Source organism: Tachysurus vachellii, chromosome 21 (genome assembly GCF_030014155.1).
Source record: "Tachysurus vachellii isolate PV-2020 chromosome 21, HZAU_Pvac_v1, whole genome shotgun sequence".
NCBI lineage: Eukaryota > Metazoa > Chordata > Actinopteri > Siluriformes > Bagridae > Tachysurus > Tachysurus vachellii.
The window spans coordinates 19,416,087-19,549,557 of record NC_083480.1 but is presented as its reverse complement, the minus strand read 5'-3'; the positions used below and the strand labels follow the sequence as shown (position 1 = coordinate 19,549,557).

General features: G+C 41.5%; 8 protein-coding genes and 2 long non-coding RNA genes across 12 annotated transcripts; 6 read left to right on the top strand and 4 right to left on the bottom strand.

Annotated features, from left to right (window-relative positions):
* The first annotated feature begins 23,258 nt into the window (after window positions 1–23,258).
* On the top strand, window positions 23,259–26,454 carry LOC132863964 (uncharacterized). The gene is made up of 6 exons (XM_060897073.1): window positions 23,259–23,290; window positions 23,924–24,349; window positions 24,892–25,644; window positions 25,749–25,803; window positions 25,940–26,114; window positions 26,193–26,454. The coding sequence occupies exons 2-6, from the start codon at window positions 24,305–24,307 to the stop codon at window positions 26,452–26,454; spliced, it is 1,290 nt and encodes a 429-aa protein (XP_060753056.1). The 5' UTR covers window positions 23,259–23,290; window positions 23,924–24,304.
* A 54-nt stretch (window positions 26,455–26,508) lies between these two features.
* Window positions 26,509–49,942, top strand: LOC132863861 (uncharacterized). Of its 2 annotated transcripts, XM_060896903.1 has the most exons (11): window positions 26,509–26,578; window positions 27,034–27,203; window positions 27,283–27,537; window positions 27,641–27,728; window positions 27,812–28,005; window positions 28,101–28,184; window positions 28,364–28,528; window positions 28,601–28,696; window positions 28,818–28,964; window positions 46,758–46,847; window positions 49,803–49,942. In XM_060896903.1, exons 1-11 carry the CDS (start codon window positions 26,548–26,550, stop codon window positions 49,812–49,814), a joined length of 1,332 nt encoding a protein of 443 aa, XP_060752886.1. In that variant the 5' UTR covers window positions 26,509–26,547; the 3' UTR covers window positions 49,815–49,942. The 2 variants fall into 2 exon arrangements, with proteins under 2 accessions (XP_060752886.1, XP_060752887.1); XM_060896904.1 differs by lacking the exons at window positions 46,758–46,847; window positions 49,803–49,942 and adding an exon at window positions 29,060–29,179.
* On the top strand, window positions 43,742–46,700 carry LOC132864164 (uncharacterized). 2 transcript variants are annotated; one of them, XR_009650186.1, is made up of 9 exons: window positions 43,742–44,472; window positions 44,593–44,686; window positions 44,791–45,022; window positions 45,132–45,186; window positions 45,331–45,506; window positions 45,587–45,854; window positions 46,048–46,172; window positions 46,269–46,367; window positions 46,492–46,700. It is a non-coding gene; the product is annotated as an uncharacterized LOC132864164 (long non-coding RNA). The 2 variants fall into 2 exon arrangements; XR_009650185.1 differs by lacking the exon at window positions 43,742–44,472 and having other exon boundaries at window positions 44,491–44,686; window positions 46,492–46,699.
* p3h4 (prolyl 3-hydroxylase family member 4 (inactive)) lies at window positions 48,542–55,482 on the bottom strand. The gene is made up of 7 exons (XM_060896905.1): window positions 54,897–55,482; window positions 51,445–51,594; window positions 51,108–51,279; window positions 50,882–51,010; window positions 50,467–50,612; window positions 50,027–50,110; window positions 48,542–49,926 (listed from the first exon to the last, which is right to left on the bottom strand). Exons 1-7 carry the CDS (start codon window positions 55,338–55,340, stop codon window positions 49,786–49,788), a joined length of 1,266 nt encoding a protein of 421 aa, XP_060752888.1. The 5' UTR covers window positions 55,341–55,482; the 3' UTR covers window positions 48,542–49,785.
* A 1,839-nt stretch (window positions 55,483–57,321) lies between these two features.
* Window positions 57,322–72,320, top strand: fkbp10a (FKBP prolyl isomerase 10a). Its single transcript, XM_060896902.1, has 10 exons — window positions 57,322–57,863; window positions 63,482–63,630; window positions 63,837–64,026; window positions 64,104–64,249; window positions 68,588–68,777; window positions 69,758–69,903; window positions 70,012–70,201; window positions 70,393–70,535; window positions 70,779–70,942; window positions 71,825–72,320. Exons 1-10 carry the CDS (start codon window positions 57,670–57,672, stop codon window positions 72,002–72,004), a joined length of 1,692 nt encoding a protein of 563 aa, XP_060752885.1. The 5' UTR covers window positions 57,322–57,669; the 3' UTR covers window positions 72,005–72,320.
* A 1,211-nt stretch (window positions 72,321–73,531) lies between these two features.
* Window positions 73,532–76,802, top strand: LOC132864139 (uncharacterized). Its single transcript, XR_009650180.1, has 6 exons — window positions 73,532–73,727; window positions 73,947–74,626; window positions 74,714–75,036; window positions 75,119–75,205; window positions 75,297–75,338; window positions 75,409–76,802. It is a non-coding gene; the product is annotated as an uncharacterized LOC132864139 (long non-coding RNA).
* Window positions 76,803–76,805: 3 nt separating this feature from the next.
* Window positions 76,806–78,074, top strand: LOC132863963 (putative nuclease HARBI1; the record flags this gene model as incomplete). The annotated part of the gene is made up of 3 exons (XM_060897072.1): window positions 76,806–76,991; window positions 77,095–77,206; window positions 77,308–78,074. Coding segments are annotated over 3 exons (591 nt in total), but the record flags the coding sequence as incomplete, so codon positions are not given.
* Window positions 78,075–84,857: 6,783 nt separating this feature from the next.
* Window positions 84,858–85,805, bottom strand: LOC132863962 (olfactory receptor 10J4-like). The gene has a single exon (XM_060897070.1). It carries the CDS (start codon window positions 85,803–85,805, stop codon window positions 84,858–84,860), a length of 948 nt encoding a protein of 315 aa, XP_060753053.1.
* Window positions 85,806–114,843: 29,038 nt separating this feature from the next.
* LOC132864287 (putative gustatory receptor clone PTE03) lies at window positions 114,844–115,785 on the bottom strand. The gene has a single exon (XM_060897651.1). It carries the CDS (start codon window positions 115,783–115,785, stop codon window positions 114,844–114,846), a length of 942 nt encoding a protein of 313 aa, XP_060753634.1.
* A 12,688-nt stretch (window positions 115,786–128,473) lies between these two features.
* Window positions 128,474–129,415, bottom strand: LOC132864279 (putative gustatory receptor clone PTE03). The gene has a single exon (XM_060897640.1). The coding sequence runs from the start codon at window positions 129,413–129,415 to the stop codon at window positions 128,474–128,476; it is 942 nt and encodes a 313-aa protein (XP_060753623.1).
* Between the last annotated feature and the right edge of the window lie 4,056 nt (window positions 129,416–133,471).

Sequence of the window (133,471 nt, the reverse complement as noted above, 5' to 3'; positions counted from 1 at the left end):
CCCTAACCCTAACCCTAACCCTAACCCTAACCCTAACCCTAACCCTAACCCTAATCCTAACCCTAACCATAACCCTAACCCTAACCCTAACCCTAACCCTAACCCTAACCTTAACCTTAACCTTAACCCGAACCGTCGCCTAGCCCTAAAACCTAGCCCTAAACCTAACCTTAGCCCTAATCATAACCTAATCTTAGAACCTAGCCCTAAACTTAACCCTAACCGCCGCCTAATCCTAAAACCTAGCCCTAAACCTAACCTTAGCCCTAACCGCCGCCTAACCCTAAAACCTAGCCCTAAACCTAACCTTAACCCTAACCATAACCTAATCTTAAAACCTAGCCCTAAACCTAACCTCTAACCCTAACCGCCGCCTAATCCTAGAACCTAGCCCTAAACCTAATCTTAACCCTAACCATAACCGATAAACTCCAATTCGGACCGCTAGGCTAACCAGACTCCAAACCCAACCAGTTTTAGCTCTAAAAATCCCTGATATTACAATTTGGCTCTAAAAAACCTAAAAACAAAATCCAAAACTTATTTGCAAAAGATAACTTTCAAAATTGACCCAAAAAACATCTTGAATTGGATCTAATAACTCTGCATCTAAAACAGACCTAATACGCAGAACTTGATTACCTAATTCGACCTAGCTAGTTAATTGAATTTACTAAATTGATTGATTAAAATTTTAATTAATTAATTAATATAATTGTTGGATTAATGTAGCTTATTAATTGATTGATTTATTAGTTGGTTGATGGTTCAAATTAATCTGTTACTTAATTTAATTTTAATTGATTAAAAATTAAATAAGCCTGATTGGGATAATTTTAATTTGGACTAATACGCTAATCCGGACTCTGTTTCCTTCACAACGCAATTTGGCTCTAAATACCCCTAATCGAAGCTCTAAAATATTTATCATTCCCTAAAAATTAAAAAATTAACCCAAACCCACTTGAAATTGAAATTAGGACCCTAAATCAAAATATAATCACCCAAAATCTAATTGGAATCGTTCCAAATTGGAATACTACACTAATCCGGACTCTAAATCGTATTTTATATGTATTTTATTCATAATTATATTTACTTATGTATTTTTATTAATTATGTCCAAAAAATACATAATTAATGCTGCAGAGGACTCCATTTCAACACAGGCTCCGCCTAAATGCACAGAGAGGATTCTGGGAACAGAATCAAAGGCTAATATCTCGGCAACCGTTCGAGCTATCGACATGCCGTTTTTTTTGCCGTGTGCATCATGTTCTACTGTTTCAGAAGACATCAAAATAAAAAAACACACCAGAAATTTTATATTTCTACCCTCTTTGGGAAAACGGTTCACAGATATGTAGTTTCGGCTTGATCCATGGAGATTCGAGCTGGGGGGCGGCTACGTTAGTAGAAGCCTGATTGTTTCCCGAAACTATTCCGTCGGAATAACGTAGGGAAGGAATCCGCTGACGTACGCTTAACCCATGGGGACCCAACCCAGTAGAAGCTTGATGGCTTCCTGAAAGATTTCATTTTGGAATTCGTAAGGAGGTCATCCGCTGGATTGCTACCCAACCAGGGCCATCTGGAGGTGACGCTTTTTGCGTTGCGCTCTAGACCTCTGGTTTTAGCTAGGACAGGGAACGAACTGAGCATCTCGGATACCTAGCGGTGTTAACGAAGAGGTGCTTGGCTAGTGCCCCTGCCACGCTTCCCGGACCCGTAAGCTGCGGCCGTCGGACCCGTTCGCAGACCCTGGGTGAGTATTCGGCCTCCGGAGTGAGTTTTCGGCCTCCACGGGTCTTCTAGGACGGCGTTGGACTCCTTTCACGGACACGTTCGCTGACCCTGCCCGGTTGTCTCGGGAAACCTTGCGGTGTTAACGAGAGACGTTCTGGGGGGGGTGAGGTAAGTTGCCGGCCTCCCTGGGTCCACTAGGACAGCACGCAGGGCGGTGGTCTGGGGCCAACAGACCTTAAATGGGGCCAAGTCTTCTACCGGTGGCTAGCACCAACCACACGACAGTCCATCATGCACCTCACTGCACTCACACCAGATTACCTTCCTAAGGTTTTAAGTTTCTTAGAAAATAGTCTGGCGAACAGTTGGATAGAAACACTACTCAAGTAATCTTGGCGCTGTAATTTTGCCACTATTACTGTCTACAATCATAACAATAAATAGGAGAAACTAAAATAAGATAGGGAAAGATAGTGTATTGCTGGTAGCTAAAGCTTAACCATTTTCACACCTAAACTCACTCTAAACACAATTTTCACGCCTAAACTCACTCTGCTCTCCTTCACATCCGCTCTCATCTTTTAGGACTAAATGATAGATGGTATAAATAAATAAATAAATAAATGAATAAATACATAGATAAAATAGGTTAATAGGCAAAATAGTTCATTGACTCCACCAATACGGAGGAGTTACTTAGCTTTAGCATTAGTCAACTTCTGATTGGACATGGGACACAAGCCAAGGCTTGATCAACCTATGGCTGGCCGCCTCAGAGGAGGGTGTACAGTGATCAAAGGCCGAAACGCCCGGTGAATCTGAGGTGCACTGCTGATGATGTGTCCTAAAATTCATAAAATGTTTGTTTTTAATTCCTTAAATAGGCCAATAATTCTAAAATGTTTTTTTTAAATAAATACATGAATAAAAAATAAATAAATAAATGTAAACATACCTGAACTAAAAACCTTAAAACTTGCTGACAGTGGAGATTGACCCACTCATTCCGGTGGCTCACCTCCCTTGTTATCTCAAAAACCCAGTGGGGTCTCAACCAAAACAAAGTTCTGACAGAGCGATAGCTGTGCAATAACATGCGTCGGCCCGTGCCTTTCCCTTGTCTCCCTATTCAAACCGCGCAGGTTAAGACCCTGTGATGGGGGGAGTCATTGTATACTTTCAAAAACCTAACCCAGCCAGTGCCTTCGGACCAAGCACGCTATCTGACTCTAAGTAAAAACTTTGAATCATTCCTTCACACCTGCCCTTCCTCCAGCTCGTCAGATCGGGTTTGCAGGATGGGTTGGTGAGCAGAACTAAGCCCAGTCAGGCTAGGGGGGACGACCTGCTCAGTCCAGCGGCTCGCCCCCACTCTGCTTTCCTTCACATCCACACCCATGGTATCGGAGCATAGAATAGATAGACAAAAATAGAAAAAATAAAAACAAAATTTAGATAGACAAATAGATGGACAGGACAGGCCCTTCCTCAACAGTACATCACCACTCTGCCCTCGCACACACACACACACGGATATGCACACACCCACAATTAATTAACCCTGGCCATGCTTCCCGAAATTGCGCCCGTCGTAGCCGTTTGCAGACCCTGAGTAAGTATTTGGCCTCCAAGGTGAGTTTTTGGCCTCCATGGGTCTGCTAGGACAGCGTTGGATCCGTTCACCCAACCCCAATTCTGACCCTAGCCCTCTAATATGCGCACACCTACAACTGATTTACCCTAGGCACATAGACTCACAACACTGACTAAAATAGTACACCTCCCCTGTGGGTTTCCACACTCTGGAGGATATGACCAGTTAAAACCCTTTGGGTACTGGCCAAAGCCCTCCACTGAGCCATTGACATCGGCCGTCATCTGCAAAAATAATTAATCTTTGCTCTAAAACGTTACCGTCGCCTAATTCTAAAATCCCAGCCCTAACCATAACCTTAACCCGAACCGTCGCCTAGCCCTAAAACCTAGCCCTAAACCTAACCTTAGCCCTAATCATAACCTAATCTTAGAACCTAGCCCTAAACTTAACCCTAACCGCCGCCTAATCCTAAAACCTAGCCCTAAACCTAACCTTAGCCCTAACCGCCGCCTAACCCTAAAACCTAGCCCTAAACCTAACCTTAACCCTAACCATAACCTAATCTTAAAACCTAGCCCTAAACCTAACCTCTAACCCTAACCGCCGCCTAATCCTAGAACCTAGCCCTAAACCTAATCTTAACCCTAACCATAACCGATAAACTCCAATTCGGACCGCTAGGCTAACCAGACTCCAAACCCAACCAGTTTTAGCTCTAAAAATCCCTGATATTACAATTTGGCTCTAAAAAACCTAAAAACAAAATCCAAAACTTATTTGCAAAAGATAACTTTCAAAATTGACCCAAAAAACATCTTGAATTGGATCTAATAACTCTGCATCTAAAACAGACCTAATACGCAGAACTTGATTACCTAATTCGACCTAGCTAGTTAATTGAATTTACTAAATTGATTGATTAAAATTTTAATTAATTAATTAATATAATTGTTGGATTAATGTAGCTTATTAATTGATTGATTTATTAGTTGGTTGATGGTTCAAATTAATCTGTTACTTAATTTAATTTTAATTGATTAAAAATTAAATAAGCCTGATTGGGATAATTTTAATTTGGACTAATACGCTAATCCGGACTCTGTTTCCTTCACAACGCAATTTGGCTCTAAATACCCCTAATCGAAGCTCTAAAATATTTATCATTCCCTAAAAATTAAAAAATTAACCCAAACCCACTTGAAATTGAAATTAGGACCCTAAATCAAAATATAATCACCCAAAATCTAATTGGAATCGTTCCAAATTGGAATACTACACTAATCCGGACTCTAAATCGTATTTTATATGTATTTTATTCATAATTATATTTACTTATGTATTTTTATTAATTATGTCCAAAAAATACATAATTAATGCTGCAGAGGACTCCATTTCAACACAGGCTCCGCCTAAATGCACAGAGAGGATTCTGGGAACAGAATCAAAGGCTAATATCTCGGCAACCGTTCGAGCTATCGACATGCCGTTTTTTTTGCCGTGTGCATCATGTTCTACTGTTTCAGAAGACATCAAAATAAAAAAACACACCAGAAATTTTATATTTCTACCCTCTTTGGGAAAACGGTTCACAGATATGTAGTTTCGGCTTGATCCATGGAGATTCGAGCTGGGGGGCGGCTACGTTAGTAGAAGCCTGATTGTTTCCCGAAACTATTCCGTCGGAATAACGTAGGGAAGGAATCCGCTGACGTACGCTTAACCCATGGGGACCCAACCCAGTAGAAGCTTGATGGCTTCCTGAAAGATTTCATTTTGGAATTCGTAAGGAGGTCATCCGCTGGATTGCTACCCAACCAGGGCCATCTGGAGGTGACGCTTTTTGCGTTGCGCTCTAGACCTCTGGTTTTAGCTAGGACAGGGAACGAACTGAGCATCTCGGATACCTAGCGGTGTTAACGAAGAGGTGCTTGGCTAGTGCCCCTGCCACGCTTCCCGGACCCGTAAGCTGCGGCCGTCGGACCCGTTCGCAGACCCTGGGTGAGTATTCGGCCTCCGGAGTGAGTTTTCGGCCTCCACGGGTCTTCTAGGACGGCGTTGGACTCCTTTCACGGACACGTTCGCTGACCCTGCCCGGTTGTCTCGGGAAACCTTGCGGTGTTAACGAGAGACGTTCTGGGGGGGGTGAGGTAAGTTGCCGGCCTCCCTGGGTCCACTAGGACAGCACGCAGGGCGGTGGTCTGGGGCCAACAGACCTTAAATGGGGCCAAGTCTTCTACCGGTGGCTAGCACCAACCACACGACAGTCCATCATGCACCTCACTGCACTCACACCAGATTACCTTCCTAAGGTTTTAAGTTTCTTAGAAAATAGTCTGGCGAACAGTTGGATAGAAACACTACTCAAGTAATCTTGGCGCTGTAATTTTGCCACTATTACTGTCTACAATCATAACAATAAATAGGAGAAACTAAAATAAGATAGGGAAAGATAGTGTATTGCTGGTAGCTAAAGCTTAACCATTTTCACACCTAAACTCACTCTAAACACAATTTTCACGCCTAAACTCACTCTGCTCTCCTTCACATCCGCTCTCATCTTTTAGGACTAAATGATAGATGGTATAAATAAATAAATAAATAAATGAATAAATACATAGATAAAATAGGTTAATAGGCAAAATAGTTCATTGACTCCACCAATACGGAGGAGTTACTTAGCTTTAGCATTAGTCAACTTCTGATTGGACATGGGACACAAGCCAAGGCTTGATCAACCTATGGCTGGCCGCCTCAGAGGAGGGTGTACAGTGATCAAAGGCCGAAACGCCCGGTGAATCTGAGGTGCACTGCTGATGATGTGTCCTAAAATTCATAAAATGTTTGTTTTTAATTCCTTAAATAGGCCAATAATTCTAAAATGTTTTTTTTAAATAAATACATGAATAAAAAATAAATAAATAAATGTAAACATACCTGAACTAAAAACCTTAAAACTTGCTGACAGTGGAGATTGACCCACTCATTCCGGTGGCTCACCTCCCTTGTTATCTCAAAAACCCAGTGGGGTCTCAACCAAAACAAAGTTCTGACAGAGCGATAGCTGTGCAATAACATGCGTCGGCCCGTGCCTTTCCCTTGTCTCCCTATTCAAACCGCGCAGGTTAAGACCCTGTGATGGGGGGAGTCATTGTATACTTTCAAAAACCTAACCCTAACCCTAACCCTAACCCTAACACAACGTTGTTTCTGGGTCACTCCCAGAAGCACGGCCTTTTTTTTCCCCTAACCCTAACCCCAAACCCTAACCCCAAACCCTAACCCTAACACCTAACCCTAACCTTGACCCCAACCTAACACCTAACCCTAACCTCCGTCCCCTTCCCCTACCCCATTCTCCTACCCCAAGCCGTTACCCTAACCTTAACCTACCCCTATACCTTTTCCTATCCCTAAACCCAACCTTTACCTTTCTTGTGTCTTTTTCTCTTCCCCCCTCCCCTCTCCTCTACTATACTACCCCCTCTTTTCTCCCTTTCCCCTGGCCTATTAATTTTATAAAAATCATTATTTTGTAACACTTACCTTTTTAGGATCCTCCTTCAATACTTACCGCCATCCATATAGATTAGACAGTTTATTCCATCCACAGGGAGTTCCTGGAGACCTGCAATGCAGAAAATAAATAAATAAATAAATAATTAAATCAATACATTAATTCAACCTACCTGGATTTATGCTTTTCACAATCTTCATACATTCTTTTTTTCCTTTTTTTCTCCTTTTTTGTTTAGTGTCCCCATCCAGGTTTCTTTAGGCCCGTGCACCTAAAAGGGATTCATTCCCTTCATTAAACATCCTTCTTCTTAAACCTAACCCTAACCCAACCCTAACCCTAATCATAAACCCTAACCCTATCCTAACCCTAACCCTAACCCACCTAGGGAGAGCCCGTTGCATTTTAAACTCAAACAAGAGGTTTTTTGAAACCAAAATTCATAAACCTAACCCTAAACCCTAACCCTTTTGAACCCATTTGGCTCTAAACACCCCTAATCGAAACTCTAAAATATTTATCATTCCCTAAAAATTAAAAAATTAACCCAAACCCACTTGAAATTGAAATTAGGACCCTAAATCAAAATAAAATCACCCAAAACCTAATTAGAATCGTTCCAATTTGGAATACTACACTAATCCGGACTCCAAATCATATTTTTATATATGTTACTCATAATTATATTTACTTATGTATTTCTATTAATTATATCCAAAAAAATACATAATTAATGCTGCAGATGATGCCATTTCAACATAGGCTCCGCCCAAATGCACAGAGAGGATTCTGGGAACAGAATCAAAGGCTAATATCTCGGCAACCGTTCGAGCTATCGACATGCCGTTTTTTTTTTGCCGTGTGCATCAGGTTCTACTGTTTCGGAAGACATCAAAATAAAAAACGCACCAGAAATTTTATATTTCTACTCTCTTTGGGAAAACGGTTCACAGACATGTAGTTTCAGCTTGATCCATGGAGATTCGAGCTGGGGGGTGGCTGCGTTAGTAGAAGCCTGATTGTTTCCCGAAACTATTCCGGCGGAATAACGTAGGGAAGGAATCCACTGACGTACGCTTAACCCACAGGGACCCAACCCAGTAGAAGCTTGATGGCTTCCTGAAAGATTTCATTTTGGAATTCGTAAGGAAGTTGCAGAGCAATAGCTGTGCAATAACATGCGTCGGCCCATGCCTTTCCCTTGTCTCCCTATTCAAACCACGCAGGTTAAGACCCTGTGATGGGGGGAGTCATTGTATACTTTCAAAAATCTAACCCTAACCCTAACCTAACTCTCAGCCCTAAACATAACCATGTTTCTAGCCCTTGTGTTTGGAGCCCTAAACCTAAAACCTAACCATTAGCCCTAAACCTAATTCCCAGCCCTAAACATAACCAGAGATTTAAAGCTCGTTCGTAACCCTAATTTTTCGAACCGTAAACCTAACTTTTAGCCTTAAACCCTAACCTTAGGCGTCGTCTGAGGTCGGAACCCTAATTTAGACCGACCTCCAACTCTAGAAGAGTGATTTAAGCTCGTAACTCTAAATAGGCGGTGTTTTTTCATTCGTCGTGACTGTGGTGGCCGAAAACGAGGCCCAAGTGGCAGGCCCGTGCACAACGTTGTTTCTGGGTCACTCCCAGAAACACGGTCTTTTCCCCTACCCTAACCCTAACCCCAACCCTAACACAACCTAACCCTAACCCCAACCCCAACGCATAGGAAAATAATGTGCAATACCGTATCTCGACTGGTGGTGGCGCTATCGAGCTGAAACCATGTGCAATCGACTCACCGCCCCCAAATTAGTATATATACCAAATTTCAGAGCTCTAGAGCAAAAAATGAGCAAAAATGTGCATTTGCACATGTGCATTTTCGTTTTGACCACACAACCTAACCCTAACCGCTATCGAGCTGAAACCATGTGCAATCGACTTCCCGCACCCTAATTACTATATATACCAAATTTCAGCCTCCTAGGACCTATACAAACGAAGTGCACCCCCCCAGTAGCGGGGTGCACTTTCGCATTTATCCCTAACCCTAACCCTAACCCAAATTAGTATATATACCAAATTTCAGAGCTCTAGAGCAAAAACATGAGCAAAAATGTGCATTTGCACATGTGCATTTTCGTTTTGACCACACAACCTAACCCTAACCCTTCAGTACATTAGCCTTTAACCTAACCATAACCTGTTTTTTTTCTTCAGAACTCCTACATCAGCCTTTAACCTGACCATAACCGGTTCCTTTCTTTTAGAACCTCTACACCAGCCTTTAACCTGACCATAACCGGTTGTTCTTTCTTAGGATCTTTATACTGGTCCTTAACTTAAGCATAACCGGTTGTTCTCTTTCAGAACTTCTACATTAGCCTTTAGCCTAACCATAACTGGTTATGTATCTTAAAGACTGCTATAGAGATTCTAAACTCAATCATAACCGATTCTTCTTCTTATTCTTGAGAACCTCTAGTCCAGCCTTCAACCTAACCATAACCTGTTATTTTTCTTTAGAATTTTTACATTAGCTGTTTATTTTACCATTATGGTTTTTTTCTCTTCAGAACCTTCACCCTCTCCTTTTTTTGTTTTTTTTGTCTACTGTCTCTATCCGGGGTTCTTTAGGCCAGTGCACCAAAAAGGACTTGTTCCCTTTATTAAACATCTTTTATCTTAAACCTAACCCTAACCCTAACCCTATGTGCATTTTCGTTTTGACCACACAACCCTAACCCTAACCCTAACCCTAGGTGGCAGGCCCGTGCACAACGTTGTTTCTGGGTCACTCCCGGAACCACGGTCTTTTCCCCTAACTTAACCTTAACCGGTTCCTTTCCTTAGCTTAATTGACACCCGAATCTTTAACACCTGATTACACTCATGTACTTGGGCTCAAGCACCAGTCAGCTCTCCACTCCAATTAAAGGACTCCTTGCTCCAAACATTTTTAGTGATTGGGAGTGAGACAGAACCTCATGGTCCTCTGAAGAAGCAACTGTGTCGCAAAACGTCAGGACATTGTTTTAAACGTGTTTGGATGGCTTTTTTCCCTTTTTTTTTGCTACAGTGTGCACACTGATTTTTTAAGGATTACTTTTCTTAAAAAAGTGGACTAATTGATTTTTTTCTGGACTGAGCCTATCATCTGGAGAGGAGACCTTCTGGAGGCTGACTTGGTGAATCTTTTGGACAATTCTTCAGTGCTTGGACACCAGACGGATCTTTTCTTAGTCCGGTGGGGTAAGACTCAGATTTATCCCTACACTAATCAATTTTTGGCTCTTTTTTCATGGCCACACTGAGTAATAGATTTGCTGTCCTAGAGAACTTGCAAGCAGATAGGGTGGAGAATGTAGTACAGACATCACACACTATATTGAACAAACAATATTTTAAACTTATACAGATTGTACATCATACACAAATTATAAGTAATGCCATACAGACTGATACTTTTCCTAGGGGTATGTTTAAGCAAGTGGACAGGTTGACTAAATTTATTAAACTAGCGTGTCCTAATGACAGAGTTTTACAGTGTGTTGCAGATAACACCAACCGGTGTATGCAGGGGAACATGCGGCTCCTTCTTGACCATTATACGATGACCCAGTCTAGTTTGTTGACCAACATTAATGATTGGCTTGATTTGGCTTGGGAACAAGCATGTACAGATGTGGCCTTTAAGAACGAACGTCTTTTGCCGCGGCATTCTGCAATTCTTGCCGCAGTTTGCCACACTTCTGTTCGGGGGGACTATCTTAGCAATCACCTTAATGTGTTTCGCTTCACAGAATATCCACCAGGTGGCGCATAAGAACCCTGTTTCTCTTAAGCACTCAAAGGTTTTTTAAGATTGTATAATATGTTTATATTATTAATTTACATTTAAAAAAATTTATTTTTTATTTTACTTCACATTACATCAGAATTGTGAGAAAACATCCACAATAAAATATAATTATAAAGACGTGTGAAACATTCTTATTATTATTATTATATGTTGCCTACATTTACTCAAATAATAGCAATGTAAAATATAAAGGAAATCACAGTTCAAGTTAGGTGTAACATAACATAAGTGACATTAAGAGATTTTATTAAGTTACTTTAATCATTTATTTTAGAGATATTTATAGAAATATCTCTAAAATCATTTATTTGCATTGCTTTCTGTACTGCATTCATTTTGTACATTTACAGGTGCACAAATACTGGCTCATTTTAATTTCATTAAGACACTGCTGTGTTCTGTATTGATCGATGTTCTGTAAATTTGTACTTAACAAGCCTAAACTGTTATTCAATTTGTTATTATTATTATTATTATTATTATTATTCAAAAAATATATATTTAGTTCTAATATAGTTTGTGTTCATTTTTTCTCATAAGGGAAAATTATTATTATTATTATTATTATTATTATTATTATTATTATTATTATTTATTATTTACTGACATTAAAAATGGTCAAAATGGTTTCAAAACAATCTCCTGGCTTTGAAATATACCAGCCTGTAATTGTGCATTAACTTTTGTGTTAAGACAAAAAAAGGTGAAAAAAAAGGCTATCATATATACTTCATTTTTTATAAGCAGTCAAAACAGACAAGGTCAAGTTGACTCAGCGCTCCTAATTTGTATAGGAATTCAGACGAGGTCTGCAGGAGGGTTAAGTTATGCAATATCGACCCATTCAGAGCCGATCGGCCCTATACGCAAGTTTCGTAGTGCCCCGCAAATTACGCAAGGCCCCGCCTGCCCTGCCTCGTTTTACAGCATGTGTTAATGTTTACTGTGTAGCATGGGCGAGGCTAAAAAGGAGCTCAGCGCCCCTAAAATTTTTATTAATATTTTAGTCCAGCGGGTCCTGAGTGACTCGTCCATGGTCATAAACGGAAAGAAGTAGCGCCGGTTACAATGTTCTTCCGCAAGACGCATGCAGTTCTGTTTATTAACTGCTAGAGCGTGAAACAAAAACAGCAGCGTGACAAATAAACTGCGTACCTGTGTAGTGTGTACGTGTGTCTCTGTTGGTAAAGTTTATCGTTAATTTGATACTCATTTTAACAATCGGGAGTCATGTAAACATGACGTCACGTGCGTCTTTTGGAAACATGGAAGCCCTGGCGTTTGGACCTGAAAATAAACGAAATATCACTGTATATCACCAGAATGTGTGAAAACACTCACTCACTTTGCTGTATTTATTCATTCCTCACACACAGAGGATTTAACCTGAACCAGGCTTAACTCCTGAACTCCTAGCATTACACTCACTCTCTCTCTCTCTCTCTCTCTCTCTCTCTCTCTCTGTGTGTGTGGCCTGCCAGTGCGCAACGGACATGAAAAAAGAAAAAAGACAGAATCAGGTGAGAGACTAGGGACAGTCCATAATGATCTTGTGAAAGGAATTTGTCATTTAATAAAAAGTTAAAAGCCTAATAATAATAATAATAATAATAATAATAATAATAATAATAAAAAAGACATTTAAAATGACACGCCTCGGTGTGCCTTTTGATCATAACCTTAGCTTCAGCACCCCTGAAAAGGAGCTCAGCACCCCTATAGTCTCTCAAGGTTACAACAGTTAATGCAATATGGAAACCAATGGATTTACATTGGAATGAGCATAATGCCAGGTCTATATGAATGCACATTCCTCAGTAAATAATAACCATCAGGGATCAAGTATTGCTCTAATGCATACTATAAAACACTGATACTGTATGGCAAGCATTTTAGCTTTTATACATTCACATGATATGGATTTTTTTATATCAATTCAGTTTTCAATACTTAAAATGTAAATATTAAGAGTGTGATTTCTAGTAGTAACCATATTTTTTATATCAGGAATTACATTTTACACTAGTAAAAACGTAATTGCTGATATCTGCTATTGCATATTCACTAGTTGAATATTGCAAGAGCCAAGTCATATTATAAATAGTATTTTATATTTGAAAATGGATAAAGAGGAATCTGAGGGAGGCAGTTTAAGTGGGGCCTAATGCAGCTTATAAAATGAATAATAGTAGTTATCTAAACCTTACAGGTGCTATGCTGAAATTTGTTAGTAGAGGAGATGCTGTCAAGTGTGAATGTGTGACAAATGGTTTACATGGCTCACGGGTCAGGTAGGAGGGCCCCTTAGCAGAATTTTGCTTAGGGCCCCAGGGAGGTCAGGATCGGCTCTGGACCCATTTTTTATAAGTTATAAACATTCATCTGAAATACCCTTTAAGTTATGCAGTAAATAGCATTTAAACAAAGTAACTGCAAGAAAAAGCTTGTGCTTTGTATTAACCATTTTTTTTATTACGTAAAACTTTCCACTTATTGCTGTAAATTTAAGTTGGTTATATCAACATATGTCAAATTAAGTTATGCAATATCGGTTATAAGGTTATAAATAAAGTTAATATAAATAAAGTTATAAGGTATTTCAGATGAATGTTTATAAGTTATGCAGTAAATAGCATTTAACACTAGATTTACTGACTTTTTTTATTTTCTGGTGCAGGTCCCAAGGTGTGATTCCCCCCTGTTGAGATTTTCACAGTTCTTCAGCTCGATTCTCCTCCTGCTTTTGTTGTGCAAACACACCCATCACCCATGAGGCCTGGCACATTTGCATTTGTTCACTCAGAGTAGCTCAGATCCAAGGCAGGCCAAACCTCTGTGTGTGACATGGAAACCTTCAGAAATGTCTGCCGTCTATACAAAATAGTCTGTTTTATTTATAAAAAATTGTGTGAAAAAAGAATGAAAAGTTGCTAATACAATGACAACTTATGCAGACCTGGGGTCTATTTGACTCATCTGGAAAGTTTAATGCACACACACAAGTTTAACACACACACACAAATTGGGCATTGCATTTCATTAGGCCTCCAGAAAAAAAAAGCTACACATTTGTAAATATTTCACACTTTTGATATGCCTTTGCCTAGCAGAAGGCAAAATATGAAATGATGCTACTGAAATGATGCTACACACACACACACTGACAAATTTGCTGCGATCTCTGACATCTGAACACGCTTCAACAAATTTGAAATGTGAAAGTTCTATTTAAAATAAAACAGACTTACAGACTTTATGGAAACAGACTGTATCCATATATTGTGAATGTGTTTCTTTTGTATAAATACGGCAGACATTTCTGAAGGTTTCCATGTCACACACAAAGACTCTGTGGGTCCAGCTTGCGCAGTGAAGCACAAGCGATTTGCTACTGCACTGGGCATTCCAATGTCCTCCTCTTCCCACACAGTGCTGTCTTTTGCCGTCTGGCTGAGACAGGGCTTCCCAGTACCACGGTGCATCTTCCGTGGAGGCATGTTGGGTTCTTGTTCCGTCTCAAAATTCACTTTTGGTGTTATAATTCAGTGATGGCCAATGAAAATGAAATGACATCATTTTATTCTGTATGTGTACGAACATGTCAAAAGCCATGGACCATAACTTCACTCAGCTTATGACATTTGTGTACAAACATACATTGGAGACTGAAGTGTTAGCAAGTTTTCATTTTATTCATGTCATTGTATTAGCAACTTTTCATTCTTTTTTCACACAATTTTTTATAAATAAAACCGACTATTTTGTATAGACGGCAGGCATTTCTGAAGGTTTCTATGTCACAGACAGAGGTTTGGCCTGCCTTGGATCTGAGCTACTCTGAGTGAAAAAATGCAAATGTGCCAGGCCTCATGGGTGATGGGGAATAACTGTGAAAATCTCAACAGGGGGAATCACACCTTGGGACCTGCACCAGAAAATAAAAAAGTCAGTAAATCTAGTGTTAAAAGGCAATGCTGACAAAAGCTAGGCAGAGATGTCAGCCTGATATGATCAGAATATAAGCCTTAACTTAGTCATTGTAGTAACTTGATGGAAAATCCTCGAATGGGTCGATTCGCTCTTCAAAATGCAAACGTTCCTCGTTGGAATCGCAATATTCTTCGGATGAAAAGGTAAATTCTTCATCACTGTATAAAACCATCTGAAGAGCTTCCTCACTGGTGTAGCGCATCATCTTTCAAACGCAGCTGAATGTGTAATAATCTCAGCAGAATCGCATTGTTTTATGCCACTGTCCGGGGGGTCGTGTGACTCATCGTGTGAACTATTTACCTGTGAATAGCGGGAGGGCGTGTCCAGTCGCAGCTCATTATCAGATAACGACCTGGAGTCTCATTTATAAAACTGTGCGTAGGATCCCTACTAAACGTTTACGTACGCCCAAAAGCCAAAAATGGCGTACGGCAAAAAAAATTCCGATTTATAAAACCGTGCGTACGCACTCATCTAAGCAATGTTCCCTTTATAAATCACAGATCACCCACAACCAGCCTCAAATCCCGCCCTGTACACGCCCATTTTTAACCATAAATAGTCAATGCAAATCACTGTGAGGGCACGAGAGTGGACCTTGTTATAATGAGTTTCCTCTGCGCTCTGCAGGTTTAAAAATGGGGTGAGGAGCCAGCGCCTCAGGGGGTAGCCACTGTCAACTGCAGGTTATAATTATATTAAAAGCAACATTGTTACAATTATATTAAAAACAAAATTGTTACAGTTTCTACTTTTTAATATTGTTAAAATCACCAAGAAGCCAGCCATCACGTACTGCGCCTGCATTTAGTCTGTTCCCTACACTGTTATGTGTCAAGATAAAGGAATCATGTGTTGAACCAGGCCAGCATGCCACAATGTTTGTGAGGGTCATGTTGGAGTCACATATGATTTGCACATTAATAGAATGCACATGCTTTCTATTAACATAAGCAAATTCATTTTCAGATGGTGCCCTTATAGCAACATGAGCGCAGTCATTTGCGCCGATTACATTTGGGAAACCAGACATTGCTGCAAATTGCATTTTAATTTCGGCCTGTTCTCGCACAGTGTAGGGGAACCTGACGTATCGACTACCCATATTAAGTATAACATTCAAAACGACAGATATTATGGCACTCAGGGACGGCTGTGATATACCAGACCTATAGGGTGAGATGATAGATTCCAATAGAATTATTTCATATACAAAAAGGTCTTAGACACAAAGTTGAGGATTACTTAGTTTTTTTTTATATAAATAATTTACCTGTCTGCCAGTTCCCGCTGGAAACAGCCGGTTGCCAAGAACCCCAGAGTGGTGAGTACTTGTATTTGGACTGGGATGGCATGGCTCTCTAATACTGGACCCAATTCAGCACATAGATCTAAGAGCACAGCTCTAGGGAATGTAAATCGGCTTATTAGCCAGTCATAAAAATGGGCCAGGAAATCATCATGGTCCCTGAAAACTCGTTCTCTCCTTATTCTGTCATTGGCATAATCCTCCAACAGTGCCAGCAGTGCCATCATGAAGCATTACATACCCGGGTCACCAGAGGATTTATATGTTTCTAGCAATTAGACTGATCGTTAACACCTTGACAAAATCACAGAATTAATTTGTGGGCGAAAATGTAAGACGAAAATGTTATAGTGAACACATACTTCTTCATGACGGTTTTGTAATGAACACCGTAATAGTTAGGACCGATGATGAGTAGCGATTGTGCTTCATGACTGTATTTGCAGACTTTGACATTTTATGACAGCTATATGTACATTAAGGAAAATATTTCGTTTTTACACTGTGCTCTGCAGTTCTCTAATAAAAGGGTATTTCATGCTATTCTGTATCACATGTAGTCGCGCCATCTCCTCCTGCGCTCCCGTTGTGGACAATGTGACTGTAAGGCAGCGCTGATTATTCATTCATTCATTCATCTTCTACCACTTATCCGAACTACTCAGGTCACGGGGAGCCTGTGCCTATCCCCAGGCATCATTGGGCATCAAGGCAGGATACAACCTGGACGGAGTAGCGCTGATTATTATTATTATTTTATTTTTAATACATTTTGAATTACGTTTGGATTTTACTAGATATATATAGCCTAAAACAATCGGCACAAATAACACAAATAACTCTGTTGGATTTAATCTGCATGATAATGTAGATATAACGTATGAAATGGAGTGAAAATTAAATGTCATTAATTCTTATAATCGTTCTTCTCACATGTATTTTCTACAATCTAACTTCAGTTCACGACCTCACCATCTGTGTCGCCAATTCCCTTTGTCTCCAGAATGTGCGTACACACGTCTCAAAGTTTGCTTAAAGGTGCGCACATTTTCCCGTCAAGTTTGATTTTTATAGATCACCTTTGCGCCAAAACTGGCGTACGCACGTTTCCAGCCCCGTTTTGTGCATACGCATGCTTTATAAATGAGACCCCTGAGCTGGAAATTCTGTGCCTCTACTTGGTTTCACATGATTTATATTCATTGGAAACATATGTTTTTTATTTCACCATCTTATTCTAAAACTACATACTTTAAGCTGTCTAAAGATATATTTTTTATTTCCGTGTCAGATATTGGCCGAGTTTCAGCGCTTTTTAATGACGTGTTTCTAAACGAAGATCACGCAGACAAAGGCGACAGATGGCGCACCCTGATTATTTTATTCATTTAAAAAAAATAGAACGTTTTGTTTATATAGTGAGCATACACAAATGAAAGTAGACCCTTTACAGATTTAAATGATGTATTACTTTGACATGTTTGATCAAATATGACAGAGCAGTTTAAGCTCTTTTTGCTGGCATCTGAAAAAAAAGCACGTTTGGGCGCCGGCGGCAAAACAGACTCCAGAGGGTTAAAGTCAACATTGAACTCCAGGGAGTTCCTTTAGGTTTTGGCCATCTCTGCATGGTGACTTTAAATTAAGGGTCTTGTATGTACATGTTGGGTTTATACTAAGATGTTGGGTCTCTATAGCCAGCAAAACATCCCAGCATAGCCGAGTTGGCTTTTGACCATAAAGGGCCTTCTGTACATTTGTATTAGTTGTGGCTCATGTTGTCCTGTGCATTGTTTGCAACTTTGAGAGCAACATCGAACATCAGGGAGTTTGGCCTGGGCCATCTCTGTGTAGAGCCTTTTTCAATTAAGGGACTTGTATGTACATGTTGTGTGTATATTGAGATGCTGTGTGGGAACTTAGAGCCCGTCTCCAAGTCGGCACATATCAGGGTGAATTATACTGATATACTTTATAATGCTTTTATGCTATATAATTGTTACTAAAACTTAATTTACTAATAACACTAACATTAATACGAATTAAAACAATGGGAAAACTCCTCAGACCTGGATGAGAATGAGCAAACTTCTTTTATTGTGGTCACTCAGCTAACAATTCTCTAAGAGAAATTGCCAGTTTGAAAGTAACAAAAGAAATCCCAAAAACCCAAAAGAAAAAGCATCTTCATGAAGAGCATCGGCATGCAAAAAACAAAAACCCTCCGGACGGACCTGCAGAGTTACAGGATTTTTTACGCATACACATTTGGCCCCAAAAATTCTCCTCTATATATACGTTTCCACACGCCTCCTTATCGGTCCCCCCCTCACAGACCGGTTTTCATATCACCTTTTCATTATGTCATCTTATTTACCGGAATCATCTCATATGTTTTTGTAACGTCCTGTTCCTTGCAGTCCCCTTGTTTTTTTCCTTCACCTTTTGCCCATATGCCCATTTATGGATTTTCCTCCCCTTAGTTCCCCGGGACCCAGGCCCGGGAGCCCAGGCCTGTGACCCTGGGTCTTCTTCTTCGCCATAACAATTATGCCTAAACAACAATTTTTGTTATTAAAAAGTGTGCTCAAAAAAGAGCTTCACTCCCTGGTCAAAGTTACATTTGCCTCTCAGTTTTTTTCCGTGCCAGACGTCCTGAAGATTTAATCCTTCATTCAACTACAATGGGTAAGTTTCTCCTTTGCTATTTTCTACTATACATGATTTTTAATAATTATAAGTCACTCTATGAGTCTGATTTATGTCAAAAGTTATTATGTTAAAAGAAAGCTCTTATCTAAATTATTTCTCATACAAGAAAGCTCTTATCTATTTGTCATCTTATATTGTCACTATTGCTAAACTCCTGCTAAACTCTTACTGCTATACTGTTGTCATTATTATTAAGCTATTGCTACTATAATGTTACTTGTGTACAAAAACAATGGAGTTCTTTGCTGACTCCTCTAATCTGTTAACTGCTTGAATTTTGATATGATCTCATACTATGATCTCATGCTATGATCTCAGCCTGTCCTTGCTCAGGCTGGGCTTGTTTACACTTATCTCAAGCTTCCGTTCCTCTATCTCCTCTAACTCCTCTTATCTCCCTTCAGACCCTTCACATCAGCCAGCTCATCCTGGTTGCCCCATCATGTCCTCACCTCACCATCCTCGTCCGTCTCTCTCCCCAAGGCCAATGGCCGCTGATGTCATGGAAAGCTATCGCCGCTTCCAGCTACTTCATATCACCCATGAGCTCGTTACGTGTCTGGAACAGCTCTGTTCTCCTGACCTCCCCGAGCATCCTCATCTGCTGTTCCATATTGTGAGAGGGCCTCTTACTAGCACGTCCTCGACTCAAACCCCTCTGCCTAACCTCGTGGATCAGAGAACCCAAACTGGTGGCTGTCCTCATGTTGAGCTTTGCAACCCTGAGCTCGGGACTCCCGCTTCTCCTCCTCCTCCAGTGCCTCATGCCTATATCTGTCCTCTCAGTCCTGCCTTGGCATCTCCTCCCTCTGATTCCGGCCCTGGAACCCCAGATTACATTCCTTCTTCTCCCTCTGATTATGGCCCTGGATCCCCAGACTATTCCCCTACTTCGCCCTCCGATTACTGAGAATGTTTATAATAACCAATAAACCTATAACCATTCCCTCTGACTCCAATGTGGTTCTTATTTATATATATATATATATATATCTCATATATATATATATATTATCTTCAATTAATCATTACACCACGTCTTAATAATACTAATAATTATATATATATGTAATAATAATAATTATAATAATATTATAATGTAATGTGTATTCTCCTAAGGTTCAAGGATTTTTCACAACAGCTGGATGATTAAACTCTAAATGTATCTTTTTGAAATATGAACCATTTACTCTTACTCTTTGAATTGTATTATTTCCTTTTATTTGAACATTTAGAAAAATTTCAGACAAGCACAAAGATTAACAACTTATTAACAATTTCTTCTTCATCCTCTAGGATGTAATACTTGAACGTCCGCTAACCTACATTGTATGTCATTATATGCAAAATTATAAACATTCCAGAATATTAACAACATTTTTCTTCATCCTCAAGGATTTTTCTTCATCATCAAGGATGTTTTCTTCATCCTCAAGAAGACCTTCTAGGAGTACCTCGACATACGCAAGACGACTTCGAACTGCAACATAAAAATTTAAACAATAGTATTCAATTGTCACACAGTCAATTTTTTCAACACTGACATGCTCAGATGCAAGATATCTAACAAGATCCCTAATAGTTATTTGATAATCTATAATTGATTCATGTAGGTAAAACTATATCAGGTAAGTTTAAAGTTTAGATTAATACCACTTAACTTTTTAAACACCAAGAACCTCTGGTTTTGTTTTTATGGTTTTTGAGATGCTTCTTCAGGGTTAACCTACAATTAATAAATGTAGATAAAATTATATGTTTATGACCACTAACAATGACAATCTCCCAAACAATATATTTTAATTCCAGCAGTAAATATGAAGAAATTAGTTTTACTGTAACACTACTTTCTCCAACAACTATTTTTGGCATAAAAAAAAAATCCAAAGCTTTCAGAATAATAAGAAAACCAAGTAGAGTCTGAATATGGCAATAGAGTGCAATAGAGATGGAAAGGTGCTAATAGGAGAGTGTGCAGAGAAGAAGGAAGAAACATTGGGAATATTTTGATATTTCTCAGGAACATCTGGAGGATGAGCATGAATGTAGGCATGTGTAAATGAAAGCGTGTGAGGGGCATGGAAAAAAGAGAATGTTCAGACAGAGTAGTGAAGCTGTTATAGCTGTTGACCAGTGTTGACCAGCTCCACATTAAATGCTAGCCATTAAAAATGGGATGTCATTACAGTTCATATGCACATTAAGGCAGATCTCCCAAACTTTTGGCGATGTAGTGTCCGTTGTTACCATTGAGCTACGTTTGATAGGCCCGGTATCGCTAGTGTATTACCAAGGCCGGATAACAGGACCCGTAACTTGCCTTTCTTGGGGTGTGACCCCAAATGTGCACTAGGTCATTGAGACCAACTTCTCAATATATAAGAATTCAAAGACCCAACTACTAGCTTTAAGAGCTTTAATTCTGAAACCCTGCTATTTGAGCTAGCGAAAGGTTTTACCTTTACTTTAGAGGCCCAATTCAGGGACCATTTGAAATATGGCCCCAAATGTGCAGTAAGTCACTGAACCCAACTTCTCAATATATAATAATTCAAAGACCCAACTTCTAGCTTTAAGAGCTTTAATCCTGAAATCCTGCTATTTGAACTAGCGAAATGTTTTACCATAACTACGGTAACAAAACAAACATGGCTCAATTCAGCGGCCATTCTAAATATGGCCCCAAATGTGCAGCAGGTCACTGAACCCAACTTCTCAATATATAAAGGTTCAAAGACCCAACTTCGAGCTTTAATACGCTTCATCCTAAAACCCTGCTATTTGAGCTAGCGAAATGTATTACCATAACTACGATAACAAAACAAACATGGCTCAATTCAGCGGCCATTCTAAATATGGCCCCAAATGTGCCGTAGGTCACTGCACCCAACTTCTCAATATATAATAATTCAAAGACCCAACTTCTAGCTTTAATACACTTCATCCTAAAACCCTGCTATTTGACCAAGCGAAATGTTTTACCATAACTACGGTAACAAAACAAACATGGCTTAATTCAGAGGCCATTCTAAATATGGCCCCAAATGTGCCGTAGGTCACTGATCCCAACTTCTCAATATACAAGGGTTCAACATTTGGCAAAAATATACTTATAAAAAATATACTTAAATACTTTTTAATATGTACGAATTTCAACACCCAACTTCTAACGTAATTGTCTGTAATTCTTTGTATGACTATTATGCACAAAATTAAAAATAGTTCATTCCCACTTACCTTTGATTCACCACAGGTCTTTCTGTGAACTACTGATCTGATAAAGAAAATGTGTGATTTTTAAAGAGACAATTGAAGAAACACGTGGACGTAAATTGGATTTTTATCCGACAATCCAGACCAAACTGGGTCAGGTTTTTCATTATCAGATAACATATAACTGTTATTCATGTGCACGTCACATAAACAGTCATTTGCCACTCACCTGTTCCGTAGATTCCTTGTCCTGTGAAGAACCCAAATCCTAAAGATAAATCAAAAGTGTGACTGAAATTCGTGTGCCCAATATTCAATTAATTTTTATTTCAATTTTTAAAAAAATTTTTAATTACATTTGTTTGTTATATATTGTATTTAAACATTTTTTAACAATGTTTATTGTCTAAACAATGCAGCTTTATGAAAATACAGTATATAAATGGCAACATTTACAATTTAAATGTATTGATTTATCCTTAAAAAACAGTTAATTTCCTCCTACCTTTGACTCACCCTTGGCCTTCAGGGGAGCATACATTGGAGTCTTTCCACTCATTTTTCTTTCTAAACATGAATAAAGAGATTTTTTTAATTTTAGGGACATGTAAGCAGATATTGGATTTCTTATGCTCACAATACATGGCAAAATGGCTCAGACTTTCTGCCTCGGTACAATTGGTGTTTGTGAATTATAAATTGTGAAATAAATCACTGGTGTTGGTTTGAAAGACCAGCTGATAGAGGAGTTTCTTGTTGTTTTACTGAATGTTCATAAGGTGGGAAAGAGAAATTGAAATGCCTTTAGCAATATCACCCAGCTTAATATACTATTTTACAGCTTAAAACACCCTTTCAAAACTCTATTCACACTTAGAAGCAGAAATAAATGTGATATAAGCCTTAACTTACATTTACAGCATTTGGCAGACGCCCTTATCCAGAGGGACGTACATAAGTGCTTAAATCTGTAACATTGAATACATTAATGCTGGATCACTAAGTTACATACTTATGATACCATGAGTTTAAAACATTTGTTCAAAGTTACAATTAATTTTAACTCTTACCTCAAGATGCACACAGAATCCCCAGATTTCCAACATTAATACATTAAATGTAACATAACATCAGATTGACTGAAAAAGTTTTACAATTGTGTTTTCCCTTAATTACTAGATGTAGTTAAATCTTGAAAGCAAAAAAACAAACAAAAAACCATGCTGGTTGCAGGAGACACGTGACAAGCAACAGCCAATCAGAATAGCCTTGTTAACGAAGGTTAGGCACTGAACTAGCAGGAATTAGGTCAGTGCTATTATGGAAGGAGAAGGTGTTAGTGCTCAGGTAAGAACCCAGAATAATTACATGTACTGATAGCTTGTGTAAATAGTGTGTGCATGTGTCACTAACAACTGCAAATATTCACTTTTATGCAGCTTGCATGTAGAACTTTTGGGGAGTGATAGTTTAGCGATATAATTAGTTTCCAGCACCTGTAGGAGGATACTGTGGTGCAAATAAAGCAACTGTGGTCAAATCAGAGATAAAGCAGACCATAACTGCAGGTTCCTGCATACATATGCGTGTATTATCAAATATGCGCATTCATGCCGTTTTCGCGCATTCACCACGCGGCATTAGCGCAATTTTTGCGTCATTAACACAGTGACGCCCATTAACTGCTCATTAATGAGTTATTATTTAATCCACGCGCATGCGTGTCATTAACACTACGTTTAATGCATTTAAATAATCCCCGCGCTCGTTGCAGACAGTCTCACTTCTTAACAGCTGTTGTCATCATGAATCTATTGTTTCCAGTGTATAAAACATGCTTTACACAATGAGCTCTTAGAATAAGTATCAAATTTATTAAAGACCAAATTAAAACATGTTCATGTGATGTAGAAAAATGTTTCTATGATTGTTATTTTTTGTGAATACATTTAGTAAAAATATTTTTGCTTCCATTGACAGACAATGGATGTGATTAGTGACGAGCCGGAGAGATGTGAAGAACAGCAGCAGGCTGCTGTCTCCATGTCTCGAAGGCAAGTCAATACCACAGATGGACATAAGTGTCCCATTTGTGGTCAAATGTATACTGCTATTACCCAGCACCTGAAGTTCACCGAAGGGGTTACGAATAGGATCGAACTGGATCTTTTGAGAAAACTTGCTCACCGACAGTAAGCATCCTTATCTAGGCTTATACCTGTCTTTGATGCACATACTCTATTAATTTACTTTTATTTGCTTAAATTTCTACTTGATGAGAAATTGACATTTTTACTGTTTTACTTCTACAGCTTTACTGCCAATTTGGACTGCCCGGTCCGTTTGTGTAACGCTAAACACATGACCAGACTAGACAAGCACCTGCAAAATGTCCACAAACTTGAGGTATGTTTTTGAAGTTAGTCCCTGTGTGTGTTTGTGTATTGGTGACGTAACTCTAGATATAACATCACCATTACAGATTCCTATGTCCAGCTCTGGATTTTTTTTTTGTTTTTTTTACTTAAAGGGGGGCTTGTATGTAGACGTTTGGATGTTAGTTATGCATTGGTCCGAGGACTTGGTTAACTTCCAGTTTCTATCAAAGAATACTTTGGGGCATAGCTTTGGTGAATACCCAGATTTTTACAGTAAAGGGATATAAATGGTGAACATGGCATGTTATGTATGTGTTCATTATATGCCTTGGTTTCTTTCTGATTTCTTTTGAAGCCTGGTGGTGCTTGGTGTCATTTTCATGGTCTATGATGCCACTGTATTCATATCTTTGGTCTTGTGTTATCAACATAAAGTCAGAAATGCTGTTTATTTAAGTGTCTTTAAAATGTGTAGTATGATTAAATTAAATAAAACATTGCTAATATTGGGCTATATTTTGACAGACTCGAATGCTTAACTAAACAAAAACAATACATTTATTTTTTTAGAAACCTGTTGTTGCACTTTACATGCAGAAGGCTAAGGATAGACTTATTACAAGAGAACTGGCACTCCTGAGGGCTTCAAAACCCACACCACCAATGGTCTCACATCTTGATGAGGTGGATGATGTAGCGATTGAAGAGGGCATCAGGAGGGAGATGGAGGCAAGTTCACAAGCTGCTTCCACTGAAGCCTTCTTTGCCCCTTGTTTGACTATTGTGAGTAGTTCTCCAGATGCCAGTCAAACTCCCAGTGAGCACACAAACCCAAATATGCATTCTATTTCAGACTCTGGTAGTGAAGCTCACAGTGAGCATGCCACCCTAAATATGCCTTCTACCTCTCACTCTGTAATGGAGACTCCCTTTGCACAGTCCACTTTAAATACGCATCCTCCTTTTCATTCTGCTAGTGAAGCTCACAGTGAGCATGCCACCCTAAATATGCCTTCTACCTCTCACTCTATAATGGAGACTCCCTTTGCACAGTCCACTCCAAATACGCATCCTCTTTCTCACTCTGCCAGCAAGGCTCCCAATGAGCATTTCATCTCAGATATGCCTTCTCCCTCTGGAAGCAAACCTAACCAATTGGCTAGGATCCAAAGAAAACGTGCTCTGCTGAGGACACCTTCACCTGGCTGCAGGAACTGCCATCTTTTGTTTGCTGAACTTAAAGTGGTCAAGCAGCTGCTTCAGTGTGAAGTTGAAAGAAATCATGAGCTCAAGCATCTACATGCTTCAGCAAATCGGGCAAACGTGAGTATGGTATTTCTCTGATACGTACATGTGTGAAGTACAGGAAGTTTTAATTTACTTTTGATAAACTACCTTTGATCTGTTTTACGTATTTTTTATTTCAGCTAGTTAAATATAAACGAAGAAAACGCTTTTCACCCAGCAAAGCCCCTCAGTATGGTAAATATGTTCAACACTTCTACCAAAATAATTGCTACTAACTTGAAGGATAGGTGATATTGTATAATATTTCACATTGTAAAACTTTGAGACGAATGATTTTAGGTTTGTAAAATGTATCTTTGTGTCTTCTCAGTAAGACTAGTTGAAGAGTTTAGGGGCCATATACAAGGTGTGAATCCAAGCAGGAAAACACAAGAAAATGCCAAGCAGCGAGCCACTCATGTGCTCCATTTTCTGGAATTTATGGCAGACTCGAGAATTCCAAATGTCGATCTACTTTTCCTGGAAAACCATAGTAGAGTCCGCAAGTAAGAACTAAATTTTAAAGATTATCAGTCTCAGGTAGAGTAGGAGACATGGCCTAATTTGTATTTTTGACTTTACAGTTTTGTGGCACACCTCCAAGAGAAAGGCTTTAAACCAACAACTCAGAGACTGTACTTGATGGATGTTGTGGCTTTCCTTAAATACATTTTAAACATGTCACCACAATCTGTGAGACTTGGAACCAAGATGATAAACGCTCTCTTGGTCGAATTGAGGGCTCGTCTAAGAGATATTAGGCCAAATGTACTCAGGCACCAGCTTAGCGTGCGCCGATCAAAGTCCGGTAAGTTTGAGATACAAACCTCTACCTCCATTGCTTAACATGTCTTTAATGGAGAAACCCCTGTATAATAAATTGTATTCATAATTTCAGAGAGACTTGTTGATGCCAAAAGACACCATGCCTTCATTGAAATGGCTCCTGAGAATATTGCTGCAATGCTGGGTATGGATCCCTGCTTATTGTAATTATTTGATCTATAAATTGAACAAGAATCTTAGAAAAGTGATTTATATGAGCCCAAATTTGTTAAGGTAAAGTTTTGCAGTTTTTATAATATATAGGGGCTTGCATGTACTAACTGGGTTTGTAGTTATGTTGTTCTAATGACCAAGATGTCTTTTGGTTTCTATAGATTTTAGGGTGAATACAGAGCTTAAACGTTACCCTTGCATATTCATAATGCCCAGCTCCGGGTTAAGGTCTTCGGATTTTTACATTAAAGGGGTTTATATGCAGACACTGGGTTTTTATGCATGGGTCGGATGACTTGGATGTTGTCCAGGTTTCATAGATTTTGGTGGGTCTTTGTGGCCCTTCTGTGGTCAGTGTGTTATCCTGGTGTGTTCCTTAAAGACCATCACTATGGCATAAGTGTTAGTGCTCTTTCTCTCTTACAGATGATCTTGAGAAGCAGCCGGAGAACCGACCAACACTGAGAATATTTTTTGGATTTCTGGGTGGATACATCGTCGCTACAACTGGCCACCGAAAGGGTGTCGTTATCAACATGACTACCGAAGAGGTCGAGACAGCAGAAAAAACGAAGAATGGTGGCCGCATTATTCGTGTAAGTATGGACATGCTAATAAATATACGTTGTTCAATTGGTTTAGAAGAGACTAAAATCATGTCTCTTAAATTAACAGGTAGAACAGCACAAGACACAGGGGTACTTTGGGCAAGCAGCAATACCTCTGAAAGCAACCGAGTATGCCTGGTTCGAGCGTTACAACAAACTTCGACAATATGTTGATGGAGGCTCAGAGGCATCTACGTTTTTCCACAACTCGAGAGGAGGTGTCCTTTTGAAGCTGGATAATTACTTTCAGCAGGCATGGGAAGGTCTACGTTTGGGAAATGCACCCACTTTCAATATGCTGCGTTCTTCTGTTGCTACTTATGTGAGAGAACTTTTAATCTTTTTTTTTTTTTTAATACAGTGAAGAATGGTGAAAGGTGCATGTATTTATGTTCTGTAATTTTCTGATTTCTTTATTTCAACAGGCCAAGCGGCAACTGGGACATAAAACGTACAGGAAAGTGGCAACCTTTATGTGTCATGACGAACATACAGCCAAAAGATTTTATGAAGGTTAGTTAATTAAAATTAATGGCAGACCTATTATGCCATAGCAGCCATCAGCTTGTATTAATTTTTTCAATTGCTTTGCACAGCTGAGGACCCAGCAGAGGAAGTACAGAGGAGCAGATACCTGTCTACATTGGCAATTTCAACATATGCAGCAAAAGAAAAGAAAAGGGAAAGGAGAAAGAAGGGTCATGACGAAGCGGAGACCGTGTCCTCTTCGGAGGAAGAAGATGGGCTGGAGCCTGTGAGAAGAAAGCTTTTCCAGCAGCATAAGAATCCGGTATGAATAAACTCTACATTTTTTTATTTGGATGTAAACATTGTCTTTTTTTTCCTGTAAACAGTTGGTAAGCATGTCTTCTGAATGTAACACAGGCAGATTCTGAAGAGAAGATGGAGCGTAGAAATGACCATCTGCGCAAGAAAAATAAATCTGTGCAGTCAAAGCAAGAAACACCAGTGAGTTTACAATTTTAGTCCTCTTTTAACTCGTTTAAAAACAAATGATCTATTACAAAAAGCTGTTTGTAATCTGTTGGACAGATGATTGGAGTGAGTGAGTGTATGCGAAAGCTGAAATTAATAGAAACAAGGTTCAGTGCTTCCACACATACTAGAATCTTTCGATTTCAAATTAGGTAAAGAGCTCTAAGCCACTGGTGAGCTCCACTGAAGACGAAGGGTCTGATGAATGGAAACCTACTCGGGACTCTTCAGAGGATTCAGAAGTGTCTGACGAGCCAGTCAGAAAAGAGGGGTCACACAAGAACGAGAGTGTTATTAGCCCCATTCTTCAAAGACGGGTGAGCTTCAGTTCCTGAACTTTAAGTGAAATCAGTTTCACCGACCTTGTGTCTAATGTCTTATCTTTCTAGAAACAAATTGAGAGCTCATCTGAAAGTGACCATTTAGAAGAGAAAGAGAAGAAACCCAGACGAAGGATAACAAATGTGGCCAAAAAAAGAAGAGCGGTTAGTCGTGTCCTGCGAAGACATCATCAGTTTCACTCTTCCAAACATGCATAAATTCATTCACTTACATTCACTGTTTCCGCACATACAAGTTCTTTCAAATGCATATTATCTTTTCTAGAAAAGGTTGGTGAGCTCAATGGAAGATGTGTCCGGTGTTGGGAAATCCACACCGGAGTATCCAGAGAGTGATTCAGGAGGGGAGGAGGAGCAAGCGAGAGAAATGGTTAGGAAGGAGGCAGAGAACAGCCCTGTTCAGCAAAAGGAGGTGAGATTTTATAAGTTGAAGTGAGTCATTTTGAACATGTTAGTAAAAGCCTGCAAATTAGGCGTTACAGTCCATATTTGTCATTTTTACCCTAGATATCAACACAAAACTGGTTATATTTTTCCAGGGTAAAATAAATTTGAGCCCATCTGCAGTTTATCAACAGAACACAAGCCTTGTTAAACTGAATCCTGTCACACTCAAGACACCTGAGGTAAGTATGAATGACAAGATATTTTCAAAAAAAAGTAAAATGTCTGCAATAACATGTATAGATATATACTGCTTTACTTGTGCCATGGGTGTCCTCCTATGAACTGCTTGCTTCAGGTCCTTCAACAATATTTTTGTTTTGGATTAAAATCAGGACATTTACTTGGTCATTCTAAAACATTTTGTTCCCTGTTAGTACAGACTTCGGTGCTTGTGGTCGTTGTCTTGGTGTATGAGCCTTTTTTTTTTTTTTCCTCTTGAGATTCAGTTCATGGACCGATGTCTTGCCATATACATTCAGAGATTACTGGCATATTTCTGAATATGGTGTTCAATCAATTATGGGAAGCTGTCCTAGCCCAGATGCAGCAATGCATTCCAAAAGCATGATAATACCAGCAACATGTTTCAGACACAGTGTAAGGGTCTTAACATGAGCCAAAGTAAAGGGACTTATGTTTAGAACTTGGATCTTTGCCACTGTATGTGAGCGATTAAAAAGGTTTTGTGTGCATGTTAAAAATTCAGATATCTTTGTTCAAAGTGTGATCTCTAGAATGCTAAAACAATTCTTTTGTCTTTCCCCACAGAAGGGCAGGGTTGCAGTTAAGGTCCCCTTTGGTGTAAGAGCACACTAGTTTACTCCGGTTACAACCACATTAGCAAAAAGAACCAGGATATATTTTGAGCTCTTGATTGTATTTTTTTTAGATGCAGCAAGCCTTCGTAAGCCCAGGAACAGCAAAGGTACTGAAGAGTCAGTCATCAAAAATTGAAGCATTTCATCAGTCAAGTGTATTTGAAGTCCCCACACCAATATCTGGTAATTGTAAACAAAGAGTTATGGCAAAGTACAATGATAAAGATGAAGTAACTTCAATAAATATTGAACTTATTTCTTTTTATTATGCAGTTTTAGGTAACATCAAAAGACAACAGGTTGGCTCTACGTCTGTGCCGATGTGCACCTCCGGTAAATATAATTCTCATACACATCCATATAATACAATACCTAATGTAAATGCTTAGAAATTGTATGTGTAGATAAGAACTTGTCATTGTCTTCTAAAAATAGAAGCTGAGATACAAAAGGAGAATGTGGAGATGGATGGGAGTGAAGGTGAAGGACAAGAAATAAAAGCAGAGATCCAAAAGGAGCCTTTGGAGATGGAGGGGACTGAAGATCAAGATGGACAGGGTAGAGAAGCAGCGGTACAGGTGGAGCCTTTGGAGGAGATGAGTGGCTTCAAAAGTTTTTGGAGTGATGGTTTACTGGAGGGGGTTTTAAAGGCGGAGAGGAGTGACGTTAAACTTTATTTGAGTGATAGTGATGGTGAAGAACACCAATGAGAAGCAGAGAGGGGAGCAACGCTAGGGAAATGGAAACGGCAAGGAGTAAAAATTGGGGAGGCAATGAACGGGGGAGTTTTTTATTTATTTTTTTTTATTTATTTATTTTTTTTTTATTTTTATTTTTTTCTAAATAAACATTTTTCCCCTTTAAAAAAAAAATGTGGCTTATTAATGTGGTGTTTTTGTTCAATAAAAATTCATGTTGAGAAAATACGTTTATTTGTGGTTTACTGATGTGTGGTATAAAGGTATTTTACAATTAATGTTTCCATATTTCTAATGTTGAATGGGCAGAAGAGTTAATATAATGTTCACTGATTTTAAGATGAAGGTTTGTATAAGACTAATCAACCAGTTTTTTCAAGGCTTTGTTATATTTTGAGTATAAGGTTGATGGTGGTTCAGTAATTACAGATCTTCACTCCAATGGAACACCATAAGGTTTTGAGTTCCCTTTCGGAACTCGAGCTGCGTCGAAATGCTATGGGAACGCCCCTGCATGACCGCGCTCTGAACCACGTGTGTAATCTGACCAATTGAGACGTGACGTCATCGGCGGGTGACGTCGCGTAAGCAGGAACCTACAAATGGCTGTGAGATGGACAAGACGCTAGCTTCTGCTCGTTCAGGTAAGCGCTGTGTTTTGCTGATACTGTGGTTTTCTGATCGAGTGATGGCTAGCAGACAAAAATTCCGTAAGTGTGTTTATCCGTGTCCCCGTTTTATCACCGGGAAGGATTCGCACATTCGGTGCGTTGTTTGCTTGGGAGTGGAGCATGCACAATCGGCTCTCGAGGGAGGCGATTGCTCGCATTGCAGCCGCATGGCTCTGCGCACGCTTCGCTCCCGGAGAGCGCTCTTCGAGAAGAGCGCTCTCCCTCGCGGCTCCGGTCCCGCTCTTGCCGAGGCAAAGCGGCGCCGGCTCTCGTGGGGCTCGCAGGTCAATTTAGCAACGGGATTGGAGTCGGATGAGTCCTCTCCAGCCTCATCTGCTGAATCGACCTCCGGCGGAGAGGCAGACCCGAGGGCTGCTTCTTCTCCCGGCGCGAGCAGCGAGGAAGGAGAGCTGATGGATGCTAGTGAGCCCGTGGGCTCCTCACAGCCTGTGCTGTGACACGAGCCGTAGACAAGCTGCATTTAGATTGGCCGGTGGAGCAGCAGGAGCAGCGCGCACCCAGTAAGCTGGATGAGCGTTTCCTGCGTCCTGTGTCACTTCCTGGTGGTTGGGGCTAACGTGGTGCGCGCGTGGTTGGGGCTAAGGTGTGCGGCTATGGGGCGATGCCGCGTGTGGAAGAGACGCTGGTTAGCTATTTCTCCCCTCCCATAGCATCATCATTAAAGGCTCCGGTGTTTCCTACTAAACCGCTATGTACAAGATGTGCTCCAGAGCACGGCCCCCCTCCAGCGGGCACCTCCCTCCACTTCCGTCCAAAGCCTCGGTACGGATTGGGGAGACCCGCCGCCTCTCAGGAGGTGTCAACGGCCACAGTACGTTGCTCCGGCCGTTTGGGCCATGGAGGCCGGTCTGCCGGCCCTGCCACAAGGTGTGCCTCAGGGCGCAGCTTCCCTCCAGCGGTTCGCTCCCCACCTTTCCACCCGAAGGTTCGTTGTGGGAGGGGAGGGTCCGCCGCCTCTCTCGAGGCGTCATCAGCTGCAGGGTGTGGCCTCAGCTGCTCTGAATGGGTCAGAGGCCAGCCCTGAGGGACTGGTTCCCCTGTGGAACTTTCTGACAGCTTGGGAGGGTCTGCCAGGAGTCTCCCGATGGGTCCTGCGGACCATAGAGGACGGCTATACGGTTCAGTTCGCGTCCTCTCCTCAGCGTTTCAATGGGATGTGTCCCACCCTGGTGGGACCCGAGCAGGCTCTGGTCCTGGAACGAGAAGTGCGCACACTCCTGAGGAAATGGGCCATCGGGGTGGTTCCCCCCTCGGTTCGAGAGTCAGGCTTCTACAGCCCGTATTTCATCGTTCCGAAGAAGGATGGTGGGTGGTGTCCCATTCTACATCCACGCTCCTTGAGCCGCGCTCTCAGGAGGCTCAGGTTCAGGATGCTCACCCTCAGGGAGGTCGTGACTCAGATCAGGTCCGGGGACTGGTTCGTCACAATAGATCTGGACGACGCGTACTTTCACGTTTCCATCCTCTCTGCACACAGGAGGTTCCTGAAGTTTGCTTTTGGGGGCGAAGCTTACCAATATCGGGTCCTCCCGTTCGGCATAGCACTCTCTCCAGCGCAGAGAACCGCCTTTTTGGGCGTGATATGGGACTCGGCCAGGATGCAGGCGAGGCCAGACACTCACCGTGAGGCAGTTTCAGAGGCTGCTGGGTCTCATGGAAGCGGCGTCCAGTGTAATCCCGCTCGGCCTCCTGCACATGAGGCTCCGGGGCAGAGGGTTTTCTCTCAGGCGAAACCCATATCGTTCCATCAAGGTCTCACGGCGTGCCCTTCGAGCCTTGGATGTTTGGAAAGACCGAACGTTTCTGTTTCAAGGCCCTGTGTTGGGGACTCCATGTCGTCCCGTGATGCTAATGATGGATGCTTCCCTCACGGGGTGGGGTGCGGTCATGAGTGGCCACTCTGCCCAAGGTCTGTGGAGCGGCCCACGTCTCTCGTGGCACATAAATTGCCTGGAGATGATGGCGGTGTTTTTGGGGTTAAAACACTTCCTCCCGGACCTGCGAGATCGCCACATATTGGTCCGCAAGGACAATACTGCGGTGGTCTCCTACATCAACCACCAAGGAGGTCTCCGATCTCGACCTTTGTACAAGCTAGCATGAGCGGTCCTCTTGTGGTCTCGGGACAGACTCCTCTCTTTGAGGGCCATTTATATCCCGGGACGGTTGAATGTCAGCAGATGCCCTGTCGAGGCAGGGGCCGAGGCCTGGGGAATGGCGTCTCCACCCCGAGGTGGTGGAGTTCATATGGCGGAGGTTCTACAGAGCCCAGGTGGATCTGTTTGTGACCCGGGAGACCTCGCACTGTCCCCTCTGGTTCTCTCTCTCTCACCAAGCCCCGTTAGGTCTGGATGCCATGGTGCAGTCGTGGCCGAGGCTACGCCTGTACGCTTTTCCCCCGATCGCACTGCTTCCTGGAGTTCTGGAGAGAGTTCGCCGGGATGGAGTTCGTCTCCTCCTGGTAGCACCTCGATGGCCGGGCAAGCCGTGGTTTGCGGATCTGGTGTCCCCACTCGAGGAGACACTCCAGAGCTTCCTCCACGAGGAGGTCCTATGCCGCACGATTGCGACTGTTCACGTCATGGTGTGAGCACCATGGCCTGGAACCAGTTAACTGCCCAATCGGCTCAGTTCTGGAGTTCTTACAGGAACAGTTTGCCGCTGGGTTAACCCCCTCGACCCTGAAGGTTTACGTGTCCACAATCGCGGCATATAGCACCCCGCCGGAGGGGCAGTCGCTGGGTAGGCACCCATTGGTGACACGTTTCCTCCGCGGCGCCCGGAGGCTGAGGCTCGGGATGTGACCCAGAGTGCCTGTCTGGGATCTGGCAGTTGTGCTGGCGGCTCTATCGGAGCCCCCCTTCGAGCCATTGACCGAAGTAGACCTAAGGTGCCATCGGCCCCCTCACGACCTGTCGTGTTGCAGGTATTCTGCTCTCCTCCGTTTATTGCCCCCGAACAGGAGCGACAGAACCGACTGTGTCCAGTGCGAGCACTGGTCGCTTACCTCCGCAGGACGAGTCCGTGGAGGAAATCAGAGCAGCTGCTCGTCTGCTACGGCCCTAACAGGAAGGGTTTCCCGGCCGCTAAGCAGACGTTGAGCAGATGGGTAGTGGATGCGATTGTGTCAGCTCACAGTCCTCTGGCCTCCCCGCACCGATCGGGGTCCGAGCTCACTCCACCCGGAGTGTCGCGGCCTCTACGGCCTGGTCCGCTGGAGGGGCACTCCAAGACATCTGTGACGCTGCAGGTTGGTCCACCCCGCTGACCTTCATCAGGTTTTATGACCTTGACCTCAGAGCCACCTCGGGCTCCTCTGTCCTACGTGCAGGTGCCGAGGCCCTCACTCTCTAAAGCAGGGTCTGGTCAGTGTGGCGTGATTGGACACTCATTCCCATAGCATTTCGACGCAGCTCGAGTTCCGAAAGGCAACGTCTCTAGGTTACGACCGTAACCCTAGTTCCCTGAGGAACGAGACGCTGCGTCTCCGTGCCACACTCCCTACATCCCTGCGGCGCTTACCTTCTCTCACAGGAGCTAGCGTCTTGTCCATCTCGCAGCCATTTGTAGCTTCCTGTTTACGCGACGTCATATCTCAACGCCTATTGGTCAGATTACACACGTGGTTCAGAGCACGGTCATGCAGGGGCGTTCCCATAGCGTTTCGACGCAGCGTCTCGTTCCTCAGGGAACTAGGGTTTTGGTCATAACCTAGAGATGTTGTCTCTGTAGTTGGGTCACTTTGTATGTGGCTTCAGTACAAATGTTTTGAAGAGAATGATCAAATACTCCCACCAGCTTTGTTGGAAAGTATTAATATTAATTTTAATACTTACAAAATTAACTCCCTTAATGCTTCGAAATTGTCTAAAATAGTCTTGGAGTAGATGGAGCTCATTGATTAAACTATCTGCAGATTTTGGTAGTCTTGGATCCTGTTCAGGCTCCTTATTTTAACACACTATTGAGGTTCATGTAATAAAACATGTCAATACAGTCCCATGCAAGAGAAAAGATGCTTTGTTAAGAACTGAATGCCTGTCATTAAACTCATATAATTTGTAGTATTTATGTAAACACAAACATTCACATCTTTATTGTAAAATATTAAAAGGTAGTTGCAAAGGTGTTTTTCAAATACAGACATGGTAACTGTAGTTAGTTCCATTGCAAATGTGACAAAAGGTGTTTGGTAGGAAAAGGGTACCACTCCATAGACCGCTGATGTTTACTCGGTCCCACTTCTCTAGGCTTTGCAGTCGCAAAGTTATCAGGCTGAGTTAAATTGGCATTAGGCCTATTTTTCGAGCATATTACTGAGGCCTGTTCAGCCGACGACGGGCGTATTGACTTGCAGCCGCATTGCTTTATAGCTAAGGTCTGGCTGAGTACTATGACCCATTATTTGTCTTTCTCACACTACAGCAAGGGGACCAACTTCTCAATAAATAATGTTCTAAAGACCCAACTTCTAGCTTTAAGTGTCTTAATTCTAAAACCCTGCCATATGAGCTAGGGAAAGGTTTTATCGTAACCCTAGGGGCCTAATGGGGCTCAATTCACCATCCCCCTACTCCTATTCACGTTCCACCTACTACTCTGTTCGGATTTATTCTATTCTATGTGGGGAATAGGAAAAGGAGAATGACCAGAAAGAGAAGTGAAGCTGTTATAGCTGCAAAGTGTGGGCAAACTCCACATTAAACCCTACTGATTAAAAATAGAATGTCATTAAATTTCACGTGCATGTAAAGGCAGACGTCCCAAACTTTTGATAATGTCTGTCGTTACCATTGAGCTACATTCATATACATTCGTATCGACTTGCGGCCGCATTGTCTTATAGCTAAGCTATGACTGAGTACTAGGGCCCACGATTTGCCTTTCTCACACAACACCAAGGAGACCAACGTCTCAATATATAATGTTTTAAAGACCCAACTTCTAGCTTTAAGTGTCTTAATTCTGAAACCCTGTCAGTTGAGCTAGAGAAAGGTTTTATTGTAACTCCAGGGGCCCAAACCTAATGTGGCTCAATTTGCCTTGATATCAGCAAGGGGTGGTCCTCCAAATGGCCCTAAAAATAGCCCAAATGTGTAGTAGGTCATTGAGACCAACTTCTCAATATATTCAATTCAGGTTTATTTGTATAGTGCTTTTTACAATGGACATTGTCTCAAAGCAGCTTTACAGAACATAAACACAGAACAGAAGATAAACATAAGGAGTAATATAATAAAAACTCAAAATATATATGTGTGTGTGTGTGTGTGTGTGTGTGTGTGTGTGTGTGTATGTATGTACGTACATATATGTATTTATCCCCAATGACCAAGTCTGATGTGACTCAGGCAGCAGTGGCAAGGAAAAACTCCCTTAATTGGTAAATCAAGAAACCTTGAGAGGAACCAGACTCAAAGGGGAACCCATCTTCATATGGGTGACACTGGAGGGTGTGATTACAAATATACAGTCAGACAAGTGTTGTATTGGTGTAGAGATCACATGGAGTTCAGATCTCCTCTCAGTATCACAGAGTCCAACTGGAGCTGGTAGATCTGTAGATGTCTCAGGATTCTCACAGAGTCGGCCTCATCTCAGCGGAGGTCCAAAAACTTCATGGCACGGAAGACGATCAGAGCTGGTACAATGTCTGGGTGTCTCGGCATGGGTAGAAAAAGAGAAGAGCAGTGCAGAGGGATTAACATATCTGCTGTTCATAAAAATGTGCAAGTCTAGTGTAATAGTGCACAATATAATGGAATGTGTTGTGTACGCCTGACTAAAGAGATGAGTTTTTAATCTGCATTTAAACTGGGAAAGTGTGTCTGAGCCCCGAACACTATCAGGAAGACTGTTCCAGAGTTTGGGAGCTAAATAAGAAAATGCTCTACCGCCTTTAGTAGACTTAGATATTCTGGGAACTACCAGAAGTCCTGAGTTTTGTGATCTCAGAGAGCGTGAAGGATTGTAACGTGTTAGAAGACTAGTTACAGATGTGGCCTTTTAAAAATCCCGCCTCGGAGATAAGAGTGCCGCGCAGACTCCCGGCAATTTGCGAGACTCTAACGAAGGGGGGTCAAATTGTTCAGCGCAGGAAATACAAAACCTGTAGAGGGCAGTCGTGTTTCATGTAGGCTGACGAGTCGACAATGTGTTATTTTCTTTCGCCGGTTACATAAACAGTCACATCTGCGACTATCTCCGCTGTCACGGCTGGCTTTGTGGTACCGCTCGATGTGTTGGTGTGTTACGGAAAAAATGCTTCTGTTGGTTTGTTGATGGTAAACATCATTGTTGATGGGGTTATTAGCGATAGTTTATCAGTATTGCAGCAAATAGTTTGTTTTGTATTTCCAAATCGCTTTTAAATCTGAATAAAGAGTGTTATTTGGTGTAATTAGTGGTTTGTTTTTTATATATTATGGTGTAGTAGAGGATATGGCAAACAGCTCATCCTGAATGAAGCAGTGAAATTTCACTATTCTTATTACCAGAGTTGTCATATAATATATAATATGAAACTCTTCTTTTAAATTCTCTCTGAGGGCTAAAACCCCCTAAAGATGAAATCCTAGAACCGCCCCTGCCCTACACTCGTAACATATTCATTTATTAAAAAAAAAAAGGCATCACCCTCATGTCCATGTGTACACGTAAAATAAAAGATGAATTATTAAAAAAATAATTATGCATTATTTATAAAAAATAAAATATGCATTAATTATGTCTCCCCACAGTCTTTATTTTAGCTGCTTCATAACATTTAGCCTTGATAGACCACTGACACAACCCCCAATACAGGGATTCAAAAGAAAATCGTTTTTTCCTGTTTTCACCATGTTGTGGGGTGATTGCAGTTACTGTTTAAATGCTATTTACTGCATAGCATAAACATTCATCTGAAATACCCTATAACTTTAAAAATGGGTCGATATTGCATAACTTAATTTGACATATGTTGATATAACCAACTTAAATTTACAGCAATAAGTGGAAAGTTTTACGTAATCAAAAAATGGTTAATACAAAGCACAAGCTTTTTCTTGCAGTTACTTTGTTTAAATGCTATTTACTGCATAACTTAAAGGGTATTTCAGATGAATGTTTATAACTTATAAAAAATGGGTCCAGAGCCGATCCTGACCTCCCTGGGGCCCTAAGCAAAATTCTGCTAAGGGGCCCTCCTACCTGACCCGTGAGCCATGTAAACCATTTGTCACACATTCACACTTGACAGCATCTCCTCTACTAACAAATTTCAGCATAACACCTGTAAGGTTTAGATAACTACTATTATTCATTTTATAAGCTGCATTAGGCCCCACTTAAACTGCCTCCCTCAGATTCCTCTTTATCCATTTTCAAATATAAAATACTATTTATAATATGACTTGGCTCTTGCAATATTCAACTAGTGAATATTCAATAGCAGATATCAGCAATTACGTTTTTACTAGTGTAAAATGTAATTCCTGATGAAAAAATATGGTTACTACTAGAAATCACACTCTTAATATTTACATTTTAAGTATTGAAAACTGAATTGATATCAAAAATCCATATCATGTGAATGTATAAAAGCTAAAATGCTTGCCATACAGTATCACTGTGTTTTATAGTATGCGTTAGAGCAATACTTGATCCCTGATGGTTATTATTTACTGAGGAATGTGCATTCATATAGACCTGGCATTGTGCTCATTCCAATGTAAATCCATTGGTTTCCATATTGCATTAACGTTGTTGTAACCTTGAGAGACTATAGGGGTGCTGAGCTCCTTTTGAGGGGTGCTGAAGCTAAGGTTATGATCAAAAGGCACACGGAGGTGTGTCATTTTAAATGTCTTTATTATTATTATTATTATTATTATTATTATTGGGCTTTTAACTTTTTATTAAATGACAAATTCCTTTCACAAGATCATTATGGACTGTCCCTAGTCTCTCACCTGATTCTGTCTTTTTTCTTTTTTCATGTCCGTAGCGCACTGGCAAGCCACACGCACGCACACGCACACGCACACGCACACACACACACACACACACACACACACAGAGAGAGAGAGAGAGAGAGAAATGCTAGGATTTCAGGAGTTAAATCCTCTGTGTGTGAGGAATGAATAAATACAGCAAAGTGAGTGAGTGTTTTCACACGTACTGGTGATATACAGTGATATGTAGTTTATTTTCACTCTGGTCCAAACGCCAGGGCTTCCATGTTTCCAAAAGACGCACGTGACGTCATGTTTACATGACTCCCGATTGTTAAAATGAGTATCAAATTAACGATAAACTTTACCAACAGAGACACACGTACACACTAGACAGGTACGCAGTTTATTTGTCGCGCTGCTGTTTTTGTTTCATGCTCTAGCAGTTAATAAACAGAACTGCATGCGTCTTGCGGAAGAACATTGTAACCGGCGCTACTTCTCTCCGTTTATGACTATGGACGAGTCACTCAGGTCCTGTGCTACTCCACAGCGGCGGCGACCCGCTGGACTAAAATATTAATAAAAATTTTAGGGGTGCTGAGCTCCTTTTTAGCCTCGCCCATGCTACACAGTAAACATTGACACACGCTTTAAAACGAGGCAGGGGGGCGGGGCCTTGCGTAATTTGCGGGGCCCTACGCAACTTGCGTATAGGGCCGATCGACTCTGAATGGGTCGATATTGCATAACAACCCTCCTGCAGACCTCGTCTGAATTCCTATACAAATTAGGAGCGCTGAGTCAACTTGACCTCGTCTGTTTTGACTGCTTATAAAAAATTAAGTATATATGATAGCCTTTTTTTCACCTTTTTTGTCTAACTTGTTTACAACATATTAACATATATTTTGTGAAAAAATGTGTAATATTTGATATAATAAGCCTCATTAATATGCAAAAATTCCTCATTTTCTAGTAAAAAAAATAAATTTTGAATTATTTTCACTCTAGAAGCACAAAAGTTAATGCACAATTACAGGCTGGTATATTTCAAAGCCAGGAGATTGTTTTGAAACCATTTAGACCATTTTTAATGTCAGTAAATAAATAAATAAATAATAATAATAATAATAATAATAATAATAATAATAATTTTCCCTTATGAGAAAAAATGAACACAAACTATATTAGAACTAAATATATATTTTTTGAATAATAATAATAATAATAATAATAATAATATAATAATAACAAATTGAATAACATGGTTTAGGCTTGTTAAGTACAAATTTACAGAACATCGATCAATACAGAACACAGCAGTGTCTTAATGAAATTAAAATGAGCCAGTATTTGTGCACCTGTAAATGTACAAAACGGATGCAGTACAGAAAGCAATGCAAATAAATGATTTTAGAGATATTTCTATGAATATCTCTAAAATAAATGATTAAAGTAACTTAATAAAATATTTTACATTGCTATTATTTGAGTAAATGTAGGCAACATATAATAATAATAATAAGAATGTTTCACACGTCTTTATAATTATATTTTATTGTGGATGTTTTCTCACAATTCTGATGTAATGTGAAGTAAAATAAAAAATCAATTTTTTTAAATGTAAATTAATAATATAAACATATTATACAATCTTAAAAAACCTTTGAGTGCTTAAGAGAAACAGGGTTCTTATGCGCCACCTGGTGGATATTCTGTGAAGCGAAACACATTAAGGTGATTGCTAAGATAGTCCCCCCGAACAGAAGTGCCGCAAGCCGCGGCAAACTGCGGCAAGAATTGCAGAATGCCGCGGCAAAAGACGTTCGTTCTTAAAGGCCACATCTGTAGATACGTGGGCGCTAAACCGTTAAGAGCCTTGTATGTTAGTAGCAGCAGTTTGTAGTCAATTCTAAACTTAACAGGTAGCCAGTGTAGAGATGATAGAATTGGGGTTATATGGTCATACTTTCTTGTCCTAGTGAGAACTCTGGCAGCTGCATTTTGGACTAACTGTAGCCTATTTATTAAAGATGCAGGACAACCACCTAGTAATGCATTACAATAGTCCAGTCTAGAGGTCATGAAAGCATGAACTAGTAGTTTCTGTGGAACTAGTAGTTTATGTTTTTGTGGTTTGGGCGACATGATTTTCAAAGGACAAGTTGCTGTCTAATATAACTCCCAGGTCTTTCACTGTCGAGCTACTAGTAACAGTACATCCCTCTAATTGGAAGTTAAATTGTGAGAGTTTCTGTGTACTGGTTTTTGGACCTATAAGTAGTATTTCTGTCTTATCAGAGTTTAATAACAGAAAATTACAGCTCATCCAGTCTTTCATCTCTCTAAGGCACTGAGTTAATTTGGACAATTTAGTTATTTCATCTGGTTTTGAGATATATAACTGTGTGTCGTCAGCATAACAGTGGAAACTAATCCCATGTCTTATAATGATGTTCCCTAATGGAAGCATTTATATCGAGAAGAGCAGAGGTCCTAGAACTGATCCTTGAGGGACCCCATGATTTACTGGTAGTAAACTGGAGGGTTCACCATCTAATTCTACAAAATGTTATCGGTCAGACAGGTAGGATCTAAACCAACTTAAAGCTTGTCCATGAATACCTGTGTAATTTTGTAAACGATCTAGGAGAATGTTGTGATCTATAGTGTCGAATGCAGCACTAAGGTCAAGTAGAACTAATAGTGACATACAGTCTTTGTCCAAAGCTAAGAACAGGTCATTTGTGACTTTCACAAGTGCAGTTTCTGTGCTATGGTGGGGCCTGAAACCTGACTGAAACTCTTCGAGGATATTGTTCTCCTGTAAGAAGGAGCTCAGTTGAACAGACACAACCTTTTCAAGTATTTTAGACATAAACGGAAGGTGTGAAATAGGTCTGTAATTTGATAGTTCATTTGGATCTAAATTAGGTTTTTTGATGAGTGGCCTAATAACTGCCAACTTGAAAGACTTAGGGACGTAACCTAAAGATAGTGAGGAGTTAATAATATAAAGAAGAGGCTCACCAGCTTTATTTAACACTTCTTTCAGTAATTTAGTTGGAATGGGGTCTAATGAACAAGTTGTTGATTTAGCTGTTGTAATAAGTTTGTATAACTCTTCCTGTCCTGTACATGCAAAGCAATGTAGTTGTGTGTCTAGAGCCTTAGGTGAGACTGGGTCACTAGTTGTTCTCATATATTGAGTGTCACCTATTTTATTCCTGATACTTTCGATTTTATCAGTAAAGAATCTCATAAAGTCCTCACTACTGAACTGTGATGGAATAGTGTGTTCAGATTTCTGGTTTTTGTTAATCTAGCCACTGTACTAAATAAAAACTTATAGGGATTGTTCTGGTTATTTTCTATGAGTTTGCTCAGGTGCTCAGTCCTGGCAGCTTTTAGAGCCTGTCTATAGTTGGACATACTTTCCTTATACGCAATTCTAAAAACCTCTAATTTAGTTTTTCTCCACTTTCGCTCGAGGTTACAGGTTTCTCTCTTGAGGGTGTGAGTATGACTATTATACCAAGGTGCAAGTGTTTTATCTCTAACCTTCTGTAATCTGATTGGGGCAACAGTGTCTAATGTATTCTGTATGAATATATAATGGTTCAAAGATCAGACTCTTGCCTAAACATTTTTTGTTCCTAAACATAAATCACAAGATGATTTAATTCAAGGGACATATAAAAAGTAATTTGACTTTTACTCACACAATACATGCCAACATAGATCAAATGTTTAAACATCAATTACATTCAGTTCAATTCAAATTTAATTGTATAGCACTTTTTACAATTTACATTGTCTCAAAGCAGCTTTACAGAACATAAACATAGAACAAAAGGTTATTATAAGAATAATATAAAAATTAACATATACAAAATTCAAGATTAATATTAGATATATTTATATGTGTTTGTATTTAGCCCCAATGAGCAAGTCTGAGATAACAATTAATGTAACATTACATCAGGTGACTGAAAAGTTTGTTTACAATTTTACAATTTCCTTAATTACTAGATGTAGTTAAATCTTGAAAGTAAAAAACAAAGGGAAATCCATGAAAATGACATCAGAACCCTAAACAGGAGACACATGACAAGCTGCACCCAATCAGAATAGCCTTGTTAACGAAGGTTAGTCACTGAAATAGCAGGAATTGGTTCAGTGCCATTTTGGAAGGAGAAGGTGTTAGTGCTCAGGTAAGAACCCAGAATAATTACATGTACTGATAGCTTGTGTAAATAGTGTGTGCATGTGTCACTAACAACTGCAAATATTCACTTTTATGCAGCTTGCATGTAGAACTTTTGGGGAGTGATAGTTTAGCGATATAATTAGTTTCCAGCACCTGTAGGAGGATACTGTGGTGCAAATAAAGCAACTGTGGTCAAATCAGAGATAAAGCAGACCATAACTGCAGGTTCCTGCATACATATGCGTGTATTATCAAATATGCGCAATCACGCCGTTTTCGCGCATTCACCACGCGGCTTTAGCGCCATTTTTGCGTCATTCACACAGTGACGCCCATTAACTGCTCATTTAATGAGTTTCTATTTAGGCCACGTGCACGCGCGCATGCGTGTCATTAACACTACGTTTAATGCATTTAAACATTCCCCACGCTCGTTGCAGACAGTCTCACTTCTTAACAGCTGTTGTATTTATTTTTATTTTTTGTGAATACATTTAGTAAAAGTATTTTTGCTTCCACTGACAGACACTGAGGGGGTCACGGTGGCTTAGTGGTTAGCACGTTCGCCTCACACCTCCAGGGTTGGGGGTTCGATTCCCGCCTCCACCTTGTGTGTGTGGAGTTTGCATGTTCTCCCTGTGCCTCGGGGGTTTCCTCCGGGTACTCCGGTTTCCTCCCCCGGTCCAAAGACATGCATGGTAGGTTGATTGGCATCTCTGGAAAATTGTCCGTAGTGTGTGATTGCATGAGTGAATGAGAGTGTGTGTGTGTGTGCCCTGCGATGGGTTGGCACTCCGTCCAGGGTGTATCCTGCCTTGATGCCCGATGATGCCCGAGATAGGCACAGGCTCCCCGTGACCCGAGGTAGTTCGGATAAGCGGTAGAAGATGAATGAATGAATGACAGACAACGGATGTAGCTAGAGACGAGCCGGAGAGATCAGAAGAAAAGCAGCAGGCTGCTGTCTCCAAGTCTCGAAGGCAAGTCAATACCACAGATGGACATAAGTGTCCCATTTGTGGTCAAATGTATACTGGTATTACCCAGCACCTGAAGTTCACCGAAGGGGTTACGAATAGGATCGAACTGGATCTTTTGGGCAAACTTGCTCACCGACGGTACGCATCCTTATCTAGGCTTATACCTGTCTTTGATGCACATACTCTATTAATTTACTTTTATTTGCTTAAATTTCTACTTGATGAGAAATTGACATTTTTACTGTTTTACTTCTACAGCTTTACTGCCAATTTGGACTGCCCGGTCCGTTTGTGTAACGCTAAACACATGACCAGACTAGACAAGCACCTGCAAAATATCCACAAACTTGAGGTATGTTTTTGAAGTTAGTCCCTGTGTGTGTATTGGTGAAGTAACTCTAGATATAACATCACAGATTCCACTCAAAATACGCATCCTCCTTTTCACTCTGCCAGCAAAGCTCCCAATGAGCATGCCATCTCAGATATGCCTTCTCCCTTTGGAAGCAAACCTAACCAATTGGCTAGGATCCAAAGAAAACGTGCTCTGCTGAGGACACCTTCACCTGGCTGCAGGAACTGCCATCTTTTGTTTGCTGAACTTAAAGTGGTCAAGCAGCTGCTCCAGTGTGAAGTTGAAAGAAATCATGAGCTCAGGCATCTACATGCTTCAGCAAATCAGGCAAATGTGAGTACTGTATGGTATTTCTCTGATACGTACATGTGGGAAGTACATGAAGTTTTGATTTACTTTTGATAAACTACCTTTGATCTGTTTTACTGATTTTTTATTTCAGCTAGTTAAATATAAACGAAGAAAAAGCTTTTCGCCCAGTAAAGCCCCTCAGTATGGTAAATATGTTCAACAATTCTACCAAAATAATTGCTACTAACTTGAAGGAGAGGTGACATTGTATAACTTCATCGTGACATCGTAAAATTTGACAAATGATTTGGGATTTTAGGTTTTTAAAATGTATGTTTGTGTCCTCTCAGTAAGACTAGTTGAAGAGTTTAGGGGCCCATATACGAGGTGTGAATCCAAGCAGGAAAATACAAGAAAATGCCAAGCAGCGAGCCACTCATGTGATCCATTTTCTGGAATTTATGGCAGACTCTAGAATTCCAAATGTCGATCTACTTTTCCTGAAAAACCATAGTAGAGTCCGCAAGTAAGAATTAAATTTTTGAAAGATTATCAGTCTCATTTAGAGTAGGAGACATGGCCTAATTTGTATTTTTGACTTTACAGTTTTGTGGCACACCTCCAAGAGAAAGGCTTTAAACCAACATCTCAGAGACTGTACTTGATGGATGTTGTGGCTTTCCTTAAATACATTTTAAACATGTCACTCTGCATTTTTTCAAATTTGGATCTAAATATTGTCTTTTTTTCTGTAAACAGTTGGTAAGCATGTCTTCTGAATGTAACACAGGCAGATTCTGAAGAGAAGACGGAGCATAGAAACTACCAACTGCGCAAGAAAAATAAATCTGTGCAGTCAAAGCAAGAAACACCAGTAAGATGTTTTGATCAATTTCAGTGCTTATACAATTTTAGTCCTCCTTTAACTCGTTTAAAAACAAATGATGATCTATTACAAACAGCGTTGGACAGATTATTGGGTTGAGTGTTTGTATGCGAAAGCTGACATTAATAGAAACAAGGTTCAATGCTTCCACACATACTAGAATCTTTCGATTTCAAATTAGGTGAGCTCCACTGGAGATGAAGAGTCGGATGAATGGAAACCCACTCAGGACTCTTCGGAGGATGATTCAGAAGTGTCTGAGGAGAGAGACAAGAAAGTGTTATTAGCCCCTTTCTTCAAAGACAGGTGAGCTTCATTTCTTTCACTTTTAGTGAAATCAGTTTCAGTGCTTTGACACTATCTTTTCATCTGAAATGAGCAAAATATGCCTTATCTTTCTAGAAACAGATTGAGATCTCATCTGAATGCAACAATTTAGAAGAGATAGAGAAGAAACCAATACGGAGGATAACAAATGTGGCCAAAAAAAAAAAAAGAGTGGTTAGTCGTGTTCTGCAAAGACATCATCAGTTTCACTCTTCCAAACATACATAAATTCATTCACTTACATTCACTGTTTCCACATGCATACAAGTTCTTTCAAAATGCATATTATCTTTTTTAGAAAAGGTTGGTGAGCTCAAGTAAAGAGGCTGTGTCAGGTGTTGGGAAATCCACATCGGCGTATCCAGTGTGACTCAGGAGAGGAGAAATGGTTAGGAAGGAGGCAGAGAACAGCCCTGTTCAGCAAAGGGAGGTGAGTTTTTATAAGTCGAAGTGAGTCATTTTGAATACGTCAGTAAAAGAAAGCCTGCAAATTAGGCGTTACAGTCCATATTTGTCAGTTTTACCCTAGATATCAACACACAACTGGTTGTTATATTTTTCCAGGGTAAAACAAATTTGATTAGCCCATCTACAGTTCTACACCAGCACGCAAGCGTTGTTTCACTGAATCGTGTCACACTCAAGACACCCAAGGTAAGTCTACAAGTGTGTGTGTGTGTGTGTGTGTGTGACCTCTTTTCTAATCTGGCTCGGTCTGACCCACTCTTCAACAGCACACACACTCGGAATGTGGATGATATTAGGATTTATTTTCTGCACACAGAGCAGTGAATAGTGAGTCTTTTGAGTTAGGATACAGCTCCATCCACAGTTCTCTCTAGCTCTGCTGCTCTCAATATAATAAACAATTTACTCATTATGTTGTATTTAACAAGACAAATAAAAATAAATCAAATTCTGAACTGTAATTTCTCAGCAATACAACATGGTTTTGCTTTCTTTTCTTCATAAATTTAAATGTTTTGTGATCGTATACTGCATTTAACATCGATTAAGAATATGAATAACATTGAATAAAATTAATAGAACATTAAGTAAAACAGCATAATACAGTTTGTGATAAACATTTGCAAAACACAGTAAATTATGTATGACAAACAATTACCTGCACACAGAGCAGTGAAAAGGAGAGAATAGTGAGTCTTTTCAGTTAGGATACAGCTCCATCTAATTGAGAAACATTTCACATGGTTAGAGAGCACATGGGGAAAATGGCGCACATTAAAAGATTATTGCATTTATGCAAACAGAAATAAAAGTATCAAAATTCCCAGAAATATAAACAGAAAACATTCTAAAAAATCAATTAGTGTCCTCTGTGTGTAATCCCTCACATGCATCGTCTAATATTCGACATGAAACCCATATTTTCTAACTTTTAGCACGGAGCTGCAACAGAACCGACTCACCTACAGCAGTTCTCTCTGAACCGACTCACCTACAGCAGTTCTCTCTAACTCTGCTGCAGATAGATCGAGCTCAGCGCGCAATAGCGCCACAGGCGCGGCCAATAGGATGCGCGATCACATTACAGCAGGATTTATTTAAAGAACCCGCTATAATATTTATCCCGTTACATATACATACATATATACGTATATTATGGCATGCCGTTTAGGAAATTATTCATGAGAGAATTGAATGAAAAGTCTGAATATATTGAATGGATTCTGATGTCATCAAGACGCACCCGATATCACTTGAGTAAAGTTGGCGCATATTCACAGGTTGGAGTTTCCCGAGTCAATAACTCCTGAGCTAAACGCTTTTATTACACAAATAACACCCCTTTTTCACCGTAGTAATGTAGAGAGGCAGCTACAACACAATTCTCCTCAAAATCAGCTTTCCTCCACGTTGGACAAAATACACAAGTCTCTGTGCGAACACCTAAGAGACAGATTCCAAGGGACCGTCTGCAAAGTTGCAAAACCCGAAAAGCGAATACTAAAAAAATAGTCAATAACTTTACTATAATGCACTGTACTGTCACCAGCTCACACACATCACTGTAATACACTGTACTGTCACCAGCTCACACATCACTGTAATACACTGTACTGTCACCAGCTCCCACATCACTGTAATACACTGTACTGTCACCTGCTCACAATAAATATAAAATTTATCATGAGCAATTTTTAAAGGGGACACAAATAATAGTCTAATTGTACTTATAAAGACATGTCCCCACAGTGAAAAACTTTGCTTTTATCATTATTATTGTAGCATGGAGATGCGTCATTATGGCTATTTTATTTTATAAAGTTTTTCTCAGGTTCAATGACAAAGCAGATTTTTCTTCAAAACTATTTATTGCATTGTGTTGTTTACAGTTAAGCCATCAACATACAATAAAATATAAACATGACTGTTATTGTGAAAAATATATATAAAATAAGTAATGTTTTGTAATAAAATCAATTATTAAACTAGATTTGTAAAGTGTGTCGTGTCAAAATTTGATGTTGGCTTTGACGATGCAATTATTCGCAAAGGCCAGTGCTTTTTGGAGGGGAGTGGACATAAGGGTCAGTGTTACTTTTGGAAGCAAGTAAACAGAAAGCTAGGGTGCCAAAACATTCGGAAGTAAGTGGAGATGAGGATGTGACGGCATCAGAATACATGTGAGGAAATTCCCCTCATTGTTCTGTGTTTTGATATGTCACATGTCCATGTTGTAAAAAGTTTTTTGATTTTGCATATTTTGGGGGCGGGGCTGCGGGACAACCGGAAGGCCAGTCGGTACACCAATTTAAAAGTTTGTTCAGAGTATCACCCTAAAGGAGCTGGCCGAGTTTGGTGTAGGTAGTTGAAAAAGCTTGCCGAGTTATAAACCTCCAAAGTTTACAATGGGAGTCTATGGGGGAAAAAAGGCCAGTTTGAGACCAGGTACCGGAAGTACCGGTACTCGGATCGCTTAGAAAAGTAACAGCAACAAGCTTCAGACCAGCGTCTACAACATATCCGAATTTGGTGTATGTGGCTCGAAAGCTCTAGGAGGAGTTGCTCTTGATAAATTTTTGTCTAAGCTTAAATAGGAAAACAGAATGTTGGCTTCTACAAAGCTACATAATAATCACTTTACAGTAACTGCTCTATGTATAAAACAACACGTTTGGCGTGTTAGTTACAGTGCACTATACAACAAGCTATTGTAAACAAGCTAACGTTAACTAGATAAGTAAGAGTTTAATCGTTATATAGCAGATTCATGGAAACAGAACTCAACTGTTTCTAAATGCAGTTTTTGCGTTTGTTTTTTTTCTACATACATATATTTTTTCTCGGGTGGGTGGGTTCATGAGACGGGATAATTCTGATTGAGAAATTAGTGCTGTCTTGCATGGTACTTTGGAGAAGAGAAAAAAGTCAGAATGAAAAATCTATTTTTTTTTACATAAAAAGTATTTATTTATTGTTTAATAATAATAATCAATGATCATAATGGTGGTGAGTCACAATTGGTGCTCTTCCAGTCCTGATGTGTGGTTTGCACAGTTTCATAATTCTGCTCATCAGCAGTCACTGTTCATCACAATACACACACCACTGATGTTGATGTAGTGTTTCATTCTGCTTCTCCAGTGTCTCCTTTAGTTTTGGGTTCCTGCCACCACTCAGCAAGGAACGACTCTTCATAATCTCCAACTCCATCAAACTCTTCATCGGGAGAAGAAAGAGAAGGGGATTCCTCTGGACTCACAGCATCCTACACACACACACACACACACTTCCAAATTCAGCAATTAAAAAACAATAATTTAATTTTTTTCACTGGAGACACACAGTCACACCCACACTCAAACTACCTCATCATCCGTCTGTAAATAGTTGCCTGCAAATTCCAGCAAATCTTTTTGCTTTACTGTCTGATTAAAGTAATGAAGAGCTTCCTGTGAACACAAAAAATATACACACCCACAGAGGACAGAGAATGTAAGATCAAAGCTGTAATAACTCTCTTTAAAAAAACATTCTCCTGTGTGGTAATTCTCATCAGTTACCATCAAGTAAACATTATTAATGAGCTCATGCATGCAGGGGGGGGTAGCTAGTGCTGTCCTCTGAACATGTGTGACTTTTACACAGAATGAGCAGCATTATGAAAAGATACATTTGGCTGCATTTTCTGCGTCAAGAAAAAAAATTAGTTTTTTTTAAATATATGATCAGAGAGAGCTGACAGCTGATGACATTTAAATGTTAACAGCAAAATAATGGTATTAAGTCTGTGTATGTGTGCACTCACTGGGCGGGGTTTAAAGTCCTCCTCTTTCAGACCCCACTGCTTTTTGTGAAATCTGTAATATGCAACATTTTGCTGCATCACCTGATCATCAGGATCAAAGAGCAGGTAACTAAGTGCACACTGAGTAGCTTTAATGACATCATTTACTGTAAACACACACACACACACACACAGTTTATTTATGCTCAAGTTGCTTAAGCTGACCTGTATATGCTTCACAATGCAAAAAATTCAAACCACACCCATCTGTAAAGATTTGTGTCTGTGTGTGTGAGAGAGAGTGAGAGAGAAGCCTGGATGTGTTTTGGGATGGAAGGAGCGGTAAATTCGTAATGGTTGGTGAAACAGTGGTGTGTGTGTTACTGTGTGTAAAGGTTTGTTTAGTTTACAGAAACAAAGTGTGTGTGTTACTTACATTTATAATATGCAAATTGCATGTAGTGGTAAATGGTGGCAACAAATTTTTCTACAAAAAATCCACCAACATTGGGAGTTAAATCCTCTTCACACCTCACTTTACACCGCATTACCTCAATGAACAACCCTGCAGAGAGATGTCAGGGAGGAATAGAGACAAACAGACAGAGTGAGATGCAAAAACACTCAGTGTGCATGTGTGTGCGTGTGTGTACATCACTAACCTGCGAGTGTGTGGTAAAAGTCTTTAACCTCTTGTACCTCGTATGATCCCTCACATGCTGAAACACACTCATCATACACACGCAAATACTCCACACACACCTCCTCCATCATCCTTATAGATCTGCTGAAGTCCCCTGCGTTATACAGCAGCACTGCGTTCAGAAAGAGTGTCTGACATACAGAAAGGAACAAGAAAGCCAGACAAGAATAGGAGAAAGATGGGTAGAGAGACAGACATTGGCTCAGCACAGTTACTACGCACACATTATTGTTCATATATACATGTATATATGCATGTACATATATTATTAAAGCCTACAAACATGTGCATGTTACCTCATGTTTTTTCTCCTCCTGGTCCAGTAAGTACTCTTCAATGTCAAATAGACTTTTGTAAAAGTTCATGTTTTTGGAAATTAAGAGGTCTCCTGGGTTACGCTGGAGATAAGTGTGTGCTGCTGATACAGCTTTCTCCAGATTATTCATCTTCTCACAAACACACACACACACACACACACAGATGAATCAAAATCAGAAGGGATCCATTAAGAAGATAAAAATGCAAGTAAAATTTACTTGTAAATAAAATTACTTAGAATTAGTTTAATCCAGTTAGTGTTGGTGGAGACTCTTTACATAAACAGAAAAAAATCACCATACAAGCCCCTGAGAATAAGTCATACTATAAAACAATGTAGCAGAACATGGCAATTACATGGCAAGTGATTTTTAGCTGCAGTGCTGTCAAGAGCAGTGAATGAATTGTCACCTTCTACACAACTGAAATCCAAAATGGAAATTTCCTGAAATTTGAAGGCGAAGGTTTTTGCAGTTTACACAGAATTGTTCAAAAAACATGTTGAATGAGACAGATTTGTGGGTCTAAACACCACATTGAGAGCGATCAGACAGATCATCCAGTCAAGCTGCCACAAGAGATATAATTCATTCATCTTCTACCGGGAGAAGATCTTCATCACAGGGCACACACACACACTCTCATTCACTCACGCAATCACACACTAGGGACAATTTTCCAGAGATGCCAATCAACCTACCATGCATGTCTTTGGACCGGGGGAGGAAACCCCCGAGGCACGGGGAGAACATGCAAACTCCCTAAGAGATATAATAATTCAAATAATTTATAAACAGAAAAATTGTGAAATTTGTGAACAGAAAAAACGTTTCCTCTTCCGTCAGCCAAGAACAGGAATCTGAGGCCATCATGGGCAAAGACACTCCAAAAATAACATTTGAAGTTTTAGAAAAAACAAGATAATTAAAACTGGACCACTAAACTGGGTTATGGTTAAGCACTGACTTGTTCTCTAGATAGCAGAATTATTGCCCAAGATACCGTTCTCACCCAACAGCAACAGCAGATGTGTAGCAGATCTAATTCCAGACCAAATTTAGCAACATCCATTCCCATCATTAAATAAATATAAATATTTATACAATAAATTAATTTGGAGAGTTGTAATGACTGAAATGTTGTTATATAAAATATCATTCAGGATTCTCTAGACAGAAGATCTTGTACCAGGACCACAGACAGCCAGAAGTAAGCTTTCTAATTACAGAGTAACTCTGGATGGTCTTTCTATTACATCATGTGCAGCAGTAAAAGACCTTGGTGTGATTATTGATCACATTTGAAGCTCAGGCAGATATACCTACATGATAGGCACAGAGGGGGTGGAAAGAACTTTCCTTAGATGTCCAAACAGCTCAGTCACTGGCATCAAACAACAGGTGAAGACCTACCTTTTCCTGAAACACTTGAACTAGCACTTTTTTCTTAGTTTGTTATGTGTATGTTTAAAAGGAACCTTGAACAGTTTTAGGTTGATGGTATCCTAATGAACCAGAGTTAATGTATTCATCGATAGAGACTTAAAAGCACTTTTGTATGTTGCTCTGGATAAGGACGTGTGCCAAAAGCCTATAAAATGTAGCCTTCTTTCATCTCAGAAATATTGCTAAGATAAGAAATATGATGTCATTACATGATGCAGAAACACTAGTTCATGCTTTTGTTACCTCTAGGTTGGATGATTGTAATGCTTTACTGTCTGGATGTTCCAGTAGGAGCATAAACGACTTGGCGTGTGGTAGCCTAGCGGTTTTGGTGTCGGGCTACCATTGGTCAGTTGTATAAAAAAGAGATAATGTAAGTCGCTCTGGATAAGGGAGTCTGCCAAATGCTGTTAATGTAAATGTAAACAGGCTCCAGTTAGTCCAGAAGCTAGAGTATAAGGGTATCTTATCCACAATACACCCAGTGAAATCTGGCACTGATTAAAAAATACTACAATTTACAAATAAACCTTTGGGTTAGGGTTTAAAATGGTCTCATACTACACCTGAGCAAACCTCTGGGCATTCAGGTTAATCGATGGTGGAGTGGATCAAGTCACATTCATTTAACAATTTAGAATTGTTATGGAGTTGATCAACATCTGCTCGCTAACCCTAACCCTAGATTCTACTTGGTCCTCTCCTTTTCTCTCTCTCTCTCTATACTTGTTCTCTTGGTTAAGTTAGTTCTCACACTACTGTGGTGCTGATGATACTCAACTCATCTTCTCCCTGAGACAACTCATCTTCTCCCTTAAAATCTACCAATGCTCATACTCAATTTCCTGACCAAAAGTAGCTATATATGACTAGAGTAGACGGTTATAGAACTTATTTTTAGTCACAGTATCTCATCATCTAAGGGAATTTTGTTAACCAGTGATAAGTATCACTGGTATTTTTATTCTCAGACCATTTTATTTATTTATTTTCGGAGTTTTTGCACTTGTCCTTCTTCTCCAGGAAAAACAGCAATGAACATTGTGACCCAATGCTGGATACTTAAGAACATATAAAGCAATTAAAAAAAATGTAACACATGAAGCCACAAAAAGTTCAATTCCCAAAGAGATTACTGCATGTACTGCACATATATTTCAAAAATGGACTTGGTCATTAGCTCAGATTTTAATAATCAGTAGTTAAATTGTGTTAAACATAATTAAAATCGTCAATATATCAACTGTTAATTTTTAAATGTTTTAGTAATTTCCCTCATTCTCAATTTACTTTCTCTACAATGTGTGAATTTAACAAATATTCAGTGAAATGGCAACCGGAGTAATCGCTAATATTACTTATAGAATAACTCGGTCATAACTCCTAAGACATAAGAAATACAACTGCTAATTTTGGCATACACTATGTTCAAGTAAATGAAAATGCAAACAGTAATTTACAATATTTACAAGAGACAGAGAGCAGAGGTATAAATCTCTCAAACACTTCTTTTTACTCTCTATAACTGAACAGAAGCTTTCTATTCACGAAATAATGAGTCAGCTTCACATTGAGGTGATACTCCTGCACAAAGGGGAGGTGTGTGTGTGTGTGTGTGTGTGTGTGTGTGTGTGTGTGTGAGAATGGAGGTGTATATGTGGACGTGGCATTAAAACTCACCCCTCACTCCCTCCAGCCCTACAGAGTGCGCAGCAGGATTTGAGATGATACTCATGCATGGTGTTGTGTGGGATTTGGGACACGCAGCAGGAGAGAAGCACAAACTTACTAACAATAAGTTAGTGTACATTTGATATTTAGAATATTCTAACTGGGACTACAGGAGCGCGCACTTTTATTAGCGTTGTGCTTAACTCTCACAAATTATGTACCGTCTTATTGAAAATAAAATATTCAATAAATAATAGCACCCCCCTTGTTTAACGTCACTTCCGCCTGGTTTACGTTGCTGGAGTGCGTGTTACCTGATAATAAGCAAATTGTAAATACCGGTACGGCGTCCTCGTGGCAAAAGCCTCCAGGGTCTCAGGTTTCGGGTACTGTTTAGAAAACACGGGCATTTCTGCTTTACACTTTTTCACGCACGCCGCGCGCGTGAGGACGTGTTTAATGATTCTCAGGCTCGTGTCCATGTCGGTGTCTTGCAGATTGTCTTGGGTGCACGCGCGGCTGCAGCGGCCCTCGCTCTCCTTCAGCAGTCTGTGGAGGCGCAGGCTGAGCTCCAGGTAGCGCGCGCTCTCCGCCCAGTCCCGCTCTCCGTAACGCTCCAGCGCGAAACCGTACGCCGAGTCCAGTGGCATCAGATCGGCATGCGGGAAATTCTCCGGGCTGTAGTGCTCATATTGACATGGAACCGAGGGCACGAGCACAAGCACGCACAGAAGCACGAACACAGACATACAAGCCATATTCAGTTTGCCTTTGTATTCGTTGAACCGGCTCGTGCTCGGTTTTATCCACAGCTCGAAAGAGTGGACATGTCTATCGGCACGTAGCTTTATTTGGCCTGTGTGTGTACGTGGGAGTGGAAAACGTAGAAAAAGGAATTTTAATAGTTTTTGGGGTACAGGGGCGGGGGCACCTCTGGGTCCTAAAGCCCGAATAACTTTGCTGTGTATGCAGGGCAGAGCGAGACACAATCAGCAGCTTGCGCGTTTGCACTGTCACGTGATTAAATGTGCAACACCGTCTTATGTGTATGTGGTGTAGGTAGAAGACAGAAAACCCCTCATCCAGCAACCAGTCAGAAACTCTGTTGAATGTTAGAGGACAAGGAACAGGAATAAATAGCTATAGTCTATATCCGAATGATTACATGATCAACATCCAGGATAATAAAAAAGCGGAGCTATTTAACATCCAAGAGACAACACAACATTCAGTCCGTGTAGAGGAGTTTCAATACTGTGTGCAGACAAACTAGGGTTAGGGTTAGTAATCATATACCTACACAGTGACAAGGCCAGGAACTGAACAGTAGATGTGTGAAGAAAACAAATGCAATCAGTCAATAAAAAGAAATTAAATCACTGCGAAAACAACCAATGGGTGAAAGTCTATCACTTAAGATTTTGTTCTTTTGCTTTTCTCTTAGCATGCTTGACTTTATATATTACAACGTAATCTGGGGCAACTTACATTTATTTCATTTATTCAACTGAGCAGTTGAGGTTTAACGGCCTTGCTCAGGGACCTAGCAGTGACTTGGTGGTCTTTGGATTTGAACTCACAAGCTTGTGTTCAGTAGTCCAACACCTAAACCACTAAGCTACCACATTCTTGCATCACAAATCTGTCTGAGTTCTTTTTGGTTACACTAAGATTTGAAATTATGTTGGATTGTAGAAGCCAACATTCTGTTTTGCTTATTCTTTAGACAAAAATATATTAATTGCTGCTCCTCCTAGGGCTTTCAAGCCCCATGCACCAAAATCGTCATAGACCCTGGTCTGAAGTTTGTTGCTCTTTTCTAAGCTATCTGAATATCAGTACTCATGGTACGGGGTCTCAAAATGGCCTTTTTTTCCCATAGACATTCATTATAATGCCTCCAAAATATGCAAAATCAAAACTTTCCACAACATTGACATGTGACATATCAAAACACAGAACAACGAAGGGAACTTCCTCAAAGATGACGTCACGTGCAGCCCCGCCCCAAAATAAAATTTACCACAAAATGGACATGTGATATATCAAAACATGGTTGGGGCATTCGGGTGAATCATGGGTAAATCATGGGTATTTGGGTAACATCACATGCTCGTATCAACTTGCCTCCAAAAGTATTGGCACCCAAGCATACCGGCTTTTGTGAATACTTGCTCCGATAATCTAATCAAAGTTTGTCACAATGAACTTTACAAATCTAGTTTACATTTATGGAATTTGTCAGATATCTATATCCAGAGCAGCTTACAAAAGTGCTCTGAAGTCTTTATCAATGAACACATGAATACTGGTTCACTAGGTCAGGGACTAAGAATACCATCAGTCTAAAACTCTGTAAAAAATTAATTCTTTTACAAGTGCTAGTTGAAATATTTCACAAAGTATTTGACTGTCTTTTAAAGTCAGTCAGTGACTTGGCTGTTCTGACATTGATGGTAAATTCATTCCACCACCTCAGTGCCACAGAGAAAAGTCTTGATGTAGAAAAGTCCCTGCCTTGTACCCCAAGAGATATCGGGACCAGTCGAGCAGTGCTAAAAGGTCTGAGGGAGCTGCTTGCTAATCATCTTCTTATAAATTTACATGTATGTAATAGCTTCATGTAGACCCAGTGTAATTTTTTACATTGCAGATAATTTTCACTCGCTCTATCCTGCATAACTAAAGTTAGAGAGTGAGAGTGAGAGAGAGAGAGAGAGAGAGAGAGAGAGAGCGTTTAGGACCTGGGGGAGTTTTCCAACTGTGTTACAGCTGTGATTATCTCTTTCCATTAATTCAGTTCTGTTTGGTTCGTCGTGCAGATGTGCTGTTTTACTGACAAAAGGTGTCATTGCTGCTGAATAACTGCCGATTGGAGATACATCTCTCTCTCTCTCTCTCTCTCTCTCTCTCTCTCTCTATCCAAAAACGGAGCTGTAACACGTTTACAAAAGAAAGTGAAGTTTGCAGAGTTACTTTGTTTTTCTTATGATTTCGAAATCAGTGACAGTTTCAGTTTATTTTAGGAAACGTTGTGTGTGTGTGTGTGTGTGTGTGTGAGAGAGAGAGAAAGAGAGAGAGAGAGAGATGGGTGTAAATGTGGCACTGAGTGTGTTATGTACGTACCTCGCATGCGCGGTATGTAACGCTGGTCCCAGTGAGGATCTGCTTATTGATCGATATTCGTTACCGATCCGGTGTGGCAGAGAGGTTCAGGTCGGTGATTATGTGCGATATCATTACACCGGATCGTTTCCGGATGGGAGGATTTTCGATTCCAGGTTAGTGGAATTTATTAATACTGTCTTAAAGTCAGTTTAATTCAGTTTTATTTGTTTAGCTTTTATAGAATAGATGTTGTCACTAAGTTATTGGTTTTAGAGAAATATATAAATTCAGGATATAAATGTTACATTTACAAATGTGTTAGTATTGCGCAATCCTGAGGTAATGGTTGTTGAAAAAATCTCTGAGACAATAGTAGGGTCAAAAGGGAACCCATCCTCATCTGGATGATGCAGGTTTGAGCGATTAAAAATAAAGAACCACAAATTATAAAGTATGAGACGTGGGGGGGGGGGGGGGATCAATGTGATCAATGTGAGACTGGAAGCCAATGCAGTGAGGATAAGATAGGGGTGATATGTTCATATCTTCTGGTTCTAGTTAGGACTCTAGCTGCTGTGTTCTGGACTAACTGGAGCTTGTTTATGCTCCTACTGGAACATCCAGACAGTAAAGCATTATAATAATCCAACCTAGAGGTAACAAATGCATGACCTAGTGTTTCGGGCATCATGTAATGACATCATATTTCTTATCTTATCAATATTTCTGCAATGAAAGAAGGCTGACATTGTGGTATTATTTATGTGAGCTTCAAATGAGAGACCGGTATCAATAATCACACCGAGGTCTTTTACTGCTGCACATGATGTAAAAGAAAGACCATCCAGAGTTACTCTGTAATCAGAAAGATTACTTCTGTCAGTCAGAGATAAGCAGGAGGATGTTAGTAAGCACCAGAACATAACAGTGAAAGTAATACCATGTTTATAAATAAATGCACCAACAATTGCATAAGGAGAGAAGCAATGTTAAATTAATAGTCTCAATTGGAATAATTTATGTCTTTGCTGTTATGTATTGTTGGTGTGTATATTTCAGTGGTTTATTTTATTCCTAATTATATTATTAAATAAAAATCTAAGATTATTTTTGTTAAGAAGCCTTCCTTTCACACTGTTTATTCATTCATTCATTCATCTCCTACCGCTTATCTGAACTACCTCGGGTCACGGGGAGCCTGTGCCTATCTCAGGCATCATCGGGCATCAAGGCAGGATACACCCTGGACGGAGTGCCAACCCATCGCAGGGCACACACACTCTCTCATTCACACACTAGGGACAATTTTTCCAGAGATGCCAATCAACCTACCATGCATGTCTTTGGACCGGGGGAGGAAACCGGAGTACCCGGAGGAAACCCCCGAGGCACGGGGAGAACATGCAAACTCCACACACACAAGGTGGAGGCGGGAATCGAACCCCGACCCTGGAGGTGTGAGGCGAACGTGCTAACCACTAAGCCACCGTGCCCCCCACACTGTTTAATATACTGGTAATTAATTTGAGCCCGTTTATATTTTTATTTTATATGATGTTAAAGGCATGGTTTGGATTCCAATATGCTAGTTATTTACTCTAAATATTTTTTAATTGTAGCTACATTATCTAGAGTGTATTGAAATGTTGACTGGAAACATAGAGTCACCTGAACAAATTCTATAGTGAACCAATCAAAGTTGTGAACCAATCAAAGTTGATAACTCTGTGATTTTATTTATAAATGTAGCTAATGTGAATGTATGTTTGACATGATATTGTGGAATGGAGTATATATTATGATTAAAACATTTAAAATGAGAGGGGTAATGGTCTCAGGCTGTGCAAATGTGACTATATATTCTGTATTTATTCAGAATGTCAGAATCAGAAAGAGCTTTATTGCCAGGTATGTTTTCACATACGAGGAATTTGTCAGTACAGAAGCTCCACAGTGTAACAGAATGACATTGACAAGACACGGACACATATATAATATAGACAGTTTGTATGTGCAAATTCAAATGTGCAGTTGAAATATAAATAGTATGTGCTTTAAGTAAATAATGTAAGAATAGTGTTGTGTGTTCCGTGTATGTCAAGTGTTCATCAGATGGATTGCCTGAGGGAAGAAACTGTTCCTATGTCTGGTCGTTTTGGTGCTCAGGGCTCTGTAGCATCGACCAGATGGCAACAGTTCAAAGAGTGAGTGTGCTGGATGTGAGGGGTCCAGAGTGAGGGAGTGTGCTGGATGTGAGTGGTCCTGAGTGAGGGAGTGTGCTGGATGTGAGGGGTCCAGAGTGAGGGAGTGTGCTGGATGTGAGTGGTCCTGAGTGAGGGAGTGTGCTGGATGTGAGGGGTCCTGAGTGAGTGAGTGTGCTGGATGTGAGGGGTCCAGAGTGAGTGTGCTGGATGTGAGGGGTCCAGAGTGAGTGAGTGTGCTGGATGTGAGGGGTCCAGAGTGAGGGAGTGTGCTGGATGTGAGGGGTCCAGAGTGAGGGAGTGTACTGGATGTGAGGGGTCCAGAGTGAGGGAGTGTACTGGATGTGAGGGTTCCAGAGTGAGGGAGTGTGCTGGCTGTGAGGGGTCCAGAGTGAGTGTGCTGGATGTGAGGGTTCTAGAGTGAGTGAGTGTGCTGGATGTGAGGGGTCCTGAGTGAGTGAGTGTGCTGGATGTGAGGAGTCCAGAGTGAGGGAGTGTGCTGGATTTGAGGGGTCTGAGTGAGTGAGTGTGCTGGATGTGAGGGGTCCAGAGTGAGTGTGTTGGATGTGAGGGGTCCAGTGTGAGGGAGTGTGCTGGATGTGAGGGGTCCAGAGTGAGGGAGTGTGCTGGATGTGAGGGGTCCAGTGTGAGGGAGTGTACTGGATGTGAGGGGTCCAGAGTGAGGGAGTGTACTGGATGTGAGGGTTCCAGAGTGAGGGAGTGTGCTGGATGTGAGGGGTCCAGAGTGAGGGAGTGTACTGGATGTGAGGGGTCCAGAGTGAGGGAGTGTACTGGATGTGAGGGGTCCAGAGTGAGTGTGCTGGATGTGAGGGTTCCAGAGTCAGTGAGTGTGCTGGATGTGAGGGGTCCAGAGTGAGTGTGCTGGATGTGAGGGGTCCAGAGTGAGTGAGTGTGCTGGATGTGAGGGGTCCAGAGTGAGTGAGTGTGCTGGATGTGAGGGCTCCAGAGTGAGTGAGTGTGCTGGATGTGAGGGATCCAGAGTGAGTGAGTGAATGTGCTGGATGTGAGGGGTCCAGAGTGAGTGAGTGAGTGAGTGTGCTGGATGTGAGGGGTCCAGAGTGAGTGTGCTGGATGTGAGGGGTCCTGAGTGAGTGTGCTGGATGTGAGGAGTCCAGAGTGAGGGAGTGTGCTGGATGTGAGGGGTCCAGAGTGAGTGTGCTGGATGTGAGGGGTCCAGAGTGAGGGAGTGTGCTGGATGTGAGGGGTCCTGAGTGAGTGTGCTGGATGTGAGGGGTCCAGAGTGAGTGAGTGTGCTGGATGTGAGGGGTCCAGAGTGAGTGAGTGTGCTGGATGTGAGGGGTCCAGAGTGATTGTCTCTGCACTTTTGCTCACTCTGGAGAAGTACAGATCTTGGAGAGTGGGGAGAGCTGTGCCAATGGTTCGCTCAGCGGTCCGGACTTCTCTCTGTAGTTTCCTGAGGTCACATTTGGTAGCTGAGCTGAACCAAACAGTCACTGAAGTGCAGAGGATGGATTCAGTGATGGCAGTGTAGAACTGTTTCAGCAGATCCTGTGGCTGGTTGAACTTCCTCAGCTGGCGAAGGAAGTACAACCTCTGCTGAGCCTTTTTCACCATGGAGTCTATGTGAATGTCCCACTTCAGGTCCTGGGAGATTGTGGTTCCCAGGAATCTGAATGACTCCACTGCTGTAACAATGCTGTCCATGATGGTGAGTGGGGGGAGAGCAGGGGGGTTTCTCCTGAAGTCCACGATCATCTCCACTGTCTTGAGCATGTTCAGCTCCAGGTTGTTAAGACTGCACCAGACAGCCAGCCGTTCAACCTCCAGGCATACTCGTCACCGTCCTGGATGAGGCCAATCAGTGTGGAGTCTTCTGCAAACTTCAGGAGCTTGACAGAGGGGTCATTAGAGGTGCAGTCATTTGTGTACAGGGAGAAGAGCAGTGGGGGGAGGACACAACCCTGAGGAGCTCCAGTGCTGATGGTGCGGGTGCTGGATTTGAGTTTCCCCAGTCGCACTAGCTGCTGCCTGCCTGTCAGAAAGCTGGTGATCCACTGACAGACAAAGGAGGGTACAGAGAGCTGGGTTAATTTGGGCTGAAGGAGTGATGGGATGATGGTGTTAAAGGCAGAGCTGAAGTCCACAAACAGGATCCTCACATAAGTCCCTGGTCTGTCCAGATGCTGCAGAACATAATGCAGTCCCATATTGACTGCATCATTCACAAACCTGTTTGCTCTGTAGGCAAACTGCAGAGGGTCCAGTAAGGGTCCAGTGATGTCCTCCAGTTAAGCCAAAACCAGCTCTGGTAAAATTTACACCTAAGTGGCCTTGCCATTACAAAGGTGTCTAGCTAATTAGCTCTGCCCCACTTCACCTGACTAAACAGTGCATACAGCCTCAACTCAATATTATACAGATACTATCACAAAATTGACTATATATAATTTAGTATATCGTCGCTGTCAGGCGGAAACCTCGTATGTCCAAATTTGGTCAATTTCATATTTTTTCACATATCGATGGTATTGGTCAGTCCCCACGTGGGTCTGTTATTTTTACAAGTTATTAACCAATCTAAAGTCTTGAAAATAGTTTGAGCGCAAATCTCATAACTCCATTGGACACTTCAACTGTCCACCTCTTCCTCACTCCGCGGGAAAGCTTCGCGGCATATTTCTCCTCAAGAAGAGTCGCAACGATTCAACACGTCTTCTGAGGTAAATGTCTTCAAAACACTGGGCTCAAAGAAAAAAAAATCTTGACCCCCGTCTGAAGACAGGAATTTAGCGCAAGACAATCCACTGCAACGCGGACTAAACCCTGTGCACTGCAGATAAGGTACGGCGTTTTTTTAATTTCCTGAAAAATAACGGATTTGGAGATACGAGGATTCCGCCCGACAGCGATGATATATAATAACTATATATAGTATTAGATTAGTGTGATTACCTTATTATTGTGATTAGCTTATTAGCTAGACACCTTTGTAATGGCAAGGCCACTTAGGTGTAAATTTTACCAGAGCTGTTAAAGCTACTGGTAAGGCCTGTCGTTAAAAAACAGCAATAAGGAATGATGGCACTAATTGCTGAGATGGTATAAAGTTTTGTTTATTTATACTACTCGTGTAAATGAACAATGAGAAATTCAAACTATATATAATAACTATAGTATGACTAGCAACAGAGTGACAGACCTAACAAGTAATACCAAACAAAAATAATAATAAATACATGAATAATTAATCAAATGGCAATGATCTGTGTGTATGTGTTTTGTTCTGTGTAATGTGTAATGCTGTCTGAATGAAAATGGTGGGGGTGTGTGTGTGTGCGCGTGCATGTGTATGTGTGCACCCACATCAGAGAGCAGAAGGTAAAAATGTAAGAAACTGCTTGAGAGATTATATTTCATAGTTGGCTTTTGGACATTTGGGGCTTAAACAGGAATCTTTTGAGGAGTAGAGAAGTCTGGACTGAGCTTTTCAGCGTGCTACCAGCTCAGCACAGACTGGGAAAAGAAAGAAAATGAATGAAAGTGTGAATGAATTATTGGGTGTTTCAATTTGTCTCTTCATTCTTTCTTACTTTCTCTCTGTTTCTAAGTGAGCATAAGGGCATGCCATTGGTTGTACCAGTGGGTTTGGACAGTAAGGTGATCCCAGGCTTGGACAGAGGAGTAGTGGGGATGTGTGTGAATGAGAGAAGGAAGATCACAATTCCCCCTCACCTTGGATATGGCATCTCAGGAGCAGGTAATTTTAAACATCCGAACTTGTTAACTGCGTCTCAGTGTGAGGGATATAGTTTAGGTAGACTGCATTTTTTCCATGTGATAGATTTTAGGAGGAAATAATATCACAGCAACATTTAACCATGTCTTACTCTGTACTGTAAGAGTTATTATTCTTACATTGTCACATTGTCTATCTCTCTGTCTCACTCTGTCTCACACTCTCAGGTACAATGATTCCTTCAGATGCAACTCTGGTGTTTGATGTCTTGTTGTTGGATGTGTGGAATAAGGACGATGGTGTGGACACTCGTCTTCTCTTTAAGCCATTGTCCTGTCGCCGCTCAGTGCAGCATGGTGATTTTGTACGATATCTGTATAACGGCTCTCTGATTAATGGCACAAACTTCAAATCCAGGTACAAATTTGACATTACTAAGAGACATTTTTATAAACTAATAAAGAGCTGCTGCATTTGTTAATACTCTCTCACAGTCTTGGACAAAATGTCACATATGACACATACGTGGATGAGGACCACCTGATCAGCGGCATGGTGCAGGGGCTGATGGGAATGTGTGTGGGAGAGAAACGCTCCATCATCATCCCACCATTTTTAGCCTATGGGGAGAAAGGATACGGTATATACATACACACTCACTGTCACACCTTGATGTAAGTTTGGATAGTGTGAGTCCAGGAAAGGAGGCTTCTTCAAAAAATATTGTGCCAAAAGAAATCCTTTGCTTGAACACTGACAGCACTTTTGAGCAAAGGTAAAAGGTAATAAAAATAGTATTGATAATAAAACGAAACACATAAAAGATAAATAAAAAATATTGCACAAAAAATGTTTAACTTTCTTAGGAGACCACAAGAATCAAGCTTTGTTATTGGTAGTGTTTGGTTTCAAAGGCTGTTTCCCCACAATGGAAGTAATGTCACCAGTTAGAAATTGCCCCAATTGTCATAAAAATTTCCCACAGTCACAATAAATAATTATGTACAGTACTCTGCAAAAGTTTTAGGCAGGTGTGAAAAAAATGCTGTAAACAAAGAATGCTTTCAAAAAATGGAAGTGTTAAACATTTATTTTCATAAATGAACAAAATGCAGTGAATGAACAAAAGAGAAATCTAAATCAGTCAGTATTTGGTGTGACCTCCCTTTGCCTTCAAAACAGCAGCAATTCTTCTAGGTACACTTGCACACAGTTTTTGAAGGAACTCGGCTGGTAGGTTGTTCCAAACATCTTGGAGAACTAACCAAAGATCTTCTGTGGATGTACTGTAGGCTTTCTCACATCCTTCTGTCTCTTCCAGTAATCCCAGACACACTCGATGATGTTGAGATCAGGGCTCTGTGGGGGCCGTGCCATCACTTCATGCTGGTTTGAAGAACACCAAATATTGATTTGATTTAGATTTTTCTTTTGTTTGCTCACTTTGCATTTTGTAAATTGACAGAAATAAACACTCACCTGCACCCACCTGCCTAAAACTTTTGCACAGTACTGTACATGACACAAATTGTTAGTACATACTTCAATATACATATATTTAGGCCTGTCACAATAACACCCATTTGACACGCAATGGACATTTAATTCTTAATAACATTTAGATACTAGATTTTCAAAACAAATGAAATATCCTAAATAAATCTTACATAAGTAAAGTAAAACCAATCATAAATAAAATTATTTAAAATCCCCTACCCCAACCAGGACAAACCAAACAACATGCCTGTCCATCTCAGAATTCCTCTGTCTGACCTCTATTATGAGTGGGTCCTATTACATTCTGGTTAACCTCTACTGAATCGAAGATGATCTTCTAACTTATCAAAATGAATATTAAAGTCCCCAACAATTACTTTTGCTTTTTCTAAAGAAACAACTAGGTTTAAAATTAAATCTGCAAGTTTACAGAGGAATTTAGAATATGGTCCAGGAGGTCTGTAAATAACAATTAGATGAACTGACTCGGTAGACTTATTTTTTGTGGCTACATATGTTATGTTATGAAGAACTTAAATGAGTTAAACATTTGTCTTGCTTCTTGCTTGATGCCTAGCAAAGGTGTTGCCTATGCATTCACTATGATCTAGTTTTATGTTTATAGAGTGTTTATAGATTTTTGTTTAGCTCGGGAAACAGACAGTCTCTATATTGTGAACCCTGGATCATGGCTCAGTGCAGTTAGCAGACGGTCGGATTAGCCTGCTTGTCTGCTCCCTGACCCCGGCTCTGGATTGTCACTGATTTACTAAGCCTGATCTTAAAATATGTACTATGCTGCAAGAAATGAGACCAGCACCTTCCTGTCCTGTCCAGCACCTTCCTGTCCCGTGGACACTTTCCTGTCCTAAGAGGCCAGCCTTTCCCTCAAAAGTGCTCCAATTATCTATGAAGCCCACATTGTTTTTGAAGCACCACCTGGACCTCCAGCAGTTCAGCAACCATAACCTGCTGTATGCTACATCACCACACCACATTGGGATGGGGCCAGAGCATACTACAGCTTTGGACATCACCTTTGATAACTATCACACCTCTACAATATTACTCTTAGTAATCTTTGACTGAAAATATCATTAGCTCCTACCTGGAAAACTACCTTTGAGTATCTATGCTTACCTAGGACCCTTAGATTACCTGCTAGATGTCCGCCACACTGACTCTCAGAATACATCTAACCAGTGCTGCTGGAGCCCCTAAAGGCCTAGCTAATTTCACATGCCTCAAGATGGTGTCTCCTATAACCAGAGCTTTTTCAGGTTTCTCAGCGGGTGCTTCACTGAGGAGAGCAAACCTGCTAGACATGTGAAGCGGAGAGGAGTGGTGCTTTTGTGGGCAAGCCTTAGCGGTAGCTTTGGCTTTGGCTTTGCGAATATGCTGGCGAGTCGTCACAGATTCGCACCACTGTGAGGGCTCTAATGCCGGAGTTGGAGTGTAACTAACTCCACCTAATTCATCCAGATTTTCCCCTACAGAAACTACACTATTATTGCTAATCCTCTCTAGTGTCTGAATGTGCACCTCTAAAGCTGAGATCTTCTCCATCAGAGAGCTAACTAACATACACTTATCACAAGTAACATTAATGTTAATGACGGAGGAAGAATTACTAAACATGCTGCAGCTCACACACTGGACAAGCTGAAAGTTTGCCATTCTGAATAATAACGTACCTTTGACTTGAATCAGATCAGAATATTAAAGAGATCCAAAGAGCGTTTCCTCTGCTAGCTGTTTGATGACAGGAAACAAATTAAGTTTCTCCTGAAAAAGACTAATAAAATTAACTGAAATAGAAAAGTAAAAAGGGGGGCACGGTGGCTTAGTGGTTAGCACGTTCTCCTCACACCTCCAGGGTTGGGGGTTTGATTCCCGCCTCCGCCTTGTGTGTGTGGAGTTTGCATGTTCTCCCCGTGCCTCGGGGGTTTCCTCCGCGTACTCCGGTTTCCTCCCCCGGTCCAAAGACATGCATGGTAGGTTGATTGGCATCTCTGGAAAATTGTCCGTAGTGTGTGAGTGCCTGAGTGAATGAGAGTGTGTGTGTGTGCCCTGTGATGGGTTCGGATAAGTGGTAGAAGATGAGTGAGTGAGAAAAGTAAAAAATTTAATAAATGAAAGCAACAGCATAAAATAGTAACCAAAATAAAATACAAATCGTTTTTTCAGATTTTTGGGATAAAAAAAGAACATAAAAAACAGTATATTTTAATGCAGAGACAGTCATAAAACCAGTGGCAAACAATTCAAACACAGGAAGTGATGTCAGCATATATTATGATGATATTGTAATATTTAATATTGAGGATATTGTGTAAATGTCTTTCTGTCTGTCTGTCTTTCACACGCTGTGTGTCCTCCTCAGCCTCATACATGAGTGCTTCTGACTCCCTTTCCTGCTCTGTACCCTCATCTTTATAACGTTCAACTAACAAATCTTCTGTCTTTCCCTCCAATTTCTGCAGATTCTCTTCCTTTTCTGCTGCTTCTTTCTCAGCATCTGGATCGTCAAGCTTTGTCTCATTATAGTTTTTGTTCTGGAGGCAAAAAAGCTGAGTGAAAATGCTCAGCACTTAGACCGTTAATTTAAAACTGCTCTGAGCTCAGTGGCAAAGCTCAGTGTTACAGGGACACTGGCCCTATTGCCCTAACCCCTAGAATTTCATAAACGAAATAAGACATAACTGATCTTTAGAGTAGGATTTGAATGCGTTTCTCAGAATATCACTAACCTTTAGGGGTGTCATTAGTTTGAAAAAAGAATGTAAAGCCTGTAAGGTGATGAAAGGAAAAATGTCTTTAAATTTCATCTAAATCACCATTGTCTAATGGGAGCCTTACTAGAGGTCTGATAGAACTATTTTATGGTACTTAGTGGCAACTAAATGTGTTAATCTATTCTTTATTACGAATAAGTTTATTTATGAGTATCTATGATGCACATGAGAAAAGTAAGAAAAAATATATGGGAAAACTTGCTCTCTTGGGCTAAATTCAGGTATCGGAAAGATTTCGTTGGAATTGGATAACATTAGTAATGCTGTTGATTTATCAAGTTCTTTGTGTTGAACTGTCTACTGAAAGTATCTGAAAGCAATTTTTCATCCTTCCAGGTTTGAGCATGTATACAATCCAGAATGACTGGAATCTTTTGCCAGTACATAATAAAGTAATACACAGTGTTATACATAGTACACAGTGTTGGTTTCTGATACTGTGCAAACTGTCTGACTGCTTTGTGGCATCTATAAACTTTGCATTAATTCTTTATAGTGCTTTAGATATGTGTTTGTCTGTCTGACTTCACTAAACTGTTGGATTGTTGTAGCACATATTCTGGCATTCGGGTTTAGATGGTGGTTTTTGCACTCAGGACTTCAGGCTTAATGTGTCTTTAGATGTGGTGCTGGTTTATATGGTAGTGGAAATTGATAATAGGTGTTTGTATGTGTTTGGTGTTTAGGTGTGAAGGTTCCAGCTCATGCGACGGTGGTGTTTGATGTTCTACTTATTGATGTGTTCAATGTGAAGGATGATGTTCAGGTGGAGGTTCTCCATGTTCCTCAGCCCTGCAGAAGAAAATCACAGAAAGGAGACTTCATACGTTATCACTACAATGGAACTTTCCAAGATGGAACACTGTTTGACTCCAGGTGAGTAAAAAATCATCAGAGTATTTCTTCATCAGCTCGACCTGAAATGTGATCAGATCTTAGTCCTAGAGCTAGATAAATAGAACTCAGTTGAACAAATTATTATATTTATTTATTGAGTAAAATGTTCTTACATTTTAATGTCTTTGTCAGAAAAAGGGTATTTAAAGTCAGGTCTTTTAATCAAAGGGATGACAAACAGTAATGAGTTTAGCAGGTGCTCCCATGTTTCAGGTAGACAAACTTGGGTCTTCGTCATCAAAGTCTGGTCTTCGTCACAAAAGTTTGATCAAATAATTTAGAAAAGGCTAATCAGTGCTCCCCAGTCTGGAAAAGGGTACTAAATGGTTCCACAACTTGCAGGGTATATCAATTTTGATATATTGTCATGTCACATGGGTGCTCTGCAGAATGGGGTTAGTATGGGGTGGGATTTAGTACAGTGCAGTATAGTTTATCATATTTACACTAATGGTACATATTACTAATATAATAAAGAGGGTTAAGGGCCTTAAAAGACCTAACAGTGGCATCTTGTTGGTCATGGGATTTGAACTAGTCTTAACCACTGAACATTGTGCATTGTGGGGTTTAGAGCAATGATATGGTTTGGTGCGGTGTATGAGATTTAGTGAACTGTGGGGTTCAAGATTGTTTGTTTAAGTGCAATTAAGGATTTAGTGCATTGTAGGGTTTAGTGGAGTGTGGTGTAGGGTTTAGAGTGGTGTGTGTTTAAGTGCAATGCAGAGTTTATTGAAGGGGAGGTTCGACATTGTGGGCTTAATGTCTCACTCAATTTTTCCAGTTTTTTTTTGTGTAGTGAAGTTGAGATATGTAGCAGGTCTATAACATCCATGGTTATGTCCATAATGAGCTATTCAGTAGGATGTGTGTTATATTATCAATGTTTTTGGATGTATATTATTGTACTGTACTTCTTGTTATTCCACTTCCCACCCCCTCGACACACACATACACAGCTACCAGCGCAAAAGTACATACAATACATTTGTGGGTTTGGGCCACGTGATTGCTGGAGTAGATAAAGCCTTACAAGGTGTGTGTGTGGGAGAGAAGCGACACATCATTGTTCCACCACACCTTGCCTATGGAGAGAACGGGACAGGTGAGACACAGACACAAACACACACAAACACGCATGCACACACACATACCGGTATTCTTCATTATCTGTGTGTATGCATGTGTGTGTGCGCGCATGCTTTGTTCTTAGGTGACATTATTCCTGGTTCTGCAGTGTTGATCTTTGACCTCCACATTGTTGACTTCCACAATCCAAAAGACTCAGTGGACATTCAGATTACCCACAAACCCCTGCAGTGTATCAACACAAGTGCTGCTAATGACCTTGTCACTTACCATTACAACTGCTCGTTGCTGGACAGAACCCGACTTTACTCATCGTAAGTGTATATAAACACCCCAACAGACCCCAATCCATTCAGATCTTATACGCGCACACACACACTGCTTACACTTTTATTCCTCACCCAGTGAGGAATTTGTTTCGATTTGTAATGTGTTGATGACTAGTTGAGACATGATGCTAAATGCAGCACTAAATATTTTATAACAGTGTTAATGCACTCAACAGTATTGACTTGGGCAGACCTGCACAGGCGACACTGGCTCAAGGAGAGGTCATCGAGGGGCTGGATCAAGGGTTAACAGGCATGTGTGTAGGGGAGAAGAGGGAAGTGATCGTGCCCCCCCACTATGGACATGGACAAAATAAAGGTTCAATTATTTATTACTACAAGTCAAAACATCATCAGTAACCACTGAAACAATGATACAATCATGAGGAAATCTCCCCTTTAATCTCCCCTTTAATTACCAGACCAGAAAGATTTTTATAATTTGTAATATAGAATGTAATTTATGAAGTTAAAATTAAATTATTATCCCTAACGAACAAGTGAGTGGTGAGTGAGTGTTAACATTTGTGTGCTAGTACAATTTTGTTTTTTGTGTCTACAGGTTCTCTAGTTCCAGCAGATGCAGTGCTAATTTTTGAATTGGAGTTGATGGATTTGCAAAAAGGTGTTCCTAAGGGCTTCCTGTTTATCTGGCTGGAGGAGACTCCTGATCCCCTTTTTAACTTCATGGACCTCAACCAGGATGGAGAAGTTCCACTTGAGGAGGTGTGTTTCTATGTTATTGTTTTTTTTATTAGTTTTTATTGAAACCCATTTATTAATTATTAATTGTTGTTAATAACCTTTTAAAATTGTCTGTATTTCTGCATCAATTTGACCTGAAATGTGATAACTCAAAGAAAAGTATACGTTATAGTTTTTAAAAATGATTTAACATTTAATATCATTGTCAGAATAGGCATGTAAATATAGAGTTATGAGTTATTTTAAAGAGGTACCTATAATTAAAGTCAGGTCTTTTAATCATATGGATGGCAAACAGGCATGAGATCAGCAGGTGCTCAAATATTTCAAGTAGATAAACTTGTTTTCAGTTCTAAAGTACGGTCTTCATCACACATGTTTATGGAAGTGCACCATGCCTTGATCAGAGGAGAGTTCTGATTCTCACAGGTGTTTTGTAAAAGAAAATTGTACAAAACAATTCCCACATTGTTTGGCCTTCACTACTCCATGGTGATTGTATATGCAGGAAATGTTGCACCGTTGTTACTCTCTGCTGGAGTGATTCACAGAATTCATTACCAGTTACTGGAAACATTTGGGTGAAGTTAATGCTGCTCTAGGAGGTTTCAACAGTTACTGTAATTAAAGGGTCATTAAGGTTGAATACATTTGCTCAAAATTAATAAATACAAATATATTATACAAATATAAAAACTATAACATTTGGCATGTTTTGTTTAATTAGGTTCTCTTAAGCTTCTGTCTTCAGCTTTCAGATCAGATTTCATGTCAAATTGACACAGAAATGCAAAACTTGAATTAAAAACTTGTACAAACAGCCTCATATGTTCAAAATAAAATTTCTGAGTAAGTATCCAATTATGGCAGTTTACACAATAATTATACACAGTCACTCTCCAGTTTGCAGCATTCATCAGGCTGCAGGTGTCAATGAACAAAGGTCGTCTCCACCCTGCAATGGACGCGGATGTCATCATCAGACAGATGTTCACCAGCCAAGATCGCAATGCTGATGGGAGAATCACAGAAGATGAGCTGAGACTTCAGACAGACAATACAACAGGACACGATGAACTCTGAGAAAGAAACACTTGCAATGTTGCCATGCACTATTACCTGCACAGGTGAATCAGGAAATGCTGAGGAACTGATTACCTTTTCAACAGAAATATTAGTAAAAATATCTGTCAGGATCTAGCCCGGACTATCCATGTGCTTTTGTTTACGTTTCGTGTTCACATGTCTGCCCCGCCCTTGTCTATTCCTTCCCACCTCAGCACACCTGTCCCTTATTTGTCTTTGTCATTAGTATTTAGCCGTGCTAAACGGAATCCTCGTCTTTTGTTGCCTTTTGTCTCTGTTTTGTGTGTTTTATTTAATAAACCAGTTTTAGTTAGCTATCCTGCATTTGGTCTGTTTTTAACCCCGGTTCGCTGACAGAAGGATTCCGCCACTTTAAGACCCAGCAGGATAGCGTCTAGCCTGGCTCACTGGCTTATTGTGGGAGCATTTTTTGGATTATTCTTTCTGCCCTGCTAAACCCTGGGCTTTTGTTTTATTTTCCTTTTGTTTTTTGGGTGATATCGCTCTGCATTTGTTCTGGTGGGGGACGCCTCTCTGCTTCCTGTTTTTCAATGAAGGATGCCGCCTCACTTCTTGCCTGCGGAGGATGTCACCAGCCCGAGTTTGCTTAGTTTTTTTTTTCAGTGCCCTGCTACATGGACCTGCACCTTTTCTGGTGGGGAACGTTGCTTCACTTCCTGGTTTCCTGTGGAGGATGCCGCCTCACTTCTTGTCCACGGGGGCTATGGATGTCACTCGGTGCTTCTGCTCAACTGTGGATGTCGCTTTGCCCTTCTGCTCAGCTGTGGACCTCGCTCTGTCTTCTCTGTCTGTGCCGCCATGTGCCTCACCCCCTCACCTGCATCGCGGGCTGTCAGGACCTAGCCCGGACTTTCCATGTGCTTTTGTTTACGTTTTGTGTTCAGGTGTCTGAATAACCGTGAAAGCTAATATCATGAATAATTTCACCAAGGGGTAGCAAATATAAAGAGAAAAGCAATGGGCCTAAAACAGAACCTTGTGGAACATAGTTTGTTTAAAGTAGTCATCATTTAGATCTATGAACTGATCAAAATGAATATTAATGTTTTCAACAATTAATTCTTTGAATAAAGAAACAATTAGGTTATATATATAAATAACAATTAGTGGAATCACCTCGGCATACTTATAGCACTCAGCAAAAATTTTAGGCAGGTTTGTAAAGATGGTGTAAAGTAATAAAACCTACAAAAGTAGAAGAGTTGGATGATGTTGAGATTTAATTCAATTCAATTTAAATACAAATACAAATTTATTTGTATAGCCCTTTTAACAATGGAAATTGTCTCAAAGCAGCTTTACAGAACATAAGGAGTATTGCAAAAAGTACAAAAAGGTTAACATTATACAAAGATTTATACAAACAATCACTTCTAAGATCCTTGTTCTTCTCTACACTGAAGATAGATATTAATGACGTTGGCTGGAAGATTTGGGTCGTCATCCTGCTGCAGAATAAATTAGACACCTCCCTGATGGTACTGCATGATGGATAAACATGTGTCTGTATTTCTCAGCGTTGAGGACACCATTGTTGTAGTAGAGTGACCCCTTCTGTTCAAATTAGGTTATTGCATATTATTATTTAAGTCCTTATATGATGACATCACAAACATGAGTCTAGTTTTCAGCAGCAGCAGGGAAGAGCATGCAGCACTGTTCCTTGATTTAAGTTGATTTTAAGTTTAAGGCACTTTATGTATGTGGATTTTGCTACCTTATAGTTCCTATACATGTTTACTGTAAATTATTATATTTTATATGCTGAAATTTATTTCTCTTTGTTTTGGTGAATGGCACAATCTCTATTTCTGAAATAGTTGATGCTAATTACAAGAAATGTGAAGAGCCTTTGTTGTGTTTGTGAACATAATATTGATTCTGTATACTCAGAGTTCTTTATTTTGTACTTTTACAGTTTTACGTTACTCCTGGGGCCTGTTGCACAAAAGTAGAATTAAGACATCCAGGAAAGTATTGCAGACCGACTGAAAGTAGTGCACAATTACACACTCACCGCTCCGCTGAAACATCACAATTACAATCCAAATAGTTAATTCACATCTCCAAAAACGCAGTTGTACTCTGATTATGAAAAAAAATTTAATTGAAATGGACTGCAGATATGAGTGAAATTGTGTAAGAAAACTCCATCACACTGTATAAGGCTTTGATAAATTATCAAAGCCTTATATTATTACTACGCTCACTAGTACGGTTTAATCTTAGCCTTTGTACTCTGCTTCTTAGGTTGTCCATCGATTTTTCTGTGTTCTGCTTTTATTAATGTAAAGCTGATTTGAAACAATTGTGAAAAGAGCTATATAAATTTAATTGAATAAATAGATGAGCTAATAATAATAATAATAATAATAATAATAATAATAATAATAATAATAATCACTTTAATTTATATAGCGCCTTTCAAATGATCCAAGGTCGCTTGCTCACTGACTCCATTGAATGTTCTTGTGTGATAAAGAAAGTGTCTCTTTTTGTGTGCGTGTGTGTGGTGTGTGTGATGTAGATTAAAAATGACCAGGCCAAAACGGACATGGCAGCAAGTCAAAATCAAATATAAGAACATTCTGCAGAATGGTAAGGGCCCTTACTAATACTTAACAATGCACATGCATATACTGTACCCAGAAGGTGCCTGCTCACACATTGTCTATACTGTTTTAGCAGTGAAAAAGAATACCCACAGACAAGGCATGGGTGGTGGGTCACCAAAAGCTGACCTCACCCCAGCAGAGGACATAGCCTTGGAGCTTAATAAAGGCAGGCCCATGTTGGAGGGGATCCTTGGGGGGAAAGAGACAAGCATAGGTCCCTCCCAAGATGCCACCCGCTTCGTACAATCTCTTCCATCTCTACATGGGACACAACCACATTCATATTGAATCCATTTGGACTGTCTGACTTTGTTTGCCTATTGCCTTGCAGTGTCTGGCAGCACTGTGTTCCTGTTAGAGTCACCAGCACAAGCACCAGATGATGCTGATCCAGTGAGTACTCCATCAAAGGCATACTGTAGGCCTGGCATGTCTTGTCTACTAGCATTAATATGAATTTGGTTAAATGTAATAGGGTGACGGCCCTAGTGCAGCAGCAACAGCACATTACGGCGATGATGATGATGAGGAGACCATCTCTCTGGATTCCAGAAGGCATGAGGTATCATGTCAAGCTTGTTATGGTACTATTCATTCTACAATGGTGAGGAGTCATCATTTGGAGCCCTCACAAAATCTCATTTCTGTAACAGGACCCAGATGCTGTACAGTGGGAAAGCCAGCCTGGCAACATGGTGCGTATTAATGGAAAGCCACTACATTGTGCCAAATTCCCTCTGAGCTAATTGTATTGTGTTCACACAGAGCTCACAAACTATCAGACGGTTGTATGGCAACCACCTCTGGCACCAAATAGAACTGGCAGATATAGATATCCAGTACAAGGAAAAAAAAGATGGGAAAATCTTGCACTGGAGTCTGAAAAAAATTTGAGGACAATTAGGAAACTAGACCTTGAAATAAAAAAAACGAGCGGGAGGTGAGTTATGCCTTCAATGTACACTATATGCTAACTGTAACACAAATGTATTAATCATTATTCTCCTTTCCTCCCCAAGCTCCAAGAAGATGACACATCTTAAAATAAATCAAATCAAATTTTATTCGTCACATACACACATATAGGGTCCGATATGCAGTGAAATGCTTTATGCAACTGTCCGGTATAAGAATAAAGAATATCAAAAAAGTTTAAAGAAGCAAAAAATAAAATGAAAATAAAATAACAACGTATAAACTATATAAGAAAACTATATAAAAATATGAAATGTGGAGAATATGAAGAAAATGTATATACATAAATATACATGTACATAAATGTGTATGGTTTTTAAAGATTGTCCTTAAAGTGTCCAGGTGCAGTATGGTGTGTAATAGTGTATAAAATGGCACTGTGCTGTCCAGAGTTAAAGTGACAGTGGTAGTCGTTGAGGCAGGTGGGCTGGGGTTTCTTCGGGACAGGAACAATGGTGGACTGTTTGAAGCATGAGGGGACAACAGACTGTTCCATTGAGTGGTTGAATATCTCAGTGAACACTGGTGCTAGCTGGTCAGCTCAGGCCTTCAGAGAACCCGAAAAATAAAAAATATAAGGCCAATTCTTGTCAAGTGAGCCATGACATATGAGCTCCCATTGTGAGCGCACAGGACCAGTGGCATCTTTAGTAGGTTGTTTTTTATTTTACCCAGCAATCAGTACAAATAAGCATCTTTTGCCCACCCAACCAGTTCCAGGTGTGGCCACTAGACTATATGAAGGCCCAAAATGGTGTGCCCATTCTTGCGAGATGTGGTGGATGAAGAAGCACTTGTGCTCAGAAGAGCCTTCAGGTGAGAGAGGGTCTTCAGGGACCGGTTGGACCCACTGGCCTTCCCTGATGACCATCTATATGAAAGATACAGATTTTCTGCAGATGGCATCAGGTATCTGTGCCGACTGCTGGGTCCCAGGATTAAGCACCGCACAGCATGGAGCCATGCACTGAGTGTGGAGCAAATGGTTTGTGTGGCCTTGCGCTTTTTTGCTAGTGGAGCCTTCCTGTACTCAGTGGGGGATGCAGAACAGCTGAACAAGGCCACAATTTGCCGCACAATAAGGAGTGTGTGTCTGGCTATTAAGCATTAGCAGATGTCTTCATCTCCTTCCCTGGCCACAGAAGACTCTGTGACATCAAAGAGGAGTTCTATAGGATTGCAGGTAAGAGGATCTACAAATTACAGGACAACTGTTTGTAACACTCATAGTAGGATACTCATTACTTTGTGTGACCGGTTTCCCCAATGTCATTGGTGCACTGGACTGCACACACATAAGGATAAAAGCTCCCTCAGGTGCCCATGAGGCGGATTTTGTGAATAGGAAATCCTTTCACAGCATTAATGTTCAGGTGAACGTAACTTTTTGATATTGTCCATTGATGAACACTGCCATATGATGTGCCATTGATGTGCATTGATTGGTTTAATATTTCTCAGCTAATATGATTTCAGATTGCCTGCAATGCTGACTGTGTGATCAGCAATGTTGTGGGAAAATGGCCTGGCTCAGTCCATGACTCCAGAATCTTTCGGGCCTCTGAAATCTATCAGCACCTATCACAATGTGAGCCACACAACCGCTATTAATAACTACTTTTTACATCATGGCTGTGTCAATAATATCACTGTTTATGAGGTAGTAATGATGAGATTTTGTGTTGACAGGTGAATTCTCTGGTGTGTTGCTGGGAGACAGGGTGTATGGCTGCCAGCCTTTTCTCCTAACACCTTTCACAGACCCCCAGGAAGCACAGCAGGCCTACAACCACGCCAATGCCAGGACCAGGGCCAGAGTTGAAATGACCTTTGGCCTCCTGAAGGCACGCTTTCACTGCCTTCACAAATTAAGGGTCAGCCCTGTGAGGGCATGTGACATTACTGTGGCTTGTGCTGTCCTCCACAATGTGGCCTGCCTGAGGAAGGAGAGCGCACCCAGAGTGCCACCAGCCATGGACTAGGACAATCCGTCAATCTTCCCTGATGACGACTGGTCGGCTGCTGAGGGACCAATATGTGTTGAATTATTTTAGTTAGTATGTGTTCTTTCAATTTTGGTTAAATATGTCCTGTGGTGGCAGAGGAATTTGTTTTTTTGTGTTCAATTTTTGTTTTTTTTTATTAATTTGGCCTCTTATGATGTTTGTGCTGTATACTGTGTGTAATACAAGCTTGCAGGGAGGCTACTGCATTCATTTATTTGTCTGTTCAGTTGATGTGTATGGATTTGTCCTGCATTTATTTCAGTGTGCAGACATGCGGGGTGTGTTATATACAGACCTCTGAATGTGTATTTATCCTTTTGTTGTACTGTATAATATGCTTTGATTCTGTGCTTTCCATCTTGTAGAGTCACTGTGTGACTTCAGTTTCGAAAGGAGCTGATGGTTTACCAGCTTTGTTTCATCCTTATTCAATAAAGGAACATAATGTTACACTTTGTGTTTTTTATATTCATATGGAATATGTATTTTATACGACAGTATTAGGGCCACACTGATGAAGAAGGAAAAAGTCATAAATTTATGAGGCTGGTTCTTTCTGCGGAAAAGATGCATATTCTTTTTACAGTCCTGATACTTATGACAATGTGATGCTGATGTGCCAAAAGATTAAGTATGTCCTTGTTTGTGAAACCATACTGAAGAACAATTCCACGAAATGCCTCACAGCTGTCATTTTAACAACTGTCCTCCTCTAAAACAATGGGTTACAATATTATTACTTCATTCTCAAAGTCTGTGAATTTTCTTTTTTTTTCCCTCTGTGGCCCTAATATTCTATCATTTTATATATAGCCTTATAGTCTATGGGAAACTGTAAATTATCTAATGATAGCAACATCATCTAAAAATAACCATTTATCCAAAATGATTGAAATTAATGATCACAAACGTTTAAATAATGACAGTGGGTCTAGTTATATGTGATAATGTATAGTGGGCAGTGGAATAACTATTGGTTTCTGTTTGTGGTGACTGCTGACTGACATAAGGGATGAGATTAAATAGATCCTAGAACTTAGCCTGGTCTGGAGCAGGCTAGCTCCACAGAATAAATCTCCATGGTAATTTATACCATAACATTGTACCACCCTCAATCCAGCTTTAGTGCAACCGGATCACGGGGAGCCTGTGCCTATCTCAGGCGTCATCGGGCATGAAGGCAGGATACACCCTGGACGGAGTGCCAACCTATCGCAGGGCACACACACACTCTCATTCACTCACACAATCACACACTAGGGACAATTTTCCAGAGATGCCAATCAACCTACCATGCATGTACCCGGAGGAAACCCCCGAGGCACGGGGAGAACATGCAAACTCCACACACACAAGGTGGAGGCGGGAATCGAACCCCCAACCCTGGAGGTGTGAGGTGAACGTGCTAACCACTAAGCCACCGTGCCCCCCCCTTCTTCTAATTATCTTTTCTAATTTTATTATATGTTTCTGATAGACTTTGATATATTCTTTGATATATACTTGATACTATACTTTTTTCTGTTACATTGTATTCTCCTGTGCTTCCTTTATTTTTATTCCTTTATTTTGTTCTTTTCACTGTGTATTAACTTTTCACTAATATTAGGACAGCAGTACAAAGCATTTCACTACTTGTTGTCCGGTGTATGATTGTGACAAATCAAATCAAATTGATAAGGAGTTTGTTGACCACATGGAGTTTGAACTTCTCTTTGAATGTTCATGATCTTCAAAAAGCGGAACACAACTGGAGCTGGCACAATCACTGGATGCCTCGGGAAAGGTAAAAAAAAAGAAATTTGAGAGGAATTAGCGTAGCTGCTGTTCATTATATTAACTAGAAGTATATAATAATGTGTATCTTCTTGAGCACAGTTATGGGAAGTTTTATGTGTATGCCTGGATAAAAAGATATGTCTGTAATCTACATTTAAACTGGGAAAGTGTGTCTGAGCCCCGAACACTATCAGGAAGACTATTCCAGAGTTTGGGAGCTAAATAAGAAAACGCTCTACCACCTTTAGTAGACTTAGATATTCTGGGAACCCCCAGAAGTCCTGGGTTTTGTGATCTCAGAGAGGTGAAGGATTGTAACGTGTTAGAAGACTAGTTAGATACATGGGAGCTAAACCATTAAGAGCCTTGTACGTAAGTAGTAGCAGCTTGTATGGTGCAGAAACCCTAGTTCTCTTTTGAGTGGTCGGAATAATAGTTCGTGGTAACGTGGTGTAACGTCTAACGTGGTGAGACACGGTTAGTCTGTTCTACAGGTAGTATGTACAGTATGAGGTAATGGTCTTTGATGTCATCACTTTGAGGTATGTTATTTATATCAATGACATCTATTACCTAGTAAGGCTAAAAATACAGAGATGATTTCATTTACAATAAGGTCTTTGGGTGCAAGGGATCTAATGTTCAGCAGCACAAACTTTAGTAACTTTTTTGTTTGTTTATTTGCCATTTTTCTGCCATTTTACTAATATTTGTGAATATACACTTTGTTCTCACTACTCAGAGAACAGACACAGTTGCTATAGGGTGATCTATTGCCCCTTTTCCACCAAGGCAGTTTGAGTGCAGGTTCGGAGCCTAATTTAGAACCAGTTCTTTCTTTTTCGACAGCCAAAGCACCGGCTCTGAACCAGGAAAAGTGGTTCTTAAGTAGCACCAAAACGTTGCTGGTCTAGACTTAAGAACTGCTTGCGTCAGGGGCTGTGGGCGGGGCTGGGGCTACTGTTATCACCTGGGGGCAGGGCTACTGTTAGCACCTTTGATAATGTACCTTAAGTATACTAATGTTTAATACACTTTTACTTTACCACAATATGATCAATTATCAGCAGACATGATAGTAGGTAGCTCCATGCTAAGGCTGAGTTTTTTCTGTGTTAATGATAAAATAACGTTATGTACTTTCTTGATTACAACCTCCGTTTATACAGATTACATGGAGCTGCATGTACACATTGGATTCGCCGCATTTGGATGCCAATGTAGGTTCACAAAGCCATGAGCATTAACAGTAAAGCAACATGACATGTTGTGTTTGCCGCTGCTGCGCTAACCTTGCTGTGTAACGTGACACGTATACAGTGACGTCACACTCGGCTCTGCGAAGGCTCTCTAGGAAAGGCAAACTGGTTCTTAGAAGGTTCACCAGTGGAACCAACTTTGAACCAGCACCAGTGATAGCTCTGAACCAGCACCCGGTTCTTTTTGGTGGAAAAGGGGTATATGTGTGCATTCGTGTCAATTTGATGATGAGGTGAAAGATAGTTATCATAATTATGATTTGTTTTGTGATTTACCAGTCAATACTACCCGGGAACCACCTCGATGGCTCCTTTCCTCAGGAGTGTGTGCACTTCTCATTCCAGGACCAGAGCCTGTTCGGGTCCCACCAGGGTGGGACACGTCCCGTTGAAACGGTGAGGAGAGGACACAAACTGAACGTGTAGCCATCCTCTATTGTCTGCAGGACCCACCGGTAGACTCCTGGCAGCTCCTCCCAAGCTGTCAGAAAGTTCCTCAGGGGAACCAGCCCCTCGGGGCTGGCCTCTGACCCACTCAGAGCAGCTGGGGCCGAGCCCTGCAGCTGATGGCGCCTCGTGAGAGGTGGCGGACTCTCCCCCTCCACAACAAACCTTCGGGTGGAAAGGTGGGGAGCGAACTGCTGGAGGGAAGCTGCACCCTGAGGCACATCTTGTGGCAGGGCTGGCAGACTGGCCTCCATGACCCGAACGGCCAGAGCAACGTACTGCGGCTGGTGACACCTCCTGAGAGGCGGCGGGTCTCCCCCATCTGTACCGAGACTTTGGGTGGAGGTGGAGGGAGGTTCCCGCTGGACGGGGCCGTGCTCTGAGCACATCCTGTGGCAGAGCTGACAGCCTGGCGACCTGGTGGTGCAGGGGAGGGATGGGCACCATAGTGTGAGGTGTGCCCCATCCCCCCAACCATAGATCGTCAGGATCTACGCACCACTGCCTGTTTGTCGGAGGCAGGGGTGACCCTCAGGTCATCCTGCTCCTTCTTGGGCCTAGAGCATCGCCTTGGGCCCTTGGGCCACGCTCTGTTTCTGGGCTTCACGGTGCCCGGAAGGACCAGGCTGGGGCTGCCGCCAAACAGCCCCATGAGATCGCAGAGGGAGGTACTGCTGAAACGCAGCCGACTGCTTCTTAGACTCCTGGAACTTGTTCACGACCACAGTCACAGCATCGCCAAACAGTCCAGGAGGAGCCATCGTTGCGTCCAACAGCACAGCTCGATCCTTGTCCGGGAGGTCGGACAAGGTGAGCCACAGATGCCTTTCTGTGGCCACCAGGGCCGCCATGGACCGACCAACTGCCCGCGCCGTGTGTTTCGTGGCCCGAAGAGTCAAGTCGGCAGTGTGACGCAACTCCTCAATATCGGCAGTCCCGGAGCTAAGTCCCTCATCCAAATCTTGTAGCAGGTCAGCCTGGTATGCCTGCAACACACCCATGGTGTGGAGGCAGCCCGTGGCCTGACCTGCTGCCGCGTAAGCCTTCCCTATTGAGGCCGACGTAGCACGTAACGGCTTAGTAGGGAACACCGGAGCCTTTAGCGATGATGCTATGCTAGGGGAGAGATAGCTAGCCAGTGTCTCTTCCACACGCGGCATCGCCCCGTAGCCGCATGCCTTAGCCCCATCCACATTTGCGTAGAGCGAGGAGTGACTAGGAGAAGTGCGCCTCGGCGTGCTGATCGGGAAAAAATGGCAGGCTCTGGCACCCAGGAAGTGACACAGGATGCAGGAAACGCTCATCCAGCTTACTGGGTGCGCGCTGCTTCTGCTGCTCCACCGGCCAATCTAAATCCAGCTTGGCTACGGCTCGTGTCACGACCTCGAGGAGCTCCTCGTACAGCACAGGCTGTGAGGAGCCCACGGACTCGCTAGCATCCATCAGCTCTCCTTCCTCAGAGGGAGAGACATGTAATGCCGCGCTGCTCACGCCGGGAGAAGAAGCAGCCTTCTCTGCCGGAGCTCGATTCAGCAGATGAGGCTGGAGAGGACTTATCCGACTCCAATCCCGCCGCTATATCGGCCTGCGAGCCCCACGAGTGCCGGCACCGCTTTGCCTCGGCAAGAGCGGGACCGGAGCCGCGAGGCAGAGAGCTCTTCTTGAAGAGCGCTCTTCTTGAAGAGCGCTCTCCGAGAGCGAAGCGTGCGCATAGCCATGCGACTACAATGCGAGCAATCGACTCCCTCAAGAGCCGATTGTGCATGCTCCACTCCCAAGCAAACAACACACCGATCATGCAAATCCTTCCCGATAATAAAGCGGGGACATGGATAAACACACTTATGGAAATTCTGTCTGCTAGCCATCACTCGATCAGAAAAACACAGTATCAGAAAAACACAGCGCTTACCTGAACGAGCAGAAGCTAGCATCTTGTCCATCTCGCAGCCATTTGTAATTTCCTGTTTACGCGACGTCGCCCGCTGACGACGTCACATCTCAACGCCTATTGGTCAGATTACACACGTGGTTCAGAATGCGGTCACGCAGGGGCGTTCCCATAGCGTTACGACGCAGCTCGAGTTCCGAAGGGGAACTTCTGTTTCTATACTTCTGTAAAGCTGCTTTTAGACAATGTAAATTGTTAAATTCACTTAACAAATAAATTGAATTGAAAACCTTTTGGGGGGGCATGGTGGCTTAGTGGTTAGCACGTTCGCCTCACACCTCCAGGGTCGGGGTTCGATTCCCGCCTCCACCTTGTGTGTGTGGAGTTTGCATGTTGTCCCCGTGCTTTGGGGGTTTCCTCCGGGTACTCCGGTTTCCTCCCCCGGTCCAAAGACATGCATGGTAGGTTGATTGGCATCTCTGGAAAAATTGTCCCTAGTGTGTGATTGTGTGAGTGAATGAGAGTGTGTGAGTGCCCTGCGATAGGTTGGCACTCCGTCCAGGGTGTATCCTGCCTTGATGCCCGATGACGCCTGAGATAGGCACAGGCTCCCCGTGACCCGAGGTAGTTCGGATAAGCGGTAGAAGATGAATGAATGAATGAATGAATGAATGAATGAAAACCTTTTGTCTCAGAAGTGGTTATTTGTTGTTATTCCTCATAAGTGTAATAAATGACAGATAAAAATGTTTGTTAGAGACTCAACAGTTGACTCAAAGAGTCCCAGGCAGATCTCCAGCTTCACGCCTTTAGCTGTGGCGTTTCTGCATCTGAAATGTGCTTATTACAGCTGAGTCGGTATGATTATGGCTTCAAAGACTGACATCATAAACAATGCCAAAATCTCTTGAGAATATTATAATATTTTCAAAAAAAATATTTTTTTTCAATTAACGTGTTTTAAATCTGTAAATCTGACCATGCAAAATTATTTAAAAAAAGAACAAAAGCAAAAGAATTTCGATAAATATTAAATTTGAAAATTTGAAGTAAAACAATGATCTCAGAACTTTAATGTAATTCATTACAATAAATATGACACTTCCACATTACATACAATCTATTTGAATTACAATTCTACTAACTGATAACTCAAGATGAATAAAAACAATACTCTTAGAAAACAAATGTTTACAAAAATATCAATATAATTTGAAAGAATATGATACAAATTCCTCCTTTTCCTTATTCAAACCACTATATTGGTTTTGATTAAATCAGAAACCCTGCACTGTGAATTCACTCAGCTTTCTCAAGTCTACTTGCAGAAATGTGTGAGTACCAAATATCTGGAATTTTACAGTGGGGGAAAGGTGCTTTGCCTCTTCTTGCCAGAAAGAATTATTTGAAGACAGAAAAAGAATACTAGTATTATTGTGTGTATATGTCTCTGTGTGTAAACTAGACAGTACAGACGGAAGATCATAATGATAGACAAAAGAATCCAGTCGACACATCTGGACATTACAGGAAATACTGAAAACAATGAGGTGTCAAAGGTGAAATCAGTTATTTAGGGGGACTACAGTGAAGGTAGTTTTTTAGAGGTAGCATTACACTCATTTTTGTAGAAAATGTAAAAGTAAACAAATACTTTTAATTTACAATATTTATTAAGTCCAAAGGCATGAGTCAAAACATTACATAAAGAAAATCCAAATTCTTACCCATTATCCAAACTACTAACTAGTTCTTACACAGACAGAAATTTAAATTATTTATTCTTGATAAGGATATCATAAAAATTATTAGGACAAACACCACCCTCCTCTATTTCAAAACGTATAGAATAGTAACTTATCTTAAGCTCAAAATCACATTTGTCTTATTTTCCTGAATCAGTTTTTTGATACAATTAAAGATATTCTTCATTTTCAGTCCATATATTATGGGATTGAACAGAGGAGGAATAACCAGATTTTCCACTGACATGATCATAGAGAAAATGTGTGGAATTTGATTTGATTCTAGTCTGTTATTAATAACTTCAAAGCATGAGGTAACTGTAAAGCAGATGAATATAAATAGATGTGGAAAGCAGGTTTGTAGAGCTTTTCTTCTGAAATCTTTTGAACTCTGAAGACAGACATGAAGTATTCGAATATATGAGTAGATCACAAAGATCACTGGTGGAAATACAGCAATGACAAAAATGAAAAAAGTGTATGAGTTTCTTACAGATATGTCTCCGCAACTTAATTTAACAACCGAGGAATTATTGCAGTATATTCTATTTAACCTGTATCTACAAAGCTTTACTTGAAATGTTAATGTCAGTGCTATACTATTTTCACAGCAAGGGACACACCAACAGCAAAATAAGAGTTTTCTGACAGTGGACATTTTTATAATTGTAGCATATTGTAATGGTTTACAGATGGACACAAATCTGTCATAGGCCATAGCTGATAACAAGGTGAACTCTGATAGAGCATACGTGTTAATAAAAAATGACTGAAATGTACATGCTTCATAGGAGACAATTTGACTTTCAGACAAAAAATCAGTAAGCAGTTTAGGATAAAGTGCCATCGATCCAACAAGAGCATTAAAAAGCAAAGCAGCAATGAAAATGTACATGGGCTCATGGAGACATTTGTTTGCAAATATGACAAAAATGACAATACCATTAAAACAAATAATCAACAGGTAAACTGTGAGAACCATTACAAAATAAACATATCTGTATTTCTCCAGCTCCACATGGCCTGCCAGAGTTAAATATGTAACATTAGAATTATCCATAAGTCAAAAACTGTGGATGGTTACAGGTCAGGTTAAGTCAAAATACTGTGCTAAACAGTCTGTATTTATTTCTCCAGCATCTGATTACATATTGCAAGCTTGCCTGTCGTCACTCCCTTCGGCACTGCACGTGACAACTACTTCAATTTTTTCTTAAAAAAAATCAATTCACTTCTCCTCTGATATACAGAGGAAAGAACCACTGGAGTTTCTTGAGCTACGTAAATAATAATATATTATTATTGTATTTTTAAATGAATATTTTTATTTTATTTATTTTTTCAGTAATGTTAAAGAAACCTCTGATGAAAACTTGATCTCCTTGAAAAAAATCTAATGATTATTTATAATAGAAACCTTTTGTGAAAATCACAAAGACATTTACATCATTAATGTTAACAAGCAAAACAGACTAAAAATTAGTTTGCCTTGTTAACCCTTACACACCCCTCACACACTCTTCACCCCCACACACACACACTTCACCTCACACCTTCTTGTAGTATACACACTGGTCAGCGCTATTTTGTGTATTGTCTTTTATTTGTTTGTGCTGTCTTTTGCCCTGCACTGCCTTTTGTCCTGCACTGTCTTTTTGTCTTATGTCTCACACTGTGTACACCAGGTTGTACAGACAAATACAAATACAAATAGTCCTGGAGGAACGTTGTCTCGACACTGTCTACTGAGTCAAATGTATATGGATGAAATGACAATACAAGCTTTATGACTCTTGACACTTAATTATGAAATTGTGGCACATATTTTCTGTTACAGGCTTTAGTGTCAAACTTTTAATTTTTATATGTTTCTCCACTGCCATAGCTAAAGTATATAGGCCTCCTAAGATAAATAAAAACTTTTTGTCTGAATTCACAGATATGTTGTCCTTATTGTGCCTCAAATTTGAGAGAACTCTCGTTTTGGGTGACTTTAACATCCACATGGACGTAAAAGATTCTATAACAACAAAAGATTTTCATCTCTATTGAAGTGTTTCGATTTGAACCAGCTTCCCTGCTGAAAAATCCAGCATAAACCAGCATGAATTCCATGCTGGTCCAGGCTGGTTTTTACTGGTTCATGCTGGTATAATGCTGGTCAGTGCTGGTATAGTGCTGGTATAGCTGGGTGGCCAGCATAGTCATGGTGTTATCAAGCAAAACGGGGCTGGTGTAGCTGGTTAACCAGTATGATCTTGCTGGAATGAGCTTTATGGGAACAACCTTTATTTTTGCTTGTGTATGTTTCTATGTAACAGATTAATATAAGATTAAAACACAATATATTGGAATATATTTAATTATAAGTGTGTTATTTCTTTTGCTCCCTCTTTTGAATAAAGAACTGAAATAACAAAGCTCAAAAACTTTGAATAACAAAGAATAAAAACATTTAAAAATCATTCGTTAGGGATTAAAATGTCTCCACACATTAAATATAGTAATACCAACAAATGTTGACTTCCCGGGCTCCATGAGGGAAGCAGCATATAAATCATACAGAATGATGGTTTTTGAAAGACATATATATATATATATGTGTGTGTATATGTATGTATATGTATGTATATATATATATAATCCATTTGTCTCAATTAAGAGGTAGTTAAGTTGTTTGTTTGTTTTTTTAGTAAAGCGGTAATGTGAAGAGATATTACCCAGCATCAGCATTGCTATGCAACCTTTAAAGCAACTATGTTCACAAAGGTAAATGTAGTTCCTGCACTTTCCAAAAATAAATCTCGCAATGTTTTCGACTACATTATATACCTACAGTGTTTATCGAAATTATTATAAGTGCACGTGTTCCAGATCATCTTGTTTTTCACTGTAATTAGGATTTTGTTTTGGGGTAAATAAAAAGCTTCTGCTTCTACATGACGAATCTGCTGATCACTGGGAATCAGAATGTTGGCATACGTGAGGTACCTGGATGACGGCTGCACGGCAGTTGTTTCAACTAGCGAAATTAAGGACTTTAATTACGACATGTTTGACCAAACTCAGGTTTATTCGGTACGATGGAAGCAAGACTTCTGGTCCCAGCATGCAAAACATACCTTATGCTGGACCAGCAATGCTGGTTTTTTTAGCAGGGTTATGGACTTTCCTACTCATAATAAAGGCCACACTCTTGATTTAGTGATCCTAAATGGTTCATTTGTGTCTCAGTTGTCCACCTCTGACTTAGTACTATCTGATCATCTTGCTGTCTATTTTAATATTGAGCTGCCTGACATGAACACTACCTCTTCGCGCATTATAAATTATCGCAAATGGAGATCTATTGACCCCTCTGATTTTGCTGAATACATTGATTCTCCTTTAAGTTGTTTTTCTACGTCTGCTGCATTGGAAGACAAAGTACTCATGGTTAATTCTGTTCTCTCATCGGGCCTGGATTTATTTTCCCCTTTGAAATCATGATCTATTTCCTTTGGACGATCCTCTCCCTGGTTTAATGATAATCTGCGTACAATGAAGACATCATGTCTTACAATGGAGCGTAGGTGGCGTGTGTCTGGCCTTACTGTCCATTAGCAGGCATGGAAAGACCACTTGCTTGAATATAAGACTTATATTGCAGCAGCAAGCTTATTTTGCACAGATTGTTGATAATCATAATACAGACAATTTTTTCATTCCATCAACAAACTACTTAAATGTAATAATTCTTTGACTGGTTCTGCCTTAACTCACCTTTGTAATAAGTTTCTTGATTTCTTTAGCTCTAAGATTGATCACACGTGCTGTAAATGTATTATTTCTTCTCTTCCTTTCTCTGTTTCTCCTTCATCTGCTTGAGAATTTTCTGGTATCCATCTCTCAAACTTCTCCACAATGGACTTGAATTCTCTTTGCAATGAGGTTTAAAAAATGAATGCTACCACTTTATGCAGATGACACTCAGGTTTATGTACATTCAAAACCTGATGTTAATGTGGCTGTGTCTCTTCTCTCTCAGTGTATCTCTGAGATAAAAAATGGATATCTGGAAATTTCTTGTGTCTGAACAGTGACAAGACGGAGGTAATGCTCATTGGTTCACCCTACCAGCTAAGTAAGGCTGGGTCTTTAATGGCTCTACACTAGAATTCCGAACAAAATTAAAACATTTAGCGGTGATATTTAATGCACATTTAACATTTGTTCCCCATGTTCAGTACACTGTAAAGACATAATTCTTTCATTTAAAAAACATTGCCAAACTGCGTCCTATGCTGTCACTCACAGTGGCTGTAAAGTTAATTAATATCTTTGTGTTCTCTCATATTGATTATTGTAATGCTTTGCTGGTCGGGCTCTCAAACACTACCCTAAATAAATTACAGCTGGTTCAAAATTCAGCAGCTCGAATCCTGACTAGAACCAGGACAAGGGATCACATCACTCCAGTCTTGTAGTCCTTACATTCGCTCCCTGTCAGATTTCGGGTGGATTTTCAAGTTCTTATGCTTACCTACAAAGCTTTGAATGGTTTGGCTTCTCACTACCTTACTGAGCTTTTAGCCCCCTACACACCTGTGTGTGCTCTCCGCTCTTTGGAAACTGGCCTTTTAATCGTCCCACATACCCGTTTAATATCTCTGGGTGATGGGGCATTTTGTTCTGTAGCTCCAAGACTCTGCAATTCCTGCCTGTTCGGATTAGGCAAGCAGAATCCCTTAGTGTCTTTAAATCCTCCCTCAAAGCATATTTCTTTAGGGTAGCTTTTACTTGAAATTGATTTTTTATAACTTACTTGTTTTGATAGTATGTTCTTATTTGGTGTGTTTTTATATTTTACTTATTTTAATGTATTATTTGTATAAGTGTATGTTTCCTTTTTCTTCTTTGAAGCGCTTTAAGATGCTACTTTTAAAGGCGCTATAGAAAATAATGTTTATTATTATTATTATTATTATTATTATTATTATTATTATTATTATTATTATTATTATTATTACATGTTTCTGCAACTAATGTTTATTGTCTTAGAATGATAGATATTTTAGTATTTCTGCTCTTTTTAGTCAGGGAGGGCACTTTAATATTGTATAATTAGATTATAATCTCTTTGTCTTTTTGCTGCATCATTTAAAATAGATACATTCTACAGAAAACAAAGCCAATGTTCATTACATATGTTTTAAGGTTTTATTTATTTAGAATAATCTTTTCTATGATTTGTAATCTACTTTAATTTTTACAAAAAAGTCTATAGTTGTATCTGTTTAGTGTAGAAACCTCAGTAATGTTTAAACAAATATATTATTTTTTGTCAGAACATCTCAGTCAGCAAAAGACCAAAGTGCAGTCTACACATATGGATGCTGCAGAACTGTACAGCCCAAGGCCCACACACCTTAGCATGCTCACCTGATATTGATATTTATGTTGATATTAAAATATACAACATAAGACACTCAGATATGAAATGACCACAGTGTATACTCTGTTTGTGCATACATCTGGGATGTAACCAAGTCTCCATATTACTGTGTTCAATATTCTGGTTTGATGTGTTGTTGTTTTTGGATCCATATATTTTGCCTAGCCTTTGTACATATCCTGATCCTCTTTGTGCTTGTGACTCCGCCTAGTGATATTGTTTGCCTGTTTGTTCATTAAAATTTACATCTGTCTTATCATTCTATCTTCTAGCATTGTTATGATGTATAATGTTTTTTTTCATTCATTGCTCATGTGTTAAACAACAGGATAAAGATGACTTTATTACTCTCATTATCCTGTCCCAGAATAGACCTTTGTCTCTGAAGTGATTTGTTGTTATTCCTCATAAGAGTGATATAAATGAAAGATAAACATGTTTGTTAGAGAATTGGGCAGTCGTCCAGCTTAGTCAATTAGTCTCATGGGGAGTGTGGAGCAAATCCCCAGACCTCTTATTAAAGAACATTAATGCGATGCTCCTAATTAAACCCCTTTAGAGTTCATTCCTCTAGCACTGCTTCACTGGTCCCACCATCTCCCAGGGTTCAAGGCAGGTACGCATCATGACTGAGACGGTGGAACTTCCCAGTGATGTCAGAACAGCCGACTCACACTTTTGTATGTCATTTCGGGCCAAATGTTATCAATGTAAATGTTTAATAAAGCTGGCTTAGTAAGATTGTGGACAATTCTCATTCCTGGGACCTCAAATACTAACACCATCATATATGGTCAAAAGCATAATTGCATAACCAGAGAATATTAATTCTAGTTTTAACATGAAGTCTGTCTACTGTTCACTGAAGGAAACTTCAGTGCAGAGCTGTTTATGGCATTACATAGAAGGAATTTACTGAACATGCACTGTCTAATGTCTTTTACACATTTTTCAGTATTATTTTTGTTTTAAATAAATAAAAAATTAATTAACTAATAGATAAATACAGTTTCAAGACAAAGAGAAAGTAAGAATGACAACAACCAAAGCAGAAAACAAACAAACAAACAAAACACAGAGTAGCTTAACAAAATAATAAGTGCACAGGTTACATGACCTAAACAACAGTTTAATTCAAAGTGAATTGGTGGAGATGAAAATCAGTCTATCAATCTAAACATATTGCTTAAAAAGGTTCTGAAGCTTTATGGATTGACGGGTCTCTTAAAAAAATTATTTTTTCTAACATCAAAAAAGAGGACATCTTCAATCCATTGTGAAATTTTTGGGGCTTCGGATCCTTTTACCTCAGCAAAATTGACTGTTAAAATGAGACAATTTATGATGAAAATGATTTGTAGTTTCATAAAACTACAAATCAGATTATAGTTTTATGAAGTTATATGATTAGGGAATGATTCCAAAAATAGCTTTCAGAGGACAAGGTGAGATCTGCCTAAGAAACCAGAAGTCCCAAGAATTGTGGCCCAGAAACTCCCTAAGTTTATGCAGGACCAAAATATACTGTATGTCCATGGGTGTCAGGACTCAGCCCAAACTTTAGCCACGTGTTTTTGTTTATGTTTGGCATGTTTCGTGTTTTTTTTTTAAGTTAATAAATCCTGTTTATTTTAGCTGTCCTGCATTTGGGTCCGTTTTTATTCCCCTGCCCGTGACAATGGGAGGCTGAAATAACCAAACCTGATTTTTATAACAGAACAGATTTGCACGTCTAATGCTTTTAAGAGGAAGAAGCCTTTATATTGACACACATATATTACAATGAAATACTTTTCTCCACATATCCCACCTTAGATCAATAGAAGTAGGTCCAAAAGTAGGTCTGTAGGATGAATATTCGAGGCTCATTAGTAACAATGAAAATTGGGCAGTCATGTTACCCATAGGTATAGAACGATGTAAAAGATTTTTTACTCTGGCAGGTTTACTGTTCCATATAAATGATGACAGAGCTCTGTTGGGGATCAGTACTGTAATGTATTGAAGCAGGTAGATAATCCTTAGATAGTATGTCAGTTTAACTGAGATAATTCAACCTGCGGACTGATAATGTGTCACACCGGGAGGAGGAAGACAGACCCAGAATAAATAGGTTTAATAACTAAAATACACGAAACAGGAACACAGACGAAACTAGATAGGAAAAAAGACCAGGAAACAATGACGATGACTCAAGGCAACACATCAAGATGAAGAAAGTTTTACTAAAAAGCTTGGAAAATACAGTATTGGTTACACAAATATAAAGATATGTAAATGTGTAGAAAACTTCTGGGAATAAACATTGATAGGAATTTCACTCTTCAGTTAAACCCAGGCATTGGGCAATAATTCAGATGCACTCAGAATTCAGGAATTTAAATTCAGTTTGAATTTTAGCGTAAATATACAGTAATTATAATATTTGTATAGCTTTTAACAATTGTCTGAAAGAAGCTTTACAGAAGTATAGAAACAGAAGAGAAAAAAATACATCTAATAATAATAATAATAAGAAGAAGAAGATAGAAAATAAAAATAAATAAATACATTCATTCATCATTCATTTTCTACCGCTTATCCGAACTACCTCGGGTCACGGGGAGCCTGTGCCTATCTCAGGCATCATTGGGCATCAAGGCAGGATATACCCTGGACAGAGTGCCAACCCATCGCAGGGCACACACACACTCTCATTCACTCACGCGGTCACACACTACGGACAATTTTTCCAGAGATGCCAGTCAACCTACCATGCATGTCTTTGGACAGGGGGAGGAAACCGGAGTACCCGGAGGAAACCCCAGAGGCACGGGGAGAACATGCAAACTCCACACACACAAGGCGGAGGCGGGAATCGAACCCCCAACCCTGGAGGTGTGAGGCAAACATGCTAACCACTAAGCCACCGTGCCCCCCTAATAAATAAATAAATATATACAATTAAAGTTTAAATTTAATTTAAAAATATAAATTTAAAATTTACAATACTATATATCTATCCCTATCCCTAATGAGCAAGCCGGAGGAGACGGCAGCAAAGAAAAACTCCCTGAGATGATATGAGGAAGAAACATTGAGAGGAACCAGACTTAGAAGGGAACCTCATCCTCATTTGGGTGACACTGGACAGGAAATAATGTAAATGTAAATAAAGCAAATGTAAATAATGTAAATGTAAATAATGTCCTTTCTACAACAGTTTATAATAGTGCAGCCGAGAGCTCCTGAGGAACTAGTTCAGCACAGACCTGATTGCTGATAAAGACAAAACCATACAGCTGACTGACACTACATTGGTTCAAAAGAAGACATGACAGTCTCCGGGTGGCTTCATACACAACAAACCCCTTGAGATAATGTCTGACCATGTAGATCAATCCCTGGCATGGTGACCACCGGGCGACGAGACTCCAACCAGGGGTAGAACATCAGGTCAGACAAAGTAGCTCCGTAAGAATTCAAATTCAAATTCAAATTTTTTTAGTGCTTTTAACAATGGACAAAGTCTTAAAGTAGCTGTACAGAACATAAACATAAAACAAAAGGTTAATATAAAGATTAATATAATACAAAAATTCAAGATTAATATTAGATATATTTAATTGTGTTTGTATTTATCCTAAATGAACAAGCCTGGGATGACTCAGGTGACTGTGGGGAGGAAAAACTCCCTTAGATTGTAAAGGAAGAAACCTTGAGAGGAACCAGACTCAAAAGGGAACCTCATCCTCATTTGAGTGACACTGGAGGGTGTGATTATAAATATATATATATATAATTCAATATACAGTCCGACAAATGTTTTATTAATGAGGAGGATGTTGTCCACATCTTTAGTTTGCATCTTCTCTTAGTATGTCTAAATACTTCCCACTGGAGCTGAAATTTCTCTGTAGATGTCTAAGGATCCTGACATGGTTGGCCTCGGACATGGAAGACAATTGGAGCTGGTACAATTTATGGATGCGTCAAGATGGGTAGAAAAAGAGAAGCAGTGAAGAAGAATTAGCATAGCTGCTGTTCATAATAGTAGCAAGCACTAGATGATAATGTGCATGTGATCAGATGTACTAGAGCACAAGACTATACAGTAAGATTATGGGAAGTATTGTGTGTATGCCTGACTAAAGAGATAGGTTTTTAATCTACATTTAAACTGGGAAAATGTGTCTGAGCTTTGAACACTATCAGGAAGACTATTCCAAAGTTTAGTAGCTAAATACAAGCTCTACCACTTTAGTAGACTTTGATATTCTGGGAACTACCAGAAGTCCTGAATTTTGTGATCTCAGAGATCGCGTGAAGGATTGTAACGTGTTAGAAGACTAGTTATATACATGGGAGCTAAACCATTTAGAGCCTTGTACGTAAGTAGCAGCAGTTTTTTTTTTTGTGACGTGACATACAGCTAAGTACGGTGACCCATACTCAGAATTCGTTCTCTGCATTTAACCCATCGAAAGTGCACACACAGCAGTGAACACACACTGTGAACACACACCCGGAGCAGTGGGCAGCCATTTATGCTGCGGCGCCCGGGGAGCAGTTGGGGAGGGGTTTGGTGCCTTGCACAAGGGCACCTCAGTCGTGGTATTGCCGGCCCGAGACTCAAGCAAACAACCTTAGGGTTAGGACTCAAACTCTCTAACCATTAGGCCACGACTTCCCCAATACTGTACAAGTTCAACAAGAGTATGATTTTATACCATACTTCAATCACTATTCTTCATGGATGCGATTGAAAAAAGGCATAGCTTGGATACTTCGATTCAGGAACATTTTAATTGATCTTCTTCTTCTTCTTCTTTCGGCTTTTCCCTTCAGGGGTCGCCACAGCGAATCATCTCTCTCCACCTAACCCTATCTTCTGCATCCTCAACACTTGCACCCACTAGCTTCAAATCCTCATTAATTACATCCATATACCTCCTCTTTGGCCTTCCTCTTTGCCTCCTGCCTCGCAGCCCCATGTCCAACATTCTCCTACCAATATACTCACTCTCCCTCCTCTGAACATGTCCAAACCATCTTAATCTCGCCTCCCTAACTTTGTCCCCCAAACGTCCAACATGGGCTGTCCCGCTGATGTACTCGTTCCTAATCCTGTCCAATCTTGTCACACCCAAAGAGAATCTCAACATCTTCAGTTCGGCTACCTCAAGCTCTGACTCCTGTCTCTTCTTCAGTGACACTGTCTCTAAACCATACAGCATGGCCGGTCTCACCACTGTCCTGTACACCTTCCCCTTGATTCTTGCTGATATTTTCCTATCACACAGAACTCCTGACACCTTTCTCCACCCACTCCAACCTGTCTGCACTCGCTTCTTTACTTCTTTCCCACTCTCTCCATTACTCTGGACTGTTGACCCCAAGTACTTAAACTCCTGTACCTTCTTCACCTCTTCACCCTGTAACCTTACTGTTCCACTTCCCTCCCTTTCATTCACACACATGTACTCAGTCTTACTACGACTGACTTTCATTCCTCTTCTCTCCAGCGCAAACCTCCACCTCTCCAGGTTTTCCTCCACCTGCTCCCTGCTCTCACTACAGATCACAATGTCATCTGCAAACATCATCGTCCAAGGAGACTCCTGTCTGACCTCCTCTGACAACTGGTCCATCACTATAGCAAACAGGAAGGGGCTCAGAGCCGATCCCTGATGCAGTCCCACCTCCACTGTGAACTCCTCTGTCTGACCTACAGCACACCTCACCACTGTCCTGCTCCTCTCATACATGTCCTGCACCACTCTGACATACTTCTCTGCTACTCCTGACTTCCTCATACAGTACCACAGCTCTTCTCTTGGCACCCTGTCATATGCTTTCTCTAAGTCTACAAACACACAGTGCAACTCCCTCTGACCATCCCTATACTTCTCCATCAACATTCTCAGAGCAAAAATTGCATCTGTTGTGCTCTTTCTGGGCATTAAGCCATACTGCTGCTCACAAATTTCCACCACCTTCCTTAACCTAGCTTCCACTACTCTTTCCCACAACTTCATTGTATGGCTCATCAACTTTCATCATCACCCTTATTCTTAAAGATCGGCACTAACACACTCCTTCTCCATTCCTCAGGCATCCTCTCACTTTCTAATACCCTGTTGAACAAACTAGTTAAAAATTCCACTGCTGCCTCTCCTAGACACTTCCAGACCTCTACCGGGATGTCGTCAGGACCAACTGCCTTTCCACTTTTCATCCTCTTCAAAGCCTTCCTGACTTCATCCTTTCTAATCTTATCTACTTCCTGTTCCACAGAGTTCACCCCTTCTACTCTTTTTTCCCTCTGATTTTCCTCATTCATCAGCTCCTCAAAGTATTCCTTCCATCTCCTCTGTACACTCTCCTCACTTGTGAGCACCCTTCCATCTCTATCCTTAATAATTCTAACTTTCTGCACATCCTTCCCATCTCGATCCCTCTGTCTAGCTAACCTGTACAAGTCCTTCTCTCCTTCTCTAGTGTCTAACCTAGTGTACAACTCGTCATATGCCTTCTGCTTGGCCTTAGACACCTCCCTCTTCACTCTGCGCTGTAACTCCTTGTATTCCTGTCTATTCTCTTCAGTCCTGTCCATATCCCACTTCTTCTTGGCTAATCTCTTCCTCTGGATACTATCCTGAACTTCCTCATTCCACCACCAAGTCTCCTTATCTTCTTTCCTCCTTCCAGATCACACACCCAGCACCTTTCTCCCTGTCTCCCTGATCACTTCTACTGTAGTTTCCCAGTCATCCGGCAGCACTACCTGACCACCCAGAGCCTGTCTCAACTTCTGTCTAAATTCCTCACAACATTCCTCCTTTTTCAGCTTCCACCACTTAGTTTTCTTCTCTATCTTTGACCTCTTCCTCTTACAGACCATCAGAGTCATCCTACACACCACCATCCTATGCTGTCTGGCTACACTCTCTCCCACTACCACTTTACAGTCACTAATCTCTTTCAGATTGCCTCTTCTACAAAGGATGTAGTCTACCTGTGTTGTCCTACCTCCACTCTTGTAAGTCACTCTATGTTCCTCCCTCTTCTGAAAATACGTGTTAACCACAGCCATGTCCATCCTCTTAGCAAAGTCTACTACCATCTGTCCTTCAAGGTTCCTTTCCTTAACTCCAAACTTGCCCATCACCTCCTCATCACCTGTGTTCCCCTCACCAACATGTCCATTAAAATCCGCTCCTATCACCACTCTCTCACCCGTGGGAATACTCTCAATCACCTCATCGAATTCACACCAGAATCTCTCTTTCTCCTCTAACTCACAACCTACCTGCGGGGCATAACCACTAACAACATTCAACATCACCCCTTCAATCTCTAACTTCAGACTCATCACCCTGTCTGACACTCTATTCACCTCCAGAACATTCCTCACAAACTCCTCCTTCAGGACCACACCTACCCCATTTCTCTTACTATCCACACCATAATAAAACAGCTTGAATCCTGCTCCTATACTACGAGCCTTGCTACCCTTCCACTTGGTCTCCTGTACACACAGTATATCCACCTTCCTTCTCTCCATCATATCAGCCAGCTCTCTACCTTTCCCTGTCATAGTACCAACATTCAGAGTTCCTATTCTCAGTCCTACACTCTTACGGCGCCGATGGCGGTCGTTGTTAACCCAGGCCTCGACCGATCCGGTATGAAATTCTTACTGACAACTCGCATGGTTAGATTTGGCAATGTTTTATGCCGGATGCCCTTCCTGACGCAACCCTCTCTATTTATCCGGGCTTGGGACCGGCACAGAAGTCACTGGACTGTGACCCCCATGGCTAGATTGAACATTTTAATTGATCTAAGCAAGGAAAAGAAAAGATTGATGACTGATTACTGTGACATGTTGCAACAAGAGACTCTTGACAAAGAGATGTAAAAGTTTAAATCCAATATGATTTCTAAGTTGTTGTCTCCAGAAGAACTAGAAAAGGCTAAATTGGAGATTATTCATCTATGCCAAAAGAAGAGATATTCTGGAGAACTGTCTAGTGTACGGAACTATGGACTGTTAAATGAAGTAGCGAACTCCATAACCTTAACCCTGTGCTTCACTTGGATATCATTAGAGTTGGTGGACATCTGGGCAAGGCTATGATGCCTGAAGAAGTAAAACATCCAGGAATACTGGCTAAGCACCTGCATGTAACAGATTTGATTCTGCGGCAAATTCATAATGACATTGGACACTGTGGATGGAATTATATGATGGCTACTTTGCGACAGAGATATTGGATCCCTGGTGCTAGCACTGGAATAAGGAGGATTTTATCAAAGTGTGTAGTCTGCAAACGTCTTCATGGAACCACGGGTCATCAGCAGATGGCAGATTTGCCGCAAGAGAGAGTTACACCTGACAAACCACCTTACACCAGGGGAATCAGGGGTTGGAGTGTAAGTGCCCGGTAAGGTTTTAATGTCTTTTATTTTGAAATTGCCACTTTTTGTTTGTTACGTCACTTGGTGTATCCACAGGTGCATGTACTCTGTGAGTTTGCGTGTGGATGCAGTTTGGAAGGGGGTGAGTAGCTGGGACGCTCACTTTCTGTTGACCGTTTCTTTTGATATACATTTTTTTTTTTTTTGCCCAGCCACCAACTCCCCCGACTTCGGAGGACAACTTTATTTTTATTCATATGAAGGTTTAACAAACACACACACACACATTATACATATACATATATATATATATATATATATATATATATATATATATATATATATATATATACGTGTATATATTGTGACGACGGAGCATGCACCGCCGTCCCACACAGCCAAGATACCGCTCCTCGCCCCCAAAAAGCGCTAAAAAGGCGGTGATTAAGCACCGTGGACAGCACCGCTGAGAAAGCGCTAAAAAGGATTCAGCGTGCAAGGCGGGGCGGCAGAATTCCCGCCGAAAAGCTGAGAGCCAATCAGGAGCGCCGCTGTAGCACTCACCCTCTGGCTGGGCAACACACGGGAGAGCCAGGCTCAGCGGCTACAGGGAGGTAAGGGGGGCGTGCCTAATGGAACGAGTAGACGTTATCCCTTTGGCATTCTTTTCAGGGACTTCCCGCGGATCCAGAGCTTCAGATCGCGGATCCAGCCCATGTTACACTCCTGGAGAAGGACTGTTTCCCCTGGTCACAGCGCCCCCCCCTTCTGCTGTCTGGAATTGGAGCCGGGATCTCTTTCCAAGTGCCTCAAAGGAAGGAACTGATTATTATATTCTTTCTCATTGACCTTTTGCTGCATTAAAATTGCACCAACCTGGGAGGAATAATAAAATCACGACCTTGCTTGCCTTAATCCCGTCTCTATGCTTGTTCCTTTGTGTCCCAATCCCTCTAAGTGCGCTACAATATATATATATATATATATATGTATATATATATATATGTATATATATATATTCCTTTTTTCTTTTTTTTCTTTCTTTTTTCTTTCCCTTTTCTTTTAGAAAACAAAGATGAAAAACAGCTCAGAGTGTCATATACATAAGATGAAAACAAAAAAGAAAAAGGGATTTCAGGGGGGGGTACACACCAGCTAGGTACACATATACAGACAGACAGACAGACAGACAGGCAGACATAGACAGACATAAACAGACATAGATAGACAGACAAAGACAGACAGATACAGTAGATAGAGACAGACAAACAGAGACAGACAGACAATCAAACAGACAAACAGACTTAGACAGACAAACACACAAACAGAAACAGACAGACAGACAGACAGACAGGCGAGGATTTAAGAGTGTAGGGTTGTACATCTGTACGTGTGTCTATTAGGTATTGTTGGGGGCTAAAGATGGGGTGGTTGGAGTGAAGGGTGGGAAGGGGGGCAATGGGAATGCACTTGGTTCACATTAACTGTTGAATTTGTAGAAAGACTATGAATGGATTCCAGGTTTCTTTAAAGGCAGATATATTATTGTTTTTATGCACTATGGTGTCTTCTGTCAAAATGAATTTTGTAATTAGGTTAGTCCAATGGTTGACATGACAAGATGATTTCGATTTCCAGTTTTGAAAGACTATTTTCTTAGCGACAGCTAGAGAGATAAGGACTGGGGTTTTATATTTGGAAGGGATGGGGGAAATCTGAAATAACTCCTAGAAGACAGAGTGTAGGAGACAGTGGTACTCTGCAGTCCAGGATTGAAGACAGTGTGTTGGTCACTGTAGTCCAGAGAGAGTGAACGGGCTGGCAGAGCCAGGTGGCATGGAGATAGGTGTCTGTGTTCCCAGAGGTGCACTGTGAGCAGATATCTGTGTCAGATAGTCCCATTTTAAATAGTTTACTCTGAGTGATGTGGGTTCTGTGGATGGTTTTATATTGTATGAGTTATAAATTGGTGTTGGTGGTCATGTTGAAGGTGTTTCTACAGATTTGTGTCCATAAATCCGGGTCTGAAGGTAGCATGAGGTCGATATCCCATTTTTCCTTGGGCAGGGTAATTGTGGGGTTAGATGAAGTGATGAGTCTGTAAAGATTAGATATGGAGTTTTCTTGGGTGGTTGGCTATTTCCATCAACTATTCATTGGTTTTAGAAGGCTGTAAGGTATTAGTTAAATTTATTTTACTTTTGAGTAAAGATTTAAGCTGTTGGTAGTGAAGAAATTGGTCTTTCTTGATCTCAAATTTCTGAATAATTGAGGTGAATGGCATAAATTTGTGATTTTCAAATACATGGTGGAGGTAGGTGATGCCCTTTTGCTGCCATTTAGGAAAATGGATCGATTCATTGTGAAGATGGAAGTCAGGATTGTGCCAAATTGGGGTGTATCTACATGGTGCTAAAAGTGATTTTGTTGGTTTTCCACCAGGCTGCCAGAGTTGTTGATATTGTGATGTTATTATAGAAGTCTAGTTTTTGATTGACTGTGGTAAAAAGGTAAGGTCTGCGATTGAATTCGGGGAGCACAGATATTGCTCAAGATCAAGCCATGAGTTGGAATATGTATGTTGTTGAGTCCATTTATATAAGTGCTGTAGCTGGTTTGCCAGGTAATAGTGCAAGAAATTTGGTGCTTCAAGTCCGCCTAACTGTTTTGAGTTTTGGAGTGTTGTAAGTGCTATCCTCAGTTTTTTATCTTTCCAGTAGAAATGAGTGGTGAGAGAGTCTAGTTTTTTGAAGCAATAGTCTGTCGGAGTAGTCGGAATCATTGAGAATAGGTAATTAATCTATGGGAGAGTCTTCATTTTAACTGTTGCGATACGGCCTATGAGGTGTAAGTGGGAGCTTGTTCCATCGTTTATAATCATTTTCTATACTCTTGAGAAGTGGGGCATAATTGAGGTTGTATAGTTCTGACATCTTGGGGGAGATTGAAATACCTAAGTACTTGATGTTGCCTATGTTGAGAGGGAGGGAGAGATTATGAATTGCTGAGTCCACACCTTCTCCTGATAGCGGAAGTATAGTATTTGTAAAGTATTTGTTCCAATTGATTGTATAATAGGAGACTTTGGAGAATTCATTAATGACATTGAATGTTTCGCTGAGTGATTGGGATGGAGTTTGTAAATATAATAATAAATCATCTGCATATAGCCCCTCCTTGAACCACCACCTTATTGTGGTGGAGGGGTTTGCGTGCCTGAATGATCCTAGGAGCTATGTTGTCTGGGGCTTTCTGCCACTGGTAGGGTCTCCCAAGGCAAACAGGTCCTGGGTGACAGGCCAGACAAAGAGCGGTTCATTACCCCTTATGAAGAAAAATACAGCAAGGTCCGTGACGTCGCCCGGTATGGCGCAACCGGGGCCCCACCCTGGAGCCAGGCCCGGGGTTGGGGCTCGCATGTGAGCGCCTGGTGGCCGGGTCTTACCCCACGGGGCCCGGCCGGGCTCAGCCCGAAGGAGCGATGTGGGGCCGATCTCCTGTGGGCCCACCACCTGCAGGAGAAACCGTAAGGGGCTGGTGCAATGTGGATTGGGTGGCAGTCGAAGGTGGGAGCCTAGGCGACCCAATCCCTGGACACGGAATCTGGCTCTAGGAACATGGAATGTCACCTCACTGGGGGGAAGGAGCCTGAGCTGGTGCGGGAGGTTGAGAGATACCGACTAGATATAGTTGGGCTCACCTCCATGCACGGCTTGGGCTCTGGAACCCAACTCCTCGAGAGAGGCTGGGCTCTCTACTACTCTGGAGTTGCCCACGATGAGAGGCGGCGGGCTGGTGTGGGCTTGCTCGTAGCCCCCCAGCTCAGCAGCCATGTGTTGGAGTTTACCCCGGTGAACGAGAGGGTCGTTTCCCTGCGCCTTCGGGTCGGGGAGAGGTCTCTCACTGTTATTTGTGCTTACGGGCCAAATGGCAGTGTAGAGTACCCGACCTTCTTGGCGTCTCTGGGAGGGGTGCTGGAAAGTGCTCCGACGGGGGACTCAGTCGTTCTACTGGGGGACTTCAACACCCACGTGGGCAGCGACAGTGACACCTGGAGGGGCGTGATTGGGAAGAACGGCCCCCCCGACCTGAACCCGAGTGGTGTTCTGTTATTGGACTTCTGTGCTAGTCATAGTTTGTCCATAACGAACACCATGTTCAAGCAAAAGGGTGTCCATCAGTACACATGGCATCAGGACACCCTAGGTCGGAAGTCGATGATCGACTTTGTGGTTGTTTCATCTGACCTCCGGCCGTATGTCTTGGACACTCGGGTAAAGAGAGGGGCGGAGCTGTCAACTGATCACCACCTGGTGGTGAGTTGGATCCGATGGCCGGGGAGGAAGTTGGACAGACTTGGCAGACCCAAACGTACTGTGAGGGTCCGCTGGGAATGTTTGGCAGAGTCTCCGGTCAGAGAGATCTTCAACTCCCACCTCCGGCAGAGCTTCAACCAGATCCCGAGGGAGGTTGGAGACATTGAGTCCGAGTGGACCATGTTCTCCACCTCTATTGTCGACGCGGCCGCGCGGAGCTGTGGCCGTAAGGTCTCCGGGGCCTGTTGCGGCGGCAATCCCGAACCCGGTGGTGGACCCCGGAAGTAAGGGATGCCATCAAGCTGAAGAAGGAGTCCTATCAAGCCTGGTTGGCTCGGGGGACTCTGGAGGCAGCTGATAGGTACCGGAGGGCCAAGCGAGCTTCAGCCCGGGTGGTTGCAGAGTCAAAAACTCGGGTCTGGGAGGAGTTCGGTGAGGCCATGGAGAAGGACTATTGGTTGGCCTCGAAGAAATTCTGGCAAACCGTCCGGCGCCTCAGGAGGGGGAAGCAGTGCCCTGCTCACACTATTTACAGTGGGAGTGGGAATCTGCTGACTTCGACTGGGGACATTCTTGGACGGTGGAAGGAGTACTTCGAGGATCTCCTCAACCCCACCGACATGTCTTCCACTGAGGAAGCAGAGGCAGAGGGCTCGGTTGAGGACTCGTCGATTCCCCAAGCTGAGGTCACTGAGGTGGTTGAGAAGCTCCTCAGTGGCAAGGCACCGGGGGTGGATGAGATCCGCCCTGAGTACCTCAAGTCTCTGGATGTTGTGGGGCTGTCTTGTTGACACGCCTCTGCAACATCGCGTGGCGGTTGGGGACAGTGCCTCTGGACTGGCAGACTGGGGTGGTGGTCCCTCTGTTTAAGAAGGGGGACCGGAGGGTGTGTTCCAACTACAGGGGGATCACACTCCTCAGCCTCCCCGGAAAAGTCTATGCCAGGGTACTGGAGAGGAGAATTCGGCCGATAGTCGAACCTCGGATTCAGGAGGAACAATGCGGGTTTCGTCCCGGTCGTGGAACACTGGACCATCTCTATACCCTCACCAGGTTGCTGGCGGGTTCATGGGAGTTTGCCCAACCAGTCCACATGTGCTTTGTGGATCTGGAGAAGGCATTCGACTGTGTCCCTCGTGGTGATCTGTGGGGGGTGCTCTGGGAGTATGAGGTCCGGGGCCCTCTGCTAAGGGCTGTCCGGTCCCTATATGACCGGAGCAGGAGTTTGGTTCGCATTGCCGGCAGTAAGTCAGACTTGTTCCCGGTGCATGTTGGACTCCGGCAGGGCTGCCCTTTGTCACCGGTCCTGTTCATTATTTATATGGACAGGATTTCTAGGCGTAGTCGGGGGCAGGATGGAGTCCAGTTTGGCGACCACGGGATTTCGTCTCTGCTTTTTGCAGATGATGTTGTCCTGTTGGCTTCTTCAAATCAGGACCTTCAGTGTGCACTGGGACGGTTTGCAGCCGAGTGTGAAGCGGCGGGGATGAGAATCAGCACCTCCAAGTCCGAGGCCATGGTTCTCAGCCGGAAAAGGGTGGCTTGCCCCCTTCAGGTTGGTGGAAAGCTCCTGCCTCAAGTGGAGGAGTTTAAGTATCTTGGGGTCTTGTTCACGAGTGAGGGAAGGATGGAGCGGGAGATTGACAGGCGGATCGGTGTATCTTCTGCAGTGATGCAGTCGATATACCGGTCTGTTGTGGTAAAGAAGGAGCTGAGCTGCAAGGCGAAGCTCTCTATTTACCAGTCGATCTACGTTCCTACCCTCACCTATGGTCATGAGCTTTGGGTCATGACCAAAAAGACAAGATCCCGGATACAGGCGGCCGAAATGAGTTTCCTCCGCAAAGTGGCTGGGCGCTCCCTTAGAGATAGGGTGAGGAGCTCGGCCACTCGGGAGGAGCTCAGAGTAGAGCCGCTGTTCCTCCACATCGAGAGGAGTCAGCTGAGGTGGCTCGGGCATCTGTTCCGGATGCCTCCTGGACGCCTCCCTGGGGAGGTGTTCCGGGCATGTCCAACCGGGAGGAGGCCCTGGGGAAGACCTAGGACACGCTGGAGGGACTATGTCTCTCGGCTGGCCTGGGAACGCCTCGGTATTCCCCCAGAGGAGTTGGAGGAATTGTCTGGGTGTCCCTGCTCAGACTGCTGCCCCCGCGACCCGGCCCCGGATACGCGGTAGAAGATGGATGGATGGATGGATGGATGGATCTGCATATAGACTAATTTTGTGTTGAGATTTGTTGACTTGGATTCCTTTAACGTTTTGGTTTTGGCGTATTGCTACAGCAAGTGGTTCTATGAATATGGCAAAAAGGGATGGAGAGAGTGGACAACCTTGTCTAGTTCCTTGGTGCAAGGTGAAGCTTGGTGAAGTGATCCCATTTGTGACGACTGTTGCCTTTGGGGAAGTGTATAGGGTTGTAATCCATTGGATAAATGACTTTCCAAAACCAAATTTACGGAGGGTGGTGAATAAGAATGTCCAGTTGACCTTGTCGAATGCTTTTTCTGCGTCTAATGATACAATTATGGTTTCCTGTGGCTGTCTTTGTGCGATGTTGATAAGGTTGAAAAGTCTGCGAATATTATCTGTTGTGTTTCTGTTCTTGATGAAGCCTGTCTGGTCTGGGTGAATTAGTGAATGCATAACTGTTTCAATCCTGGTTGCTAGAGTCTTTGTGATAATTTTCAGGTCAGTATTGATTAATGATAGTGGGCGGTAGCTAGAGGGATGTGTTGGGTCCTTGTTTGGTTTCAGGAAGACAGTGATAAGTGCTGTGTTCAAATGTGTGGGAATGGTAGATGTAGTTTGAATTTCTGTGAGTAATCTATTAAAAATTGGTGATAAAATATCGCAAAAGTGTTTGTAAAATTCTGCCGGTAGTCCGTCGGGTCCAGGTGATTTGTTATTTGGCATGCTTTGTAATGCTTTGCTGAGTTCTTCAAAGGTGATGGGTTGTTCTAAAAAGTTTGATTCTTCTGCGGTTAATGAGGGAAGGTCCAGAGTGTTAAGAAAGGATTCAATTTCAGATTGAAGATGTTGAGTGCCGGGAGAATACAAACAGCTGTAGAACTGGCGAAAGGTGTTATTAATTTCTTGAGGGTCCTGTGTAGTTTTACCAGAAGAGTCCAGAATGGATGGGATAAGTGACTTGTCTTTTTTATATTGTAGCATATTTGACAGATATTTACCTGCTTTATTGCTGAGGTGAAATTGATCATATTCAAGTTGTTGTATACAGAACTGTGTTTTTTTGTTTATGATGCCATCCAATTGGGTCCTTAGTTGCTTTATTTTGGTTTGTGCTTCTTCAGATACGGTGGTAGACTGTTGATTACTTAGCTGTTTAATTTTCTGCTCAAGAGTGTTTTCCAATTGTTGATGCTGTTTTTTCTTGTGCGATGAATATGATATAATTATGCCTCTCATGACTGTTTTGCCTGATTCCCAAAGTGTGAAAAAGTTCCCGAAGTTTGATATACATTTCTTTTGAATGTTTCTTTTTGATTTACAGTTTTGTTCTTTTTCATTTAGTTCATTTATTGGAGATGATCTTATCTTGCCATCATTACCTTTCTGCTAACATTACAATAAACCACCTGTATGCAACTGAAACGCGTCATCTTTAACTCCCTCTACTCAGCCTCTTAGCAGCTACTGGTTGCTGCTACAGTATCTGTTTAAAGAAACATTTAGGTAAAGTGTAATGGAGACTGACTCGGTTGCATTGCTGCACAGTCATGAGTCAGCAAGGTGAACAGCAGTGGACTGAGCACGCAGCCCTGAGGGGCTCCATTGTTCAGTGTGGTGGTGTTGGAGATGCTGTTCCTGATCCGGACTGACTGAGGTCTCCCAGTCAGGAAGTCCAGGATCCAGTTGCAGATGGAGGTGTTCAGTCCCAGCATGCTCAGCTTCCCAATCAGGTGCTGAGGGATGATTGGATTGAATGCTGAACTAAAGTCTATGAATAAAGTCAGCATTCGTACATAAGTGTATTTATTTCCCAGTTGGGTGAGGGCTAAGTGGAGGGCTGTGGCAATGGCATTGTCTGTGGAGCGGTTTGGAAGATACGTGAACTGTAGGGCATCCAGTGAGGGTGGAAGCTGGGTCTTGATGTGCCTCATGATGAGCTTCTCAAAGCACTTCATAACTATGGGTGTGAGTACAGCGGGACAATAGTCATTGAGGCAGGACACTGTAGACTTCTTTAGGACAGGAACAATGGTGGTAGTTTTGAGGCATGTAGGAACAACGGTGCTGCTCAGGGAAATGTTGAAGATGTCAGTAAAGACATCCGCTAGCTGTTCTGCACATTCTCTGAACACCCTGCCGGAATGTTATCTGGTCCAGCAGTCTTCTGTGGGTTAACTCTGCTTAGAGTATTCCTCACGTCGGCTGTGGATAGACAGAGTATCTGGTCGCCGGGGGGAGGGATGGTCTTCTACGTTGTTCTGCACCTGAAACTGAGTGTAGAAGTCGTTCAGTGCATCTGGGAGTGAGGCATCGCTATCACAAGCAGGTGAAGCTGTCTTGTAGTTCGTGATCGTCTGTATGCCCTGCCACATGTGCCGGGTGGCCCCGCTGTCTTGGAAGTGGCTGTGGATTGTCTGGGCGTGTGCAGGCTTTGCCTCTTTGATGGCTCTGTTCTTAGGGCTGCCCTGTCCCTTTTTCTGAAGGCTAGGTCTCTAATCCTCAGCAGCGCACACACGTTAGCAGTCATCCACGGTTTCTGGTTGGAGCTTGTGGTGATGGTCTTGGAGACGGTCACGTCATCAATGCACTTGCAGATGTAACTGGTCACTGCTGACGTGTACTCCTCCAAGTTGACGGAGTCGCCGTTGGTTGCAGCCTCTCTGAATGTTCCAGTCAGTGCACTCAAAGCAGTCATGAAGAGCAAAGGTGGCTCCTGCTGGCCCGGTTTCCACCTGCTTCAGAACCGGTTTTGAGCATCTGATGAGTGGTCTGTATGCTGGAATTAGCATAACAAAGATGTGGTCTGAGTAGCCGAGGTGGGGGCGGGGCGCCGCACGGTAAGCTCCGGGAATGTTTGTATAAACAAGCGTGTTTTCACCTCTAGTAGCAAAGTCCACATGTTGATAGAATTTAGGGAGCACTGACTTGAGATTTGCATGATTGAAATCTCCGGTGATGATAAACAGTCCGTCGGGGTGAACAATCTGTAGGTCGCTAAAAGCTCCGTACAGCTCACTTAGCGCCACTTTAGCATTAGCACTAGGAGGAATGTAAACTCCAACAATGTGAACAGTAGTAAATTCCCGTGGTAAATAAAATGGCCTGCATCTAACAGTCACAAACTCCACTGACAATGAGCAGTAAGTAGAAATAAACACAGTTCTAGCACTATTCCGTGTTGATATAAACACATACACCACCACCACGCGTCTTACCGCACAGAGCTGCATTTCTGTCGGCTCTAAATAAAGTTAGCCCGTCCAGCTGAATGGCGGTGTCTGGAACTCTGTCGCTGAGCCACATCTCCGTGAAAACAAACACACAGCAGTTTCTAATCTCTCGCCGTGTAGAGCGTTCGAGTCGGATGTAGTCCAGTTTATTGTCCAGGGAGCAAAGGTTGGCTAGTAGAATGGATGGGAGAGCCGGCCGGCTAGGGTTTGTTTTTAGCCTAGCATGGACACCCGCCCGCTTACCGCGTTTCCGCTGCCTTACGCACAGCAAGCCAAGGTCACGTAGCCTATCCAGTACATCATCGTGCAGGTTGGTTGTTACATGATTTCTGTACTTTATTAGGCCCTGGTGGTTGTATACATGAACACTGCGGTCTCTGGCATCTGCTTGGATCTTCTGGGCTCGGATTGCTCTCTGTAGCCTCACATGAGCGCTGTTCCATACCCTTTCCCTTCTTCTGACCCAGTCATTCACCGCAAGAACTTCAGAAGGTTCACCAGACCAATGGAACATGGGTGATTGGTATCCTAGAACACACTTGAAGGGGGTGAGTCCCATCGATGAGTGAGTGAGCGAGTTTCTAGCATATTCGGCCCAAGGTAGAAATTCAGCCCAACGTTCTTGTTCCTGACTACAGTAAGATCTGAGGTAATGTCCTAGTTCCTGATTCACTCTCTCCACTTGCCCGATAGCTTGGGGAAGGTAGCCCGATGTTAAGCTTACATTGATATCTCGCTGTTTACAAAAAGCTTGCCATACTCGAGACGTGAATTGTGGGCCCCTGTCTGAAACTATATCTTCGGGTATACCATAGACTTGAAACACGTTATGAAACAGGGCTTGTGCAGTCTCCATAGCAGTAGGACCAGATGACAGGCTTTAGAAAATCGATCGACTATTACCAGAATTGTGGTGTAACTCTCAGAGCTAGGAAGATCAGTGATGAAATCCACCGCCAGATGGGACCAAGGTCGCTGAGGGGTAGGTAGTTCCAACAGACCAGCTGGGAGTTTTAGTGGTGTCTTGGATTGAGCAGACATACTGCAAGACTCAAAATACATAGAGACATCATTAGACAAATTTGGCCACCAGAAAAAATTACGCACCAGTTCCTCCGTTCGGTAAATACCCGTGTGTCCCGAGCTCAGAGACGTATGCACCCATTGCGTGATGCATTGACGAAGAGATTCAGGAACATATTGGTGGGATGGGGACATTCTGGTGGTGTTGGTTCAGTTTGCTGCTCTCTTTGTATCGCCTCCATTATAGCCCAGCGAATGGGTGCCTCAATTACTGTTGAAGGTAAAATTGGTCCTTGGCAACAGGAATTTTCTTCAGACTCGTATCTTCTTGACAATGCATCCGCTTTACCATTTTTACTGCCTGGGCGATATGTGACTGTGAACTGAAATCTTGTAAAAAATTGTGACCATCTCGCTTGTCTTTGATTCAGACGCTTTGCACTCTTAATATATTCCAAGTTTTTGTGATCAGTAATCACCTGAAATGGACAACAAGCTCCCTTCAACAAGTGTCTCCATTCTGACAGCGCTTCCTTAATGGATGGTAGTTCCTTGTTCACCACATCATAGTTTTTCTCAGCCATGGATAATTTTCTAGAAAACAAAGCACATGGATAGAGTTTACCAGGATTACCATGCCTCTGAGACAGAACTGCTCCGATGCCCACGTCAGAAGCATCTACTTCCACTATGAATGGTTGGTCTGGATCTGGGTGTTTCAGATTTGGAGCAGTAGTAAAGCTGGTCTTCAAGGTATCAAATGCAGTCTGGGCTTGTGGTGTCCATAGTACCTTCTTGGGGTTACCTTCAAGCAGCGACGTGAGTGGAGCTGCAATGGAGCTGTAGTTTCTAATGAATCGCCTATAGAAATTTGCAAATCCAAGGAATCTCTGTAATTCTTTGACCGTAGTTGGACGGGGACACTCTGTAACTGCTTCGACCTTCCTAGTGTCCATTTCCACTCCATGATGGCTGATTCTGTAGCCTAGGAAAGTGGTACTTGAAACAAGAAATTCACATTTCTCTGCCTTAACATACAAATGATTAGCCAATAGGCAGGAGAGAACTTCCTTCACATGCTGGATGTGTTGCTCAAATGTCTTTGAGTAAATCAGGATGTCATCAATGTAAGCAATAACATGATGGTTTAGGATGTCTCTGAAGATCTCATTGATGAATGACTGAAATACAGACGGTGCATTAGAAAGGCCATACGGCATCACTAAGTATTCATAGTGCCCCTAGTGGTAACAAATGCAGTCTTCCACTCATCGCCCTCTCTGATCCTGATTAAGTTATATGCACTACAAAGATCAAGTTTGGAAAAAATGGTAGCTTCATGTAATTGTTCTACTGCTGCAGGAACTAATGGAAGTGGGTACCTGCTCTTGATTGTCACAGAATTAAGACCACGATAATCAATGCAAGGGCGGAGACCACCATCCTTTTTTTCCACGAAGAATAATCCTGATGCTGCTGGTGATGTTGATGGACGGATGAAACCAGATTCCAAAGCCTCTTCAATGTACTGTTCCATGGCGTGTGTTTCTGGTATGGTTAAGGGATAGACCTTACTTTTGGGAGGTGCAGTGTTGGGTAGAAGGTTTATGGCACAGTCCCAAGGGCAATGTGGTGGTAATTTAGCAGCTTTGCTTTTGCTGAAGTCTTCCTTGAATTCTAGGTACTCTTTGGGAATATTAACTGATTCGTTAGTGATCGGGCTCTCAATACTTGTAGATAAACATGGAAGTGGTACATGACCTTGTAAACATTTGTTATGACCGTATGGTGACCATTTGGTAATTTCCCTGGAACCCCAAGAGATTTGTGGGTCGTGGATAGTTAGCCATGGATTTCCTAGAACCACTGGATGCTGAGGTGTAGTTGTGACATAATATGATATGGTTTCTGAGTGGAACAGACCGATCTTGACTGAAACGGGAATGGTATGGTGTGTGATACCCTTGCCAAGGGTTGACTGTTGATGGCGGTAATGTTGATGGCGGTAATGTTGATTGGCTGTATGCATGGAGTTACAGGTATGTTGAGTTTTGTAACCAGTTCATTATGGATTAGGTTTAGAGCTGATCCAGAATCTATTAGCACTGAAACACATTGGGACTGTTACGAAGCAGATTATCAATGCAGATAGCCATAGATATTAGTTGCTGTAAATCCATATCCATATCCTTACACACTATCTCTGACTGTAACTTAGGATGTAGACCACATTTAAATATTGGCTTCAATGCTGTCTCGTTCCATCCACTTTGTGCTGCTATTGTATGAAAATTGACAGTGTATTCTGTACGATTGCCCTGGCACTGCATAGAAACATTGCGTCCCTCTGCAGGGTACTCAAAAACTTGATGTATCTAACAGATCGTCTTGATCCCACACAGCAGAGGCCCATTCGAGAGTTTTCCCAGTACACAAAGTCATCATGAAAGAACATTTGGTGGTCTCTTGAATGAAGGCCTCAGGTTGGTGATCAAAGTAGATAGAGCATTGACTTATAAACCTCTTGCATTTTTGAGCTGTACTGTCAATTTAAAAAGTAATGAAAATCTTACCACCTCAGATCGAGTGGAAGGTAGAGATTGTATATACCGGGTGAGATGGTCATTTACAGACCGTGGTGACCAGAACTGTGCTTGGAAATCCGAAATCATCTCATTCTGGGAAGCAAATGCGGCCTGCAGTTGAGAAATCTCTGCTGGATTTTGATCAGGTGAAGTATTCTGTATTGGAGACTGACTCGGTTGTGTGTTAGAATCCATATGCAGAGATTTATTAAGAAACAGCAGTACAAACAAAGGGGTAGGCTGAGAATGGTGGTCAGATAAACAAGCAGTGGTTCAATAACAGGTAGGTATTCCGTAGAGCAAACAAATCCAAATCGTAATCCAAATAACAAGGTCAAGAACAGGCAATAACACATCACATACACGTGGCAAACAAGGCAGAATGTAGGAAAATGCTCGGTAAGAGGTCAGTGGTAAGCTGGCAATACTTCACAACATGTTACACACTTCAGATGGCTTTTAACAGGTGGCTACAGGAAGTGCAAAGTCAATCCTCAGGCGATGGCGCCCTCTTGGGGTCGGATGAATGGATGGCCGATGTTACATAAAGGATCCAGTGGATCAAGAAGTAATCAGTGAAAATAAGTCAGTCTCTTGATGAGGATTAAAAACGGTCTAAACACTGATCAAAAACAGAAATATTATCTACAGCAATTTGTTTGGTATTAAAATAATGGTCTGAATTTTCTGCCTGATGTTATCAATTTTCCAATTGAAATAATTAATGAAGTCGTTACTGCTACAAATAGATGGTGTGTGCTTTTCAGCAGTGTTTTTATGCCTTGTTAATTTTGCTACAGTATCAAATAAAAATTTAGGATTATTTTTGTAATCTTAAATAAGGCTGGAGAAATACACCGATCTAGCAGCACTAAGAGATTTCTTGTAGCTATGAAGGTTTTCCTTCCATGCTAATCTTAATACTGATAATTTAGTTTGACAACATTTACGTTCTAATTTCCTGGCTGATCGTTTTAAAGTTTGTGTGTTGTCATTGTACCTGGGTGCACGTTTTTTCTCTCTAATTACTTACTTTTAAGTGGAGCTACAATATCTAGTGTGAAGTGAAACACTGACTGTAAATAGTCAGTGACCTGATCAAGTTCTGTGGGGTCAAATGGGATCTAATCATGGATGATAATTCTGGCAATTGTTGGTAAATCTCTCTGCAGTAGCAGACGTGAATGTACATTTAACACAGTAATGTGGCAAATTGAAAAAATCGTTTTCAAAGTGCAATTTAAATGAAACGAGATGATTACCTAGACAATTTAGATATTTCACCTGGTTTTGAAGAGATAGATAACTGGTTATCATCAGCATATAACTGTGTGACAGAGTGAACTGTCCCTTTCGTCAGCAAGGCGCTACATACCCCACTACACATCCACTTCTCCTCCGTTTCTCGCTACAGTGCTGTGGGTGCACACACACGCCAGTAGCACGCCGCTCACTCGCATACATACCGCACACACACTCACTTCATTCTTTCATTTCGGACAATAAGCACACACACACACACTCAAGGACTTTGTAGTTTTTATTTTGTCTTTAAATATCTATGTATAGGTTTCCTTTTCTGGGGTTATGTTTTAGAAACTCGCCTGTTTGTTGTGTCGGTCTTCCGGGTGGGTTTGGACAGCAGCCAACCGGAGCCCTGGATAGCGGCTGGCTTTAAAGCGCCAGTGCTGCGCCGCACATGCGCAGTAAAACCGGAAGTCGGCGAGTTTATTTTGATGGAACATTTTTGGTGATTACTATTATTATTATTATTGGTATTGTTATCATTATTGCTGTTATTATTATTACTATTGTTAATATGTTTATTATTTATATATAATGTTATAACTCCTTTATATGGCTGGGTAAAAATTCCAACCCCTCTGGGAGAAATGGTTGAGTCCAGGGGGAGGGGTTTACCCTTTAAAAACCAGTCTCCCACTTCAGTTCGGGGGGGAGTGGTAGGAGTGTGAAGTGTTTTGGAATTGGAAGCTAGGCAAGTGAATGCACAATTGTAGGTGCTGTATACTTGTACATAGTTTTCGTTATTTTGTTCAGATTTTCTTTGGTTTTCTTTATTTTTCCACTTTTCTGGGGGAGTTGTAAATATTTTGGACTTTGCACTCGAGCACATTGTAAATAAATATCACTTTAACATCACAGCGAGTATTGCCATCATTTGGGTAGAAGGCGAACCCGTAAGGCCGCTCTACCACAAACTGGTTAAAAACTAGAGCAGAAGCTGTTATCTGAGGGAGGGAAGGAGAAGATAAATTGAGTATCATCAGCATAGCAGTGGTATGGTTGGCATTCTGTTTCAGGCAGACATCACTCCCCTCCATGTTACCTGATAGGAGCGACTTTCCAGGTACGAAGCAAACCATTCCCATGCTGGGTTAGCAATTCTACGACTGCTACTGCTGCTACTTACCTACAAGGCTCTAAACATTTTAGCTCCAATGTATCTAACCAGTCTTCTAATGCCCTACAATCTTTCATGCTCTTTGAGATCACAAAACCTAGGACTTCTGTTAGTTTTCAGAATATCTAAGACTACTTAAGGTGGTAGATAGTATATATAGTAACTTCATTTTAAACATAATTTTTAATTTCTATTTCTAACATGTAAACCTATCCATAATTAGCAAGCTGGGGGCCAACAACATGAGGACTTTGAGAAGAACAACCTCTTAATCAATACACAAATACTGTATCTCCGTCATTTAATATTTGAAGGCTAGAGGAGTTTGTGTTAAATCTACAGTGACCTCAGATGATAAGCGAATTTATGAGTGTCTCTGGAGCTCCTGGTTACCCTAGGGTTCAGTTACCCTGTTATATTATTATTATTATTATTAATGATAATAATAATAATAATAATAATAATAATAATAATAATAATAACACATACTACACCTAAAAAGCAACTCCAGTCCTTTTTTTCCATAAAATCAAACTCATGATGCTTTTTAAAATCTCCTGCAGTTTTAATCCATATATTATGGGGTTGAATAGAGGAGGAATAAGTAAATATTCTACTGACAGGATCATGGCAATAACGTGGGGAATTTGATTTGATTCTAGCCTGTTGTTTATAACTTCAAAACAAATGTTGACAGAAAAATTTAAGAAAATGAAAAGATGTGGTAAACAGGTCTGTAGAGCTTTTTTCCTGAAGACTTTAGAATTCTTCAAACACAGAGAGAATATCCTGATGTACGAGTAGAATATAAAAGTCACTGGAGGAAACACAGCAATGCTGAAAACAAAAAGTCCATAGGAGCTGTTTGCAGATATTTCTTTACAACTTAATTTAAGAATTGAGTAACAATCACAATATATTCTGTTCAGTTTAAATTTACAAAGCTGAAGTTGATATATTAATATCAAAGCTATACTAAGTTCACAACAAGGCAAAAACCATGATAGAAATATGAGCTTTTTCACAGTGGACATTTTTACAAGAGTTGTATAATGTAATGGTTTACAGATGGACACGTATCTGTCATAGGCCATAACTGATAATAGAGTAAACTCTGATGAAGCATACCAGTAAACAAATAAAGCCTGAAATACACAACCATGGTAAGAAGTGATTTGTTTTTCAGACAGTAAATCAGTGAGCAGTTTAGGATAAAAAGCAGTCGATCCAAACAGAGCATTAAAAAGCAAAGCAGCAATGAAAATGTACATGGGCTCATGTAAGTGTTTGTTCATGAATATTACAAAAATGACAACAGCATTAAATACAATGGTTGAGATGTATGCAGTAAGAGAAATGAAAAAATAAACATATCTGTAGTTCTCCAAATTCACATGTCCATCTAGTATTAAATATGTAACATTGATGACATCCATTAATTTAAAAAAGTAAATAAATTAAATAAAATACCCCCTATTAATTTAGGTTAATATAGTTTATATTAAAACTGTGGTGAGAAAAAGCTTGCCGCTCAGAGCACATTTATACTATTTTGTCTGGACGCATATTCCTTAGTGACTTTCTGACAGTCACTAATATAAAAGTCCCACCATCCTTCCTGACTAATAATAATAATAATAAGAATAATAATAATAAGAAGAATAATAAATCATCATCATCATTATTATGATTATTATTATTTATTATTCCCCTCCTCGAACCGCCACCTTATTGTGGTGGAGGGGTTTGCGTGCCTGAATGATCCTAGGAGCTATGTTGTCTGGGGCTTTCTGCCCCTGGTAGGGTCTCCCAAGGCAAACAGGTCCTGGGTGACAGGCCAGACCAAGAGCGGTTCAAATACCCCTTATGAGTGGTTTAAAAACAAGGTCCGTGACGTCGCCCGGTATGGCGCAACCGGGGCCCCACTCTGGAGCCAGGCCCGGGGTTGGGGCTCGCATGCGAGCGCCTGGTGGCCGGGTCTTACCCCACGGGGCCCGGCCGGGCTCAGCCCGAAGGAGCGACGTGGGGCCGATCTCCTGTGGGCCCACCACCTGCAGGAGGGACCGTAAGGGGCTGGTGCAATGTGGATTGGGTGGCAGTCGAAGGCGGGGGCCTCGGCGACCCAATCCCCGGACACGGAATCTGGCTCTAGGGACATGGAATGTCACCTCGCTGGGGGGAAAGGAGCCTGAGCTGGTGCGGGAGGTTGAGAGATACCGACTAGAGATAGTTGGGCTCGCCTCCACACACAGCTTGGGCTCTGGAACCCAACTCCTTGAGAGAGGCTGGACTCTCTACTACTCTGGAGTTGCCCGCGGTGAGAGGCGGCGGGCTGGTGTGGGCTTGCTCATAGCCCCCCAGCTCAGCAGCCATGTGTTGGAGTTCACCCCGGTGAACGAGAGGGTCGTTTCCCTGCGCCTGCGGGTCGGGGATAGGTCTCTCACTGTTATTTGTGCTTACGGGCCAAATGGCAGTGTAGAGTACCCGACCTTCTTGGCGTCTCTGGAAGGGGTGCTGGAAAGTGCTCCAACCGGGGACTCCATTGTTCTACTGGGGGACTTCAACGCTCATGTGGGCAGCGACAGTGACACCTGGAGGGGTGTGATTGGGAGGAACGGCCCCCCCCGACCTGAACTCGAGTGGTGTTCTGTTATTGGACTTCTGTGCTAGTCACAGTTTGTCCATAACGAACACCATGTTCAAGCATAAGGGTGTCCATCAGTACACATGGTACCAGGACACCCTAGGTCGGAGGTCGATGATCGACTTTGTGGTTGTTTCATCTGACCTCCGGCCGTATGTCTTGGACACTCGGGTGAAGAGAGGGGCGGAGCTGTCAACTGATCACCACCTGGTGGTGAGTTGGATCCGATGGCGGGGGAGGAAGTTGGACAGACTTGGCAGACCCAAACGTACGGTGAGGGTCTGCTGGGAACGTTTGACAGAGTCTCCAGTCAGAGAGAACTTCAACTCCCACCTCCGGCAGAGCTTCAACCAGATCCCGAGGGAGGTTGGAGACATTGAGTCCGAGTGGACCATGTTCTCCGCCTCCATTGTCGACGCAGCCACTCGGAGCTGTGGCCGTAAGGTCTCCGGTGCCTGTCGTGGCGGCAATCCCCGAACCCGGTGGTGGACCCCGGAAGTAAGGGATGCTGTCAAGCTGAAGAAGGAGTCCTATCGAGCCTGGTTGGCTCGGGGGACTCCGGAGGCAGCTGATAGGTACCGGAGGGCCAAGCGAGCTTCAGCCCGGGTGGTTGCGGAGGCAAAAACTCGGGTCTGGGAGGAGTTTGGTGAGGCCATGGAGAAGGACTATCGGTTGGCCTCGAAGAAATTCTGGCAAACTGTCCGGCGCCTCAGGAGGGGGAAGCAGTGCCCTGCTCACACTGTTTACAGTGGGAGTGGGAATCTGCTGACTTCGACTGGGGACATCCTCGGACGGTGGAAGGAGTACTTCGAGGTTCTCCTCAACCCCACCGACATGTCTTCCATTGAGGAAGCAGAGGCCGAGGGCTCGGTTGTGGACTCGTCGATCCCCCAAGCTGAGGTCACTGAGGTAGTTGAGAAGCTCCTCAGTGGCAAGGCACCGGGGGTGGATGAGATCCGCCCTGAGTACCTCAAGTCTCTGGATGTTGTGGGGCTGTCTTGGTTGACGCGCCTCTGCAACGTCGCATGGAGGCTGGGGACAGTGCCTCTGGACTGGCAGACTGGGGTGGTGGTCCCTCTGTTTAAGAAGGGGGACCGGAGGGTGTGTTCCAGCTACAGGGGGATCACACTCCTCAGCCTCCCCGGAAAAGTCTAGGCCAGGGTACTGGAGAGGAGAATTCGGCCGATAGTTGAACCTCGGATTCAGGAGGAACAATGCGGGTTTCGTCCCGGTCGTGGAACACTGGACCATCTCTATACCCTCGCCAGGTTGCTGGAGGGTTCATGGGAGTTTGCCCAACCAGTCCACATGTGCTTTGTGGATCTGGAGAAGGCATTCGACTGTGTCCCTCGTGGTGACCTGTGGGGGGTGCTCTGGGAGTATGGGGTCCGGGGCCCTCTGCTAAGGGCTGTCCGGTCCCTATATGACCGGAGCAGGAGTTTGGTTCGCATTGCCGGCAGTAAGTCAGACTTGTTCCCGGTGCATGTTGGACTCCGGCAGGGCTGCCCTTTGTCACCGGTCCTGTTCATTATCTATATGGACAGGATTTCTAGGCGCAGTCGGGGGCCGGAGGGAGTCCGGTTTGGGGACCACAGGATTTCGTCTATGCTTTTTGCAGACGATGTTGTCCTGTTGGCTTCCTCAAATCAGGACCTTCAGCGTGCACTGGGACGGTTTGCAGCCGAGTGTGAAGCGGCGGGGATGAGAATCAGCACCTCCAAGTCCGAGGCCATGGTTCTCGACCGGAAAAGGGTGGCTTGCCCCCTTCAGGTTGGTGGGGAGCTCCTGCCTCAGGTGGAGGAGTTTAAGTATCTTGGGGTCTTGTTCACGAGTGAGGGAAGGATGGGGCGGGAGATTGACAGGCGGATCGGTGCATCTTCTGCAGTGATGCGGTCGATGTACCGGTCTGTTGTGGTGAAGAAGGAGCTGAGCCGCAAGGCGAAGCTCTCTATTTACCAGTCGATCTACGTTCCTACCCTCACCTATGGTCATGAGCTTTGGGTCATGACCGAAAGGACAAGATCCCGGATACAGGCGGCCGAAATGAGTTTCCTCCGCAAGGTGGCTGGGCGCTCCCTTAGAGACAAGGTGAGGAGCTCGGTCACCCGGGAGGAGCTCAGAGTAGAGCCGCTGCTCCTCCACATCGAGAGGAGTCAGCTAAGGTGGCTCGGGCATCTGTTTCCTGGGGAGGTGTTCCGGGCATGTCCAACCGGGAGGAGGCCCCGGGGAAGACCTAGGACACGCTGGAGGGACTATGTCTCTCGGCTGGCCTGGGAACGCCTCGGTATTCCCCCGGAAGAGCTGGAGGAAGTGTCTGGGGAGAAGGAAGTCTGGGCGTCCCTGCTTAGACTGCTGCCCCCGCGACCCGGCCCCGGATAAGCGGTTGAAAATGGATGGATGGATGGATTATTTATTATTATGATGATGACGATAATAATGATAATAATAATAATAACAATTCTTCTTCTTCTACTACAGTGTCAAATGCAGCACTAAGGTCAAGTAGAAATAAAAGTGCCATGCAGTCTTGGTCCAAAGATAAGAACAATTCATTTGAACTTTAACAAGTGCAGACACTGTGCAATTATGTGGCCTGAAACCTGACTGAAACTCTTCAAAGATATTGTTCTCCTGCAAAAATTGTTAGGTATGATTGTAATCAGGTGATATACAATGCACATTATGTGCAAAGTGCAGACATGGACTACATCAAGACTAGCTATGACAGCATGACTAAAAGGCTAGAGCCAGAAGGTGACACAGACATGAGGGCTTTATGTGATGTAAAGCATCCCACCACTACACAGTCTGCCTACCTGAGTGACATGTGAGGGTGGTAAGGAGACAGCATACAGACAACTCAGTTCACCAAACACTCTATGTCCATGAACCCTCTACGTTTGCTCCTTTACCCTAGAAATTCTTTTCATAAAAAGCTGCACTAAACAACTGTGTTTTTAGCCTAGACTTAGAACACTGAGACTGTGTCTGAATCCCGAACACTAATTAAAAGTCTGTTCCATAACTGTGGGGCTGTGTAAGAAAAAGTTCTGCCCCCTGCAACTTTTGATTGAAGTAGGTGTGACGGATCATAAAAAAAAAATCTCTCAAGTACTGTGGCACGAGACCATTAAGTGCTTTATAGGTTAATAATAGTATTTTATAATCAATGCAAAACTTGACTCGAAGTCAATGCAATAAAGAATTACAATAATCCAACCTAGAGGTAACAAGTGTATGAACTAGTGTTTCTGCATCATGTAATGACATCATATTTATTATCTTAGCAATATTTCTGAGATGAAAGAAGGCTACCCTTGTGGTATTATTTATGTGAGCTTCAAATGAGAGACCTGTATCAATAATCACACCGAGGTCTTTTACTGCTGCTCATGATAAAATAGAAAGACCATCCAGGGTTACTCTGTAATCAGAAAGTTTACTGATTACTGCCTGTGGTCCTGGTTCAAGAACTTCTGTCTGTCAGAGTTAAGCAGGAGGAAGTTAGTAAGCATCCACTGTTAGCCTATCTCCCTCCCCCATTCTGACTATGTTTTACAGAGGGACTATTGAGAGCATTCTGAGCAGCTGCATCACTATCTGGTTGGGGAACTGCACCATCTTGGATTGCAAGTGTAAACCTTACCTAAACTTCGGTGGCCGAAAGATATGTGGGGGCTTCTCTTACAGTGCAATTTTGTAGGTAAGGCACAGGAGGTCTTCGCTTCCTATTGAGCAGTCTCTCGACTATGAGCTGGTCAAAGCGGCAGTATTGAGAGCATATGAATTGGTTCCTGAAGCCTACTGGCAGCGTTTCCCAAACTTAATGAAAACAGCCAAACAAATGTATGTAGAATTCGCTCGGGAGAAAAAAAAACTCTTTTTGAGAAGTGGTGCCTCTCTAATAAGGACACTTATATGCAGTTGCAGGAGCTTATTTTACTGGAGGACATTAAGAATTGTGCTTCCGAACCTGTTGTTGTTCATTTAAATGAACAAAAAGTAAACACGCTCTCTGAAGATGCTGTGATAGCAGACGAGTTTGTGCTTACCCATAAGACAGTTTTCCCGTCTTCACGTCAGCCCAAATATCTGTATTTTAATACTGAGCCGAGAGAGAGGGACGGGTCTAATGTTTTAAGGGAAATGGCAGATAAGGGTCGTAAGGTTGATACAAAGCGCCCTACTAACAAACGCGTTTGTTTCTACTGTTTGAATCCAGGCCATTTTATTACTGATTGTAAAGCAAGGAAACAGAAAAATGCTGTTGGAAAAACTAAAAGTGTGGCTTTTGCTCATGCTGTCTCAGTTCCTAAAAACTGTTCAGTGACGGCAGAGAGTACAGCGTATGCGCCCTTTATCTTTACTGGTTCTGTTTCCCTTTGTGCTGACTCTCTGGGTAAATCCATCTCAATTCTAAGGGACACGGGTGCAAGACAATAATTTATTTTAGCAGATGCTTAACCTTTTCTCTGCTGAAACATACTCTGGAACCGATGTGTTGGTCCGTGGAATTGAGTTAGGATGTGTGAGGGTGCCGGTGCATGTGGTTCATCTCAAATCTGATCTGGTTACAGGTACGGTTCCTCTTGGGGTGCGAACTGAGCTACCTCACACCTGAGCTATCTATCACACCGCAGTTCACTCCTAGTGATTCTGTGAACTCAGATGTGGGTGCAACAGCTCTGAAATTTGATAGAGAGAACTTAATTGCTGCTCAAAGATCTGACCAATCTTTAGCACCATGTGTTGAAGCTGCTGTTCAGCTAGAGGACTCTAGAAATACTAGAATAGCTTTTACTTGGGAAGATAATGTTCCGATGTGTCGTTGGAAGCCACGTAATGTTGATGAGGCTTTAACTGTCTACCAAATTGTTTTGCCCTCTGATTATCGTTCTCAGGTATTGCAGCTTGCCCATGAACATCTTCTCTCTGGCCATCTTGGGGTTAAAAAAAAACTTACAAATGAATTTCCAGATACTTCCTTTGGCCTTGATTGAAATCTAGCTTTTCCAAATTCTGCAAGTGTTGTCATGTTTGCCAACTAGTGGGTAAGCCTAATCAAATCATACCTTCTGCTCCCCTCCATCCAATTCCAGTGGTGGGAGAGCCATTTGAACATTTAATTTTGGATTGTGTTGGGCCACTACCGAAATCTAAATCAGCACATTAACTTTGATGTGCGCTGCCACCAGGTTCCCAGAAGCTGTTCCGCTCCGTACTCTTAGAGCCCAGGCGATAGTTAAGGAGATCGGCTCAACGTTTGGGCTACCTAAGGTTAACCAAATGGACAGAGGTACTAACTTCACTTCAAAAGTGTTCGCTCAAGTGTTGAAAGAGTTGGGAGTTGACCATATATTATCCAGTGCATACCATCCAGAGTCCAGGGTGCCCTTGAGTGTTTTCACCAAACCCTAAAGTCCATGCTACATGCATATTGTCTAAGCACTGGTAGAGACTAGGTTGAGGGTTTGCCATTATTAATGTTTGCAGTTAGAGAGACTATGCAGGAGGCATTGGGTTTCAGTCCTGCTGAACTTGTTTTTGGGCACACTGTTCGGGGGCCATTAAAACTGCTAAATGAGTAATGTCTTGGAATATGTAAGTGCCTTCTGTGAGCGTCTCCATAAAGCTTGTGATGTATCAAAATCTCATGTTAACTGCACAGTCCAAGATGAAGTTACAGTATGGCAAGACATGTGTAAAGCGCATCTTCCTACCTGGCGATTTGGTTTTAGTCTTGCTTCCTGTTCCAGGGTCAGCATTGCAGGCTAAATTCACTGGCCCATATGCAGTTGAAAAAAGACTTACTGACACTGATTATGTAAGCTCTACTCCAGATCGGAGGGGGAAAGTTCGAGTGTGTCATGTAAATATGCTGAAGGCTTATGTCACAAACGAAGTTGCAAAAGAAACCCCCGTGTCTGATGTATCTGCAGTTACTGCTACCCCACTCCCTACTACATATTGTCCTCTGCAGGATAATCTAGATGTACATGAGGACCGAATATCCTGTACGCGTCTAAACAATTCTGCAGTGCTGAGTAACTTGGACTCATATCTTGCTCACTTACCCCAGAACCAACGTACAAATGTAGTTGAATTAATAGTCAAGTACCCCAGCTTGTTTTCTGATGTTCCCCGCCAAACTACTGTCCTCACACACGACATTGATGTAGGTGACTCTGTACCTATTAAGCAGCATCCATAACGTGTCAATCCACATAAACGAGAAGTAATGAAATCAGAGGTTGAATATTTGTTGCAACATGGGTTTGCTATCCCCAGCCAGAGCCCCTGGAGCTCGCCATGCTTGCTTGTTCCCAAATCTGACTCGTCCTATCGTATTTGCACTGACTACCGAAAGGTTAATCACATCACCAAGACTGACTCTTTTCCTCTTCCTTGAATAGAGGACTGTGTTGACAAAGTTGGTTCTGCTCGATATGTCACCAAACTGGATCTTCTGAAAGGATACAGGCAGGTGCCCCTCACACCTCATGCCTCAGAAATCTCTGCTTTTGTTACCCCTGACAACTTTCTGCAGTATTCCGTTATGGCTTTTGGGATGCGGAATGCACCTGCGACTTTCCAATGCCTAATGCATCAGGTACTGTCAGGGGTGAAAAACTGTAAGGCTTACCTGGATGATGTGGTCATCTATTCAGCTAGTTGGGAAGACCATCTGAATAGTCTTAACCAGGTTTTTAGTTGGCATCATTTTATCTGAGGCATCATTGACATTAAATTTGGTGAAGTGTGAGTTTGCGAAGGCTGTTGTTGTTGCCCTTGGTAAGAAAGTAGGCCAAGGGCAAGTGAAGCCAGTTGGAGAGAAAGTTGCTGCTATACTGAATTTTCCTACTCCTACTAATAAAAGGGAGCTGAGATGATTTCTTGGTATAGCCGGTCACTACAGAAGTTTCTGTAAAAACCTTGCTTCTGTAGTTGCCCCGTTGACAAATCTCCTTAGCACCTCTAGGAAATTTGTATGGAATCATGACTGTAATTGTGCATTTAATGCTGCAAAAGACCTGTTGTGCCATGCTCCAATCCTTTCTGCTCCAGACTTTGCTAAGCCCTTCAAGCTGCAGGTGGATGTGAGTTCCTCAGGGGCAGGTGCTGTCCTGCTGCAAGAAGACTCTGCTGGCATAGAGCATCCTGTGAATTACTACTCCAGAAAGTTTACCAAGTGTTTTTCATCAGCAGTGTTACAGTACTATTGAGAAGGAGGCTCTAGCCTTACTCTTGGCACTGCAACACTTCAAGGTATACTTGGGAGGTAGTTGTAACCCAGTGGTGGTTTACAATGATGACAACCCCTTAGTACTTTTGGGAAGGATGTGTAACTCGAACCAACGTCTGATGCGCTGGTCTTTTGATAATGCAAGAGTACAATCTCAACATCCAACATCAGAAAGGTACAGAAAATGTTGTAGCTGATGCACTTTCTAGAGTTTATAATGTGGATAAACAGAATGTGAAAGTCAATATAAGATGTTGTGACTTTTCTTGATTTTACAAACACTTCCTTAGAAGCATTCTTTGTAACTTATGGGTGGGGGTGTTACGTCCGAAGCGGTAGATTCTGTCTTGTTTTTGTTGTTGTTTTGTCTCCTGTTCTCCTTTGGTTCCTCCCACTATGTGCTCGCAGGTTATCTGATTGCTTCCTCCCTGCTGCACCTGCTTAACAACTGGAGGGAAAGGAGTTTTAAAAGCAGAGCAGAATGCTTAGTCGAGGAGAAAACTTCTCCAAGAGCATGATGCGTATCCTGCCCTGCGTGGCGTATTGAATCTCATGTTGTGTTCAATCAAATGTTATAGTAATAAGTAAATTTGGTGCTGATTATTCTCTTAATTATTTCGTGTAACTTCGGGAATGGTAGGGATGTGGGTGCCATTTTATTTTGTAAATTATGGTTTTCTCCTGTTTTGTGTTAGCTAGGGAGTGAGTTCAGATAATCTGTTATTTCTTTTATTTTTGTGTTCGAGCGTAGCAGGATTTCAACTCCCAAGGTAGTGAACTTTTTGTTTGTTATTTTGGCATTGCCCCCTCCTGAAGTTTTGGTCACCTCCTAAGTTGAACTCTCCTTATTTACACCTTGTTTTACTCCGATGTTTAAATAAACATCTAAGATTTATACAGAACGTTGTTGTTGTGGTGCTGTGGCAGGGTCCGGGTTATGCACTTTCCTCCTTTTAATGTGTTATGTCCTAAACCCCTAGATGCACGCTGGACGTAACATACAAATGAACAGTTAATGAGACACTAATCAACCTGTATCCAGTCCTAATGTCCCTCCTTCTGTATCTTAAAGCAGGGCGAGATATGTTCATCGGGAGTGGAGGTGTCGCCGGTTCTTTGGGGACTTGGACTCTAATTCAAACAGTGAGGACTGGATTGAGGAGGCTGAGGCCTGTATTGGGGATGGGAGTTGGACTGTACAAGAGTCGTCCAGATGGTCTCCCAAATGTTAGTTAGTCAGTCTGCTGTTCAGTTATGGTGTAATGCCGCTTAAAGTAGAGTAAGTGAATCACAGATGTATAAGGAATCTACTGAGTTAAAATAAATCAAGGAGCTGTTAAAGCAACAAGCTCAAATTGATGAGATTACCAAGCGTCTAAGTTGAACCTTCCTCCTCTTTGACAAGGCAAAGTGTTTACGTTGTAATAAACAGGGTCATATTGCTCGATATTGTAGACAACCATGGCCTGCTGAGTCTGGATCTAGGTCGGCTAGAGTGACAACAAGAGGAATACTGGTAGAGGAGAATGAACAATCTGTCTCCCCTGTGGTTTTTAGTCAGACTACTGAAGTGAGCAGTGAAGGTTTAAAAACCTCTATCCTTGTTTGTCCTACAGTGATACAGCGTCTAATTGGCATATGTCCTACTTTTATCAATCGAACGGGGAGCGTTCCTGTTTTATGTTTACTGGATACTGGGTCAATGGTGATGACAATAACAGTCTTGTTTTGACCAACACTTTTGACAGTTAGCACCAGATTCTTTAAAAAAGTATGGTTGGCTTCAGCTAAAAGCTGCCAATGGTAGAAATACAGTACCTTGTTCTTTTGTCCTTGATTATAGAAGTCCGATCGACGGGACGTTGATTTAAATTAAGGGGGGGGGGTGTATTGTAATGGGGTAGAAGGTGTAGGACTACAAATTGGGTGGACTACAAATCCCAGGAGCCGAGAGTATAAAAGGAAGTCGAACTTGGTGACTTCCTCTTTGTGTACCATGTGCTAAGAAAAGCTGTTTGGTGTTTTTCAAGGCTGTGTTATAGCAGATGAAAAGACCAATTGATTAATGAACAGCATAGCAGCCTAGAACTGAATTGTAAAGGTAAGGGTTGTGATGTATGCTTACTATAGAAATTGGTTTTAAGCTTTTTATATTGTAATTTGTGTTTTTAATGTGTAATTCTTTTAAGTGTTAAGGTTATTAAATATGGTATGGTAATCATCAGTTTGTAATTTCTTTTTCTTTTTACAGTTGATGCATGATTGCTGTTTACTTTTATTGAAAGCAGTGATGGCTTAATGAGTTTTGTTTTTTTTTGGTTTGTTTAATTTATCTTAGTTTCCTTTACCTTATATATGTGGTGTACTCTGTTAATGTGCTATGATGAGGTCTAAATCCTGACTGATACATTTCATGAATATTATTCCTATGTAGGTCTGAACATAACTGTGTACGACCTTTTCTAGGATCTTGGAGATAAATGGGAGGTTTGATATTGGCCTATAGTTGGACAGCTGGGTTGGGTTTAAGTCAGGTTTTTTAATTTGATAACCGCTAGCTTAAAAGATTTTGGAACATAGCCAGTGCTAAGGGAAGAATTTATTATCTTTAGAATGGGTTGAATAGCTACAGGTAATATCTGTTTAAGGAAACATGTGGGTAAGGGATCCTGTATGCAGGTTGATAATTTTGAAGAAGAAATCAGTGAAAATGTCAGTCTCTTGAAGGGGATTAAAAACTGTCTAAACACTGGTCAAAAACAGAAATATTATCTACAGCATTATCTATCAATTTGTTTGGTATTAAATTAATGGTCTGAATTTTCTGATCAATTTTTCAATTGAAATAATTCATGAAGTCGTTACTGCTACAATTGTGGTGTGTGCTTTTCAACAGTTTTTTTTTTTTTTTTGCCTAGTTAATTTTGCTACAGTATTAAATAAAAATTTAGGATTATTTTTGTAATCTTCAATAAGGCTGGATAAATAAACTGATCTAGCAGCAAAAGGAGATTTATTGTCGATATGAAGGGTTAGCAATTCCACCAATTCCAAGACTGCTACTGCTGCTACTTACCTACAAGGCTCTAAACATTTTAGCTCCAATGTATCTAATCAGTCTTCTAATGCACTACAATCTTTCATGCTCTTTGAGATCACAAAACCTAGGACTTCTGTTAGTTTTCAGAATATCTAAGACTACTTAAGGTGGTAGAGCATTTTCATATATTCAATTCATTAAATTTGTATAGAGATTTTAATAATCCACATTGTCTCAACTTAGCTTTACAGAAGTATAGAAATTAAAAATAATGTTTTAAATGAAGTATATATCTAAGCCTATTCATAATTAGCAAGCTGGGGGCCAACAACATGAGGACTTTGAGAAGAACAACCTCTTAATCAATACACAAAATAACATTATACATATACCTCCATCTCCATCATTGAATATTTGAAGGCTGGAGGAGTTTGTGTTAAATCTACAGTGAGCTCAGATGATAAGCGAATTTATGAGTGTCTCTGGAGCTCCTGGTTACACAAATCCAACTGACTGAATATGAATGTGGAAAGGACTTTATTAATAATCACACCCTCCAGTGTCACCCAAATAAGGATGTCTAATATTGAATCTTATATTTTGTAAAGCTGCTTTGAAACAATGTCTATTGTTAAAAGTGCTATACAGATAAAATATTGTATTGAACTGAACTCGCTTCAAAACCAACCATTTAAATGTATATACATATCATAGGTGCCCCTAACTTCCTAAGGTGAGATATGTGGAGAAAAGAAATTCACTGTATTATACAGTATGTGTGTGTCAATAATAAATGCTTCTTCCTCTTAAGCCTTAGACATGTGAATCTGTGCAAGAACTAAAATGAAAAATCTGTTCTATTATAAAATCATTATTGGATTTCATTATAGATTTAAATAAATGCAAAGATACTATACAATTAAAAAAACAGGAATAAAAAGATTTGGGGTAATTAAAACCATGTATTTAAAATCTTTTTTTTTTAAACTATTGCTTCCCATTGCATTAGTCAGTATGAGAAAGGTTTAACTTTTCTTTCTTTTTATTGCAGATAATGCATAAATGTCTTCTACTAAAAGTAAATCTTTTAATTTAGTTACCCTGTTAAATTATTATTGTTGTTATTGTTATTATTAATAATAATAATAATAATAATAATTATTATTATTATTATTATTATTATAACACATACTACACCTAAAAAGCAACTCCAGTCCTTTTTTTCCATAAAATCAATCTCTTGATGCTTTTTAAAATCTCCTGCAGTTTTAATCCATATATTATGGGGTTGAACAGAGGAGGAATAAGTAAATATTCTACTGACAGGATCATGGCAATAACGTGGGGAATTTGATTTGATTCTAGCCTGTTGTTTATAATGTCAAAACAAATGTTGACAGAAAAATTGAAGAAAATGAAAAGATGTGGTAAACAGGTCTGTAGAGCTTTTTTCCTGAAGACTTTAGAATTCTTCATACACAGAGAGAATATCCTGATGTATGAGTAGAATATAAAAGTCACTGGAGGAAACACAGCAATGCTGAAAACAAAAAGTCCATAGGAGCTGTTTGCAGATATTTCTTTACAACTTAATTTAAGAATTGAGTAACTATCACAATATATTCTGTTCAGTTTAAATTTACAAAGCTGAAGTTGATATATTAATATCAAAGCTATACTAAGTTCACAACAAGGCAAAAACCATGATAGAAATATGAGCTTTTTCACAGTGGACATTTTTACAAGAGTTGTATAATGTAATGGTTTACAGATGGACACGTATCTGTCATAGGCCATAACTGATAATAGAGTAAACTCTGATGAAGCATACCAGTAAACAAATAAAGCCTGAAATACACAACCATGGTAAGAAGTGATTTGTTTTTCAGACAGTAAATCAGTGAGCAGTTTAGGATAAAAAGCAGTCGATCCAAACAGAGCATTAAAAAGTAAAGCAGCAATGAAAATGTACATGGGCTCATGTAAGTGTTGGTTCATGAATATTACAAAAATGACAACAGCATTAAATACAATGGTTGAGATGTATGCAGTAAGAGAAATGAAAAAATAAACATATCTGTAGTTCTCCAAATTCACATGTCCATCTAGTATTAAATATGTAACATTGATGACATCCATTAATTTAAAAAAGAAAGTAAATAAATTAAATAAAATACCCCCTCATAATTTAGATGAATATAGTTTACAACTGTGGAGAGAAAGCTTGCCGCTCAGAGCACATTTATAATATTTTGTCTGGACACATATTCCTTAGTGACTTTCTGACAGTCACTAATATAAAAGTCCCACCATCCTTCCGGACTAATAATAATAATCATCATCATCATCATCATCATCATCATCATCATATAATAATCATCATCATCATCATCATCATCATATATCATCAGATGATAATAATAATAGCAATTATTCTTATTATTAGTATTATTTTGTTTTATTTATTTATTTATTTATTTTTTTATCTAATCATTATTTTTACAAATTTGGCTCTCTTCATATCTTGCACATTTCAGTCAATTGCTGTTTTTAGACACACTTTATTACAATACCTCATATAACTGCTGCTATTATACTAAGTATTCATTCCCATATTTTTGGCACATGTGCTATAGAATATACAGTATATACTCTGGTCAGCGCTTTTGTGTATTGTCTTTGTTTATGGTTTTTCTTTATGTCTCTTGTCTTGCACTGTTTGCACCAGGTTGCAAAGATGCACTTTATGTGGCTAAGACTAACTTTACTTTAAGTCTTTAGCTCGGTGTTGTTCTATGTAGCTCTGTCTTCATTCTATGTAGCACCATGGTCCGGGAGAAATTGTCATTGTCTCATTTCAGTGTAAAAAAAAGCTTCTTGACTTGTCTTGACTTGAACCTAGTCTATGCATTATGCTGAAATGTAACTGAAAATCACTTTTCTGAAGTCTGTTAAACTGCATAATTACTCCAAGCATCAAGAAAACAATCAAATTATCTTGGTCAATAATAAAGATATGGGCATCTCCTTCACATTACTCCAGCATCTATTTGTCTGAAGGAATTATGAGAGGATGCCCGGGGCATGGCCCTACGTAACCTGGTGTAGTTCCCTTTTCAAGGGACCTTGACACTGTGTCAGGTCTGACGCTATGGGAACGTCAATAACCAAACCGCCACACACCTGTTGATGACTATGCCAGAGGCTGTAAGAGAGCACAAACGGACTGGGAAATGAACATCAATAGCCCTGCAGGAACTAGGACCCTGAAGTGGGGTCCAGGTTACAGAACCAGATAAAGGTGTGCAGAGAGGACCAAAATGGCACAGCATAAATATCTCCAAAGGGATGAGGCAGAGCACTCTCTGTTCCTCAGTTACAGAGAGGCTTCAGCCTAGCCACAAAGCTTTTCACTGCTGGCAAGATGGGGGCCACTTGAGCGGCGGACAGATGTGTCTAAACCATGGTTGAAGTCTCAATCTACCCCAGAAAGTTGGTTCTTTGAGAAAGAGAAAGCACTCAATCTTGGTTCAACTTGAGGCCTAGAGACCTCATATGGCCAAGCACAGCATCTCGATGACTGGACTCCATAGCCTTCGACTGGGCCAGAATGAGCCAGTCGTCCATGTAATTCAGTACACGATGCCCTGGAAATGCAGCAGTGCCAGGGCAGCATCTATGCACTACATAAATGTGCATGGTGAAAGGGCTAGGCCAAAAGGAAGAACACAATACTGGTAAGCTTTATCCCCTAAGCAAACCTGAGGAACTTCTTGTGCTCAAAAATAAGCCAAAATAAGCATCTTTGAGGTCTATCATCACAAACCAGTCCTCAGACCTGATCTGGAAACAACTTCAGTGTGAGCATGCTTAACACAAATCTTCAGAGTACAGGTTAAAGCCCACACTACAGTATCCAGGACCCACTGAGACATGCCTGGAAGAAGTTCCCATGCTGCCCGTCTTTCTGAGAGTGGTGTTAACCTCATGCCGATCTCACCGGTGCCCTGAAACAGCACACTGGCAGGTGCTAACCAAGAGTGCAAGGAAGAGAAGTGGTCTTGGACCTCACTGCTCCCTGAAGCACCAGAGGCAGCAAGGCAAGCCATCCTCAAAAAGATGCTCCTAGGAGCCCTCAGGTGTCTGGATTCCTTCTTAGCCCCCCTGGCCAAGGTGACAGTCTCCTCTCCTCTGTAAAAGCTGGAGTCCCGATCTGGGAGAGGAACATGTTCTATGGCCCCTTTCATCAGAAGTGAGACAATATCCTCTTGGAGGAACAAGGTTTGGTGGGCAACACAAAATGAAAGAAGGAGGACAGGAGGCAAACTGGATTTTGTATTGTTTTCCCACATTATACAGAACCCACTGTGACACACCTGACAGAAGCTGTGACGCATCAGTTAGCCTCTTGTTGTTCTTGCCTCACCTAGTGCTCTAAAATACGCTGGCAGAGGCTAGCCCAGGGGGCTGCAACACATAAGGAGCATGGGTGATAATGGCTGAACCCCAACAGCATTAGACAGCAGTAGAGGTGGCCCTAAAAGTCATCCTTGAAAACCCTAGCCCTCAGGCTTTTAGGATTCCTTCTGACCACAGATGAGCTCCTTTAGCAGGTCAGCTTGGTACACCTGCAAAACTGTGATTTGTGTGCATAACCACACCAGCTTAACATACAGGATTGTAGGTCTTCCCTAAAAGGCTGCGGAGAATAAACAGGCAGAATATGGGTCAATCAACAGCCTCAACACCACAGAGTTTTGTCAAGCTCAGAGCGAACAATGCTAACCTTTCATAGGACCAGTCTGCATGTATTGAGCTTAGCAACAACGTACGATAATATTTCAGGTCATCAAATTGCAAAATAAGCTCTTGGGATTATAGTGAAGATATTAGAGTAAACGGAGGAGAAGATAAAAAGGGCTCACCTGTCTCGTGTTCCTTTTTCGCTAACTGCAACTTCCATGACTGACGCTGATGCTCTGACGACAGACGCAGAACTCCGGAGATTGCGAAAAGCAATTGTTCATAATGCATGTGATCGGCTGCCTCGAGAGCCAATCACTTGTTCCATGATAAAGAAGAAAAGACCCTAGACTTTATATATGTTCTTTTGCCCCAGACTTAGACAATATACATCAACATACACAGTGCTTGCTGGAGTAATGTGAAGGTAGTGATGTCACCATCAACGTCAGAAAGCTGAACACATGAACTTTAAAACAATCAGCTAGGAAAATAAAACGCAAATGGTGTCAAACTAAACAGTATTAGCAGAGTGTTTTATTTTGTAGAGCGCAAACATAGGCCATCTAAAACGGAGCGATACAAGGGGTTACCTAGTGTTCTTCAGTTTTTGAGACACTGGAACAAAGTATCATTCAGAATGGGCTTATTATATCACGCCTTCTAGGATGCTATCACAAAAAAAGAGTTTTCAGTTTATTGTGCCTGCTGCCCTTTGAGATAAAATGTTAAAGGAAATACATAATGAAGCTGGACATCAGGGTCAACACAGGGACATTCTACCTCAGCAGACTTGTTTCTACTGGAAAGGGATGGGAAAAGATGTGAAACAGTATGTGCTATGCTGTAGAAGATGTGTTGTCAGTAAGTTGCCAGAGCCTGAGGCGAGAGCTCCGCTTGAGAGTATCACAACTTCAAAACCTCTGGAGCTGGTTTGCATAGATTTTTGGTCTGCTAAAGACTCATCTAAAAAGTTTTTGAAAACCAGCCTGATTTCTGAAATGCTTAAGCTTGCAGGTGTCCAAAAGTCCCAAATGACACCATACCATGCAATGGGCAACGGGACAGTTGAGAGGTTCAACGGCACACTTGGCAACATGATTCGTGCTTTACCACCTAAAGCTAAGCACAGATGGCACTAAAATGTTGAAGTCTCTTACCTTTTGTTATAATGCGACAATTCATGAGACAACCAGTTTTCCTCCATTCCAGCTGATGTTTGGTAGAACTCCCAGGTTGCCTGTAGACATCATGTTCGACTCTGTGCTACTTGATGATCAGGTGGTTGCCTATGATCAATAGTCACAGATGATCAGATCTCTTCATGATCTTGAAGCTGGCCAATGCTCTACTTCAAGACAACAGCAGAGGTAAGCAAACCTTTACAATAAGAAACTTAAAGGTGCTCCAGTGTATATCTTTATTGTCCAAGTAGTGAGGTCTCTAGGCCTC

Bases quoted from the DNA above. Each gene is read 5' to 3' on its own strand.
- LOC132863964 (XM_060897073.1), top strand. From the start codon at position 24,305: ATGACCAGACTAGACAAGCACCTGCAAAATGTCCACAAACTTGAG. The intron at 24,350-24,891 runs GTATGTTTTTGA...TTATTTTTTTAG, and splicing joins AAAATGTCCACAAACTTGAG to AAACCTGTTGTTGCACTTTA. The intron at 25,645-25,748 runs GTGAGTATGGTA...TTTTTATTTCAG, and splicing joins CTTCAGCAAATCGGGCAAAC to CTAGTTAAATATAAACGAAG.
- LOC132863861 (XM_060896903.1), top strand. From the start codon at position 26,548: ATGGCTCCTGAGAATATTGCTGCAATGCTGG. The intron at 27,204-27,282 runs GTAAGTATGGAC...TTAAATTAACAG, and splicing joins ATGGTGGCCGCATTATTCGT to GTAGAACAGCACAAGACACA. The intron at 27,538-27,640 runs GTGAGAGAACTT...TTATTTCAACAG, and splicing joins GTTCTTCTGTTGCTACTTAT to GCCAAGCGGCAACTGGGACA.
- p3h4 (XM_060896905.1), bottom strand. From the start codon at position 55,340: ATGGCTTGTATGTCTGTGTTCGTGCTTCTGTGCGTGCTTGTGCTCGTG. The intron at 51,595-54,896 runs GTAACACGCACT...GTTTGTGAGAAG, and splicing joins TACAATTTGCTTATTATCAG to ATGAATAATCTGGAGAAAGC. The intron at 51,011-51,107 runs GTTAGTGATGTA...ATCTCTCTGCAG, and splicing joins CTTTTACCACACACTCGCAG to GGTTGTTCATTGAGGTAATG.
- fkbp10a (XM_060896902.1), top strand. From the start codon at position 57,670: ATGGGTGTAAATGTGGCACTGAGTGTGTTATGTACGTACCTCGCATGC. The intron at 64,027-64,103 runs GTACAAATTTGA...ACTCTCTCACAG, and splicing joins GGCACAAACTTCAAATCCAG to TCTTGGACAAAATGTCACAT. The intron at 70,202-70,392 runs GTAAGTGTATAT...TGCACTCAACAG, and splicing joins AGAACCCGACTTTACTCATC to TATTGACTTGGGCAGACCTG.
- LOC132863962 (XM_060897070.1), bottom strand. From the start codon at position 85,805: ATGGATAATTCTAATGTTACATATTTAACTCTGGCAGGCCATGTGGAG.
- LOC132864287 (XM_060897651.1), bottom strand. From the start codon at position 115,785: ATGGATGTCATCAATGTTACATATTTAATACTAGATGGACATGTGAAT.
- LOC132864279 (XM_060897640.1), bottom strand. From the start codon at position 129,415: ATGGATGTCATCAATGTTACATATTTAATACTAGATGGACATGTGAAT.